The 144,179-nt window shown below is 44.9% G+C and overlaps 1 protein-coding gene across 1 annotated transcript; it reads left to right on the top strand.

Annotated features, from left to right (window-relative positions):
* Positions 1-20,265: 20,265 nt before the first annotated feature.
* On the top strand, positions 20,266-117,531 carry LOC148148446 (putative G protein-coupled receptor 139). Its single transcript, XM_087993271.1, has 2 exons — positions 20,266-20,524; positions 116,621-117,531. The coding sequence occupies exons 1-2, from the start codon at positions 20,266-20,268 to the stop codon at positions 117,529-117,531; spliced, it is 1,170 nt and encodes a 389-aa protein (XP_087849397.1).
* The last annotated feature ends 26,648 nt before the right edge of the window (positions 117,532-144,179 follow it).

Raw genomic sequence — 144,179 nt, forward strand, 5'->3', positions numbered from 1 at the left:
CCAGTACCTTCAAACGTTTCTTGATATCAGTCAATCGAATTTGCTGAAGATTGCTCTCTGTAATGATTGGGACCACGGGAGGAGGCCGAAATGGATCATCCACTCAAAACTTCTGAGTAAAGATTTCTGCGAAAGCTTCAGCCTTATCGTTTGCACTGATGTATTCGGGCCTTCCATCATCGAGGATGGGGAGATTGGGGAGACTCCGACTTCAGTGAGTTGTTTAATCGTTCACTACTATTAACGATCGGATCAGCAGGTCTGCAGAGCTTAAATCTAATGCACTGGTTGTGGGGTAGCTTAGCTCTGTCTGTCGCTTGCTGTTTATGCTATCTGGCACATAAGTATTTCTGTTTGTTGTGGTTCTGTACGCCGAACTGGGAATTTGTGTTGCAGACGTATCGTCCCCTGTCTAGGTGACATCCTCAGTGCTTGGGAGCCTCCTGTGAAGCGCTTCTGTGATGTTTCCTCCGGCATTTATAGTGATTTGCACCTGCCGTTTCCGGTTGTCAGTTCCAGTCTGGAACTGACAACCGGAAGCGGCAGGTACAAATCACTATAAATGCCGGAGGAAACATCACAGAAGCGCTTCACAGGAGGCTTCCAAGCACTGAGGATGTCACCTAGACAGGGGACGAAACGTCTGCAACACAAATTCCCAGCTCGGTGAAGAGAACCACAACAACGAGCACCTGAGCTACAAATCTTCTCCCAAACTTTGAACGAGTATTTCTGTTTGGAAGCTTGAGAAGATCAACATTTTATCTTTATATATTCCTGGTTCTGCTCCTGGCATGCGCTCCTGCTCTCTACATTGAACCAGAGTTGATCCTCTTGCTTGATGGCTATGGTTGGGGCCGGGGTGGGCGGGGTGAGGAATATGCTGGGCCGTGACGTTATGGAATGTGCTTGAGTACAGTTGTGCTGCTATTAATGGTCCACATTGTTTAATGGACGCTGTCTTGAGTTGCTAGATCTGTTCGAAGTATTTGCCATATCGCACAGTGATAGTGTCACATAATGCAATAGAGTTTATTCTCAATGTGACTGTGAGACTTTGTCTCCACGAGGACAGAGTAGTGATCACTTTTACCGATACTGTCATGGACCGACACATTTGCAATTGGTAGATTGGTAAGGCTGAAGTCAGGTATATTTTTCAACCCTCTCGTTCATTCCCTCACTACCTTCTGCAGACCCAATTTAGTAGCTATGTTCTTTTGGACGCGACCAGCATGTTCAGTAGTACTGCTGCCAAACCACTCTTGAAATCCCCAGCTGGAATATACTTTGTGCCCTTGCCACAGTCAGTGGTTTCTCCAAATGTTGTTTAACATTGTGGAGTATTGATTCAGCTGAGGAACGGCATTATGCGTTAATCAGTTAAAGACTTCATTATCCATGTTTAATCTGAAGCCATGGGAATTTATTGGGTCCGGAGTCAATTTTGGGGACTCCCAGAGCAACTACCTCCCGACTGGATCGCACTGAGATGCTCCCTTTGCTGCATCGGTCCTGCCTTTGGGACGGGATATATCCGGGGTGGTGATGGTGGTGTCTGAGTTATTTCTTTACGGTAAGATTCCATGAATATGACTATGTCAGGCTGTTACTTGACTAGTCTGTATGGCAGTTCTCCCAATGTTGGCACTAGCCCTTAGATGTTACTAAGGAAGAATTTGCAGGTTCTACAGTGATGTTTCTAATGTTGACTTTTCCGCTGCCCAGTTCGATGTCAGGTGATCAATCTGGTTTCATTTCTTCAAAACGTTTTAGCGATTGTTACGACTGAATGACTCACTGGGCCATTTCAGAGGGCGATTGAGAGTCAATCATATTGCTTTGGGTCTGGAGTTGCATGTCAACCAGGCGCATGAGGATGGAAGATTCCTTCATTGAAGGATATTAGTGAATCAGATGGATTTTTCTGACAATCGGCAATGATTTCATTCTCATCAGGAGATTCTTACTTCCAGGGATATTTTGAAATTACTGAATTGAATTTTTACAATCTGCAGTGGCGGGATTCGAACTCGGGTCCACAGAACAGGAGCTGATTTTCTGGACTGATAATCTAGCGATAATACCACGAGGACCTACTTGAAACCACACGTTGTACTCAGCTGCGATTTCTTCTGTTGCCCTGTTTTTCATTCATTGCTTATGTTATTCTGGAATCTCGCACTTCATTAAAGCCTGAATGAAATACAATCATGAACGTCCTCTCGACGGATCGAATTTCATTCAGCCTGTTTTGTTTGAACAGACATCTCAAGGCAGCTGCAGATCAGAAAAGGACATGAAGTAATAATGGTTGACTGTGCACTGTACCTGTCACCGGTCCAACATGTCTGTCAAGGCACCTAAAATATATATTGCTGCTCAGAGACCCTCAAAATTATCATAGCAAGGGTGGAGGCCATTCAGCCCATCGTCGAGTCACAAGCTCTCCAACTGCACAATTGGAGATAGAGAGAGTGCGTGGAGATAGATGTTGTGAGAGAGAAATAAACAGGGAGAAACAAAGTGAATGGAGATAAACCGGGAGAGGATAGAAAGGGGAGAGACTGACTGAGTGGGAGAGGAAGACGTGTTAGATAAGGGTAAAGATGGATAGGTCAGAAGACAGCATGAGGGTAGATAGATAGGGACAAACCGAAGTTGTAAATGTTTTGTAGAATTCCTCTGGACTGCAAGCCCTTTCTCTGGGCGCCATATCCTGAGAGCAATACGCTGATACTGGCTGTCATCCCAGATTATTCATTTCCAATAATATCATAGATCTGGGTTACTGACAGCTTATCAGAACCCATTAGGCCAATAGATTGGTTCCATGAAGAAAGCAGCGTTTTGTAAATAGACTGTGCCAAGAACAGCAGGAAATGATAACCACCCACCCCAATCCCAGATACTGTGTGAGAGACTGGACCAGAGAAACCCAATAAGGGGGATTACAGACAGAGGGGAAAATAGCATCTCAGCTGTGGATCAAGTAATGATTGATAAATATTGCACACCACTTCCATAGTTCTGTAATCCACATTTCAATTTATATAGCTCCATATCAGGAGTGCATTTTAACAACCTTATCTCTTTGCAGTTTGCATGTTTTGGTCTGTACAGAAAATCATTTTATTCCTGTATTTTGTATTGCATTAACACATTTCATTAAAATTGACTCTGCTAATTCCTCATTGTCGATGTATCCTGGAATCTGTTCTTCATACGAGTTATAAACAGTAACGTTCCGATACTGGTGATTGGGGAACATCACTATCCCGCCGCCCAGTCTGAACAGCCATGCCCCCCAGTCTTCTCCAACTTCTGTCTTTTCCTCGATGTCATAATCACAATGTAATTACAGTCCAATAAATTATACTTAATCACTGTTCCTTAACATCGATAACATCAACAGCATGACGCACATCTGCCCTTTCTGATCCTGGAATAACAATCTGAATTGTGTTTGTCACGTATAGTCCTCTGTTAACAAATCCATGCCATTTGTTTGTTATAACCCACGTTTTATGAGGCACATTTTTCTGTCAGATGATGGATGATAGATGTTCTCTCAATGTTTTACTGACTTTGCAATGACTGATCTGTAGTTACAGGATTTATTTCTCTACTTATGAGCAGAGAAGCATATTGATGTGCAGTTACACCTCTGGCATTACTTCCATATCCAACGCAGACTGAATGATTACACATAATCAATCTGCCATCTCCAACATTCCTTTCTTCATTTACACTCACATATCTCATCCAGAATGCATACATATTCAAAGTTATTTTGAATTGTAATAAAACAGTATTTAATTCAAAGGGGTTAATTGGAAATATTTGTTCAGAGATTGTGATTATCTCAGTCTCCATGCATACCATGCGCCCCTAGAGAGTTTCCCTTTTCGGTCAACAAGGGAATGCTATCAGGGTCTTATCCCATAGTATGAACAGGAGCAACACTCACACGAGTAACAGGCATCAGTAGCTTCAGAGAGAGGTGGAGGAGAGATGCGAATCTAGGAACATTAGACTGGAATGTTCTAACAAATTGGGCAGGAGTTTACCCGATGGTCTTTACTGGCTTTCCCAGCATTGGAAAGCATTAGCATCGCGGATTGAAGATGTACTGTTGGTTATTCAAGCTGGTTACTATCCCACTCTTACTATAGTTGGTGTTCCTGATAAGTCACTCTGTCTGTCTAGTGAAACTGTCTGAGTTGAATCGATGCTCATGGTATGTAAATTTTGGAAAAGTGCATGTCAACGTTTCAGTTCCAATCAAAGATTCCATTCCTGGGAAATTTTAACTAGCAAATTACTCAATGCAAATTACTCACCAAGATGCGAGGATGAAACAGACTGTTCACAGCCTCCTTGATTCATTTCTTCTGCAAAGTTTACATCTCCATATCCTCCCCACTCACCAATCCTTTCCAGTACCATTATTAAGGCATGCTAGTTTCCTCCTCATCCTCAGAGCAACTACTGAATAAACCATTGTTTGTGCCTTTGTCAATTCCGGATACATCCGTTTCAAGTCCCTTCTTACCACGTGTCCATTCCAAAATAATTGCACTTGAGATGTTTAGCTTGTTTTCTGCACAAAACCTGAAAGATTGGAAGACAGTGTATGGTGGTCATGTCATTGGATCTTAATCTAGAATCTTAAACAGAATAATAATCTGTTGATATCAGCTTGCCTCATTCCCATTAGAAAAGGCAATGGGGTAGTCCTTACCTGGTCAGTTCTGTGTGTCACTGCAAACCCACAGCAATGTGTTTTACTCCTCACTATCCTATAGAACAGTTGAATCAGCTATTCAGTTCAAGATCGGCATAACATGCTGGCCTGAGCAGAGCTGCACACATCCCGTGAGGTCAGAACAAAAGTGAAGGTAGCTCCCTTCTTCTACCTGTTTCCCATAATTCGTCAGCCGATTTCCATTCAAGTAGTTGGCCATTCACTTTTTTGATGTATTATTTGTGATTGAGTCTCTTCACAAGAGTGATGTCTATCTCAATAGATACCACTGGTCCTGGCTTTATTGATGCTGACCGACAACTGTAAGGATGTTTTAAATTCCACATCAGTGGCAGTGCATTGTAAATGAATGGTTTCCTGTGCCACATGAAAGAAAGAGAGCCAGCAAAGTGAAGGAAAGGAATTATTGTGATCAAACCTGAGAATGTTGTTGAGGCAGTATTTGGGGTATTGTGGACATATTTCCTCCTTACCACAGACAGAGTAAACAGGAGTTCCACCAGATTAATCCCTGGGATGATGGCATCATGAGGAGTGAGTAAAGGTTGATCTGTAGTGGTCTGATAGAATAAACGTGATTGATTAGATTAGATTAGATTACTTACAGTGTGGAAACAGGCCCTTCGGCCCAACAAGTCCACACCGACCCGCCGAAGCGCAACCCACCCATACCCCTACATTTACCCCTTTAACCTAACACTACGGGCAATTTAGCATGGCCAATTCACCTAACCCGCACATTTTTAGATTGTGGGAGGATAATCGGAGCACCCGGAGGAAACCCACGCAGACACGGGGAGAACGTGCAAACTCCACACTGTCAGTCGCCTGAGTCGGGAATTGAACCCGGGGTTCAATTCCCCGATCATCTTATAAACCTCTATCAAGTCACCCCTCATCCTTCGCCGTTCCAATGAGAAAAGGCCTAGCACTCTCAACCTATCCTCGTATGACCTATTCTCCATTCCAGGCAACATCCTGGTAAATCTCCTCTGCACCCTCTCCAAAGCTTCCACATCTTTCCTTAAGTGAGGCGACCAGAACTGCACACAGTACTCCAAATGTGGCCTTACCAAGGTCCTGTACAGCTGCAACATCACCTCACGACTCTTGAATTCAATCCCTCTGTCAATGAACATTAATACACCGTAGGCCTTCTTACAAGCTCTATCCACCTGAGTGGCAACATTCAAAGAGCTATGAACATAGGCCCCAAGATCCCTCTGCTCCTCCACCTTACTAAGAACCCTACCGTTAACCCTGTATTCCGCATTCTTATTTGTCTTTCCAAAATGAACAACCTCACACTTGACAGCGTTGAACTCCATCTACCACTCCTCAGCCCAGCTCTGCATCATATCTAAGTCCCTTTGCAGCCGACAACAGCCCTCCTCACTATCCACAACTCCACCAATCTTCGTATCGTCTGCAAATTTACTGACCCACCCTTCGACTCCCTCTTCCAAGGCATTAATAAAAATTGCAAACAGCAGAGGACCCAGAACTGATCGCTGCAGAACTCCACTTGTAACTGGGCTCCAGTCTGAATATTTACCATCTACCACCACTCTCTGACTTCGACCGGTTAGCCAGTTCTCTATCCAATTGGCCAAATTTCCCACTATCCCATGCCTCCTGACTTTCCACATAAGCATACCATGGGGAACCCTATCAAATGCATTACTAAAATCCATGTATACTACATCCACTGCTCTACCCTCATCCATATGCTTGGTCACCTCCTCAAATAATTCAATAAGAATTGTAAGGCAAGACCTACCCCTCACAAATCCGTGGTGGATGTCCCTAATCAAGCAGTGTCTTTCCAGATACTCATAAATCCTATTCCTGAGTACCCTTTCCATTACTTTGCCTACCACCGAAGTAAGACTAACTGGCCTGTAATTCCCGGGGTTATCCATGTTCCCTTTTTTGAACGGGGCACAACATTCGCCACTCTTCAGTCCCCTGGTACAGCCCCCGTTGACAGTGAAGACGAAAAGATCATTGCCAACGGCTCTGCAATTTCCTCTATTGCTTCCTACATAATCTTAGGATATATCCCGTCAGGCCCGGGGGACTTGTCTATCCTCAAGTTTTTAAAAATGCTCAACACATCTTTCTTCCTGACAAGTATCTCCTCTAGCTTACCAGTTTGTTTCATACTCTCCTCTTCAACAATACGGTCCCTCTCATTTGTAAATACTGAAGCAATGTACTCATTCAAGACCTCTCCTATCTTTCCTGACTCAATACACAGTCTCCTACTACTATCTTTGATCGGACCTACCCTCGTTCTCGTCATTCTCATGTTTCTCACATACGCAAAAAAGGCCTTGGGGTTATCCTTTATCCTACCCGCCAAAGAATTTTCATGCCCTCTCTGAGCTCTCCTAATCCCTTTCTTCAGCTCCCTCCTGGCTATCCTGCATCCCTCCAATGCTCTGTCTGAACCTTGTTTCCTCAACCTTATGTCAGCCTCCTTCTTCCTCTTTACGAGACATTCAACCTCCCTCGTCAACCAAGGTTCCCTCACACGACCATCTCTTTCCTGCCTGACAGGTACATACATATCAAGGACACGTCGTATCTGTTCCTTGAAAAAGTTCCACATTTCAATGACAGTCTATGCGCCCAACTTATGCTCCTCAGATCCTGTCTTGCAGCATAGTATTTATCCTGCCCCCAATTGTACAACCTACCCTGTTGCATGCACCTATCTCTCTCCATAACCAAGGTGAAAGTCACAGAATTGTGGTCGCCATCACCAAAATGCTCACCCACTAACAAGCCCATCACTTGTCCCGGTTCGTTACCAAGTACCAAATGCAATATGGCCTCCCCTCTGGTCGGACAATCTACAAACTGAGTTAGAAACGTTTCCTGGACACACTGCACAAACACCGCCCCGTCCAATCTACTTAATCTAAAGAGCTTCCAATCAATATTTGTGAAGTTGAAAACGCCCATGCTTACTACTCTGTGGCTTCTGCACCTTTACAAAATCTGTTTCCCAATCTGTTTCTCCACATCTCTGCTGCTATTGGGGGGCCTATAGTAAACACCCAACAATGTGACTGCTCCATTCCTATTTCTGACTGCAGCCCATACTACCTCCAAAGGCAGATCCTCCTCGAACTGCCTTTCTGCAACCATTATACCATTTCTAATTAGCAACGCCACACCCACTCCTTTCTTACCACCCGCCCTAATCTTACTGAAACATCTGTAACTAGGAACCTCCAACAGCCATTCCTGTCCCCCTTCTATCCACGATTCCGTGATGGCCACAACATCGTAGTCCCAAGTACCAATCCACGCCTTAAGTTCATCCACCTTATTCCTGATACCCCTTGCATTGAAGTATACACACTTGAACCCATCTCTGTGTCCCCAAGTATTCCCTGTCAGTGCTACCTTCTCCACAGCCTCCCTACATTCTTGGACATCCTGAGAAACAGCTACTCTACTTGCTGGACTACAAGTCCGGATCCCACCCCCCTGCCAACTTAGTTTAAACCCTCCCCCGAAGAGTGCTAGCAAACCTACCTCCCAGGATATTGGTGCCCTTCTGGTTCAGGTGCAACCCTTCGTGCTTGTACAGGTTCCACCTTCCCCAGAATGCAGTCCAATTGTCCAAATACCTGAAGCCCTCCCTCCTACACCATCCTTGCAGCCACGTGTTCAACTGCACTCTCTCCCTATTCCTTGCCTCACTGTCACGTGGCACCGGTAACAACCCAGAGATGACGACTCTGTCCGTCCTAGCTTTTAGCTTCCAGCCTAACTCCCTGAGCTCCTGAATGACCTCCACACCTCTCTTCCTTCCTATGTCATTGGTGCCAATGTGCACCACGACTTCTGGCTGCACACCCTCCCCCTTAAGGATTCTGAAGACACTGTCCGAGACGTCTCGGACCCTGGCACCCTGGAGGCAACAAACCAACCAAGAGTCTCGCCCATGCCCACAGAACCGCCTATCTGTCCCTCTAGCTATAGAGTCTCCTATAACTAGCGCTCTCCTCCTCTCCCCCTTTCCCTTCTGAGCCTCAGTGCCGGACCTCGTGCCAGAGATCTGGTCACTGCAGCTTACCCCTGCTAGGCCGACCCCCCCAACAGTATCCAAAGCGGTATACTTATTGTTGAGGGGAACGACCACAGGGGATCCCTGTACTGCCTGCTTCCGCCCCTTCCCACCTCTAACTCTTACCGAGCTACCTCTGTTCTCTGGCGTAACGATGTCCCTGTAGCTTCTATCTATCACCCTCTCAGCCTCTCGAATAATTCTCAGTTCATCCAACTCCAGCTCCGGAGCCCTAACGCGGTCTGTTAGGAGCTGGAGCTGGCTGCACTTCCTGCAGATGAAGTCGGCAGGATCATTGGTGGTCACTCCTACCTCAAACATCCTGCAGGAGAAACATTCCACTGCCTGCGCAGCCATAACTCTACACTTAGTCTCCAAAACAAGAACTCTAAGTAACCTACCTTTTTTGTAGGTTAGAGGAGGAGGGACGGATGGAGGAGTTAGGAGGGAGGGTGGGATATTGTCGTATTTTACCAAACACTTTCATGTGTTCAAAAATCTCATCCTTCACAATGGATTCCAGGATCTTACCCAAGATCGAGGTTAAACTATTCATTGTGGATTGTTTTTTTTTTTTTTGCCTTTTTCCTTACTCCTTTCATAAAATGGGGTGTGATGTTAGTGGGTTTCCAGTGGTCTTGGAACTTTCCTTACTCTAGTGATTCCTGAAAGTTCACCAGTATTGCCCCCACTCCCTGTTCAGCTATCTTCCTTATATCACTGGGATGTAGTCCATCTAGTCCAGGTTATTTAACGACCTGCAGGCCATTCAGCTTTTTTTCAGAATGCTCTCCATGGCGGTGGCCATCAGACTCAGCTCTGGCCCCTGACTATCTTGAATGTTAAGGTATTAATCGTGTCTTCCAATGTGAAACTAATGCAAAGTAATTGTTCAGTTCCTTGGCCTTTTTCTTGTTCACCACTACTGTCTCTCCTGTATTATTTTCCAGCAGGCCAATGCCCACTTTTGCCTCTCTTTTTTACTTTATTTATTGAAAGAAACTCTTACAGTCTTCCTTTATATTACTGGCTAGCTTACCTCCATATTTAATAATTTCCAACGTTATTTTATTTTGTTTGCCGATTGTTTTGTCTTTGTAAGTTTCCCAATCCTCTGGTTTCCCACTGCCCCTCGCCACATTAGGTGCTTTCTCTTTTGCTTTGATGCTAGAGCTGACTTCCCTCGTCAGTCATGATTACTTCAATCTCCATGTTCCATGGCTCTTTTACCTCAGGATAAATCTCTGCTGTATCCTGAATTGCTCCAAAAACCTCCTGCCATTGCTGTTCCACTGTCTTTCCTGCTGGGCCCATCTCCCAGTCAATTGTATCCAGCTCCTCTCTCATGCCTCTGTAGTTGCCTTTATTCAGCTGTAATACCGTTATTTCTGATTCTAACTTCTCCATCTGAAATTGAAAAGTAAATTCAATCATCTTATGATCACTGTGTCCCATGATTTCCTTCACCTTCAGCTCCATTGTCTAATTGGACAAGCTGCTCCAAAAAGCCATCTCATAGACATTCCACAAATTCCTTTTCCTGCAAAACACTATCAACCTGAATTCCCAGTCCACCTGCACAATGAAATCCCACATGACCACTGTAACTTTGCCTTTCCTGCAGATCTGTCTATCTCCTGGTGTATATTGCACCCCAGCTCCTGACTGCTGTTTGGAGGCCTGTATATAACTCCAACTGTATTTTCTTTCACCATTTTGATTCCTCAATTTTACCGACACAGATTCTACACCATCTGACATTATTTCATTTCTTCTATTGATTTAATTCCATTTCTTACTAATGAGTCAACTCGATCTCACTGTTCACCTGCCTATCTTTTCGAAAGGATGAATATCCTTGAATATTCAGCTCCAAATCCGGATCCTCTTGCAGTGATGTCACTTTCATGCCCACCATATCGTACCTGCCACTTTGTGTATGAGTCACAAGCGCATTTACCTTATTCCTTATACTGTATGCATTGAGATATAACAGTTCAGTCCTGTAATAACCGTTCCTATTCTCACTGCCATTTGTTTGTCCAGGCGTTGGTACCTACACAGAATCTGACCACTGGATCATACCCCTCCCACCCCAAGTTGTTCTGCATCCCAGATGAAATATCCCAAACCCAAGAACTCTCAATCCTGGTCACAGAGAACATTGTCTATGCGTCTAACTATACTAACCCCAATTATCCATCATTGGGCAGCACGGTGACACAGCACAGCTGCCTCACAGTGATCGGGACTCGGGTTCAATTCCAATCTCTGGACCCTGCCTGTGTGGAGTTTGTACATTCTTCCCTTGTCTGTATTGTGAGCATGAACGCTTTTCTCTTTCCACAGCATGTCTCTGTGCTTGCTTCGGATTTCTACTATCTACAGTATCTTTGCTTTTGTTTGATGGAACAATGCAGCAAGTGTGGCAGATTTTTGTAAAAGCAGCCGTGATCCTCGGGTTCGCTGAATGTTTAGGAATTTTGCCCGTCCACTTGTCTGATTGCGTGTCCCTTGATGCCCATTTCATCACTTTCAGTCCGTCAGTTCATCGTCACCACATGCAGCCTTTCCTTTTGCCATACCTGGGACTCCCCAAACCCCATTGCCTGGCACTGGATCCTCCCTTCTTCGGACTGTGCACACAACGACACTGGGCACTTCCTGACCCGCTGGGAATGCTGGGTAAACATCCTGCCATTGAAAGGAACAGAATAACTAAAATCAAACTGAGTATCATAGCAGAGTTAACAGACTGAATGATATCCGTCTGTTCTGACATTTTCTCGTCTTCCCTTTATCCTCGTCCAGCTGCAAATATTTGGTCCACATGTATACTTTGTCAAACAAGTTTGGTGGCGGTGATCGATAACAGATCCTGTGTTCATTGGACTGATTCAGTGGACTCCACTTTCCTGAGATCACACTTAAATTTTTAGTATCAAGTCTATCCACTTTAAAGAAAAGACCTTGCTGGAGTTGTGTTACAAGGATATTTGAATTTTAGAGACACTAGAATATGTAACGTGCAACTAAGATTAGGAATAGGACGGTAGTGCAGTTAAATGCACGGCCCAGCAGCTGGTAGGCGAGGCAGCACTTCTGATATGTGGATCATTGGTATTCCCGAGTCGGTAGGATATAGACAAGAAGGACGGGATGGACCTGAACTGGCAGCAATCTCTTTGCAGGCAGGTTTTTGGGTTGTCCCTTAGGAGGGTTTAAACTAGTGTATGGTGGCTTTGGGAGAGGGGAAGCGGGGGGAGGGGTGTGGGGAAAAACAGCAGTATGTCCACAGATACAGTGACTGAGGAGGAGTTAGAGAGTAATACCAGTACAGCTATGACCAACAACAAACAGGCAGAGGGTACTGAAAACAATGGGCCTGGCAGTCTGAAGTGTCCTGATTTTAATGTGACGCGTCTGTTTGTTTCAACAGATATTTCGAGGCCGCTCCATGTTAGAAAACAGGAACAGGTAATGGTTAATGGTCCACTGTATCCTTCATTGGACAAGCTTGACTCTCCAGGCACCTAAAGTGTTTTTTTGTCGGTCAGAGAAATTCAGAATTAATACAGCAGAGAAGGGGGCAATTCAGCCCACCATGCGTTCACGAGCTCTCCAACTTGACAACTTGAAAATAAAGAGAATGATCAGAGATAGGCTGAGAGGGAGAGAGAGAAAAGTAAACAAAGAGAAAGAAAGTGAAGCGAGATAAACAGAGTGGAGAGAAAACGAAGCGACAGAGTGAGTGAGACACAGAAACTTTATTTAGAAACTGCCAGAGACTGTAAACCCTTTGTCTGGTGCCATACCCTGTGAGAACCATGCCGATACTGGCTGTCATCCCAGATCATTTATCGCCAATGACATTACAGAGCTCAGTTGCTTACAGCTAAACACAATCCAATAGACCAATTGATTGGTTCCAGGGAGAAGGTGGATTAATTTAAATATTCTGGGCCAACGTCAACTTGTAGCCCCTCTAGTCACTGTGTGAGAGACAGGGAGAGAGAATCTCAGAGATGGGGATTACTGACAGATGGGAAATCAGCATTTCAGCTGTTGGTCAAATAATTATCAATAACGTTTGCACACTACATCCATGGTTTTGTAATTCACAGTCCAATATTTATCGCTCCACATAGTAAGTGTATTTTCACAATCTTGTCTCTTTGTAGTTTTCATATTTTGGTATGTACAGAAAAGCTTTTTTTGTCCCTGTATTTTGTGTTGAATAACCATATTTTATTACTGAAGCAGAAATGACCTGTTTCGATGGGACGGTCTTCATTTGAACCGTGCTGGGACCAGAGTTCCAGTGAATCCTAACCAGGCTTGGGCAGAACTTGAAACTGATTAGGTGTGTACCTGTGTGCGTGGTGGGAGTTCAGTTATAGGGTTTAAATAGAAAAGCCGAATAAAAAAGGAGGTAAGAGTGCAGAACTCAGGAGAGGTTATTAAAATCTCCAGCAAAGACACAAAAAGGATAGAGCATCTAGGAATGTTTAACAATCAAATTTCAAGCACACTGGACAAATGAATGACAATGAGCAGACGGACGGTTAATACAGAACTAATAATATTATACCTGAATGCATGTTGTATAAGGAATAAGGTGGCGCAGAATGAGGTCGGCAGATATGATGTGAATAGCACCACGGAAAGTGGCTGCAATGGGATTAGGATATTTTAGGACATATATCCTATCTCAAAGATAGGGCAGAGGGAATGGATTTCCATTATTATTAAGAAATGAAATTAAATCAGTAATAAGTAAGGAAGTAAGGTCAGATGGTGTAGAATCTGCATGGGTAGAATTGAGGAACCACAAAGGTAAGACAACCACAGTTGGAGACTTGTACAGGGATCCAAAGAGTAGTCAAGATCTGGGGCACAAAATACACCAGGAGATAGAAAGATCTGTAGGAGAGGCAAAGTACAGTGACCATGGGAGATTTCAATATGTAGGTGGAATTGGAAAATCAGGTAAGAAAAGAATTTACAGGAATATCTATGAGATTTCTTTTTGGAGTAGCTTGTGGTAGAACCCACTTAGGATCAGATGATACTGGATTTAATGAGGGAGGCCAGAGAAGTGAGCTTTAGGTAAAGAAAAGATACGGAAGCAATGATTAGAACTATGGTTGAATGTATTCTGAAATTTGAGAGAGAGAAGATTGAATCAGAGGCAACAGTATTTCCGTTGAATAAAGACAACTACAGAGGCATAAGGGAGAAGCTGGGTAGGATTGACCGGGTTAAGGGTCTAGCAGGAAAGACAGGGGAACAGCAAAGGCAGCAGATTCCAATATTAATTTAGGAGACACTGCAGTGATTCATGCTGATGGATAGAGACATGGAACAGGGAGGATGAGGCAACCAGGCCAGACGAGGGAAGTAAGGGATTGCATACAAGCAAAAGAGCAAGCATATCGCGTGTTGAAGGGAGTGGGAAACTAAAGAATTGGGAAACTTACAAAGACCAACAGAGGGCAAAGAAAAGGGAGGGAGAATATTAAATATGGGGATAAGGTAACCAGTACTATAAAGGAGACTGTAAGAGGTTCTTTAGATATATAAAGTGCAAAAGAGAGGCAATACTGAATATGGGCCACTGGAAAATGATGCTGGAGAGATAGTAATGGGAAACAACGAAACGAATGAGGAACTTTGCATCAGTCTTAATTGTGGAAGACATGAGTAATTTCCCAAACATTGAAGACATTGAGATGGCCGAGCTGAGTATGGTGACCATCATCAAAAAGAACATGTTAGAAAACTGAATGGCCTGAATGTGGATAAATCACCTGGACCAGATGGGCAACACCCCAGCCTTGTAATGGAGATAGCTAATGAGGTAATGCAGCGTAAGTGGTAATCTTTCAGGAATGACTAAAATCAGGAAAGGAGAAAGTGAGGTCTGCAGATGCTGGAGATCAGAGCTGGAAATGTGCTGCTGGAAAAGCGCAGCAGGTCAGGCAGCATCCAGGGAACAGGAGAATCGACGTTTCGGGCATAAGCCCTTCTCCAGGAATGGGGAAAGTTTGTCCAGCAGGCTAAGATAAAAGGTAGGGAGGAGGGACTTGGGAGAGGGGCGTCGGAAATGTGATAGGTGGAAAGAGGTCAAGGTGAGGGTGATAGGTCAGACTGGGGTGGGGGCGGAGAGGTCGGGAAGAAGATCTCAGGTTAGGAAGGCGGTGCTGAATTTGATGGATTTGACTGAGACAGAGTGGGGGGAGGGGAAATGAGGAAACTGGTGAAATCCGAGTTCATCCCTTGTGGTTGGAGGGTTCCTCGCCGGAAGATGAGGCGTTCTTCCTCCAACCGGCGTTTTGTTGTGGTCTGACGATGGAGGAGTCCAAAGACCTGCATATCCTTAGTGGAGTGGGAGGGGGAATTGAAATGTTGAGCTACAGGGTGGTTGGGTTGGTTGGTCCGGGTGTCCCAGAGGTGTTCTCTGAAACGCTCCGCAAGTAGCCGGCCTGTCTCCCCAATATAGAGGAGGCCACATCGGGTGCAGAGGATGCAATAGATGATATGTGTGGAGGTGCAGGTGAATCTGTGGCGGATATGGAAGTTTCCTTTGGGGCCTTGGAGGGAGGTGAGGGGGGAGGTGTGGGCGCAAGTCTTGCACCTCCTGCGGTTGCAGGGGAAGGTGCCGGGAGTGGAGGTTGGGTTGGTGGGGGGTGTGGATCTGACGAGGGAGTCACGGAGGGAGTGGTCTTTACGGAATGCTGATAGGGGAGGGGAGGGAAATATATCCTTGGTGGTGGGATCCGTTTGGAGGTAGCGGAAATGACGGCGGATGATGCGCTGTGCATGGAGATTGGTGGGGTGGTAGGTGAGGACCAGTGGGGTTCTGTCCTGGTGGCGGTTGGAGGGGCGGGGTTCAAGGGCGGAGGAGCGGGAAGTGGAAGAGATGCGGTGGAGGGCATCGTCGACCACGTCGGGGGGGAAATTGCGGTCCTTGAAGAAGGAGGCCATCTGGGTTGTGCGTTTTTGGAACTGGTATTCCTGGGAGCAGATGCGGCGGAGTCGAAGGAATTGGGAGAATGGGATGGCGTTTTTACAGGGGGCAGGATGGGAGGAGGTGTAGTCCAGGTAGCTGTGGGAGTCGGTCGGTTTGTAGTAGATGTCCGTGTTGATTCGGTCGCCTGAGATGGAAATAGAAAGGTCGAGGAAGGGGAGGGAGGAATCTGAGACTGTCCAGGTGAATTTGAGGTCGGGGTGGAAGGTGTTGGTGAAGTGGATGAACTGTTCAACTTCCTCGTGGGACCACTCCCTCCGTGACTCCCTCGTCAGATCCACACCCCCCACCAACCCAACCTCCACTCCCGGCACCTTCCCCTGCAACCGCAGGAGGTGCAAGACTTGCGCCCACACCTCCCCCCTCACCTCCCTCCAAGGCCCCAAAGGAAACTTCCATATCCGCCACAGATTCACCTGCACCTCCACACATATCATCTATTGCATCCTCTGCACCCGATGTGGCCTCCTCTATATTGGGGAGACAGGCCGGCTACTTGCGGAACGTTTCAGAGAACACCTCTGGGACACCCGGACCAACCAACCCAACCACCCTGTAGCTCAACATTTCAATTCCCCCTCCCACTCAACCAAGGATATGCAGGTCTTTGGACTCCTCCATCGTCAGACCACAACAAAACGACGGTTGGAGGAAGAACGCCTCATCTTCCGGCTAGGAACCCTCCAACCACAAGGGATGAACTCGGATTTCACCAGTTTCCTCATTTCCCCTCCCCCCACCCTGTCTCAGTCAAATCCATCAAATTCAGCACCACCTTCCTAACCTGAGATCTTCTTCCCGACATCTCCGCCCCCACCCCAGTCTGACCAATCACCCTCACCTTGACATCTTTCCACCTATCACATTTCCGACGCCCCTCTCCCAAGTCCCTCCTCCCTACCTTTTATCTTAGCCTGCTGGACAAACTTTCCCCATTCCTGAAGAAGGGCTTATGCCCGAAACGTCGATTCTCCTGTTCCCTGGATGCTGCCTGACCTGCTGCGCTTTTCCAGCAACACATTTCCAGCTAAAATCAGGAAAGGGCCAAGTGGCTGGAATATTTCTAAAATAACACCCCGTTTAATAAGGGAATTTGGTAGAAGATGGAAAATTACAGACTGATTAGCCTAACCTTAGTTGTGGTTAACATCCTGGAATCCATCGTGAAAGATAGCACATCTGAATAACTTGGAGGTCTTTGGTAAAATAGGACAGAGTCAGCATGGTTTCATCAATGGGAAGTCATGTTTGACAAACCTGCTAGAATACATTGTGGAAGTCACGAGCAGATTAGACCAAGGAGAATCCATGCATGTTATCCACTTGCTACTCAAGAATCTGTTGACAACGTGCCACGCAGGAGGCTATTGAGAAAGATAAGGGTCCATGGTGTTAGAGGCAAGCTGCCAGCATGGATAGAAGTTTGACTGTCTGACAGAAAGCAGAGAGTAGGGAGAAAAGTGTCCTTCTCAGGGTGGCAGCCAGGTACAAGTGGTGTTCCACAAGACTCAATGTTGGGACTGCAACGTTTCACTTTGTGCATTAATGATATACATGAAGGAACTGAGGGCATTTTGGCTAAGATTTCAAACAGTGCAAAGATAGATAGAGGGACAGGTAGCATTGAAGAGGTGGTTCGGTTGCAGGAGGGTGCTCTAGCGCAACTCCTCAATTTCCCGCACCTCCGCCCTTGAACTCCACCCTTCCAACTACAACAAGGATAGAAACACTCTGGTGCCCGCCTTCCATCCCACCAACCTCAGGATACAACGCATCATCCTCCGCCATTTCCGCCACCAACAGTCAGACCCCACCACTAGAGATATATTTCCCTCCCCACCCCTAAAAGCATTCTGTAGAGACCATTCCCTTCACAACTCCCTCGTTCGGTCCACGTTCCCTCACCCTCTGCCACACCCCACCAAGTCACCTTCCACTGCTGGCACCGTATTTGCCACTACAAGATGTATGAAAACTGCGTCAATACCTCCCTCCTTACCTCCATCCAAGGCCCCAAAGGATCCTTCCACATCAGGCAGAGAATATCCTGTTCATGCAAACACGTCACCTACTCTGTCCATTACTCCTGGTTTCCTCGACATTGGGGAGGCAGGACACCAACTTGCAGAACGGTTCAGGGAACACTCACTTACACACACACCCAAAAACCCCACTGCCCTGTGGCTGAATACTTCAACTCCCCCTCCCACTACACCAAGGACATGCACGTTTTTGGCCTCCTCCACTGCCAAATTCTAGCCAGCAGTAGTCTGGAGGAAGAACGCATCATCTTCCGCCTTGGGACTCTCCAACCACACGGTATCAAGGGCAATTTCACCAGTTTCCTCATCTCCCTTCCCTCCACCTTATCCCAGATCTGAACCTCCAGTTCAGCACCGCCCTCTTCACCTGTCCGACCTGTCCATCTTCTCCATTCCACCTTCCAATCTGACCCATCACTATCACCACCCACCTGCATCTAGCTATCGCCTTCCAAGCTACCTTCCCCTCAGCCCCAGCCCCTCCCATTTATATGCCAGCCCCATTACACCCCACCCCCTCCTTATTCCTGAAACGTCTAATCAACTGCTCCTTGGATGTGGCCGGAATGGCTATACTTCTCTAACACCACATTTTTTGACTCTGATCTCCAGAATCTGCGGTCCTCACTTTCTCCTGCTGAAGGATTTGCACAGGTTAGGAGATTGAGCAAACAATGGCAGATGGAGTATAACGTGGGAAAGTGTGACTTCATGCTCTTTGCCAAGAAGAAAACAGGCATGGACTATTTTCTAAATATCGAGCCAGTTCAGAAATCTGAAGTGCAAAAAGACAAGGGAGTTCTATTCCTGGAGTCTCGAAATGTAAACTTGCAGGTTGTCAGTAGTTATGAAGGCAAATGCAAGTATGGTATTTATTTCAAGAGGGCTTGAATATAAAAGCAGGGAAGTACTTCTGAGGCTCTGTAAGGCTTTGGTCAGGCTGCATCCGGATTATTGGGCACAGCTTTGGGTCCCATCTCTCAGGAAGGATGCACTGACCCTGAAGGGTTTTCCAAGGAGATTCACGAGAATGATCCCAGGTATGAAAAGCTTAACGTACAAAGAACATCTAAGGGCTCTGGGTCCATATTTGATAGAGACCAGGAAGATATTAGGAGGTATAATTGAAACTTACAGAATACTGATTGACCTAGACAGAATGGATTTTGGGCAGATATTTCCAATAGTCGGAGAGACTCGGACCCGATGGTACAGTGTAAAGAGAGGATATTTTAGAACAAAGATAAGGAGGAACTTCTTCAGCCAGAGAGTGGTGAATCTAAGGAATTCAATGCCACAGAAGGCTGTTGAGGCCAGCTCATTGAGTATATTTAAGAGTGAGACAGATAGGTTCTTGACTGTAAAGTGGATCAACGGCTACAGATAGAATGCAGGAGAATGGAGTTGAGAAGCTTAACAGCCATCATTGAATGGAGGAGCGGGCTCAATGGGCTGAATAGACAATTTCTGCTCCAATGTCTTTTGATCATATAATTAACATTGGCTCTCCTCATTCCTCATTTGAGATGTAACCTGGAAGTCGATCTTCGTATGATTTATAATGATTAACACTTCCAATACTGATGACTGGGAAATATCATGTTCCCTCCCTCCAGTCTCAGCAGCCATGTCCCCATTATCATAATCACACTGCAATTGAAATCCATCGATGTACTTAATCACATCGATAAGATTAATAGCATGCCTCTCACCTGCCCTCTCTGATCCTCGAATAACCATCTGAATTGTGTGTCACATCATATTCTCTGTTAACATATCCATGCCAGTTTTTCGTTATAACTCATGTTGTCATAGGCACATTTTCCTGCCATATTATGAACTAGAAAAGTTCTCTCCATTTCTTACTGACATTATAATCACTGATCAGTAGTTACAGACTTATGTTTCCATTTATAAACGGAGAAACGTGTTTATTTTTTGACAATCCTTTGACATTACTCCCATATTCAAGGAAGATTTAATGATTACATACAATCAATGTACCATCACCTATATTCATGCATTTAGTAACCCGCGCATATCATATTCCAAATTTGTAAATTTAAAACATTCTTTTGATTTTTAATAAAATCAATATTGAATTGAAAGGGGTTAACTGAAGCTATTTGTTCAGTGACTGTGATTAATGTCAATCTCCATGGATCTTAATTATCCCAGTGGAGAGTTTCCATCGTTAAATAATAAAAGAGCTCTGTCAATGTGTTATCCCGTAGTATGAGCAGGAGCATCACTGACAGTACTGAAAGGGATCAGCAGCTCGAGAGAGAGGGGGGGGGGGAGGGATCAGAATCTGAGAACATTAGATTGGCATGTTACAATAATGGTTCAGAATCTGAGGACCTTGGATTGGAATGTTCAAGCAATGGGTCAGAATCTGAGGACAGTAGACTGGAGTGTTCCAACAATGGATCAGAATATGACAACATTAGAGTGGAATGTTCGAACAATGGACAGGAGTTTATCCTCGGGTCTTTACTGGCTTTCTCGGCCTTGGATATCATTAGCATCACGGATCCAGGATATCCTTTGGATTATTCAAGGTGGTTACTATCCCATCCTCGCTATTGTTGGTGTTCCTGGTAAGTCATTATGTTTGTCCACTAAACCGGGTTGAACTGAATTTCTGCTCATGTTATATAAATTTTGGAAAGTGCAAGCCAATGTTTTCAGTTCCAAACAAAACATCCTTTCCTTATAAATTATAACTGTCAAACTGCTATTTATAAAATACTCACTGATATGGGAGAATGAACCAGAATGGTCTCAAACTCCATAAACCATTTTGTCCTTCAAAGATTTACATCGCCATGTCCTCCCAACTCACCAATCCTGTCCAATACCACCATCATGATAACCCAGTCTCGCCCTCAGTCTCAGTGCAACTTCTGAATAAATATTTTTTTGTGCCTTTGTTCAATGCGGATGCAACAGTTTCAAGTTCTTTCTAACCACATGTTCGTCATTAAATAATTGCTCCTGAGGATGTTTAACTTGTTCTCTGCACATACGGAAGACAGTTTATTGTGGACACGCCATTGATTCATAATCTAGAGCCACAGAATAGTAGTCTGTTAATATCTCAAGAAGGAAATTGGTGGAATTTAAAAGCAACCATTATCATTTGTTATAAAAAACCAATTTGCTTGCCTCAAGTCATTCAGAGAAGTCAATGTGGCATGCATCCCTCGTCAGGTTTCCGTGTGATATCTGTGATGAACATGTGGGTGTACTATACCTTTTAGATAATTAAAAAGCCAGCAATAACTACCTGACAGCAGCAAATGTTCTGAAAAGTAAACTTAATGTAACATTTGGTCGAAAAACTCGATTAGCTCATTGTCTTGACACAAAAAGAAATTCAGCAAAACAGTTTAAATTATACCCCAAAATACCCACTTCCAATCAAGTTTGAATATAGTATATTGACAATCTCAAAAGCCAATGACACAATTCAATGCTTTGGTGGGGAGGTACAAGACTATAGAAAATTGAGAAGTTGAGAGGAGAACTGCCAAGCTACCAGCTGCCTGAAGACTGCCAGAAAAATAGCTCGATTAAAGGTACCTTCATTGATTAGTAACTGGTAAAGTGGAACCTCCAAGAAGAAAAGAAGATAGGAGTATGGAGAAGAACCGAAGCTCCCTGACTTTGAGATAAGAAAATTTGAGTTGCAAATCGTAATTAGGAGTCTTATCGGACTTGTATTGTGGAGGGGAAGATAAAAGATAGTTTAGAGGAAGAAGTTGTAAATAGTCGTTAGTTTATTATTCTCTGCTATACTTTAAGAAATAAAGTTGTAAATTTTTGCTTTATATAGTTTTAGACTCTAGAATTATCACAGATTTATGGATGGGATAAATCTTTTCTCTGTTGTTGGTTTTAATTAAGCAGGAGAATTGATCCTGTGTTGTAACACTACAAACCCACAGCAATGTGTTTTGCTCTTTACTGTCTTGTGCAACAGCTGAACCAGCCACTCAGTTCAAGATCGGCATAACACGCTGCCCTGACCAAGGCTACATACATCCTGTGAGAGAAGAACAAAAGTAAAGACAGCTCCCTTCCTCTGACCGTTTCCCACTTTTCTACATCTCATTTCTATTCAGTCAGGTGATCATCGCCTATTTTAGGTGTATTCAATCTCATTGAAATTCTGCCGAGAGTGATGCTCATCTCCATAAGCATCTCTGGTGCTGGCTTTATTGATGCTGACGTACAGATGTAAGGAACTTACAAATTCCATATCAGTCGTAGTGCATAGAGAAGGAATGGCTTTTTGTGGCACAGGAAAGAAACGGCGATGTCTAAGTGAGAGAAAAGGATTATTGCGATCATCCTTAAGAGTGTTGGTGAGGCAGTATTTGGGGTACTGTGGATAGATCTTCTCTCAAATTTCACCAGAATAATCCCTGAGATTATGGCACCATGAGCACTGACTGAAGCGCAGTGAGAGAATAAGGGGTGATTGCATTGAACCTTAAGGGGGATGGACAATCATACGAGATGTTCTAAACAAACACTGATACGGTGATAAATTCCATGGCTTCTGTTTTTACTTGGGTAACTTGGGTTTCGATAGTTTAAGAGCCTCTGGGAACGTTGCACTCCACCATCCCCACTCCCCATTTCGATTGAGACAGAGAGAGAGAGAGAGAGGTTCAGGCTTTTGAATAAACTCTCCCACCATTAATACAGTTCAATTGAGTCGTGATCCTGCAATGAGCGTCATGCTATCCATAATCCTGACAGCAGCCACAATACCTTCATTATAAAAGTGTTAACTCATTCTAGCAGCTTCTGACCTGCATGGAGAACATGGGTGTTCAGCGTCGACGTGAGTCTCCCCGAATGTCTTGTCCAAGTCTATCACTAATAATGACACAGACGTGACCCTCAGCTTCCACATGATCAGTTTAGGTAAAGCTTACAAATAGCAAGGAGAAGCAAATATTGGTGTTTTATATATCGAAAGCAAAACAGTTGAAGCAAATCTGATCATCATATGCTCTGGAAATTAGATATGCAAGTATCATGGATACTGCAGTTTTATTGGATGATCTCAAGTTGCATCTCAACTGCATTAACTGCGTGACTGCTCATGCTGTGAAAAATAAATTCTGTAAATGTATATGAGGTAGGTTGAAAAGTATGTTGTGAAATAAACTAGAGAGCAGGTTATTTCGGATTTGGTGTTGTGTGGTCAGAAGGACAAATTAATAACCTTGCTCTTAAGCAGCTTTTCAGGAATAATGACATTACCAAGATGCATTTTACTTGGTGTCTGAATACAATATAGAATGCTTGAACATTCTGGTCAGACATCATGGTAGCCTGGAGGTTAGAGGGTCAAGTTTGCTCCAATGAATTGGGAAGGTGCAATATCACATTCAGTGGGAGACAAACAATGGTTGGTAGAGCCATAGAGTCCGACTACACGGAGACAGGCCCTTCAGTTCAAAGTGGTCCATTCCGACCAAAATGTCCATCCACGCTAATCCTATTTCCCTGATTTGCCCCGTATACTTCTAATACTTACCTATCTGTGTATTTGTCCAAATGCCTTTTAAATGCTGTTAATGTACCCACCTCAACTCCTTCCGTTGGCAACTCATTCCATATGCGTACGGGTTTGTGCATGGGAGATCTTAGCTCACAAATTTGTTGGAGTACTTTGATTAAGTCACCAGCAACGTTGGTGTAAAACACTTCTTCCTCAGGTTCCCTTTTATGCGTTCCCCTCTGACCTTAAACTGATGCCCTCTGGTCTGTGATTGCCCAACCCTGTGAAAAAAGACTGAGTGCATTCATTCGGTCCAGGCCTGTCATGATCTTATGCACTTCTATCAGATCCCCCTCAGTCTCATACACGCTAAATTAAAAAGTCCGAGCTTGTCCAACCTCTCCATATAACTCACATCATTGAGACGGCAACATCCTTGTAAATTTCTTCTGCACTTTTTCCAGTTTAATAACATTCTTCCTCTGGCAAAGTGAACAAAATTGAACATAACGCTACTAGTATGGCTTCACCTGTATAACTACAATGAAATTCCCTAATTTCGATACTCAGTGAAATTCAATGATCAAGGCCAGTGTACCAAAAGCTTTCTTCACTGCTCTGTCTACCTCTGAATCAACCTTCAGAGAACCATGCACCTGAATTCCAAGATCCCTCTGTTCCACCACACTCTTTCGGACCCAACCATTCACCATGAAACTCCAACCCTGATTTGACTTCTAAAATGCAAGAACTTAGACTGATCTACATTAACATCTATTTGCCAATTCTCAGCCAACTTCCCCAGCTGATCAAGGTATTGTTGTAATTTCTGAAATTTTTGATAACCTTCGTCACTCTCCATGATGCTGCCTATTTTAGTGTCGTCTTCAAACTTACAAATCATGCCTATACATTCTCATCTATATGTATGTAATATGCAGTGGTCCCAGCACCAATCCCTATGGCATTCCACTAGTCACATGCCTCCAATCTGGCCAGCATTCTTCCAGTATTACCCTTTGCTTCCTACCATTAAGGAAATTTTGTACCACATTTGCCAGCGACCCCACAATTCCATGTGATTTAACATTCCAGAGCAGCATACCATGTGGACACTTATTGATGGCCTTGCTGGAATCCGTATAGACTACGAAAACCACCCTACCCTCCTCAACGTTGCTGGTGACTTAATCAAAGTACTCCAACAAATTTGTGAGCTAAGATCTCCCATGCACAAACCCGTGCTGACGTTGATGAAGGGCCTTTGCCCGAAACATCGATTTTCCTGCTCTTCGGATGTTGCCTGACCTGCTCTGCTTTTCCAGCACCATTCTAATCTTACTCCTAATCACATCCTCTCTTTTCTAAATGCATGTATATCCAATCTGTCCGAATCTTCTCAAGTATCTTACCCAATAGATTTTAACATTACTGGTCTTTAGTTCCCAGGCTTATCTTAGTAGCGTTTCTTGATTAAGGGCACAGCATTCGCTTCCCTCCAGTCGTCCAGGACCCCATCCGTTGGCCAACGATGATGGAAAAGAACCAAGCAGAGCTCACACAATTTATTCTCTGTCCTCCTGTAGTGTTCAAGATTATATCTGGTCAGGACCATGAGTTTTTAGAAATACTGCAATGTCTGAAAAATACATCTATTTATTTCAGGTTCAAACACCAAAAAGTGACAAAGTAACTCAATGATGGTTATCACAACAAATTAGGAAATAGATTAATCATAGGAATGCCTTCACAAAAATCCCAGACATGTGGAAACCTGAGAATTCTCAGAAATTAACGATCCAGACAAGGAAGGCCATGAAACTGATAAGGAAATCAAAACGTGAACATGCATGCTAACAAACAGGAGCACAACGACTACATCAATCTACGATTTATATTTCAATGGAAACAAAATAAATGCAAGGTAAAATGTGGAAGTTTGTATTCGGGAGAGGAGAGGTTATTGTGGAGAACAGGGCAATGGCCAAAACAATAACAAGTTACTTTGCATCTGTCTTCATGGAGGAAGATCCAGAAAATCATCAGTAATACCAAGTGATCATATTGGAGTTCTAGAGCTAAAGACATAAAGTCAATTTGTATCAGTACCAACGTAGTACTTGAAGATATAGCTGGATTGAATATTGCTAAGTCTAACGAAACTGATGTACTTCCTATCAAAATGTCATAAATAAACCACCAAAAGAAGTCCTAATTGCACTCTCGATGATTGTGTTTTATTTTCCTGTACATAATGTAGAGACTGGAAGCCATTGCAGATAAATGGAAGTTAGCAATCGTGATGCAATAGGTGAACAGAAGGGATCCAATCAGCTACAAAGGGAAGAAGACATAGTGTGAAGAAATGCAGACCAATTAACTTGACATCTGTAGGGACATTGTTGGAATCTATTACACAGGATGAGTTTTTTTTTATATTTAGAAATTAGTAGCAACAATGGAGAGAATCAGCATGCATTTCAGATAGAGAAATCATACTTGATAAACTTCGGAATTATTTGAAGTTGTTTCTTACAACATAGATAATGGGGAATCAATAGAGGTGGCATACATTGGATTTTCGGAAGGGTTTCTGTAAGAACTCAAAAAGTGAGTGCGTAAATACAATAAATGTGAAGGATATTTGGAGGAATATTATGTAAGTGGAAAATAAATGTTTGGTTCACCTTCATTTAAGAGAGTCAGAACATTGATTAAAGACATGTTGAAGCAGTTTCACAGCGTGTTGCTGGGACTGTACCTGGAGTATTGTGTACAGTTTTGGTGACCGAATCTCAGAAAGAACATACTGATCACAGAGGGAATGCAATGGATATTCTCCAGATTAATCCCTCAGATGGTGAGATTGTCTGATGAGGAAACTCGGCCTATTTTCTCGAGAGTTTCAAAGAATGATAGGTGGTTCACAGTGAAATTTAGAAAATTCACAAAACATATGACAAGTTGGAAATTAACAGAATACTTCCCTGGCTGTCTAATCCACATTCAAGGCAAATAATGGCAGGATCTGGGACAGGCCATTTAAGATTGCAATAACGAGGAAATTCTTCACTCGGAGCGGACTGACTAACACAGGGGCATGGAAACCTGCTGGCAGGGAACAGGTAGTACTCATTAGTGACGTGGCAAGTTGCATGCAAATCAACTTTAGTGGTTGGAGACAGAAGGTGGTGGTAGAAGGCTGTTTGTGTGACTGGAGGCCGGAGTCCATAAGACCATAAGGAGTGGAAGTAAGGCCATTCGGCCCATCTAGTCCAATGGTATACCACGGGTATCAGTGCTGTGTCCATTTTTATTTGTGACTCGGAGGTGCTGGTGTTGGACTGTAGTGGACAAAGTTAAAAATTGCATAACACCAGATTGCAGTCCAACAGGTTTATTCAGAGGCACGAATTTTCAAATCGCACAACCACCTGACGAAGAAGCAGCGCTTCGAAAGCTAATGCCTCCGAATAAACCTTTTGGGTTATAACCTGATGTTGTGTGATTTTTAACCTTATTATTTGTGGTAGTCATAAATGATGCAGCTGTGTATATGGACGAGGGGTGCGGGCTGTGACACTTAACGTTGTGTTTGATGCAAAGATTGGCCGGGTGGTTGGCAGTGAGGAGGAAAGCCTTACGTTACAAGAAGATACAGATGCCATGGTCAGATGGCTGGAACAATGACAGATGGAATGTAACCCTGATTAATATGAGGCGATGCACTTTGGAGGAAGGAACCAGGCAGAGTAGTACACAATGAATGGCAGCTCAGAGGGTGCTTCTCAACACATTCCTAAATGTGACTGGACAGGTTAATACACAATTTGAGAAAGCATAGGGGACCGTAAACATAGCCTTTATTCATTGAGGCACAGATTATAAGAGCTATGTGGAACTTTGGTGAGGCGAAGATGGAATACTGTGTGTAGTTCTGGGAGCCACATTCCAGGAAGGATGTGATTGCACTGGAAGGGGTGCAGAGGCCATTCATTAGGATGTTCCCTTGATGGAACATATCAGCTGTGGAGAAAGGTTGGATAAGCTCGGGTTGTTTAGTTTGGAGGAGACAAGACTGAGGGGTCCGTGATTCAGAAGGATATGATAACGAGGGACATGGACATGGTGGATGGATAGCAGCTGTTTCTTTTAGTCAAAGGGATACATTTTTAAATTGAAGGGTTTAAGGTTTAGTGAGGATTTAGGGATTGTTTTTCAGCCAGAGGGTGTTGGGGTCTGGAATGCACTTCTTGAGAGGGGAGTTGTCATGGTAACCTCAAAACCAGTAGAAAATGCACAGTTGTGCACTTGAAATCCATAAGATTCATGGCTACAGGTCTTGTTGCGGAATATGGGACTAATGTAGACTGTGCTGTATTTCTGATAGTACAGAGTCTGTGTTTCTGTAATTGCATGGCTGTGGAAGGTCAATAATTGAGTAGCGTAAGGTAGGAATTGATAGGTTTCTGAAGAATTTAATATCAAATTTTATAAGAGTGAACTTGTAATATCTTTTGAAATTATGTTCATGGCGAAATTAAGAAAATAAAAGTGCAGCTTGCTTACAGTCTGATATCAGATAATCGAAGACCGGGAAATAGCAGAACTATGGAGCAAATACTTCTGTCATGCCTTCACAGAAGAAAACAAATCAAAAAAAGAAAACTTCCTATCAATACTAGGGAACTTCAGTCTGTTGAGAAAAATGGAATAGAATGAAATTAGCGACTAAATAGTTTAGAGAAGGTATTAGACTGAAAGTAATGAGCATAGACAAAGTTAAGAGAGATTTATGAAATGGGAATCATATTTGAGAAAGTGGCTTTTCGTAAAATTATGCAAAAGCTATCAATGAAATATAATTGCATTTTCAGAAAGAGTTGTGATAAAGCCCCAAGCCTGTAGTGCAAATTTGAATCCAATGGGACTGGGGCTAATATATGGGCCATGGTTTCACAATGGGAGAGCTGGCCGGAAACAGTGAGTAGGAATACAACCATGTTTTTGTTTAGAGTGGAAGGTTTGGAGGATGTAGCAGGGATCGGGGATTGGGACCCACCTTTTCCCAATACACATCATAGCTCTGGTTGAGGTGCTCAAATGCAATATTCCCAAGTCTGCTGACTGCACTAAACCATGTCAGATTGTGAGTGAGTGAGCAGCTCCAATGTAATTGAGACAAGTGGAGTGACTCGGCAAATATGTAGCACATGGAGCTAATTGGGAAAGATTGATGTTGTGTACTTAGATGGGACAATAGAATGACCCCCTATCATTTGAAAAGGGATTTGGTTGAAAAATGTTAAACGACAAATGAAAATAAGCTGTATTTTTTATTCCTTACTCGCAGCCCTCCAAGTCCATGTAAGGCAGTGAGTTCTGAAACCAAAAATCAGTACTGTGAATGGTGTTGGCACGCAGACCAGTGTATATAGACCCACCAAGTGGGGAACTGCAACATTGAAAAGTATCTGGATCTCCATGTACACCAGTCACTGAAAGCAAAATTGCAGGAACAGAAAGCAATTAGAAGGGTAAATGATGTATTCACCTTCATTTCAGGGAGATTTGTTTACAGAAGTAAGGGTAATTTACTGCAGCTATACAGGGCCTTGGTGAGACCCCATTTCAAACATTGTGCAATATTGCTTATAGTTTTGGTATCCTTACCTAATAAAGAACAAACCTGACATTGTGAGAGAGCAGCAAAAGAATACCAGACTGATCTCTGGAATGACAGGCTGATTGTGGGGGCAGAGTTTGGGGTGACTGGACCTGTATTCCATGGGGTTTAGGAAAATAAGTGGAGATCTCCATGAAATACATAGAACTCTGACAAGGTGAGACAGGTTGGAAGCAGGGCTGATAATTCCCCAGGCTGGGACGTCTAAAACAAGGACCCACAGCATTAGGTTCAGGCAGGCCACTCTGCGTTAAGATGAGAATAAATGTCAGCACTCAGAGACTGGTAACCCTGGGGAACTCTCACCCAGATCAGGCTGTGGAAACCCAGGCACTGAATATAAATAAGCTTTTCTGGAAAATAAAGGGACAGGGAGAGAGCAGGAGTATGGTGTGAAGTTGGAAGATCAGCTATCATTCCAGGTTGTTGTCTAATAATGCGGTAACTGTGTTCCTGTGCAATACTGTGCAATTTGGCGCGCCCCCGCCAACTATCAGGAAAAAACAAAAATTAAGTTTAGTCTAATACACGCACTATCCCAGTCTAAGTAAATCTTTAAATCATATATTGTAATGAAACAATGCTGTAAATGTAACACTTTCACACTACAGTCACTAACTACAGCAGTATACCTTCCACCACACTCTTCACCAGAAAGCACATGGGTGCTGACTGCCCACGTGATACCGACACAGAATTCCAATTCTCCTCAATATTCTCCACACAATTTGAAATAAAATTCTTTCTAAGTATTGACTACAATTTCCAGTTTCAGGCTCAGTTTCAAGGCTTGCCTAATTTAGCTGAACGCATTGATTGTGCATTTTGCAGACAGAGGTTCCTGAGGCTGGGTTTTGCTGTTCAGCTGGTGCCCGGCAAGGAATTGCGTCAAATTGAACGGGAGTTCACTTCATAGAAAACGGTTCATGAATAACATTGCAGCCAAATCGTATTGAAGCAACATGCGTTATCGGAGAACTGCCTGTATATTGAATGGAGGAGCAAAATTGATGGACCGAAGGGGTACAACAGTTCTTATTTTATTTTTTACAATGTTCAAAGCTATTAATGAGTATGAACACTGTGTAGGGAAACCTGCATCGAGGAGATGTTCGGCATGAACTAGCATGGGGAAAGCACAATGAAAGCACAAAGACCTACTCCTTTCCCGATGTTTCTGTGCAGTTTGTGGGAAAGCTCTGTAAATGTTGTCACAAGCTCTCTGATGTTAAGCAGGAGACCTATGGAGTGTCGAAAAGACTGTGTTTCCCATTCCCTTTTCGAATACTGAGGTTGGTGCACGGTGGTCTATCCGGTTTTATCCTTTAAGACTTCGGAGCAGTTTGATACAATTGAGTGCCTTGCTTGGCCATTTCAGAGACCGTTGAAGAGTCTATCACATGTCTGTGTGTCTGGACTCACTTTTGGGCACGACCAGGAAAGTATGGGAGATTCACTTCCTGAAAATACGTTGGTTAAGAGATCGATGTTTAAATCAATACTAGACACAAGATCAGTTTTACTGACCCCAAATTTTAGGACTCGATATTTTATATATTTTTTTTTACTTCCACCAATTTCCACAGCATTAGCCTGGTCTGATTTAGTAATACAGTGGCATTTGCACAATAGCACCATCTCCAAATAGGGACCTCACGGAAACCACACAGAGTGGATTATTTCTCTGCTTCTTGACAGCACTGTCAAACAAAACTTCCTACAATTTGACTATTGTGATCGGACTGAGGGGATGGTAATTCGTCAGATTGTAATTATTCTCCTCTGAGGGGATCGGACATAGTTGAGACATTTTCCATATTGCCACGGAGATGTCAGAGTTGGAGCTGGAATGAAACAGCTTCCCCGGGGACATGGTTTGTTGTGCAGAGCAAGTCTTTAGTCATATTACGGGAATGGTGTCAGGGCCCATTGCTTTTGGCGTATCGACTGTGTTCAGCTATTTCTTCATGTCACGTGCAGCAAATCGAATTGGTTGAAGGCTGGCATCTGTGACACTGTGGGAATCATGATGCGTGATATGTGGATCATCCACTCAGCACGTCTGGCTGAGGATAGTGCAGACATCACCTCCTTGACATTTTCACTGATTTACAGGACTCTTCCGATATTTAGGATGAGGATATTTGTGGAGTCCTCTCCTCCAATAAATTGTTTAATAGTCCACCGACATTTATGCTTGGATGTGGCAGGGCGACAGAGCTTAGATCTGATCTGCTGGTCTCGGGGTCATTTCTCCCTCCGTATCCCTCAGATGTTAGTCCTGCTGTTTGGAATGTAACTAGTGAAGTGAGATAGCTTTAATGGGTTATCATCAGGTATAGGTGACACATGGTTCCGACTCTGGCATGTTCACCCACGCTCCTTACTGAACCATGGATTGGCTTGAAGGTAATGGTAGACTGATGGATTATCCTGGAAATAAAAGTTGCAGATTGTGATTGAATACATGTCTGTTTCTGCTGTTGCTGTGTTCTACATCATGACATGATAACCAGTTTGAGCTGCAATATCAGCAATTCAGTTCCACTGACTGTCCCCCAGTTCACACCGAGACCCATTCACCCATCAGCCGTGTACCCTTTGACCTAACCTGGTTTCTGATGTGGGAACACTTCAATTTTCATATTCTCATTATGCTGGAAGTCTCTCCTTAGTGTCATGCCTCAAATTTGTTACTTTAACTCAATTCATTTAAGGTAATCCATAATGCCGACTTTTGTATTTGAAGTGAATGTGTTTCCCTCTGTTTTTCTCCCTGACCATGTTTCAGAGCTCTGTAGTGTCAGTTACGCCAGCCTTATGTAGTTTCAGAGTCAATGAATTTGTGCACCATGCATTATCGTTCAGTTCCCAGTGCACAGTCTTTCATGCTGGGCAGGATTTTTGAGCAGCTTTGACACAAATCTTTGGAACATGTTCAAAAATAGAAATTGCAGAAGAAACTAAGCAAGTATGGCAGCATCTTCTGGAATAAATGCGGAGTTAAACGTTCAGGTCCAGTGATCCTTCTCCAAAGCTCCCAGTTTCTCCAGCAATTTTTGTACTTCTTTTTTCCACAATGCATAGTTATTTGTTTAATTGAAAATTTAATCTGTGCCTATTCATTTCTGGAGAAACTCAGCAGATGTGGCAACATCTGCAGAGATAGATCAACAGAGTTAGTGTTTCAAGTCCAGTGTGACACTTCTTCAGAACTGAAAAGAGGGTGTGGCAAAGATTAACGGGCTTTTAGCAATGGTGAACGAGAAGATGATGTAAACTGGATTTAAATTAAGGTGTGAATGGGGGAAAGTGGTTCTCTGTATTGAGTGCAATTTAGAGAATGCGCAACCACACAAGGTTATGGTGAGGCCAGGCGGGAGAATGTGGAACATGTGGTATTATATAGATCTGGCCAGAGATACGTTTTCACTGTAGAAATCATCACCTCCTTCAGACAAATAAATTCAGGTGTTTGACATCTTACTGGCACTAGTATGAGTGTCATGCTGCCTTCGTATTTTAAGATGGAGAAAAACAAATCATAGTTTGAAGTTTGGACTGAGTATTGTTTACCTGTCATTTTTAATATTGTTTCAAATTTGCAGTGGTTATCGCTAAATGTTTGGTCTTGAAGTTAGTATCAGATGGAGTGTCGAAGGTTGATGGGTAACATTATAGATGTTTACAAAATTATGGGAGGCATGGATAGGACGAATAGCCAAGGTATTTTCTACAGGATGGAGGAGTTCAAACATAGAAGGCAAATGTTTAAGGTGAAAGAGGGAAGAGATAAAAGGCACGACGGAGCAAAATGTTTACCAGAGGGTGGTGTGAGCATGGAATGAGCTGCCAGAGGAAGAGTGGTAGATACATGTACAGCTACAACATTTAAAAGTCATTTGGATAAACATAACAATCGGAACCGTTTAGAGACATATGGACGAAATGGAAGCAGATGGGAATGGCTTAATTTGGAAAATCTGGCCAGCATGGACATTTAGAAAAGCTTCTAAAGAGGATCTATATTTTGCCTGTAAAATCATGTAAAGTATTTCTGGAGTTCTCCGAGAATGTAACAAGCGGACTTGATAAAGGGGGAGTGGGAGGCACGAGGCTTTCCAGAGATTTTCCACGAGGTATTACAAAAAAAAGTTCTGACACAAGACAGAAACTCATCATATGACGGATAATGTATTAGCATGAGATGATGATTGGTTAACACATAGTGATCGGATAGTCAGCATAAATTGATCTTTATGATAAAGGTGTATCTGCTGGAGTAGCACAAATATCAGTCCGATGGCATCAGTTATTTACAATCTACACTGATAGCCTGAATGAGGGATCTGAGTGCATAATACATCCGAGTTTGTGGATGACACTGAGACTCAAAAGGCAGACTGTTTTTCAATGGAGAGGACTCCAAAAAAGGAGCAGTACAAATGGATTGGAGTCTTCCTGTGTACGAAATATAAAGTCAGCATGCTGATGCAGCAAGTAACTAGGTTGGTTCATCAGGTGAGTTCCTGGGATGAAAGGGTTGTGTTATTGGGAATCTCTAAAATAGGCGATTATTTATTGGAGTTTAAATAAATGAGGAGTGATACTGCTGAAAAATACAGGACACAGAAGTGGATTGAGAAGGTAGATGTTGAGAAGTTGTTTCCACTCCTAGATGGAGTCTAGAACTCGAAGACATAGGCACAGAATATGGAACATCGATTTCAATCTGAGATGCAAAGTGATGTCTTCTCTCAGAAAATAGTGAATGTCTGGAATTCCCCAACCCAGAGAGGTGTGCAGAGGTACCATGAGTCGGCAAGAAAGTGGAGTTGAGACCTGGAGCCATGTTGTTATTAAATGACAGGGCTGGCTTGAGGGGTCGAATGGCCTACTCTTGTTCGTATTTATTAATTTCACATGTTATGCCTTTGGAAACTAACTGACTATTTTATTGAAAGTTGTGTTGTGTAATGCTACATTCAGATGAGCAGAGGATTTGTTTGAGTTAACCCTGGGTGGTATATGGGGACTGTATTCACAGCAAACCTGGGTGTGGAACATGACTTACATCTGGATCAGAAGTTACAGAGAGAGGAAGCCTGGAAAGAGGGATCGTGGGTGAGGGGTCACTTCCTGACCCAGCCTGGATTTTCCAAGTATATTTCCGAAACTATATCTAACCATCGGTGTGGCCTCGATCTGCCCTTGTGTAGCAGGTCCAAAGGGCTGAATGGAACATCAGAATGTAGAGCTGCGGGAAACGAGTGAGCCATTCGGCCATTTGACATTACTCCACCAGTAAATGAGGTCGTGGCTCATCTCATTGAGGTGCCAGCTGCACTTTTCTCTCCGTGCGCCATTAACCTTGATTCACCTGTCTATGGAAAATCAGACAAAGCCAGCCTCGGTTCAATATAAATATTCAGCCATCTCAAACTTCTAGGAAAGAGAATTCCCACTTGACTGAATTCCCACTTTGTGAATTTCTCCTCACTCCAGTTCTGACTGAGGTTGGACAGTGTTCCTATTTCCTTTCTCGTCCCATTCCTCCATGCTCACAACACATTTTAAATGTAACCAGGTTGCTGATATGATCGCTGATAAATGTTTCAGACTGGGTTAGGTTCAGTGATAAGAACAAGGCATGCAGATTTCTTTTGTCAGCCACAAGTTACTAACAGAACTAACGGAGGAGTATGGTGGATCTGTGGTTTGCACTGCTGCCTCATATCACTAAGGAGCTGGGTTGAATTCCAACCTCGGGCGACCCTCCATGTGGAGTTTGAACATTCTCCCCGTGTCTGTGTGGGTTTCCTCCCAGTGCTCCAGTTTGCTACAACAGTCCAAAGACGTGCAGTTTAAAGTACATTGCTAAATTGTTCATAGTGCCCAGGGATGTGTAGGTTAGGTCGGTTTGTTATGGGAAATGCAGGGTTACATGGATAAGGTAGGGGGCACGTCCAGGCGGGATGCTGTTTGGAATGTCCTGCCTCCACACTGCAGAGGTTCTATGACAATGACAACAAATTTGGACGATACAAACACCCAATGGGTATATACCTGATCCACTCTCCTCAAGGTCTTGTATGTTTCATTCTCATTCCAAGAGTAACCTGTTAAAGCGTTCATAATATGAAGCTTCCACCACAAGAATTCGTGGAATGAAACTGCTTCCAACGTAGTTATATCCTTTCTCAGATAAGGAGACACACAAAAAAAACTAATCTCACACTCAAAGGTTAATAGACAAGAGATGCAGGAGTAGCCCATTCTGCTCTTCCAGCCTGCACCACCATTCAATATGATCATGGCTGATCATCCTTAGTCAGTATCCTGTTCCTGCCTTATCTCCATAACCCTTGATTCCACTCTTTCTTAAATGAATCCAGAGACTGGGTCTCCACTGCCCTCTGGGGCAGAGCATTCCACACAGCCACTACTCTCTGGGTGAAGATGTTTCTCCTCATCTCTGTCCTAAATGGTCTACCCCGTATTTTTAAGCTGTGTCCTCTGGTTCGGCACTCACCCATGAGCGGAAACATGTTTACAGCCTCCAGAGTGTCTAATCCTTTAAAATCTTATATGTCGTCTTCTAAACTCGAGGGGAAACAAGCCCAGTCGCTCCGGTCTTTCAGCGTAAGGTAGTCCCGCCATTCCAGGAATTGACCTCGTGAACCTACGCTGCACTCTCTCAATAGTCAGAATGTCTTTCCTCAAATTTGGAGACCAGAATTGCACACAATACCCTAGGTGTGGTCTCACCAGGACCCTGTACAGCTGCAGAAGAACCTCTTTGCTTCTATACTCAATCACTCTTGTTATGAAGGCTATCATACTATTAGCCTTCTTCACTATCTGCTGTACCTGCATGCTTACCTTCATTGACTAGTGAACAAGAACACCCAGATCTCTTTGTACTGCCCCTTTACCTAAATTAATTCCATTTAGGTCGTAATCTGCCTTCCTGTCCTTGCCACCAAAGTGGATAACCATACATTTATCCTCATTAAACTGCATCTGCCATGCATCTGACAACTTACCTAACTTGTCCAGGTCACCCTGTAATCTCCTAACATTAGATTAGATTAGATTAGATTACTTTCAGTGTGGAAACAGGCCCTTCGGCCCAACAAGTCCACACTGACCTCCTGAAGCGCTACCCACCCAGATCCATTCCTCAACACTTACCCCATCACCGAACACTATGGGCAATTTAGCATGGCCAATTCACCTAACCTGCACATTTTTGGACTGTGGGAGGAAACCGGAGCATCCGGAGGAAACCCACGCAGACACGGGGAGAATATGCAAACTGCACACAGTCAGTCGCCTGAGGCGGGAATTGAACATCCTTCTCACATTTCACCCTGCCACCCAGCTTAGTATCATCAGCAAATTTGCTATTGTTATTACTAATACTAGCTTCTATGTCATTAATATATATTGTAAAAAGCTGCGGTCCCAGCACTGATCCCTACGGTATCCCACTGGTCACTGCCTGCCATTCCAAAATGGAGCCGTTTATCACTACCCTTTGTTTCCTGTCAGCCAAACTACTTTCAATCCAAGTCAGTACCTTGCCCCCAATATCATGCGCACTAATTTTGCTCACTAACCTCCATGTGGGACGTTATTAAAAACTTTCTGAAAGTCCATGTACAAACATCTACTGGATCTCCCTCGTCCATCATCAGAGTTACATCCTCAAAAAATTCCAGAAGATTAGTCAAGCATGATTTCCCCTTCATAAATCCATGCTGACTCTGACCTATCCTGTTACTACCATCCAGATGTGTCTTAATTTCATCCTTTATAATAGATTCTAGCATCTTTCCCACCACTGAAGTCAGCCTAACTGGTCTATAATTTCCTGCTTTCTCTCTCTCACCTTTCATAAAAAGTAGTGCAACGTTAGCCACCCTCCAATCCACAGGAACTGATCGCGAATCATTCAAACTCTGGAAAATAATCACCAACGCATCCACGATTTCCCGAGCCACCTCCTTCAGTACCCTGGGAAGTAGACCATCAGGCCCTGGGGACTTATCAACCTTCAGACCTAACAGTCTCTCCAACACCAATTCCTGATAAATATAAATTCCCTTAAGTTCAAGTCCTTCAGCCTCTGTTACCTCAGGGAGATTGCTTGTGTCTTCCCCAGTGAACACAGATCTGAAGTACCAATTCAATTATTTTGTCATTTCTTTCTTCCCCATAATATATTCCCCTGTTTCTGTCTTCAAGGGCCTAATTTTAGTCTTGACCATTATGATTTTTTGCCTTTCAAATACGTAAAAACCTTTTACTATCCTCCTTTATATGTTGGCCAGTTTACCTTCGTACCTCATTTTTTCTCTGCGTATTTCCTTCTTAGTAATCCTCTGTTGTTCTTCAAAAGCTTCCCAGTCATCCGTTTTCCCACTTTTCTTTGCTATGTTATACTTTTTCTCTTTTAAGTTTATATGTTTCTTAACTTCCCTCGTCAGCCACGGCCACCCATTCCTCCTCCTAGGATCCTCAGATCATGTGGTTATATTTGTTTTCTCGAAGTGCTGTGAGTCTTTGGAACACTCTTCCCCACAGAGCTTTGGAGACAGAGATATTGAATAGTTTTGAGGGACATACAGAAGGTTCATAAATAACAACAGAGTTAAAGGTTATCGAAGAATGGGCAGGAATGTGCAGTGTGGTGGGAAATGTCAACAGTGGTATCAAACGACATGGCTCCAGAACATCTCGATAAAATGTTAGTTGGGAATACAAGATGCCAGAGATCTCGAACAGTAACTTTGCTGTGCTCTGCATCACAGCACGGGCAAAGTGGTTCTCTAAACCACCCCATCCCAGCCATATCCTTTAAATTTAGCACTAAAAGAGTGTTAGAATCTTTACTAATTCCGTTTTATCAAGTGGAAATGACAAAACATGGGAAAGAATCGAGTAAGTCCCAACAAACGGTGCACCCGTCAGAGGCATCGAGCATGCCTGAGGCATAGCTGCAACCCACTCTGCTCGTTCATTGGACCCAGTTACTCACCAGGCTTTGGTCACTGAGTTTACAAAGTTACGTGAAATGATTGAAGCCATGATTGAAGAAGGTTTCGGCAGTAGGCTAGAGACACTCTCAACCGTGCTCCAAAAATATGAGCAGCAAATTGACAGACGATGTCAAGCGCCGAGCTGCAGGGGCAGAGACCATGATCGATTCCTTTCAGGGGAGGATCCTTACCCTTGAAAAACAGGTCTTCAGCTTAACTGAACAGGATGACGACCTCGAGAACAGGGGTAGGATGAAGAATGTTCACATCGTTGGTCTGCTGGACCAGATGGCAGGTAGTCAGCCAGTGAGTATTTTCGAGAACTGGCTGCAGCGATTCCTTCACTTCGAAGCTGAAGAGAGATGGGTGAAGAGTGAGACAGTTCATCGGGTTACGGCGCGCAGGTCAGACTCAGAGCAACGCCTTTGTCCTGTCCTTACGCGTTTACGTAGTTATGGGGACAAACACAGACTGATGGAAGCTTCCAGAATCCAGGGGAAAGATCCGATGGCTTTAATTCATGAAAGCTCCAGGGTTATATTCTTTCAGGACTTTTCAGTGGCAGTGATTCAGGAAACAAAATCTTTAGATGATCTCAAGAGAAGTGTAAGGGAACTCGAGATTCAGTGTTCCTTACTGTACCCAGTGGTGCTCCATCTTGCTTTGGATGGATCCGTGAACTCGTCTAACTCTGCAGAGAAAGTGAAAACTTTGTGGATATTTTGAAGTAAACTGGATGTTTAGATAATCATGTTTCTTCCTTAAACAAACTGTGCTGGATTTTTCTGGTGGTAACCATTGGTAGATTATAGTCGGGGATGGGTAGAGAACTCACTTTTAACTTCCTCATTCGTACTACTACTCTTTTTTATCTATTCTTTGCCTGTTTTTGGGGTGCAGCTCAAGCTGGAGGGAGTTACAAATGTGGTTGCGATGACTCAGTGCCGATCTAAGGGCAGTTGAAGCCCGATTTATGTTGTCAATTGCCCTGGATGCCATATTGGCAACGGACAGAAGATAATGTTTTGGGATATTTAAGGATACCCAGTGGGCGGGAGTAAGTTTCCCTATCAAGTGTCATTGGTACTTTGGATCTTGTTACTTTCTTTGGTTTATTTTATGTGTTTAGCTTTAGAAAGTTTTGAGAGCTTGTTAATTTTAGTACTTTTAGTTTGTACAGTTTTTAGGTTCTATGAGTCTTTTTTTCATTAATGATCAGCGATGTGTAATTCGATGTGAAACTCTCTAGAGTTCAAATGTTGCTACAGTGTGTTATGGATAATTATGTGTTTAAATGGTGTACCTGGAATATTAAGGGAAGCCATCTGCCAATCAAGAGGAAACATGTACTTTCTAGCTTTAAATAAGAGTGGGTAGAGTTTGTCCTATTGCAGGAGCTGCACCTTGATGACAAGGAATATTTGGCGTTGCAGCAGGGTGGGTTTATTTCAGCAAATTAAGTTATCATGCATCGTGGCATGTCATTGTAGAAGGAGATTTCAACTGTCGTATGGCCCCCACGGTGGATAGAATGTCAAAAGGTCCCCTAATAACCTCGTTATAATGTAAGCAATTAGAGGATTTTATGTGCAGAACTAGAGCTGGTGATGTCTGGAGGCAGATCTACCTCACATGTACGGATTTTATTTTCTTATTTAACCCGCAGAAATGCCACACGAGGAATGATCTCTTTCCCATCCTTGCAATAATCTTAGATTCGTTGGCATCCTGCACAATTGGGAATATTACCATAAGATACCGGCCCCAGAATTGGGATAGAAGCCACATAAAAATCTGTTGTATGCAGATGAAGGTCTTATGTTTTTGTCAAATCCCACAATTTCAATAGCTCTCGTGATGCAATGCATTAATTCGCTTGTCGCCTTTTCGGACTATAAGGTTAATTTAACAAAGCTGGCGGCCATGCCTATGGGAAGTCTTAGAGACATACCTGATGTTGTGGGCAAATCCTGGTTTCCTTTTAAATGGTGACGAGTAGGTTTCTCTATTTTGGTATATTCATTACATTCGTCTTTGATCATTTATTTAATGTGAACTATGTCCATTTGACAAAATTAAGCAAGACCTTCAAAGATGGGAGGCACTTCCAATATCCTGGCTGGGTTGGATAGCTGTACGTCCTCCTTCATTTGCGATACCCCGTATGAATGGTTCCTTCGATGTTTCCCAGACAGATATTTAGGAGACTTAATAGCTGTTTTAGCTCTTTTATTTGGCACCATAAGCGACTCTTTATCAAGCTAACCAAATTGCAACTAACACACAGATTGTGGGGAGTAGATCTCCCAGATTGAAAGCAATCAATTAATCTCTTTTTTATCCAATGTTAGTGCGTGGGCCGCTGAGGACTCGGCGTCAATACGGTCAGATAGTGAACCCTCTCAGAGAAAGTGACCCCTTATTAGTCTGTTGTTCTTAGACAAAATGACAACATTTATGGAGTATTGTCATAACCCAATAATTATCAATGCACAAATGACAATGCGTCAGATCGAGGACGATACAGCCAAAACCATGTTTTTTACCCCTATAATTGGTACCGGGTTGCCAACTGGGTATGATGGATTCCAGGTTTAAACTGTGGGCAGCCAGGGGTGTACCTTGCTTGAGTGATTCAGAATGAGTAGAATCCCTACAGTGTGGAAACAAACCCTTGGGCCCAGCAAGTCCACTTCGACCCTCTGAAGAGTAACCCACCCAGACCCATTCCCCTACCATCCTATAATTAAACTCACTAATGCCCTAACCTACACATCCCTGAACACTATGTATGATTTATCAATGACCAATTCATGTAACGTGCTTATCGTTGTACTGTGGGAGGAAATCCACACAGACACAGTGAGAATGTTAACTCCACGCAGCCAGTCACCCAAGGCCAGAACCAAACCCGGGACCCTGGTGCTGTTAGGCAGCCGTGCTAACAACGTGTCATTTGACGGAGAAACAATGATACCATTTGATCAAATAACTCGTACGTATGGACTACCTAGTAGAGACATCTTCTTGGTTTTTTTTTCCAGATCAGAGATTTGATTTTAAAAAAGTACTTTTAACAGACTCTTTCAGATTTGATAGAGAGAAGAGGGTGCCCATTGCTTAGAATACACTCTGTCAGTACTTTTCATCATTAGTTGGAGAGTGTCCCCTCAGACGAGACTGTGCAGGTTTGTGATGTCTGCGAGAGAAGGTTGGGGGTTCAGAACACTTCAGAGACATGGGAAGATATTTGTGAAAATGCTCCAAGGATTTTGATCTGTAATAGAACCCATTCCATGCAGTTGAATATTCATCATAGGGTCGATCTGATCCCAGACTGGCTCTAAAATTTCAAAGTGGGATTATCTTCAGCATGTCCGAAATGCAGAATGACTACAGGCACTCTTACTCATTGCTTGTGGTCCTGCTGCAGGCTTCATATATATTGGAGCACTGTGTTAGGTGTGGTAGAATGGGTCCTGGGGACTGAATTGGAGATAGACCTAGTTTCTCTTTTCCTGGTACTTTATACGAATGCACAAGGGAAAAAAATAAATCCTTATTTTCTGTGCTAGGAAAAATGTTCTGTTGTGTTGGACGTCTGAAAGCGCCCCGTGTCTGTTGGGTCGTGGAAAGCTCTTCATGTCGAATATCCATTTGAACTTTCTCACCAGTATAGTGCACCAAAAAACAGAGATGTCTATAAGACGTGGCGGCCCTTTTTGGATTACTGCGATACAGACATATTTGCCAATCTAAGAAACGCTTTTATATAGCCATGGCGTTATTGTCTAATGAATATACTACCCAGAGAAGAAGAATTATGAACATAAAAATGTGTATCAGTTAATGCTCTTGAAGAACGAGAGTTAACGTTTTGTTATGCTGAGCTGTATTATTTATTCATTATTAATTGTTGATTTTTGTTTTTTTCTTCTATCTGGTTAGCGTTTTGAACTTGTTTTGTATGTACATGCACTTGGGTGCAATTTTGTTCAGTTATTTGAGTTGTGTTGTTATTGGTTCATTATAATATTAAATATCTCTTTTTCAATAAAAATAATTTTTAAAATTAAAATGCTAACATTGATTGAATAAAGTCCCAAAGAACTCTTATTAGAGAGACCACTCATGGTGGTTTATACAGAGAATCCCGACACCTCGGGTGATCGGGTGAAGTTGAGAGAGCGTCCCCTTCATGGTAACCTCTGTCAGTGTGAGAAACTGAACCTGCGCTGCTGGCCTCCCTCTGCATCACAAACGAGTGGGATACAGTGTAACTGTTCCAGACAGAAACAGTCACAGAAAAAGGGCAACAGAAACATTCATAAAAAGGAAAGTGGTCCAATTCAGATAACGGTCAAGATAACGGCTGAGAGGAAAACGTTCTCTGCTCGAAACTGTATTTTATAACAAGACATGTTTAGAAGTTGTCTTTGGTTTAACATCATTAAGGTGAGTCAAGTGAAATAACCAGAATTACTCAGTGTGATTGGATTTCTATAACCATAAAATAAGTGTAGATTTTTGTTTGGTCTGTGTAAAGCATGCTGACCGTTGCATGGAAGTATGTAGCTGATGGAATATATTCTTAGGAGTGTCCGTCCCCGTGAGAAATGTCCTCGAACAGGCGCGTGAAGAAAACCAGGGTAAAAGTGCCTGAGTGCCGTCTGGTCAGTAACAGGAACCCATGGGGTTGAATGACTGAAAGTTCCTCTAACATGGAGCTGAGCAAACCATCAGATCAGCCGGGACCTTATAAAATGCTTGAGCATGTTCGAAGAGATGAATGGCCTCAGCATGGGATTGAATTGTGTGTGATTTGAAAAACGTACATCTCTGTTCCTTCCTCTTATGTGTTCCACTCTGGGGCATTGCCATTTTCCTGAAACTGGGAATTACTTAGAACAGTATCTGGAACATTCCATAATCGGCATTCTCCAGAATACTTTATAACTGTGTGTGTGTGTGTGTGGGAGGGGGGGGGGGGGGTTGTAGGAGGTGGTATTGCAACGGCGAGAGAGAGTGTTAGAGATAGAGAGGGAGAGAGAGAAAGTGCTGCATGCAGTACTGAGAGGTTTAGAGATAGAGAGGGAGAGAGAGAAAGTGCTGCATGCAGTACTGAGAGGGTTGGACCATGAGCCTTGATGGGGGGCAGGTGCTATCTTAGATATACAGTTAGTGTGAGGGAGCAGAGAGAATACGGTTACCCTTACCCTGACAGACCGGGGAAGGTTATTGGTGCTTGTCCTGTATTGCTGGACATTTCTTCAGATCAGACACTGCACTGAGGTGGGTGATGGTATGGCCCCCTCTCGGAAGGGAATGGTCCCTCTCTGTACTCGCCCATCCACTACGTCCACTGTGCTCCATCAACAAACCGTGGTGGAATTTCCCCTTTTCTGACATGCTCGGGGTAAATTGTGCAGGACAGCTCTAAACTAAGAAAGCTCAGCAATGTGAACATTGACCTTTTAAAGATGGCACCTGTGCCAGGGATCACGGAATATCTAGGGGCATCCGGGCGACAGTGAGTACCTCCAATCATGATGGGTGGGAGAATCGGGCTGGCATTGAATGAGAGGGACACCATGGCGTGGGGTGTGTAGTTAATGAGGTGAGTTCGATAAGATAGCACCAGGAAACATAGCTCAGCTTCGGACAAACAATCCCTCTGTCACACTCAATGAAAATGACACTGAGAGAAATTACTGATTTATACAGCTCAGTGAGTCGAACACTCTACTGTCCTTACTCCCAGTTACAAAGCTGCAGAATAAATCTTCATTCAAAACTCTCCATGGCCTGAACTCACACCAATATCCCATTAAATCATAATTCTTCATAATATTGCCCGGTGTTGCATGATACTATCAAACTGTCTTCATTTCAGCATTCTGAAACCTGTGAAAATATCTTTCCATGACATTTTCTTCACAGTCTCCCCCTCTCTGTCTCAACCCCCAAACACACTCATTTACAGTCATACTTCATGGGAATAGGCCATTCGGCCCAGCTGGTCCATGCCAATCAAAATGCCAATCCACACCCACCCCATTCCCCTGCCCTTGCTCTGTATCCCTCGAATCCTTTTATATCTGGGTATTTGTCCAAATGCCTTTTCAATGTTGTTATTGTACCCACCTCAATCTCTTCCACAGGCAGCTCAATCCATATGAGTACCACAGTCTGTGTACAAAAAAGTTGCCTCTCGGGTTACTTTTTATATCTTTCCTCTCTAACCACAAACGGACGCCCTCTAGTCCTCGATTCCCCAACTTTGGGAAAAAAAGTTTAAGTATTCACCCCTATGAACTGCTCTCATGATTTGATAAGGTCTACGTTTCTGTAAGAACCCCTCAGTTTACTACGATGTAAAGAAATAAGTTCTAACCTTTCCAACGTCTCCCTATAAGATAGACCCTTTAGCCCAGGAAACATCTTTGTAAATTTTTTCTACACTCTTTCTAGTTCAATAATATCCTTTCTAGAGCAAGGTGAATACAACTGAAAACAAAACTCCAACTGCAGCATTACCAACATCCTGTACAACTGCAACATAATGCCCCAACTTCTATACTCAATGCCCTGATGAAGGCCAGTGTGCCAAAAGCCTTCTTTAACGTCCTATGTAAGTGTGATTCAAATTTCAGTGAACCGTGCACCTGATCTCAAACGTCCTTTTGTTCCACTACACACCTTTCGGCCCTCTCATTCATCATTAAACTGCTACCTGGATTTGACTTTCCAAAATGCAAGATGTCGCACTTATCTATTTGCTGTTTCTCAGCTCACTTCCCCAGCTGATCAAGGTACTTCTGCAATTTCAGATAACGTTCCTCAGTGTAAACGATGTTTCTTATTTTAGTGTCATCTGCAAACGTACTAACCTTGCGTTGTGTACTCTCGTCAAAATCATTGATATAGATTACAAACAGCTCTGGTCCCAGCACCAAACCTTAAGGCACTCCACTCGTCACAGGCCTCCAGTCCAACAAGCATACCTCCACCATCGCCGTTTGGTTGCTGACATTAAGCCAATTGTATCGCCAATTTGCAAGTTCAGCTTGGATTCCATGTGATATAACGTTCTGGAGTGGCCTACCATGTGAAAATTTATCAATGGCCTTATTGAAATCCATATATACTATGTCCAACACCCTGCCCTCGTCAGGCTTCCTAGTCACTTTCTCGAAAACTCTAACAAAATTTGTAAGGCATGATCTGCCACGCACAAAGCCATGCTGACTGCTCCAAGTCAAACTCTGTCTTTCGAAATGCATGCACATCTAATCTCTCAAAACGTTCTCAAGTGGTTTATCGAAAACATATGTGGAGCTTACTGGTCTATATTTCCCAGGCTTTTCTTTGCAGCCCTTCTTAAATAAAGAGACAACATTTGTTACTGCCCAGTCTTCCGGGACCTTGGCCCCTGAACTGTCTTCATTTCCCTCTTGGATATATCTGGTCAGAACCAAGAGATTTATCTGACTTTATGCATTCTAATATGTCCAACAGCACCTCTACTGTGATATCAACTGTACCAAGACCTGACAACTAAGATCCCAAAGGTCACACGTCTTCAAGTCCTTCTTGATGGTAAAACAAAAGGCAAAGTGAAGACCTCGTCTATCTCTTGCATTTTTACACATGCATGCCAGTTTTGGATTTTAAGGCGCCCTATTCTCTCTCTAGTTATTCTTGTAGTTCTTTACTATACTGAAAGTTCATCTTTGTACTATACTGAAAGAACATCTTTGGATTCACCCTGATCTTGTCAGCCAAGACTATATCAAACGGCCTTTTCGCATTGGTGATTTCCATCTTCAGTAAACTCCTGTATGTCCTGTGTACTTCCATGGATTCCCTTGATACCAGCTGCTTGAACTTGAGCCACGCCTCCTCTTTTCTGGTCAGAGCCTCAATATCTCTTCTCATTAAGGGTTCTCTCTTCCAGCCTCTCTTTACCTTCACCCTCACAGGAACACATAGAAATGAACTCGAGCTATCTGACTTTTAATCGCCTCCCACTTGCCCAAGATCCTATTACTTGCAAATCCCTGTCTAATTCCAACAAAATCCGCCTGGCCCAATTTAGAACTTGATTATGTGGACAAATTTTGTCCCTCCCATACCGGTTTTAAAATTAATACAACTTTAGTCATTTTTCCGAAAATGCTCCCCCACTTTACCTCCGTCACCTATCCCGCCCTATTTCCCAACAGTAGGTCGTTTCCACTGCTTGTGGAAACTTGCCTGAACACACTTGACAAATTTCGTTCCATCTAAGACCCGAAACCCCTGGAAGTCCCAGTCTATGTTAGGAAAATTAAAATCGCCTATGATGCCAACCCTATTGCTCCTGCAAGTCTCCCCAGTCTCCCTGCAGATTTGTTCCACGAATTACCATTGATGATTTGGAGGATTATCGTGCAATCACTATAACATTACCATCCCCCTCTTACTTATTTGCACTATTCACAATACTTCATTGGATATTATCTAAGTGGTTTCATCTTTAAATACTGGAGTTATACTCACCTTAATCAGAACTATTGGTATTTAAATTGTTTCCATTTATATCTCGCTCTCACAGTGATTTTCACACCCACAGCACCCCTTGTCAAGGCACAGTAGAGCTATGGAGTTGTAAATGGATGGGAGCTACACATCCTTTCACTTCCAGCATTGGCTGCAAGTTTCCCCACACTGGGCAGTGATCTAACACAGTGTTACTGAGCAATGCAACAACCTGGGTTTATATATGAATGAACTACTGCGGACTGCACTGCTCCCACGTTGGACGTTTAGCCCAGGATTATATGTTGTGGGTTCCACTGTGGACATTGCTGGGTTGCATGCAGCTGTACGCTGGTTGCATCTACGCAATGCTCCATCCTGAATGCATAATGGATGGGCTGGTTTGTGAGTTGGATTGCGAATGTGAGAGAACTAAACAGCTGGCGGTGCCTTTATTTTGTGTTTTCATACTTGTGATTGGACCCTTCAAATCCTGACTCATCCAGTTAGACACATCCATCTGGATGAGTCATGGTGACAACATCTGGATCTGCGACATGACCAACAAATGGAGCAGAGGCTGCAGAGTGGGGAATGTCCGCAAAATGGAATGAGGGAATGACAATCAGATCAGCCGTGGTCTGAGTGAATAATAGGGTAGCATTGAATGAACTACACATGCAACTTATTCATATGTTTTTGTTTGTAACAAACAAACTCCCCTTCTCTCCCAGTGTCCCATACTGGTGGGGAGTAAGTCAGCTCCTCCTGTTCCAGCATAACAGGATCCTGGGGCTTCACTAGCCTCCAGATTTCCCTCTGTCCCAGTCTCAAGCAGTTGAGTAACTGTCTTCTGCTCCTGTGAGCCAATCTCGAGCAGTTGAGTGACTGCCTCCTATTCCTGTGTCCCAGTCTTCAGCAGCTGCCTTGAGTGACTGCCTCCTAATCCAAGGTTTGCGAAAATATATGTCGTCTTCTGCTCCTGAGTAACAGAATCCAGTAGCTCTGTGCTCACCTGCTGCTCCTGCGGAATGGAGGTGAAGGACTGAATGGCCTATTCACATTCTTTACAGCTTCTCTTGTCTAAAAGCCTGTCTCCTGTTTCTGTAAGACACCATCAAAATATGAATGATGTATTTTTTGTATTTGACTCTCAGTAATTGAACAAACAAGCTAAATGACAGAATTCAGAAGCTGAATAGCCTCCTCCTCTTCCTGTGTTATACACTCAATAGGCAATAGAGTCTCAAAGATGTATGGCACGGCAAAAGACCCTTTGGTCCTGTCGTCCATACCCACCAAATATCCTGAATAAATCTTGTTCCACTTGCCAGTACTTGGCCCATCTCCCTCTAAACATTTCACATGCGCGTACCCATTCAAATGTGTTTTAAATGGTGTCACTGAACCTGCCTCAATCACCTCTTTTGGCTGTTCAATCCATGCACACAGCAGTCTCTGTGTGAAAATGCTGTCCCTTATGTCCCTTTTTAAATCTTTCCCCTCTCACCGTAAACCTTTGCTTCTAACTTTGAACTCACCCATGCTGGGCGAAAGACGTTGACTGTTTACGTTATCTATGCCCCTCATGATTATATAAATCTCTTAAAGGTCAGCCGTCAGGCTGAACACTTGAAAATAGCCCCAGACAATTCAAACTCGCCCTACGACTCAAACCCTCGAACACCTGCAACATTATAAATCTCTTCTGCACCCTTTCAAGTTCGACTACAGCTTTCCGCCAGCAGGGAGACCAGAATGAACGGCAATATCATAAAAGTGGCCAAACCAATGTCCTGTGCATCTGCAACATGTCATGCCAAACGCTTCGACTCAAAGCACGGACCAAGGAAGGGAAGATCACCAAATGCCTTCTTCACTACGTTGTCTACCTATGACGGAACTTTCAAGGAACTGAGAACCTGCATCACAAGGTGACACAGTAGCTCAGTGGCTAGCATTGCTACTTCACAACACAGCGATCTGGGTTTAATTCCATCCTTGAATGACTGTCTGCGTTGAGTTTGCAGATTCTCCCCGTGTCTGCATGAGCTTCCTCTGGGTGCTATGATTACCTTCCACAGTACAAAAATATACAGGTACGGGTAGATTGGTCATGCTTAATTTCCCATAGCACCCAGGGATGTATAGGCGAGGCGGATTAGCCATGGGAAATGCAGGCTCAGAGGGATAGGATAGGGGTTTGTTGCTGTGGTTCTGTTCGCCAAGCTGGAAGTTTTTGTTTCAAACGTTTCGTCCCCTGTCTAGGTGACATCCTCAGTGCTTGGGAGCCTCCTGTGAAGCGCTTCTGTGGTGTTTCCTCCGGCATTTAGAGTGGCCTGTCCTTGCCGCTTCCGGTTGTCAGTTTCAGCTGTCCGCTGTAGTGGCCGGTATATTGGGTCCAGGTCTATGTGTTTTTTGATGGAGTTTGTGGATGAGTGCCAAGCTTCTCGGAATTCCCTGGCTGTTCTTTGTTTCGCTTGCCCTATAATGGTAGTGTTGTCCCAGTCAAATTCTGGTTTGTCTAGTGGGATACTATTTAGAGGGTCGGTGTGGACTCGATGGGCCGAATAGCCTGTATCCTCTCTGTAGGGATTCTATAATTTCTATGGAGTTCTCTTTGCTTGGCAACTTTCGTCAGGATCCTTCCTCCACATCTTGTCCTGATTTGTCTTGCCAAAATGGAAAACTTCACACTTATCTAAAATAAACTCCATCTGCCACTCCTCGCTTCACCCAATCAAGGTCCCATTATATTCTGAGGTAGCATTCTTCACTGTAGACTACACCACCAAATTTGGAATTATCTAAAAACTTACTGACTATACTTCATATACTCAAATGCAAATGTTTTGTGTGAGTGACAAAAGGCAGTGGAGCCATTATTGTTCTTTGCAGCACGCAACTAGTCACAGGCGTCCATGTTCAATGAACAAATGTCCACTGTCACTCCCTGTCTTCAATCTACAAGATAATTTTTGATCTAAATTGCAAACTCCCCGTGGATTCCAGGCAGCCTAACATTGCTAACCTATCTACCATATCGAATATTTTGGTTTCCTTACTGAATTCCTTAAAGACAACATCCACTGTCCTGCCTTCATCAACGATCTTCATCATTTCCTCAAAAAATTCCCCCAAGTCAGTGAGATGTGATCTCCAATGTACATAACCAAACAATTTCATCACCATTGATGTCAGGCTCACTGGTCTATAATTATCTTGTTTTTTCCTTACTTTCTTAAATAATGACACCATGTTAGCAGCCCTCAAGTCTTTTGGTACCTCACCTATGGAAATCAGTGATACAAATATATCAGCAAAAGGCTGAGCAATCTCTTTCCTAGCTTCCCACAAATTTCGGTGATACAACTGATCAGGTCCCAGGGATTTTTGCATCTTTATGTGTTTTAAAATGTCCAACACTTCTCCTTGTAATAAAGACTCTTTTCAAGGTATCACTATCTATTTCTTTATTCTCTTGTTCTTGTAACATCCTCCATATTAAATGCTGACGAGAAATACTTCTTGGGTATCCCTCCCATCTCCTGTGGTTCCACACTTAGGTAGCCTTACCGATCTTTAATGGGCCCTATTCTCTCTTTTGGCATTACAGTGATTGTGGAATTTCTTCAATGCTTCGTTAACACTATTTCTAAAGCCATCCCATGTCCACAGCTTTCTGGCCCGATTTCCCCATTGACTATACACTTACTGCCCTTATACCCTTCTCGGGATTCACTTGATCGCAGCTCTGTTTACCTAGCATATGCCTCCTTCCTTACATTGACCAGAGCATCAATATATCTAGCCATCCATCACTTTCTGCTCGCATCGGCCTTGCCCATATCACTAATAGGAACACATTGGTTCTGGACTCTCTGAATCTAAGTTTTGATTGCCTTGCTTTTTCCAAACATCGCCTTACCTGTGAATAGGGTATTCCAATCAGCCTTTCACAGGGCTCGCTTCACACTTTCAAAATTGGCCTCATTCAAAGTTAGAGTTTCATGTTTAGAACAGGTCTTTCCTATTCCATAACTAATTTAAAACTAATATATATGCGCAACAGACTTGCAATGTTAACTAAACACTTCCTGCCCCTCTGTAATAGGCTCGAGAAGCAGATGGGTTCATCCTGTCCCTCTGTAATGACTCAAGATGCTGAATGGCCTCCTCGTGCCCTTTGAAATAGACTCAAAAGGCTTAATGGCCTCGTCCTCTTCCTCGATAACACAATCAAGAGGCTGAATGGCCTCCTCCTCCTGCCCCTATGTTACAGAGCCAAGTCATCATATGAATCAGTAACCGGCTGGATAACGAGCAGCCGGTAAACTGTATCTTTTGGAGGTCCATCCCTTCTCAGTAACAGAAACTCAAACAACACAATGTACTCCAGGTGCCCTCATAAAGCTGCAGCGACACATCTCTTTGTTTTGAATGATTCTGTTGGCAAAATGTAAACAAGATTCCATCTTTGCAAGTAGCAGCCGTCTAATTTGGGCTGAATGGCCATCTCCTATCCCCCTGTAAGAGGTCTATAGGGTCAGAATTACTTCGGCCTGCTCCTGAGCAGCAGTCTCAATGCTCTGTCTCAAGGTTATGAAAGGATTTGAAAACAGGGCACTTAACACCAGGAGGAGCCTCACTCTGGTCAATAAGTACCGTACTTTGTGTTACGGTTTCTCGAAACTTGCCAAATTTTATGCAGTCGATCTGTTATTTTATAACAGCCTCCTTTCATAAACAGAGTGGAACATATATAGACTCCTGCAGTGTGCTGTTAATACTCTCATATACGAGGAAAAAAATTGAAGGATTTGTTGTCCATCCCTGAGCAACCCTCAGCCATTCCATCCAAAAACAGTAAATGTTCCTTTTTTAAGACTGATGTGAAAAGTGATGCATGGAACTCTTTCACTGAGCCTGTTTGTTCAGTGACTGTGATTAATGCCAGTCTCCATGGATTCGAATTCTCCTACTGGTGGGTTTCCATCTTTTAATGATAAATGGGCACCGTTCAATGTATTATCCCATAACATGAGCGGGTGCATCACCGACAGCACTGACAGGGATCAGCAGATCCAGAGAGAGGGGAGAGAAGTGATCAGAATCTGAGAACATTAGACTGGAATGTTCCAACAATCGTTCAGAATCTGAGAAAAATACAGTGGAATGTTACAGCAATGGATTGGAATCTGAGAACATTATATGGGAATATTCCAACAATGGAGAGGGGTTTATCCTATTATGTTTAGTTTCTTTTGATATATTATGATGGGTTGTCATTATATTATCTAATGTGCTCTTGTCATTACTAAGTATTTTAATTTTCCCTTCCTTGCTATTGTTGGTGTCCCTGGTAAGTGTTACTGTCCAGATATTTTTTCTATAAACCAGTTATGACTGTTTTATTGTTCTTTCCTATAATCTACACTACTTGCCACTATTGTTGTTCCTGTTGAAACTCTGAATCCAGATATTCATTCTACAGATCACTATTGGCCACAGCAATTAACGTGCTCAGGTACTATCCATCTCTCTGCTCTGGCAGTGTTACTCATGGGTCTCTATGTTGACCTACTCGGTTTCAGCGGAGAACTACAATGCATTGTATCATTGACTTCATTATTTAAATATTAAGAGCATGGAAGTCACTGTCTACTGTTCTAGTTACAATCTCCATTTCCTTCTACTGTTTCCATCCCATCCCTGGCCAAAATCTGCGGCTGAAGCAGACGAGTCCCAACTGTGGGTGATCCATCTGACCATGAGCGGATTCCTGACACCATGCCCTGACCATTTGTAGCTTGAAATACTCACCACTCCAGAATATATCACACTGGCTTATTCCATCTGCTGTTTGAATCTTGAGGTATGAAGTACATTCTTAAGGAAGCTAATAATCTGCTCCTGACGCTCCCGGCTTCAAAACTGCCGATGCAAATCTGATTCGAACTCACACAGAACTCCCATCCATTTGTCGTTCATGTGCACGCCGATGTATATTGCTGTTGTGTCTGGCAATGCCTTTGTTTTAACATTCTCAAACACTTTATCTCATCTGTCCATGAAACTTCTCTCATTCTCTCTCTTGTTTATCCAAAGGTCTGCCAGTTGTTCGTATTTAAAACAGGCTCCTCCATGTGTTTCCTTCTCTAACAATGACTTTCGTATTCAACCAGGCCAATCGCGCACACGCACGCACACTCTCTCTCTCTCTGATGAACATGCGGACACAAAGCAAATCTTCCCATTGTAGTCAATAATATGATGCGAGGACCGTTTGCATATGATAGCAAAGTTTGCAATACTCTCCATGCTGGGCAGATAGTGCAGTTTACTGAGGAACACACGATCATGGTCTGCACAGCTGCCTATGCTGGGTTGTCATCTTGACCCAGGTTATGTTGTTTGTGGTGTTCTGTGAATCAGATTCAGAAATTGATGTTACAAATTATTTCAGCTGATCTGACAATGCCTTTATTTAATGTTCTCATTCTTGTAATTATACTCTCGATGATCTCACTTCTCCAGTTAGTCCCACTGCTCTGTCTTTTTCCCCATATTTCCACAGCATCTTCTCAGGTAATTTACTGTCTGTTTCTATCTTTATTGTTAACCTCTCTCTCTGGCCTTCTGTATATTTCCCTGGCCTTGGTTTTGGCTCCCGAGTGTATCGAGTGCTGCCATTGTGTAGCTCAGAAACAATGAAATAGTGTGTGTCAGAGTATTGTTCACTTCCCGGTATGTCCCATGTGATAGTCCATGGACAGGCGTGCTTCAGAAGCCATGAGACACATCTGTGTAACATTGTCTGGACCTGCGTTTGCCCCTCTCAGGTGATCTTGCGATCAGTAACACGGGGAAGCCGCTTGAGTAAAGGACCAGGCATCTAAATTGTGTTACAATGCTATCACTTTTAAAAAGATGGTTATTTTCTCCTTATTTTAAAAAGAGAGGTCTTAAAGACCAAACTGCCTACTGAAAACGGCTCAGGTACAAAACGAGGCTTTTCGGGTTTTTAATAAATAGAAGGAACAATGGCTAGCTCGCACAGACCAGACTTTCTAGTATTTTGTTCTTGTCGCTGTAACAGTCACCAGGTGCTTGGGGTCCCAGAAGGGTTGGAAGTTTTAGTAAATTATTCCTAGCTGCTATTCTCTCTGAAATCTCTCTTGATATTGTTTCCTCCTGGATTGGAGAACTGTCTGCAAGAATGTATGTCTGAATGTTCCTTTTTGCTATGGGGTGTTTAGGGTGATGTTAGTATATTGGGAGAATTCGTTCGTAGCAGGTACTGTATCTATTGTTTGGCTAAGTTTTCCAATAGTTAAGTTATTCTAAATTCCTCTTCATTTTGTATGGATTTTTATTAGAGTGATTAAATACATTGTGTTTTGCGAAAAGCTGTGTAGTTTGACTAGTAGCATCACATCTGCAACTCCCACTTCACATCTACCCTTAAAATAAAATAAAAGGTTGGCATCCAAGCTACCTTCTTATAATAGTTTGAGGCAGTCTAGTTGGTCCATTGCAATCTGGGGACTCTTGTCTGGTTCTAAATCGATAATATCAAATTGGGTTTAGAATTACAATCCCTACAGTGAGCAAACAGTCCATTCAGCCCAACAAGTCCACACCGACACTCCGATGAGTAACCTACCCAGACCCATTCCGCTACCTTATTATTACAGATTTACACGGACTAAGACACCTAACCCACACATCCCTGAAAACTATGAACAATTTAGCATGACCAATTCACCTGACATGCACATCTTTAGATTGTGGGAGGAAACCAGAGCATCCAGAATAAGCTCATGCTGACACTGGAGATGATGAACCAGGAGACTATTGGGTTCAAATGTAGCGTATGCTAGTTGTTAGTGTCTTTTCTTCCGGGTGTTGAATTCGGTTGGTTTAAAGAGTATTTTGTGTAGTAAAGATTCATTCAGTCACTAAGAGTTCTCTGACTGTGGAAGAAGTGAAGTTGGGGTTTTCACAAAAGGTAATGAAGGCAAAGCTGCTGGAATTGTCAGACAAGCTAGAGTTGGAGTTGTGTTTGTCTGTGAGATTATGAGAGATAATTACAGCTGTAGTTCATCAATTACATTTGGTGGAACCCCCATCAGACTCTTTGGAAATGGCTAGAATTCAATTTCAAATGAGGCGCCTTGAACATGAGAAGGAGTTGAAACAGTTCGATTTATAATGAAATGTAGAAATAAAAGAAAAAGAAATGAAGAGGAAAGAGAGAAAAAGAGAGAAGAAAGACAGAGATTTTCAAATTCAAAAGTTGGCGTTTAGAGAGGAAAGTTGACATAGAAGGTGGAGATGAAGGTAGACGGTAGGCTCGATGAGGAGGATAGTGAGGTTGAGCATCCCTATGGTAGCCAAAGGCCTGAGGGGGATCTGTTTGAATAGATCCAGACATTATCTAAATTTGATGAGAAGGATGGGGAATCCTTTTTAATTTTATTTAAGAAAGTGGTTAAAGAAATGCAGTGGCCAGTGACCATGTGGATTTAGTTGATCCAAACAAAGCTGATAGGTATTTGGTAGGCGGCACGGTGGCACAGTGGTTAGCACTGCTGCCTCACAGCGCAAGAGACCGGGGTTCAATTCCCGCCTCAGGTGACTGACTGTGTGGAGTTTGCACATTCTCCCCGTGTCTGCGTGGGTTTCCTCCGGGTGCTCCGGTTTCCTCCCACAGTCACAAAGATGTGTAGGTCAGGTGAATTGGCCATGCTGAATTGCCCGTAGTGTTAGGTGAAGGGGTAAATGTAAGGGTGGGTTCCGCTTCGGGGGGGGGCGGTGTGGACTTGTTGGGCCGAAGAGCCTGTTTCCACACTGTAAGACTGTAAGTAATCTAATCTAATCATTCTCGTAGGAGGTATCTGGGGAGTATGAGAAGATGAAGAAAGCCTTCTGAAGTGCATATGAGCTTGTGTCAGAAACAAGCAGACAGTGTTTCAGGAATCTAACACGGGTCCCTGGTTAAACACACATTGAGTTTGAAAGTATCAAACAAAGTGATTTTGAAAGGTAGGTAAAAATAGAGCAAACCTATAACACGCATAAAGAGATTCTTATTTTGCAGTCGCAAGACCTCACACTTACCTATACTAAACTCCATTTCCCTATTTCTCGGCCCACTTCCAAGGCGAATTAAGGTCCTGCTGCAACTACTGAAAACTTCCCTCACTGTTATCAGCAAACTTATATTACGCTTACTTCTATATAGTTTCCAGGTTTTCCTCTTCTTCCCTTCTTGAATAAGGGGCACAACGTTCACTACACTCCCCCCAGTCTTCTGGGACCCCACCTGCAGCTAACGATGATGTAAAAATATCAGGCAGGATCATCATAGTTTCTTCTCTAGCTTTTTGCCGTATTCTTTGATACATTTTGTCGGAAGCAGGAGGTTTATCCACCTTCATACATTCTAATACATCCAACAAATCCTCAGATATGTTATGGACTATTCTCATGATACCACCACTAAATTCCTAGGCTCCGAAGTCTTCATGTTTTTCTCCACTGTAAACACAGAGGAGAAATATTATTTGTGAACCTTGCCCCCATCCTGCATTCCACATATACATGTCCACTTTATTCTTTGAGGGGTTATATTCTCACTGTAGTGATTCTTTTTTCTTTAATACACTGAGAGAAACTCTTTGGTTTCACCCTAATCTTCGAAGCCAAAGCTATCCCATACTCACTTTTCGCCCTCCTGATTTCCTTCTTCAGTAAACTCCTCTATCCCCTGTACACCTCCAGGGATTCCCTTGATCCTAGCTGCCTGGACCTGAGCCACGCTCCTTTTTGCTGGTAAAAGCCTCAATATCTCTTGTCACCCTGGTTCCCTTTTCTTGCCAACCTTGCTCTTCACCCTCACAGGAACATATAGACCTTGAACTCCCGCTATCTCACTTTTAAAGGCCTCCCACTTTCCAGAGGTCATTTTGCCGGCAAACAGACTACTCCAATCAACCCCTGCAAGTCCTGTCTAATTCCGTCAAAGCACCTTGCCCCAAGTTAGAACTTGAACCTATGGATCACTTTTGTCTCTCTCCATATCTTTTTAAAGATTAATAGAACTATAGTCACTGGTCCCAGAGTGTACCCCACTCTCACGTCCACCACCTGTACTTCACTATTTCCCAACAGTAGGTTGAGTTTTGCCCTTTCCTGACTAGGACCCTCTACATACTGCTTGAGGAAACCTTCCTGAACACACTTAATACATTCACCCCATCTAAGCCCTTAATTCTATGTCAGTCCCAGTCTATGTTCAGAAAATTAAAATCTCTACCATGACAATCCTATTGCCCCTGCAGGTTTCCCCAACCACTCTACATATTTTTGTTCCTCTAATTCCCCTTGACTAATTAGGGGCCTATGGTACAACCCCAATAATATCGCCATCCATTTTTTATTTCTTAGCTCCCCCCACAAAGCCTCACTAAATGCTCCATCAATTATTTTATCTCTGATCACTGTTGTGATACTCGCTTTCATCAAATACACAAGACCCCCTTCCCTCCTTCCACTGTCTCTGGCTCGATTAAAACACTTGCACCCTGTTACATTAAGCTGCAAGTCCTGTCCCTCCCTTAGCCATGCTTCTGTAATGGCTATAATATCCCAGTCCCACGTACCTATCCATGTTCTGAATTCATCAGCCCTCCTTTGAATTGAAACAGATGCATTTTAATCCAACAGGCATTCCTTGCTTCCTGTCGCGTTCCAGCCTGATCCTGCTCTGCACTTCATTGTTTCTGGTCACTGTATCTCCTTCCAGCCTCGAAGTTGCCTCCTTGCTGTTGAGGATCCCACCTCATCCAATCTAGTAAAACCACCGCCCCCCCCCTTCCCCCCCCCCGCCTTGTAGCACTAGCAAACTTGCCCATCAGGATATTGGTGCCCTCCAGTTCACGTACAACCCGTATTTCTTCAACAGGTCACCTCCACCCCAGAAAGTATCCCAGTAATCTAAAAACCTGAATCTCTGCCTCCTGCACCAGTTATTTAGCCACACATTCTTCTGCTATAATGTCCCGTTCTTACCCTCACTCGCACGTAGTACTGGAAGTAACCTGGAGGTTAGCGCTATCGTGGTCTTGGCACTTACCTTTTCTTTTCCTTGCTCTCTATACACACTTGGTAGGAGCGCATCCCTATTTCTACCTCTGTCATTTGTACCAATGTGCACACTGCCTTCTGGCTGCTCTCCCTCCCGCTCGAGAACGTTCTGCAGACACTCTGAGACATCCTGGACACTGGAACGTGCGAGGCAGACGCAATCTTAGATTCCATTTGCAGTCACAGGATCACCTATCTGTCCCCCTGACTAACGTGTCTGAATGATTACTTTTGAAGTTATTTTGCTCGCACAAGCTTGGGACAGTTGAATTTGGCTGTCATTCCTGGGACAGTTGAATTTGGCTGAATTCCTTTTGCGTCAGGCATATTAGATTACTTACAGTGTTGAAACAGGCCCTTCGGCCCAACAAGTCCACACCGACCCGCCGAAGCATAACCCACCCAGACCAATTCTCCTACATTTACCCCTTCACCTAACACTACGGGCAAATCAGCATGGCCAATTCACCTAACCTGCATATTTTTGGAATGTGGGAGGAAACCGGAGCACCCGGAGGAAACCCACGCAGACACGGGGAGAATGTGCAAACTCCACACAGAGAGTCGCCTGAGGCGGGAATTGAACCCGGGTTTCTGGCGCTGTGAGGCAGCAGTGCTAACCACTGTGCCACCGTGCCGCCCACAATCAGTGGGAAGATTCCAATTAATCCTCATCATGAATCCTCCATGAGTGACAAAACCGACTGGGCATTTTTTTTTCCGTTCACACACACATCTGTCATGAGGGACAGGGAAAGAGAAAGGGAGCAATAGACCATTCTTTCTCAGGTAGTTTATATTTTTGCATCTCTAAGTTGAATCAGTAATCTTATCAGAACTGAAACTGGACCATGTGAACTCTCGTTGAACATTGTCCGAACGATATGACTCTATCACATTCCTTGCTCCATGCAGGTGCATCAATGCTGCTGTCGAACACGGAATTATTTTATTAACAAACTAATTGCCATACTTGATTTGAAGATGTTTTTATATGTGTTTAGTCATATATTAAAAATAAAACGATTAATGTCTTCACAATATCTGTGTTAAATTGAATGTGGCTTATTCTTCAACACATACAGAATTGCTGGAAAAGTTCAGCAGGTCTGGCAGCATGTACGAAGAGAACTCAGAGTTAACTTTCCCAGTCCAGTGACCTTGTCTCAGAACCTGACTTATTTTTAAATTACATCCCCAGTTTTATTCTCCCACACTAGAGGAAATATCCATTAGCTATTCACCAGCTACACTCTCGGCATGATCTTATATGGCCAATAAGAACATCTCTCATTCTCAGGCCTAAACTGTCAATCCTTCATAACATAACGCCTTCATCACAAGACCGAGTAAAGAGAAACATCTTTGAAACGTTTGAAAACAATTCTGCGTTTTCTTTTCAGTATAAGTGATCATAACTTCAAACAGTACATCAGATGTAGTCTCAGCAATGCCTTGTACTGATGCAGAAAAACATCGCTACGATCAAACTCTATACCCATTGCACGAAACAGCATGTTTCTTGTTTACCTTCCAAATCACTTGTTGTACTTTCAGAGTAACTTGATGTGATACATGTACCAGGACACAAACATCCCTCTAAACCACTGAGTTCTGCATTCTATCTCCATTTCAATAATTGACTGCTGTTTTGTCATTTCCCAAAGCACAAACTTCCCATCACCTTCATTGTATTGTTTTTGCTGAAGGTTTGCTCACTGCCCTCCCCTGTCTGCATAACATTGCAGATGCTCTGTCTCCACTCGACATTTTATTGAGTGACTATTCTGGTATAGGAACAAAGCGAGCTCCAATCCATCCAGTCCCTTTATCAAAATCATTAATATAGATTGTAAATTGTAAATCTAGATTGTAAACTCCCACTGATCCCGAGGGATACCACTAATTATAGCTTTCCAACCTGAAAACAAGTAATTATCTCTAATCTGTATTTCCAGATAACTGACCACAGCTGTTCCTGTGTCAGTTGTATGGTCTCCTCCGGTGTGGTGTAATTTAGTCAATGAGTTGAATTACTGTATTATATTTCTGTGTAACTCCATAGAGGTTAAAAATGTGTTGCTGAAAAACGAAGCAGGTCAAGCAGCATCAAAGGAACAGGAGAATCGACGTTTCGGGCATACCCAAAACGTCGATTCTCCTGTTCCTTTGATGCTGCCTGACCTGATGCGCTTTTCCAGCAACACATTTTTAAGCTCTGATCTCCAGCATCTGCAGTCCTCTCTTTCTCCTTACTCCATTGAGGGGCAGAAGGGCCTCCTCCGGTCTCAATGTAATAATTCTGACTGGCAGAATATGGTCTTCCTCTCTCTCTGTAACAGCCTCTAATGGTGAATTGAGAGAACAACATGTGGGATAGAAGCAGTAGTTGGCCATTTGGCCCCTCCAGCCTGCTGCTCAATTTAGAAACATCACGGCTGGTCTGACTGTAGCTGACCACCCCATCCCTCTCTGTTCCCAATTAACATTGACTCTTCTGTCCATCAAAAATCAGTCAAGGTCAGTTTTGAGTACCCTCAGTGACCCAGTCTTCACTGTTCCCTGGGAATGACATTGCCACAGATCACTCAGTCTTTAAGAGAAAGAAACAACCGTATCTCAAACGGAAATGGGGAACCCTTTAATTTTGATATGTGTTAGCTTCACAGACAAGTCACTTTTCTTCCGAAGGAAGGGCACAGCAAATACAAACAAAACTATAACATTAGCCCTTCAAACTTATCCCACAGTCCCATTGACTATTCAGTTAATTACTTATCAAACTCAGCCTCCAATGCACTCTTGGAAAAATATTCCTGCCATCTTAAGGACATGGAGCATAGGAAATCAAAATTAGGAAATTCGGCCCACCAAGTCTACATTCCTATTCGATTCTGCCTGATATGTTTCTCAACATTATTCTACCACCTTCTCACTGTAACTCTTAATCTAATCAAGCATAATCCATCTCTGCCTTAAAAACATGACTGTGTCTGTGCCTATCATCTCTATGTGTGTGTGTATGTGTATGTGTGCATGTGTTTCTGTGTCGATCTGTTTACTGGCAGGAGACAGAGTGGTGGTGGACACGTGTGTGCGTGTTTCCGTGTATATCCATTTTATGGAAGGAGGCAGGGTGTGGTGGAGGATTGTGTGCGTGTGTTTCTGTGTACATCTGCTCAATGCCTGGAGACAGTGTGATGGTGCAGTTTTGTTTGTGTGCGTTTCTGTGCATATCTATTTAATGGCAGGAAACAGTGGCTGTGGAGGATTGTGTTTGTGTGTGTTTCTGTTCATATCTGTTTAAGGGCAGGAGACAGATAGCTGATTTTCGAACTGGAAGCCTGTGACTTCCCGTGATCCATACAACAATGTGTTGGATCCACTTCTGATTGTCATTTATATAAATGATTTAGATGAGTATTTTAGAAGACATGATTAACAAAATTGCGGATGACATCAAGATTGGTTGTGTAGTGGACAGGTTTTGAATAATGGTATACAGTCTATGATTACAGACAGATCTTGATAAATTTAATCCGTGAATCACAAAGATGTAAAGCAGTTTATCAGACACTTTGATTCATCCAAGCCGACTAGATATCCTGAATGAATCCACTCAGATTTGCCAGCATTTGTTCCATATCCCTCTAAACCTTTCCAATTCATATACTAATGACATTTAAATGTTGTAATTGTACCAGCCTTTACCATTCCCTCTGACAGTTCATTCCATACATGCACTACCCTCTGCAAGAAAACATTGCCCTCTAGGTCCCTCTTAATCTTTATCTTCCCAAATTAAACCGATGCCCTTTAGTTTTGGTCTTTCCGACTTTGGCAAATAGACCTTTACTATTCACCCTTCCAATGATTTTATAAACTTCTAAAAGTTGCAAATGTGACTCCAGTGCTGTGCTTTCGGTCATTCCTGGCCTGAATTATGAAATTCAACACTGACACTTCTTTCTTCTCCATCAAGTCACAATTCTAAAATCATTTTAATCGACGTGATCAGACATATACTGAAACATCTCTGTGGGATTTAAACATTTAGGCTCACAGGTAGGGGCACTACCGCAACTCAGCAATAGCTCCTAAAACTGCAACATGATTCTCCTGCGTCTTTGTTCACCAACCTGATCTGACATGCTGTGACACAAGTCCACAACAGAATCTAACTCATCTGCTCCAGTGAAAGGGACACCAACGCAAGTTCATGGACTGAATTCGAATCCAGAGCTCTGACTCGGGGCAGGGGTGATACCCATTACATATGACTTCAACCAAGCTCAGAATCTGGGTCATATTTTAAATGTCAGCTTTCAACTTTGTGTTGTTTTTTAAATTCTGATTAACATTACAGAAAGACACAGGCAACAGTTCTCATTATTAAACAAATAAAATATATTAGCCTCAACTATCGGATGATGAGTTCATGTGCTGCATCATCAAGATAAACTACAAACTTTTTTAATTGCTTGGCTATGATTTCCTCCTTAGATGGTTATTATCTGTAGCCTGCAATATTAGGGAAACAAATCCTGCAGAAACACTCTGCACTATGAAGGATCTCGAAGCGATACCAATACTGAACGCCAGAGATGACAAAATAGCACAATTTCTAGCCAAGAAAGGTCACTATGTCCAACTTCTAACATGTGATTTCCCTCTTCCTAAAATCATTAAGTGACACAAGGCAACTTTAAAGCATCTCCTTACACATTCCTTCCTCTGTCTGGGCAAGGCAAACCAAGCTCTGGGTTTTGGGAAACTCAAAGCTGGTGTGTGTGTGTAGGCCTTCGGGAGAGCGGAGGGTCTTTTTAAACTTGAAGGGGGAGGGTAAGGGGGCAGTACTGTCACTCACAGAGGTGTGGCAGATGGAGTTTAACTTGGCGAAATGCATTTTGGTGAAACACACAGGGAGAGGGCTTATACAATTAATGGTAGGGTGTTGGTAGTGTTGTAGAAAAGAGGGACCCACAGGTGCAGGTCTACGTTTTTGAAGTTTGTGGCACATATAGACTAGGTGTTTAAGGTTACTTCCTTGCTCAGACCAATGAGTTTAGAAGTTGGAAAATCATCCTATGGTTGTTCAGGACATTGATGAAACCTCTTCTCTAGTACTGTGTTCAGTTCTGTTATATGAAAGAGATTAATAAGCTGGAGAGCGTTCAGAAGAGATTTACCAGGATGTTGCCAGAAATACCTCATCTTCTGCCTCGTGAGCCTACAAACACACAGCATGAACATTGGATTCATTGTTCCGATAAACCTCTGGCATTACTCCCATCGAAGGCAGATTGAATGGTTACACACAATTGATCTACGAGCCCCAACATTCCTTCCCTCAGTCACCCTCACATATCCCATCCAGAATGTGTCGATTTTAATCATTATTTTGAATTTTAATAAGCAGTATTGGATTGAAAGGTGTTGGCAGGAACTATATATTCGGGGACTGTGATCAATGTCAGCCTCCGTGGATCCCAAATGTGACACTGGAGGGTTTGCCTCTTGTATTAATGAAGGATTCTGTTGAATGTGTTATCCTATAATATGGGCGGGACCATCACTGACTGGACCAACAGGGATCAGCAGCTTCAGCGAGAGGGGGAGGAGAGATCAGAATCTGAGAAGATAAGACTGGAATGTTCCAATAATTGACAGGAATTTAGACTATAGTATTTACTGGATTTCCCAGTCTGGGATTTCATTAGAATTGCGAATCTATGATGTACTGATTGTTAATCAAACTGGTTACTACCTCATCCTCGCCATAGTTGGCGTTCGTGGTAAGTCATTCGAACTGTGTCTATTAAAGCAGCATTGAACTGCTGCTCACATTATTTAAATTTTGGAAAGGTGGAAGTCAATGCTTTCAGTTCCAATCAAAAATTTCATTCCATATAAATTATAATTAGCAAGTTATTATTTACAAATTACACACCAATATGCGAGGATGAACCAGACTCTTCTAAAACTCCATAATCCTTCGAGCCCTGCACAGATGTACATTTCCATATCCTGCCCACTCACTCGTCCTGTCCAATACTACCGTCATGATATCCCAGTCTCCTCCTCAGCCTCAGTGTAACTTCTGAGTAAACCATCATTTGAGCCTCAGTTAAATCCGGATTCACTTAGCCCCATCTAACCACGTGTCCATTACAAAATAATTGAACTTGAAATGTTTATCATGTTCTCCGCACAGAATCTGTCAGACCGGAAGATAGTGCATGGATCTCAAGTCATTGACTCATAATATGGACCCACACGATAATAATCTGTTGACATCTCATGAAGGAAATTAGTGTCATTGAAATGAAACCATTATCATTAATTATAAAAAGTTCATGTGCTTGGTTCATGTCCTTGAGAGAAGACAATGGGCCATCCTTCGCTGGTCAGGTCTCTGTGTCACTTCAAACCTATATCAATGTGTTTTACTTTTTACTGTCCTGTGGAACAGCTGAAACAGCCACTCAGTTCAGGTTAGGCATAACATGCTGGCCTGACCAGGCTGCACACATCCCGTGAGAGAATAAAACGAAAGTTAGTTCCCTTCCTCTGCCTGATTCCCATATTCCTACAGCTCATTTCCAATCAGGTAGGTGACCATTCCTTATTTTAAGTGTATTCTTTCTTGCTATCTCCCAGAGAATGATGCACTTCTGGACTTTGTTTTATTGATGCTGGCATACAGATGATAGGAGTATTAAATTCCACATCATTCACAGTGTAGAAAGAATGAATGGCTTTTTTACGCCACAGGAAAGAAAACGAGATGTGTCCGTGAGAAAAGGAATTGCTGTGAGCAACCATGAGAGTTTTGTTGAGGGCAGCACAGTATTTGGGGTAAAATGGGCAGATGTTCTCTCCGCAAAAGGAATAATCACCTTGCCACAGAGAGAGGGCAATAGTGTTTCACGAGACTAATCCCTGAGGTGATGGTACCATGTGGAGTGAAAATTAATCGCTAGCGCTGTGAGAGAATAAGAGGTGATGGCATTGAACCTTGAGGGGATGGACAGTCGCTCATCATGTTCTCAACAAACAATGACACGGTGATAAATTCCATGGCTCGTTTTTCACTCGGGTTACATGATTTGCAATAGTTTAAGAGCCTCTGAGGACGTTCCCCTCACCCCACCCCCACTACACATGTTGATTGAGAGAGACAGAAGGTCAGTCTCGGAAGGAACTGTCCCCACATTAATACAGCGCAGTTGATGTGTGATCCTGTCCTGAACGTCACGTTAGCCACAATCCCAACAGCGGCGACAATTCCTTCATTCTAAATCAGTTAACAATTCCCACCAGCTTCTGACCTCCATGGAGAACACTTTTTTTTCTTCTCAGAGATGGAAGTTGCCTCTTTGAAACTTGACAAAAACATTTGACTTCCTTCTTCACTGCCTGAAAACACGTTAAAATGGCCTGTGCCCCACAGGTAATGGAGCCAGGAGGAACATCGTGGAGCAGTCTGTGAGTGAAGTCTCTGCTCCATTGGTTTGTAAGGTTGGAGCATCAATGCCACCCTCTTGTTCCTATATGAATGTCTCGAGGAGATGAATGGCCTAATCCTGGTCGCATCAACAGGTTCAAGGTTCTGACTGGGCTCTTCTTGTTCCTGTTTAACAGCTCGACGCGCTGTCTAGACAGCCTCCTGTGAACCAGCAGGAGGATTGAATGAGCTTTCCCTCTTCTTCATCAGTAGTTTCGATGGGCTGAATGGCTTCCACATATCAGTTTCTAACCAGCTTGAGGTGCTGAAGGAGCTCCTCTTTTCACTGTGGAAATGTGCAGAATCTGGCCGTGCTGTTCCATGAATTTCACCAACACTTTAACAGCACAAGGCTGAATGCTGTACAGATTTTGCTGCACATGGACACTGGTTCAGTAGCTGAGGGGTGACACATTATTCTGAACATTGTGTGATCTTCAGTGACGATCCCCACTACTGATCTTATGATGGGGGTAGGGGGTGTTGCCATTGATGAAGAAGCTGAAGATGTTTGTGCTGAAGAAGCTAAACTGAGGATATCCTGAAGCCATATCACGTAACTGAGATGATTGTCGGCCACGAACCACAAGCATCTTCCTTTGTGCTCTTAAAAACCCCGACCAGCGGGAGATTACACCTGATTCCCATTAACCTTAAATAAGTAGGTGGTCCAGATGACATTCTCAGTCAAATACAGTCTTGGTATAAAGACCATTCACTCTTTCCTGAGCCCCTGTATTCCCCTCTTGTTCATATCAATAGATAATGGTGTGTGTGTGGGGAGTTTTCCTTCACAGAGGGTATTCACTGTCAGGAATTATCTGGGCGAGAGAGTTAGAGGAGCTACATCATTGAAAGTATTAACAGAGGAGGTGAATGGATATTTAGCCTCTCAGAGAATTAAGGGATGTGAAGAATTGGGCATGTGAAGAATGCAAACAGTTGATCAGCCATTTTCGTATACAATGGCTTGAGCGTCCGAATTACCTGATCGTGTTCCTTATATCCTCATATTTTGTAATCACAACGTTAATGGTTATAATTTTCCTGAACGTTTTGTTATTGAACGTTGCAATCAGACAGAGCAAAGCATTTTTGAGTCATCTCTGCGTGAAGTATGGGGACTGTATTCACAGTGAATCTGGCTCGACACCACGACCAACAAATGAAGCAATGTTGCAGAGAGGAGACATTCTGTAAAGAGACCAGAGGCATCTTTAAAACGCAGCCTGGATTTCCAAAAAAACATTTTCCAACACACACCAAACTGTGCATCTGCAGGCTGACTTCATATGATTCATGCCCCAGGAACATGGAAACTGCCTGTATAACAGAGTTCTGCATCTCTCTCCATTTAAATTGACTACCATTGTTTTATCCTTCCTTCCAAAATATACAACTCACGTTATGTTATTTCTGCTGAGGGCATGCTCAATAACCTCACCTGTCTTTGCATCACATTGGAGACTCAGTACTTCCATTTGACGACACATTGAATGATCACCTTGGTTTTCGAGCTTCCTGAGTTTCAAGCCATTCAGTCCCCTTCATCCAGATCTTTGATACAGATTATTGATCATTGATGACCTCACAGTGATCTCTGAGGCACTCCACCAGTTACAGCATTGCAACCTGAAAATGAACATTTATCTGTACTCTCTATTTCCACTTAGCGACAGCTTCCTGTGTAGCAGCTCAGGTGGGTTGAAGAACCCCTACTGGGCTGTGTAATGTACGCGAAGAACTGGATTACTTCATTCTATACTCCTGTGTAACTCCTTCGACGGGCAGAATAGTCTCCCCTCTCATTGCAACCATTCTGTGTGGCTGAATGGGGTGGTCCTCTACCATGTACCAGCCTCGAGTGGTGAATTAAGAGAATACCACATGGGGTAGGGGCCGTAGTTGGCCATTCGGCTGCACCATTCAGAATACTCATGACTGATCTGATTGTTTCTGACCATCCGTCTCCTGTCTGTTCCCAATAAACTTTACTCTATTGGCCAGCAAAGATCAATCAAGTTCAGCCTTGAATATCTTCAATAACCAAGTCTTCGCTGCTCCCTCGTGATGAGAGTACCACAGGTAGCACAACACGTCCATATTTAATTGCGGGACCTGTTGTTATAAAACTGTGTGAACCTAACATCAAATTTCCACCTCTTTTGAGAAATGAGGATACAACAATTAGGAATGAACATAAACCATTCCACCCTCCTAACCTGTCCCACATTCCCACTGATTCTTTCCATTCAGTTATGTATCAAACCCAGCCTCTGCTGATGTCTCAAGAAGAGCATAACAGATGACATAACACCACACGTGCATTTGAAAAAGGAGCAGAATTAGAACATTCGGCCCATCAAGTCAGGGTCTAAACTCAGATAATGGTCTGGGGACCGGGGTGCGAATTCTGCCATGGCAGATGATGGAACTTGAATTCAATAGCAATATGGAAAGAAGTCTCTATGATTACCAAGAATCTATTGTCAATTGATCGTACAAATCACCTGGTTCACTGTTGTCCTTTAGGGAAGGAAACTGCTGTCCTTACCTGGTCTAACCTACATTCGACTCTAGACCCACAGCAACGCTGTTGACTCCTAATCGCACTCTGACGTGGGCAATAAATGATGGTTATCCAGCAACGCCCTCATCCTGTTAATGAGTTTACCAACTAATCGTTGGTGCTGCAGTATTAATGGATGATACAAGTTGCATCAAACATGTGTAAACTAAGTGACTGGTAATGTTTTGAAAAATAAATTCCATAAGTGTATATCAGGTAGATTCAAGTGTATGTTCTGAAGCAAACTAGAGAGCAGATTATTTCGGATTTGGTGTTGTCTGGTCGGAAGGACTATTTACTAACATTGCTCTGAAGCTCTAAAATGCTCATGTTGCATTTTACACGGCAACTGCATACAATATCGAATGTTTGAACATTCTGGTTAAACATCATGGAAGTCCAGAAGCTTGAGGGTCAAGTTAGCTCCACTGAATTGGGAATGTATAATATTAAATTTATTCATAGACAAACAATTGTTGTTCGAGTCTTAGATTCCTACAGCGTGGAGATATTCCCTTCAGCCCAAAGTGGTCCATTGCGACCAAAATATCCATTCGCACTAACCCCATTTCCCTCCTATTATCCAGTGTCCTTCTAATCCTTTCCTATCCCTGTATTTGCCCAAATGTCTTTTAAATGTTGTTAATATACTCGCCTCAACCACTTCCGCTGGCAGCTCATTCCATATGCGTACCACCTTGTGAATAAAATGCTCCGCAGGTCCCCTTTTATTTTTTCTGCTCTGATCTTAAACTGATGTCCTGTCTTCCGGGATTGCCAAACCCTGGGAAAAAAGACAGCGTGCATTCACTTTATTCCTACCTCCCATGATCTAATACACTTCAATGAGATCCCCGCTCAGTCTCAACAACTCTAAAGTAAAACGTCCTAGCTGGTCCAAACTTTTCTTAAAACCCAGACCATTGAATCCTTGGCAACGTCATTGTAAATTTCCTCTGCACTCTTTCCAGTTTGATAACATCCTTCCTATAGCAAAGTGAACAAAACTGAACATAATGCTACAAGTATGGCCTCACCAGAGTCCTGTATAACTGCAACATAACTCCCCACTTCAATTGAAAGTTTGTGCAAAGAATTGTAGCTGGGGTGCTCGTTGTTGTGGTTCTGTTCGCCGAGCTGGGAATTTGTGCTGCAGACGTTTGGTCCCCTGTCTAGGTGACATCCTCAGTGTTTGGGAGTCTCCTGTGAAGCGTTTCTGTGATCTTTCCTCCGGCATTTGTAATGGTTTGAATCTGCCGCTTCTGGTTGTCAGTTCCAGCTGTCCATTGCAGTGGCCGGTATATAGGGTCCAGATCGATGTGCTTATTGATTGAATCAGTAGATGAGTGCCATGCCTCTAGGAATTCCCTGGCTGTTCTCTGTTTGGCTTGTCCTATAATAGTAGTGTTGTCCCAGTCAAACTCATGTTGCTTCACCAGAGTGTGTGGCTACGAAGGACAGCTGGTCGTGTCGTTTCGTGGTTCGTTGGTATTCATGGATGCGGATCGTAAGCTGTCTTCCTGTTTATCCTATGTCGTGTTTTGTGCAGTCCTTGCATGGGAATTTGTATACTACGTCGGTTTTGCTCATGCTGGGTATCGGGGCCTTTGTCCTGGTGAGTTGTTGTCTGAGAGTGGTGTTGGTTTCTGTGCTGTTATGAGTCCTAGTGGTCGTAGTAGTCTGGCGGTCAGTTCAGAAATGTTCCTGATGTATGGTAAAGTGGCTAGTCCTTTGAGTTGTGGCATGTCCTCATTCCGTTGTCTTGCCCTTAGGCATCTGTTGATGAAATTGGGCGGGTATCCGTTTTTGGTGAATACTTTTTAGAGGTGTTATTATTCCTCTTTTTGCAGTTCTGGTATGCTGCAGTGTGTTGTGGCCCTTTTGAACAGAGTCTTGATGCAACTTCTTATGTGTGTGTCGGGGTGGTTGCTTTCGTAGTTCAGGACTTGGTCTGTGTGTGTGGCTTTCCCGTATACTTTTGTGGTGAATTCTCCGTTCGGTGTTCTCTGTACCATCACGTATAGGAATGGGAGTTGGTTGTCCTTTTCTTCCTCTCTCGTGAATCTGATTCCTGTGAGTGTGGCGTTGATGATCCGGTGTGTGTTCTCTATTTCTGTGTTTTTAATGATTACAAAGGTGTCATCCACATATCTGATCCAGAGTTTGGGTTGAATTTTTGGTAAGACTGTTTGTTCTAATCTTTGCATTACAGCTTCTGCTATGAGTCCACAGATGGGTCAGCCCATGGGTGTGCCGTTGATTTGTTCATATATTTGGTTGATGAATGTGAAGTGTGTTGTGAGGCACAGATCCAGTAGTTTGAGTATGCAGTCTTTGGTGATAGGTTCACCGTCTTGTTATCTGTTCTGTATGTCCAGCAGGTTGGCTATTGTTTCTCTGGCTAGGGTTTTGTCGATAGAGGTCAACAGTGCCGTTACATCGAATGAGACCATGGTTTCTTCCTTGTCTATGTGTATATTTCTGATGATGCCCAAGAATTCCTGTGTTGCCTGTATCGAATGTCTGGATCCGCTGATCAGGTGTTTCAGTTTCTGCTGTAACTCTTTAGCCAGTTTGTGTGATGGTGTCCCTGGTAGTGATACGATGGGTCTGAGCGGGATATCTGGTTTGCGCACTTTAGGTAGTCCATAGAATCTGGGGGTGTTGTTGCTTTCAGGTTTCATTCTCTGTAGGTCAAACCTGGCTATCTGTCCGTTTTTTGTAAGTTCCTCAGTGTGTTGTTTATCCTATTGGTGAGCTGTGGAGTGGGGTCAAGCTCCATCTTTTAGTAGGTGTTGGTATCTGCAAATAGTTGTTGCGCTTTCTGGGTGTACTCTGCTTTGTCCAGGATGACCGTCATTCTGCCTTTGTCTGCTGGTCGAATGATTATGTTCTTATTGTTTCTTAGTGCTTTTAGTGCTTCCCTCTCCTTGGTGTTGAGGTTATGTGTTTGTCTTTTCCTTGTTATCAGGGGTACGATTCTTTGTCTCACTGTTTGTTGTGTCTCTACTGTCAGTCCATTGTTTCTGAGTGTGCATTCTAGTGCTACTAGGAAGTCTGCTGTATCGGCGTCCCTGTGGTTGTAGTTGAGTTCCTTGGCTAGTATTGTTCCTTCCGTGTCTGTGAGCTGTCTGTGGGAGAGGTTACTAACCCCGGTATGTGTTGTGGTGTTCTCTCTGTTGTGTGTTAGTTTGGCCATTTTTTCTGTTTGTGCCTTTTTTTTTTGCGGTGTGTGATCCTGTTCTGTCCTATGGTGACGGCCTGTTCTATGGTCTGGGTCCATTCCTGATTGTTGGTTTTTGAAATTAACGATTTTTGGCACGCAATTTCTTGTCTGTATTTATGTAGTTTGTTGTGTGCGTCTGTAATCATTATCTGGATCATCCTGAATTTGTTCTGTCTAGCTGTGTCTCTGGCTTGTGTGTTGTTGACTGGTGGTCTGTATCTGACACATTCTGGAAAGATTCGATTCTTTCGGCATTCGTGCAGGAACCGGAGTTGTTCGTATGTGGCGCTTAGCACAGGATTCCAATTTACTGGCTTGTCTTATCGTCTCTCGCCCGTAGGTGTTCAAAGTTTGTGCAAAGATTTGTAGCTCGGGTGCTCGTTGTTGTGGTTCTGTTGGCCGAGCTGGGAATTCAAAGAGGAATGACACTCATTTACTCATTCAATCAACAAGCACATCGACCTGGACCCTATATACCGGCCACTGCAGTGGACAGCTGGAACTGACAACCGGAAGCGGCAAATTCAAACCACTACAAATGCCGGAGGAAAGATCACAGAAGCGCTTCACAGGACGCTCCCAAGCACTGAGGATGTCACGTAGACACGGGACGAAACGTCTGCAACACAAGTTCACAGCTCGGCGAACAGAACCTCCCCACTTCAATATTAAATACCCTGACTGATGAAGGTCAGTGTACCGAAAACCTTCTTTACTACACTTCACTACCCTTCACTACACTTTCAGAGGACCATGCATCTGAATTCCATGGTCCATATGTTCCATTACAGCCTTTAAGGCACAACCGTTCACTGTGAAATTCTGACCCTGACTGGACTTTTCAAAATGACAGGTCTCACATTTATCTTTATTAAACTCCATTAGCCATTTCTCAGCCGGTGTCCCCAGCTGATCAATCTCCTGCTGCAATTCCTGACAACCTTACTCAATGACCATGATAATGCTTATTTTATTGTCATCTGTAATCTTACTAATCATGCCTTGGATGTTCTAAACAAAATCATTATACACATAACAAACAGTGTTGGTGCCAGTACCGACCACTGAGGCACTCCACTAGTGACAGGCCTCCATCGTTCCATTATTACACTCTGCTTCCTACCATCAAGACAATTTTGTATCCAATTTGCCAGCGCCCACTCAATTCCATGCAATCTAACCTTCAAGCGCAGCATGCCATGTGAATCCTTATTGAAGGCCTTACTGAAATCATATAGTCTACATATACCACCCTGCCCTCGTCAACCTTGCTGATCACTTCATCAAAGAACTCTAATGGATTTGTGAGCCATAACCTCCCATGCACAAAGCCATGCTAACTACTTCTAATCACATCCTGCCTTTTCAAATGTGTCTATATCTTGTCTCGCAGAATCTTCTCAAGTACCTTACCTACTACAGATGTTAGGCTTACTGCTCTATATTTCCCAGGTTTTTCTTTGTAGCCCTTCTTGAATAAGGGCACAGCATTCGATGTCCTCCAGTCGCCTGGGACCTCAACTATGGCCAGCAATGATGTACAAATATCAGCCTGGATCCCACAATTTCTTCTCTGTCCTCTTGCAATGTTCTTGGATTTATATGGTGTATAGAAATACTGCAAAGTTTGAAACATAAGTCCATTTCTTTAAGGTAAGAACACTAAAGAGTGATAAAGTGACTTAATGTTGGTTAACATAAAGATTATATTAATCATAAGAACTGACATCACAAGAATTCCAGTCATTGTGGAAACCTGAGAAATGTCAGAAATTTACAATCCAGAAAAAGAGGTCCATGAAACTGATAAGGAAATCAAAAAGAGGACATGCGTGCTAACAAACAGGAACACAAAGACTGCCTACATCTCCAACCTATATTTCAAAGAAAACGATTTAAAAGCACGGTCAAATGTGGAAATTTGTAATCGGAAGAGAAGAGGGTATTGTGGAGAACAGGGAAATGGCCAAGAAAATAACCAGTTGCTTTGCATCTGTCTTCATAGAGCAAGATGCAAAAAATCACCCAGAAATACCAAGTGATCATACAGGGCGTGTGAAACTAAAGACATAAAGTTAATTTGTATCATTAACAAGGTAGTACTTGAAAATATAGCTGGGGGCAGAAAAAATGGAGAACCTTCAAGGGAAGGCGTCAGAATATAGATGCAACGAAATGTTGATGTAATTTCACAGCGTGTTGGTGTGACTGTACCTGGAGTATTGTTTACAGGGTTGGTGAGACTGTACCTGGAGTATTGTGTACTGGGATGGTGAGACTGAACCTGGAGTCTTGTGTACAGGGTTGGTGAGACTGTAGGTACCTGGACTATTGTGTACAGGATTGGTGAGACTGTACCTGGAGTATTTTGTATAGGGCTAGTGAGACTGTACCTGGAGTATTGTGTACAGGGATTGTGAGACTGTACCTGGAGTATTGTGTACAGGGTTGGTGAGACTATACCTGTAGAATTGTGTACAGGGTTGGTGAGACTGTACCTGGAGTATTGTGTATAGGGTTGGTGAGACTTTACCTGGAGTATTGCCTGCAGGGTTGGTGAGACTGTACATGGAGTATGGTGCACAGGGATGGTGAGACTGTACCTAGAGTATTGTGTATAGGGTTGGTGAGACTGTACCTGGAGTATTGTGTACAGGGTTGGTGAGACTGTACCAGGGGTATTGTGTACAGGGTTGGTGATACTGTACAAGGACTATTGTGTACAGGGCTGGTGAGACTGTACAAGAACTATTGTGTACAGGGTTGTTGAGACTGTACCTGGAGTATTGTGTACAGGGTTGGTGAGACTGTACCTGGAGTATTGCGTACATGATTGCTGAGACTGTACCTGGAGCATTGTGTACAGGGTTGGTGAGGCTGTACATGGAGTATTGTGTACAGGGTTGGTGAGACTGTACCTGGAGTATTGTGTACAGGGTTGGTGAGGTTGTACCTGGACCATTGTGTACAGGGTTGGTGAGACTGTACCTGGAGTATTGTGTACAGGGTTGGTGAGACTCTACCTGGAGCATTGTGTACAGGGCTGGTGAGACTGTACAAGGACTATTGTGTACAGGGTTGGTGAGACTGTACCTGGAGTTTTGTGTACTGGATTGGTGAGACTGTACCTGGAGTATTGTGTACAGGTTTGGTGAGACTGTACCTGGAGTATTGTGTACAGGGTTGGTGAGACTGTACCTGGAATATCGTGTACAGGGTTAGTGAGACTGTAACTGGAGTATTGAGTACAGGCTTGGTGAGACTGTACCTGGAGTATTATGTATATGATTGGTGAGACTGTACCTGGTGTATTGTGTACAGGGTTGGTGAGATATACCTGGCATATTGTGTACAGGGTTGGTGAGACTGTACCTGGAGTATTGTGTACAGAGTTGGCGAGACTATAACTGGAGTATTGTGTACAGGGTTGATGAGACTGTACCTCGACTATTGTGTACAGGATCGGTGAGACTGTACCTGGAGTATTGTGTACAGGGTTGGTGAGACTGTACCTGGACTATTGTGTACAGGGTTGGTGAGACTGTACCTGGAGTATTGTGTACAGTGTTGGTGAGACTGTACAAGGACTATTGTATACAGGGTTGGTGAGACTGTCCCTGGAGTATTGTGTGCAGGATTGGTGAGACTACCTGGAGTATTGTGTACAGGATTGGTGAGTCTGTACCTGGAGTTTTGTGTACTGGATTGGTGAGACTGTACCTGGAGTATTGTGTACAGGTTTGGTGAGACTGTACCTGGAGTATTGTGTACAGGGTTGGTGAGACTGTACCTGGAATATCGTGTACAAGGTTAGTGAGACTGTAACTGGAGTATTGAGTACAGGCTTGGTGAGACTGTACCTGGAGTATTGTGTATATGATTGGTGAGACTGTACCTGGTGTATTGTGTACAGGGTTGGTGAGATATACCTGGCATATTGTGTACAGGGTTGGTGAGACTGTACCTGGAGTATTGTGTACAGGGCTGGTGAGACTGTACAAGGACTATTGTGTACAGGGTTGGTGAGACTGTACCTGGAGTTTTGTGTACTGGATTGGTGAGACTGTACCTGGAGTATTGTGTACAGGTTTGGTGAGACTGTACCTGGAGTATTGTGTACAGGGTTGGTGAGACTGTACCTGGAATATCGTGTACAGGGTTAGTGAGACTGTAACTGGAGTATTGAGTACAGGCTTGGTGAGACTGTACCTGGAGTATTGTGTACAGGGTTGGTGAGACTCTACCTGGAGTATTGTGTACAGGGCTGGTGAGACTGTACAAGGACTATTGTGTACAGGGTTGGTGAGACTGTACCTGGAGTTTTGTGTACTGGATTGGTGAGACTGTACCTGGAGTATTGTGTACAGGTTTGGTGAGACTGTACCTGGAGTATTGTGTACAGGGTTGGTGAGACTGTACCTGGAATATCGTGTACAGGGTTAGTGAGACTGTAACTGGAGTATTGAGTACAGGCTTGGTGAGACTGTACCTGGAGTATTGTGTATATAATTGGTGAGACTGTACCTGGTGTATTGTGTACAGGGTTGGTGAGATATACCTGGCATATTGTGTACAGGGTTGGTGAGACTGTACCTGGAGTATTGTGTACAGAGTTGGCGAGAGTATAACTGGAGTATTGTGTACAGGGTTGATGAGACTGTACCTCGACTATTGTGTACAGGATCGGTGAGACTGAACCTGGAGTATTGTGTACAGGGTTGTTGAGACTGTACCTGGACTATTGTGTACAGGGTTGGTGAGACTGTACCTGGAGTATTGTGTACAGTGTTGGTGAGACTGTACAAGGACTATTGTATACAGGGTTGGTGAGACTGTCCCTGGAGTATTGTGTGCACGATTGGTGAGACTACCTGGAGTATTGTGTACAGGATTGGTGAGTCTGTACCTGGATTATTGAGTACAGTTTTGGTGACACAATCTGAGAAAGAATGTACTGAACACAGAGGTTGTGCAATAGACATGCCCCTGATTAATCCCTCAGATGGCAAGATTGAATGATGCAGGAACTCAGCCTGTGTTATCTGGAATGTCAAAGAATGAGAGGTGATCGCAGTGAAATTTAGAAAATTCACTAAACATATGACAAGGTGGAAATAAACAGGACGTTTCTCTAGCTGTCTACTCTACATTTAATGCAAATAATGGCAGGATAAGGAAGAGGCCATTTAAGACCGTAATAAGGAAGAAATGTTTCACTCTGCGGGTAGTGACTAACATAGAGACATGCAAACCTGCTGGCAGGGCAAGATTATGGAGAATCCCCATATAATTTACAAGTATGTCAAGCAGAAAGAAATAACCAGGGAACAGGTAGGACCCATTAGTGACTTAGCAAGTTACGTCTAAATCAACTTTGTTGTAGGAGACAAAGGGTAGTGATAGCAGGCTGTTTGTGTGACTGTTGGCCGGTGTCCAATGGTGACCACGGGGAGCAGTGTTATGTCCATTATTATTTGTGAAGCGGAGATGCCAGTGTTGGAGTGAGGTGGACAAAGTTAAAAATCACTTAATGCCATGTCTAACAGGTTTATTTGGAGGCACGAACTTTCAAAGCGTACAACCACCTGATGAAGAAGCAGTGCTTCAAATGCTAGTGCCTTCGAATAAACTTGTTGGACTATAATCTGGTTCTGGATTAGTGGTGCTGGAAGAGCACAGCAGTTCAGGCAGCATCCAAGGAGCAGCGAAATCGACGTTTCGGGCAAAAGCCCTTCATCAGGAATAAAGACAGAGAGCCTGAAGCGTGGAGAGATAAGCTAGAGGAGGGTAGGGGTGGGGAGAAAGTAGCGTAGAGTACAATAGGTGAGTGGGGAGGGGCTGAAGGTGATAGGTCAGGGAGGAGAGGGTGGAGTGGATAGGTGGAACAGGAGATAGGCAGGTAGGAAAAGTCCGGACAGGTCATGGCGACAGTGCTGAGCTGGAAGTTTGGAACTAGGGTGAGGTGGGGGAAGGGGAAATGAGGAAACTGTTGAAGTCCACATTGATGCCCTGGGGTTGAAGTGTTCTGAGGTGGAAGATGAGGCGTTCTTCCTCCAGACGTCTGGTGGCGAGGGAGCGGCGGTGAAGGAGGCCCAGTACCTCCATGTCCTCGGCAGAGTGGGAGGGGGAGTTGAAATGTTGGGCCACGGGGCGGTGTGGTTGATTGGTGTGGGTGTCCCGGAGATGTTCCCTAAAGCGCTCTGGTAGGAGGCGCCAAGTCTCCCCAATGTAAAGGAGATCGCATCGGGAGCAACGGATACAATGAATGATATTAGTGGACGCGCAGGTAAAACTTTGATGGATGTGGAAGGGTCCTTTAGGGCCTTGGATAGAGGTGAGGGAGGAGGTATGGGCACAGGTTTTACAGTTCCTGCGGTGGCAGGGGAAGGTGCCAGGATGGGAGGGTGGGTTGTAGGGGGGCGTGGACCTGACCAGGTGGTCACAGAGGGAACGGTCTTTTCAGAAGGTGGAAAGGGGTGGGGAGGGAAATATATCATTGGTGGTGGGGTCTTTTTGGAGGTGCCGGAAATGTCGGCGGATGATTTGGCTTATGCAAAGGTTGGTAGGGTGGAAGGTGAGCACCGGGGACGTTCTGTCCTTGTTACGGTTGGAGGGGTGGGGTCTGAGGGCGGAGGTGCGGGATGTGGATTAAATTCGTTGGAGGGCATCTTTAACCACGTGGGAAGGGAAATTGTGGTCTCGAAAGAAGGAGGCCATCTGGTGTGTTCTGTGGTGGAAGTGGTCCTACTGGGAGCAGATGCGGTGGTGGCGGAGGAATTGGGAATATGGATTGACATTTTTGCAAGAGGTAGAGTGAGAAGAGGTGTAATCCAGGTAGCTGTGGGAATCGGGTGGGTTTGTAAAAAATGTCAGTGTAAAGTCGGTCGTTTTTAATGGAGATGGAGAGGTCCAGGAAGGAGAGGGAGGTGTCAGAGATGGTCCAGATAAATTTAAGGTCAGGGTGGAATGTGTTGGTAAAGTAGATAAATTGCTCAACCTCCTCGCGGGAGCACGAGGTGACGCCAATGCAGTCATCAGTGTAGCGGAGGAAGAGGTGGGGAGTGGTGCCGGTGTAATTATGGAAGATCAACTGTTCTACGTAGCCAACAAAGAGACAGGCATAGCTGGGGCCCGTACATGTGCCCATGGCTACTCCTTTGGTCTGGAGGAAGTGGGAGGATTCGAAGGAGAAATTGTTAAGGGTGAGGACCAGTTCGGCCAAACGAATGAGAGTGTCGGTGGCAGGTTATTGTTGGGGACGTCTGGAGAGGAAAGAAACGGAGGGCTTGGAGGCCCTGGTCATGGCGGATGGAGGTGTAGAGGGATTGGATATCCATGGTGAAGAAGAGGCATTGGGGGCCGGGGAAACGGAAGTGTTGGAGGAGGTGGAGGGCGTGGGTGTTGTCTCGAATGTATGTGGGGAATTCCTGGTCTCGGGGGGATAGGACAGTGTAGAGGTAGGTAGAGATGAGTTCAGTGGGACAGGAGCAAGCAGACGCAATGGGTCGGCCAAGGTGGTCAGGCTTGTGGATCTTGGAATGGAGGTAAAACCGGGCAGTGCAGAGTTCCCGGACTATGAGGTTGGAAGCTGTGGGTGGGAGATCTCCTGAGGTGATGAGGTTCTGTATGGTCTGGGAGCTGATGGTTTGGTGATGGGGTGCGGTCATGGTCGAGGGGCAGTAGGAAGAGGTGTCCTCGAGTTGGCATTTGGCTTCAGCGGTGTAGAGGTCAGTGTGCCAGACTACCACTGCGCCCCCTTTATCAGCTGGCTTGATGGTGAGGTTGGGATTGGAGCAAAGGGATTGGAGTGCTGCGCGTTGTGAGGGTAAGAGGTTGGAGTGTCGGAGGGGGGTCGACAGGTTGAGGCAGTTAATGTTCCGGCGGCCGTTGGAAATGAAGAGGTCGAGGGCAGGTAATAGGCCAGCGCGGCGTGTCCAGGTGGATGCAGTGTGTTGGAGGTGGGCGAAAGGGTCCTCGGTAGGTGGGCGAGAATCCTGATTGTGAAAGTAACTTGGGAGTGAAGGCGACGGAAGAATTATTCGACGTCATGGCGTGTATTAAATTCATTGATGCGTGGTCAGAGGGGGATGAAAGTGAGTCTTTTGCTGAGGACTGATCGTTCTTCCTCAGTGATGGGGAGGTCTGGAGGGGTGGTGAAAACTCGGTAGGACTGGGAGCTGGGATCTGGTGTGGGTGTGGAGCTCGGAGTGGGGGCGGAACCTGTAGCTGGACTGGGATGATGCTGGGGGGAATGGGGTGGAGACATGAGCAGGGGTCGTGTTCCCCTCGGGGTTCTGGGGGGTGGGGATACTGACAGTGGGGTCTGTGGGCGGGCGTGTCAGCAGAATGCAGGTGAGTGGTGCTGGTGGGGGCGGAAGTGGTGGTGACGACGGGAGTAGGGGTGGCGCAAGTCACTGAGTGTGTGGCATCAGCGATGATGTGAGGGGAGGAAGTGAAGTCACATGTGATGCATGAGGAATTGTGAGGGGCGGAAGTGAATGTGGGAGTGGTCGTAATGGGGGCGGAAGTGACATCATCAATCAGCGTGGGTGTTGTGTGATCTTTAAGCTTATTATTTGTGGCATTCATAAGTGGGTGTGGGGAGAATGTGATAAGCAAGTTTGTGTTTGATTCAAAGATTGGCCGGGTGGTTGGCAGTGAGGTGGAGGGCCTTATGTTATAGGAAGATACAGACGGAATGGTCAGATGGGTGGATCAATGGCAGATGGAATGTAACCTTGATTAATATGAGGTGATGCACTTTGGACGAAGGAACCAGACCGGAGAGTACTCAATAAATGGCAGCACAATAGGAATCTCAGAGGGTGCTTCTCCACACAGCCCTGAATGTAACTGGACAGGTTAATACACACGTTGAGAAAGCAGACCGTAAGCATAACCTTCATTCATCGAGGCACAGATTATAAGAGCTTGAGGAAATTTGCTTAAGCCAAAATGGAATACTGGGCGTAGATCTGGGAATCAGATTACAGCAAGGATGTGATTGCACTGGAAGGGGTGCAAAGGATATTTACCAGGATGTTCCTACGGTATGGAGCTATGATGAGAGGCTGGATAAGCTCGGGTTGTTAACAGTGGAACAGAGAAGGCTGAGGGATCGGTGATCCAGAAGGATAAGATTACGAGGGACATGACAGGGTGATTAGACAGCAGTTCCTTTAAATTAGAGGGAGAAGAACAAGGGGGAGCACACTCTTAAAGTGAAGAGTTTGAGATTTAGAGAGGACTTGAGGATCGTTTATTACCCAGAGGGTGTTGGGGTCTGGAATGCACCACCACAGAGGGACTTGACACGGGTAACCTTACAGCTGTTATAAAGTACTTGGACGACGTGTTTCATAACATTCCCGGTTATGTGCCTGGTGTAGGAAAGTGGGACTAATGTAGATCATGCTGTATTTCTGACAGTGCAGAGTCTATGCTTCTGCGAGTGCATGGTTGTGCAAGGTTAATCATTGCGAGGCTTAGGATAGGAATTGATGTATTTCAGAAAACTCTATATGCACAAGAGTAATAAGAGTCAACTTGTAATAGCTTCAAAAACTATGTCAATGGCAAAATTAAGGGGATAAAAACATACAGCTTCCTTATAGTTTGAAACCAGAAAATGTAGAATGGAGAATAGGGAACTGGCAGAACTATGGAGAAAATATTTCAGTTATGTCTTCACAAAAGAAAAAAAAAACAATCTTCCCAGTAATACTAGGAAACTTTAATCTGGTGATAGAGAAAAAAGGAAATAGAATGAAATTAGCAAATTAACGTTATGGAGAAAGTATTTTAACTGAAATTAATGGGCTGAGACAAAGTCAACAGTGATTTATCAAATGGGAATCATATTTGAAAAACTGACGTGTAGCAAAACAAGCAATCAATGCAATACGACGGGATTTTCAGAAAGGTTTTTGATGAAGCCCCAAGCCTACTATGCAAATTCGAAACATATGAGACTGGGTCTAATAGAATGGCATGGTTTTAGAATGGGAGAGCTAATAGGAAACAGTGAGTAGGAATATATCACCGTTTTTAGAGTGGAGGACTGTGGGGTATAGCGGGAATTAGGGCTTGGACCCTCGCTATTTCAAATACAGTCTAAACCTTTGTTAGAGTGAAACAAATGCAATACTTCAAAGCCTGCTGATGGCACTAATCGATGCCGGATTGTGAGTGGGTAAGGACGATGTAAAAAAGCGTCAAGGTGACTGAGGCAAGTGGAGTGGCTGTGCAAATACGTGGCAGATGGAGAACAATGTGGGTAATGTGACGTTGTGCCCTTTGATGGGAAAAAGAGAATTGCAGCCTACCATTTGAAAAGGTTGGAAAATGTTACTCTCTAAAGGGACTTATGCTTCTTTTTGTTTCATTCTTCACCGACCTCCGAGGTCCATGCATGGCAGTAAATTCTGAAGCCAGAAGAAAATACTGGAATGACATTGGCACCCTGACTAGTGTACATAGACCCACCAGTTGGAAAGATGTAACATTGAAAAGGATCTGGATCTTCTTGTGCACTAGACACTGAAAGTATTTTTTTGCAGGAACAGAAAGCAGGTAGGAAGCTAAATGGTTTATTGACCTTCATTTCAGGGGAATTTGAGTCCAGGAGTAAAGGTGTCTTACTGCAGCTGCACAGGGCCTTGGTGAGACCCCGTCTCGAACATTGTGCCGTATTGTGGGCAGTTTTGGTCTCCTTACCTGATAAAGGACACACCTGACATTGAGGAAGAGCAGCGAAGGACGACCAGATTGATCTCTGGGATGACAGGCTTGTTGTGGGAGCAGAGTTTGGGTCGACTGAACCTATATTCCATGTGCTTCAGCAAAATGAGTGGAGACCTCAGTGAAATATATAAAACCCTTACAGGCGAGACAGATTAGAAGCAGCGATGATAATTTTGGAGCCATTTCAGAGACCATTGAAGTGTTTAGCACATGTCTATGCGTCTGGAGTCACTTTTATTCCAGACCAGGAAAGCACGGAAGATTTACTTCCTGAAAGCAGTCGACATTGGATTCAGGGCAACTATTATTGACACCAGATTTTAGATCTCGATATTTTATTAATTGTTTTAACTTCCACCCGCTGCCAGAGCATTATCATGGTCTGGATTAGTAATGTAATGACATTTCCACAACAGCACCATCTCCGCATGAGAAACCACATTGAGCAGGTTATTTCTGTGCTGCTTGACAGCACTGTCTAAAAGAACTCCCACCAATCGAATATCATAATGGGACTGAGGGGTGATAATTGGTCAGATTGTGACTATTGTCCTCTCAGGGAACGGGACATAGTCGAGTAATGTACCACATTGCCAGGGAGATATCAGAGTTGGAGCTCAAATGAAACAGCTTCCCCAGAGACACGGCTTATTGCGCAGCACAAGCCTTCAGTCCTATTGCAGGAATGGTATTAGGGCCCATTTATTTTCTTTGTCGTATCTACTGTGTTCAGCTCTTTCTTCATGTCACGTGCAGAGAATCAAGTTGACTGAGGGCTGACATTTGTGATTCTGGGGGCAACATGGTGAGGGTGAGTTGGATCATCGACTCAACACTTCTGGCTGAGGGTAGTGCAATACTACATCTTTGTCTTTTACATTAATATGCAGGGTTGTTCCACTATTTAGGATGGGGATGGATGTGGAGCCCTTTCCTCCATAATTTGTTTAATTGTCCATCACCATTTATGACAGAATGTGGCAGGACATATCAATTGGTCAATTGCGGTAGCTTTAATGGGTTAGCAGCAGGTTTAGGTTCAAGTGGTTCTGACCCTGACATGTTCACCCACACTCGTCACTGAGCCATAGATGGTGCGGATGGTAATAGCAACTGAGGGGTTTTCCTGGTCAAAAATGTTACAGGTCGTGGTTGAATGCAGGACTACTTCTGCTGCTGTGGTCTGCAGCACCAAATAATTAAGCAGTTCTGAGCTGCAACATCTACAACGTAATTCTGTTGTCCGTCCCAAGTTCACATCGAGACCCATTCACCCATCGGCCCTCTACTCAATGACTTACTCAGCTGTGATAATACTTCCATTTTCAAACTCTCATTCTGCAGATGGTCTCTCCCTGGATTATGCTTCCAATCTGAAACATTCCGCAAAAGCATTTAACTGACTTTAATTCAATTGTTTAATTCATCTGAATCTTTTGCCTTGACTAATGCCATCTTCTGTGTTTAAAGTGAACGTGTTTCGCCCCTGTTTTTTCTCCCTGATCATGATTAAGAGCTCTGTCGTGTCAGTGATGCCAGCCTTATATAGTTTCAGAGCCAATGAATTCACTGGATTCCCAATCATCTTCACCACATTGCGTGTTTTCTCTTTTGGTTTGATGCTGTCTCTGACTTGCCTTATCGCTCATGGCTGCCTTGTCCTCCTTGAATATGTTTCATCTTTTTTTGGGATGAATTTTATTATCATCCGAATTATCCCTAGAAACTCCTGTCATTGCTGCTCCACGGTCTTCCCTGCTTGACTTACCTTCCAATTATCTCTGGCCAGCTCCTCCCTCATGTCTTTGTAGTTACATTGCTAAATTATAATCACATTACATCAAGACGAGAGCAATAGATATAAACCGAAAGAAGGAGTTTTGAGAGATGGGACGCGAAGAATATTTGTTGAATTTCTTAACTGGATACAAAGAGAGAACGAGAGAGAGAGGATATAGATGTGGAACTGCAAAAAATGAGAAAACTAGATTATTGAAAGAAGTATTATGTACAACCCTCAATGTTTTGGCAATTCCTGTGTGCTGTGGTCCTTTGTACAATATATATGTTGTAAAATTAAAATTAAAATTACAGCATGTACAATAGAATAATATGTTTAAATGATGTGTCTGATGCCAGAAGTTGTGTCTCCAATAATATGACAGACACTAGATTTGGAAATAACCCAGCAGGCAAACATATTTAATTCCTAGTAGAAAGGGGATTAACTGAAATACGTTGGGAGACCAGAAGCAAGAAGTTATAAATTTATAACACACATTCTGATAAGAATGAGAGACAAGAGTAGGGAATCCCAGAAAAGGAGGAACGTTGAGAGAAGGGGAAAATATTACTTCAGATGAGAATCAAATAATGTTTTAATGCTTTATAAATGTTATCCATCATGTGTATCATTTTCCGTTAACTATGTCTCCATTGTTCCTTCAGAATGTTTTGTACACATATGAACAATCTTACTTATCTGAACACACCCTGAATAAACAGTGTATATGAAATCATTTTTCCTCCATTTCAAACTGTCCTGTTGTCGTACTACCAAGATACGTGACTACCAAAAGACCCATGACCCACTACCAATTTGACTGGGACAACACACACATCCTCGGACCGGTGAAACAAAGACACGCCTGAAAATTATTAGAGACATGGCATTCTAACCAGAAGTACATTAATAAGCACATCAATTTGAATCCTATCTACCTTCCCTTGAAAAAAAAGGAACTGGAAATGACATCATCCAACTTAAGAAACCAAGACCGATAAAAAGAGAAGCGGAACATACTACCAGTGTGTCACTGGATACTCTCATTGATGATGTTACGTAGTCATGGTGATGAAACATCTGAAAACAAACTTTCAAGCTCAGCGAGCTAACTTGCATTCTTATAAATCCTTATAGTTCATTTAATAGAGGAATTTGGGACTTCTCTATCCACCCATGTTTTAACAGATTACGAGGCGAGCTGAGCTTTTCTGGATGTGTGGTTTATAGGGTTTTGACATTGACATCATAGCTGTTTGAGGGATTGACGTACAGGATTTAGACAGATTTGAACATATTTGAGGTACAAATTGTCCCAGCATATTCCATCACTTGGCAGTTAGTTACGTAGATCTTCACATAAAATAGATGAGAAAATTCATTTACTTTTGTTTTCTTGTGGTTGGTTAAATTAAATTAAATGACTTTTAACATTACTAAAAGAGTTCTGGTCTTTGAAGATGATTCCCAAATGTGCCAAGAAAGTGTAGAAAGACAGAGGAAGGACATACGTTTGGAATTAACAAATAGATTAGAATTGGGTTTAACCAGGGGACAAAAAAAAGCTGAAATTGTAAGAGATTTAGTCAAGCACTTTGGTGTATCAGAGAAAGAGGCAACTGCAGTCGCGTTAGAAAAACTGAAATTGCAAATGTGGCAACTGGAGTTAGAAGATAAATAAAGACACAGAAATAGAGAAGAAAGAGAAAGAGGAAGAGAGGAAAAAGAAAGAGAGAGAGAATTTGGGATTCACAAGATGGGAATTAGGTAAGAAAGTTAAATGAGCAGGATGAAGATGAAGGGAGAATGTAGGGATATATATAACTATGTTAATATATTGCCATATTTCGGTGAGAAAAATGTCGAAACCTTTTTTATTTCATTCGAATAACTGGTTCAGCACATGGTGTGTCCAGTGAACTAGTGGGTAATGCTAGTGCAGACTAAGCTGGTGGGCACAGCTTGTGAGTTATGTGCAGTGCTGTCAGATGAGGGGTCAAGAGATTATGGAGATGTCAAACAGGCTTATGAATTGGTACGAGAAGCATATAGCAGATGTTCAGAAATATAGAGACGGAACCAGGTCAGACTTATGTTGAGTTTGAAAGAATTAAGCACAATCATTCTTATAGATGGGTTCGGGCTTCACAAAAATGGACAAGACCTGTGAGGCTCGAAAGGCGATTATTCTGCTGGAGGAGTTTAAAGACTCATTTCCAGAGATGGTAAGAATTAATGTGAATGAACTGAAAGTTCAAGAAATGAGAAGTGCGGCAGGAATGGCAGATAAATACACATTGGTGCATGGGATGAAATTTAGCTTCTGGCAGGATTTTCATCCTTTGAGGGATAGAAATTAGGAAAAGGGGAGATCCTACACAACTAAACATATAGAGTAAAGCACACTGGCAATAGTTTAGCACAGATAGAAAAAAAGGCCAAACGGGTTAAAAGGTGGTGAATGGCCTCAGGTGTTTTCACGATAAGGGAGTGGATCACATAAAATTACAGTGCCGATGGTTTAAGAAGTGCACTAGAAAAAGGTGTTTTCACTGCAGTAACCTGGGAAAAACAGTGCTGGGTGTTGAAGGAGGACACTTTGGGAAAGGATATGGTAAAAGAAATTAAGCCAGTGGCATTAGTGAAACAGGTAAATGGGGCCCCAAGAAGAGCCGAGGAGCTGCAGGAGAGTGCACAGCATAGGCATAGCTGGTTATGGAGTCAGTATCTGAGCTATATAAAGGATTCGCCTCGTTGGATAAAGTTTGCTCAGAAAGAACGGGGGGTGGGGGGGGGGGGGTTGTGGTGTGGGGAAGGACAAGAAATTATAATTTTGTGAGATGTGGGATCTGCTCAGTCTTCTAATAGTTGAGGAGTGAGGTGTTAGAAAAGCACAGCAGATCAGGCAACATCCGAAGAGCGGGACAATCGACATATCAGGCATAAACCCATCGTCAGGAGGGTGGCGGGGTACAAGGGGACTGAAAGATAAATAGGAGGGTAGGGGCTGTACTGACGGAAGGGTCACTGGGAAGACGATATAAAGATGTAGGTGGGAGTGATACTGATATGTTGGAGGGAAGGGGTGGATTGGATAGGTGGGAAGGAAGATGGACAATTAAGACAGTTCAAAAGGGCAGTGCTAAGTTGAATGGTTGGATCTTGCATGAGGTAGGGGTAGATTAGATTTGGAAATCTGTGAAGTCGACATTGATGCCATACATTTTGAGGGTTCCAGCTGTCCTACCACCAATCTATTTCACTCTCCTCTCTGACGTCTCACCGTCAGCCCCCACCTGCATCGACCTATCGCTTTCCAAGCTACCTTCCACCCAGCTCCACCCCCAACTTCCTATTCATTTCTCACCCCCCATCCTTCTCTCTTAACCTCCACTTTCCAGATGGAGGACTTGTGCCTGAAACGTCAACTCTCATGCCCCTCGGATGCTGCCTGACCTGCTGTGCTTTTCCAGCCCCACACTTTACAACTCTGATCCCCAGTATCTGCCGTCCTCACTTTCTCTCTCCCTCTAATGGTAGGAGATGGAAGTATTTTCAATCTTTCTGACATGTTATCGAGTCATAGAGATGTACAGCATGGAAACAGACCCTTTGGTCCAACCCGTCCATGCCGACCAGATATCCCATTACAATCGAGTCCCACCTGCCGGCGCCTGGCCCATATCCTTCCAAACCATTCCTATTCATATACCCATCCAAATGCCTCTTAAATGTTGCAATTGTTCGAGCCTCCACCACATCCTGTGGCAGCTCATTCCATACACGTACCACTCTCTGCGTGAAAATGTTGCCCCTTAGGTCTCTTTTGTATCTTACCCCTCTAACCCTAAAACTATGCTCTCTAGTTCTGGACTCCCCGACCCCAGGGAAAATACTTTGTCTCTTTATCCTATCCATGCCCCTTATAATTTTGTAAACCTCTATGAGGTCACCCCTCAGCGTCCGACGCTCCAGAGAAAACAAACCCAGACTGTTCAGCCTCGCCCTGTCGCTCAGATCCTCCAACCCTGGCAACATCCTTGTAAATCTTTTCTGAACCCTTTCAAGTTTCACAACATCTTTCCGATAGGAAGGAGACCAGAATTGCACGCAATATTCCAACAGTGGCCTAACCAATGTCTTGAACAGCCGCAACATGACCTCCCTACTCCTGTACTCAATACTCTGACCAATAAAGGAATGCATACAAAACGCCTTTTTCACTATCCTATCTACCTGCCACCCCACTTTCAAGGAGCTATGAACTTGCACTCCAAGGTCTCTTTGTGCAGCAACACTACCTCGGACCTTACCATTAAGTGTATAAATGCTGCTAAGATTTGCTTTCCCAAAATGTAGCACCTCGCATTTATCTGAATTAAACTCCATCTTATACGTCTCAGCCCATTGGCCCATCTGGTCCAGATCCTGTTGTAATCTGAGGTAAGCCTCTTCGCTGTCCACTACACCCCAATTTTGGTGTCATCTGCAAACTTACTAACTGTACCTTTTATGCGTGATAATTTGTGGAATGGGGACAGAAATTAAGCATTCCCTTGTGTAACATCACGTTGGAGTTCCATATCAAGACTGGGGGAGTAACTGAGAGTGAGTGACAGAGTGTCAGTTCCAGGATTACAGTTTGTTTTTGGGAAAGAGTTTACGGGATTCAAGGTGGGAGAAGCACCACCTGTGGTGGAGAAGTCAAAGGAAGACTATGGAACTGGGGAGTTAAAAGAAAAATACCCAGGAATGTTTTTAGACTGTGTCGTAACAGGATCCCACTGTCATAAGTTACAGCAGGAAGGAAAAGCTAAAGAAAAAGACAAAGAAATTGATGTTCAGTCAACTGACACCCTGTTTGATGTAACGGTGCAGCAAAATCCTGAACAGGTAGAGGGCCAGGCAGAGGTGCTTAGTCCTGAAAGACTAATGAACTTGGTTAGTGCAGAAGAAAAAGTGCACCAGATTGTGTTACCGGTAGCATATAGCGTTATGGGTAGCACATCAGCTAACTGCAGGCGGTCACCTAGGTGTACGGAAGACTCGGGCTAAGGTACAGAAGCATTGCTAGAGGCCTGGAATGCACAAGGCCGTGGTTATTTTTTGTTGTACATGTCATACATGCCAAGTGGTAGGTAAATCACCGGCAGTAATAAAACCAGCACATTTGTTGCCAATTCCTGCATTCGAAGAACCTGTCACGTGGGTAATGATTAATTGTATAGCTCCCCTTTCTAAAATAAAAGTGGAAACCAATATTTTCTGTCCACAGTGAATGTGTCTACCAGATTTCCAGAGGCAACTCCATGATGGCATGTTAAGGCAAAAAAGGACGTGGAGGAATTGGTAGCTTTCTTTACTCGCTGTGAGCGACGCAGAGAGATTCAGTCAGACCAACTCACAGATGTTTAAGGAAGTTATGGATAGCTTAGGCATTCAGCACTTCAAATCATGTGTGTCCCATCCTGAATCCCAGGGGTCTCTGAATGTTAGCATCTTACGCTGAAGACAATGTTAACAGTGTACTGTCATGATTACCCGTAAGATTGGGTTAAAGGTATCCCATTAAATTGCTTGCCATTGGAGATGACCGAAATAAATCTACTCAGTTTACTTCCTTTTGGTTAATATTCGTACATGAAGTGAGATGTCCTTTGAAATTAATTAAATATAAATCGACAGGACCGAATTCAGAGATCTCACACTTGGATTATGTATGTGAGGTGAGGGAGAGATTAGATGGAGTAGGTGAGTTTGATAAACAGCACCTGAAGAGGGCACAGCATAGAGTGAAGCAGGTAGCTAATAAAATCTCTGAAACTTTGACGATTTCCCGTGGGGACGACGTATTAATATACCTACAAATGGTAGGAAATCACTTCAAAGCCAGGTTTAGTGGCCTCTTTCAAATTAAGAAAAAACAGGTTGAGTCAGTTAAACTGCCTTGTAAAGATACCGGATATGACAAAAACGTTAATGAGCATATAATGTGAATGAATAATGCTCCAGCCACATTCAAGACTCAGGAACAGAGTTGTGGCCAGATGAACAAATTGTGCAGTTTATCTGTATGATGTAGTGATATTTAGCAAGTGATTGAAAGCTCACTTGTTACAGTTGCCAGAGCATGTTGAACAATTACAAGAAGCAAACTTGGTAAGAAAAGAACTTAAAGAAAACAGAATTCGTGAAGGCAGAGCTGACGTTTTGGGACATTACATTGGACATAGAGTTGACCCCATGGAACACAAAGGCGAAAGGCTGTGAGGAATTTCCAAGACCATCCGCAAAGAAAGAGGTGCTTCGATTTTTGTAACTGAGTGAATTCTATTGAAAGTTTGTTACAAACTTCAGCAGCATATTGGCACCACTGATGGATTTATTAAAGAAGAACACAGGATTGTGGTGGGCAGAACAATGACAGGAAGCATTTGAGAATTTTATAGCAGGATTAATCGCCGCATCAGCTTTAGCTACACCAAATCTTTTGAAACATTTTGAAAATTGTGTTTGATGCTAGGGATACAGGGGTCGGAGATGCATTGATGCAGAAAGATGATGATGGAATTGAATGGCCAATTAGCTACTTGTCGAAAAAAATCAATATCCAACAGAAAAAAAAATACAAACTCTCCATTATTGAAAAAGAATGATTGAGTTTAGTACTGGCCTGACAATATTTTAATGTTTATATGACAAACAAATTGTCGGAGATGGTTGTGGACAACCACGACGACCCTTTCGCATTTTGTGGAATATTTGAAGACCAAAATATGAGACTATTTCATTGAAGTCTTATGTTACCGACTTTAAACTTACAAAATGCACATCCTGTGGATCCTTTAAAATGTGGTAACAGATGTGTTATCGTGGAATTAAAGGAAAAGTGTAGATAAGATTTGAATTATTCCAGTGTTATATATGTGTGCAGATTTAGTATGAATGGTATAACTGAGATTAATATTTTTGTATTTCATAATAATGGAGTTAAGAATTGGAGAAAAAGAAATGAATCCACATTTTCATTCTGATGTTTTTTTTTCTGAAGCGGGGAGGTGTTATGAAGGCGAATGCATTTCTGGGCACTTTCAGACAGAACGGGTTTTGCTGAATAAAAAATAGAGCCACAGATGCCAGCTAAAAGTCAGACTGTTTCAAATCTACCAATTAGCCGGGAAATTGATCCCTGAGTTTTGATTGCTGTTTTGACAACAATTCAAATACAACCACAGAGTTTAAATAACACTCAGGATACTAGACACCAATGGAATTAGAATATTATTGTGTTGACACCTGGAAAGTAAGCAAATTATGAGAATTGTTGTTTCATGGAGAGTATATAAAACCAGCATTTTGAACACGAGAGGGAGAGTAACTGCTGTAGAGTAGGGGTGCTAACTGGCCATCTCAAACACTCTTTATCAAAGATATATGTTCATGTATAACCTACTTGCAGTAAAAAAAAAATGACGCAGGCAGATCAGCAGCTGAAAGAGTGAACACAGCGGGGAAGATCTTGTGTGGTCTTGAGATTGTGATGTTTAATACGTGGGTTTTTGGAGCAGCATATTTTTACAGAGTTGGAGTCAGATAGTAAGTAGTTAAGAAAAGAGGGGCTTGTATTTGTGAATAGTTGCTGTTTAGTGTTCACTATTAAAGTTAAGAAACTAACTTGTGATTTTTTTGTTTAAATAGAGGAATGTAGGAAATCTGTGCCAGGTATATTTTAATATATTACAAGATGAGGCGAGCCTTTCTTGGTGTTTGGTTTTAATTAACAGAGGGGTTTCACTCAGCGTTACAAATGTCCATCCACGCTAACCCCATTTCCCTCCAGTTGGCCCATATCCTTCTAGGCCTTTCCTATCCACATATTTATCCAAATGCTTTTGAAATGTTGTAAATGTACCCCCACATCAGCCACATCTGCTGGCAGCTTATGCTCTGTGTAAAGAAGTGGCCCCTCAGGTTCCCTTTTATTCCTTCCCCTTTAACCTTAAACTGATACCCTGTAGTCCTTGATTCTCGAAACCTTGGGGAAAAAAATGAGACCATTCACCCTATCCATACCCTCATAATCTTATACAGCTATATACGGACCACCATCAGTCTCCTACACTCTGAAGAAAACGTCCTCGCTTGTCCAACATCTCCCTATAACTCATACCATTGGGTCCTGGCAATGTCCTTGTAAATTTCTTCTGCACTCTTTCTAATTTCACAACATCCTTCCTATAACAAGGTGACAAAGACTGAACACAATCCTCCAAGTGCGGCCTGACCAAAGTCCTATGTAACTGCAACATAAGTTTCCAACGTCTATACACAATGTCCTGCCTGTTGAAGACCAGTGTGTCAAAAGTTTTCTTCACTGCCCTGTCGACCTCTGACTTCACTCTCAGAGAATCGTGCACCTGAACGCCGAAGTCTTTCTGCCCCCTACAGCCCTGAAGACCCTCCAATTCACCGTGAAACTCCTACCTTGATTTGAGATTCCAAAATGCAAGAACACACACATCTATATTAAATTCCATTTGCCATTTCTCTGTCCACTTCCCTACCTGATTAAGATCCTGCTGCAATTTCTGATAAACGTCCTCACTGATTACGCTACCATTTATTTTAGTGTCATCTGTAAACTTGCTCATCATGCCTTGTACATTCTCAACCAAACCATTGATTAAAAAAAAACAGTAGTGGACCCAGCCTCCGGTCTGACAAGCATCCTTCCACGAAAGCCTCTGCTTCCTACCATCAAGCCAACTTCCTACCATCAAGTCAGTTCCCCCATCATTTCACGTGATGTAACCTTCCAGAGCAATCTGCCAAGTGGAACCTTATCAAAGGCCTTACTGAAAGCCATAGAGACTATATCTACTGCTTTGATCTTGTCAAACTTCTTGGTCACTTCATCAAAGAACTCTGACAAATTAGGGAAGCATAATCTCCCATTCACAAGTCTATAATGACTGTTCCTGTGTAAGTAATGAGTGCAGTTAATGGTATACTGTCTTTCATTGTAAGATGCTTCGAGTACAAAAGTAAAGTCATCTTCCTGCAGTTGTAGAGCCTTGCTGAGAGAGCATTTGGGGCACTCTCTAGATGTTTGATCACCTTTGTAAGGAATGATCTCCTTCCCACAGTCACGGGTGATATTATCATGAGGAGAGAGTGAAGAAGTTAAGTGTTTAATCTGTAGAGCTGTGAGAGACGAAGAAATGCTTACGCTGAAACACGAGGAGTGGTAGCGATCACTTATTTCCAAAAGAGACATTGATAGGGAGAGAAATTCCATACTTTACCCAGGATTTATTGACTTGATGTATTGTCACGTGTACCTCAGTATAGGGAAACTCTTTATTTATGATCAGTGTAGGCAGATAATATTAAGCATGGCCAGACAGATCAGAGTGAAAATAGACTTGGACAGAGTAAGGCATACAGATTATACTACAAAGGACGTGCACTCGACAAGATCAACATGAACAACATCAGCATTATTTGAACTTGGAGAGTTTATTCATCAGTCTAACATGGCTTTCCTAATAGTGTGTATGCCTTAATTAACTCTCCACACGTTATTGTATAGTCAGCGTGTGAACCTGTACTGAACATCATGTTGTTCACAATCGTGACAGCAGCCACAATACCTTCCGTCTAAAATAGGAAGCCATTCCCACCAGCTTCCGCCCGACATAGGGAACACCAGTCTGTCTTTTTGGAGATGAAAGGTGCCTTATTGAGAATTCACACAAAACATATTGCTTCCCTTCTCACAGCTAGAAAACCACGTTGACGTCCGACGTGTTTATCATGAGCAACGGAGCCACGAGGAACAACGTGGAGCAGTCTGTCTGTGCAGCTTCTGCTCCAATTGTTCATCATGTTCGAGCATCAATTAGGAAACAGTGAGGACTGCTAATGCTGGATATCAGAGTAGCAAGTGGTTTGCTGGAAAAGCACAGCTGGTCAGGCAGCATCCGAGGAGCAGGAGAATCGTCATTTCCGCATAAGGCCATAATCAGAAATGAGCATCAATTACCTCATTCTGTCCCTGTGTAAGTGCGTTGAGGGGGGAATGGCTTCCTCTTGCTCCTGTATAAGTGGCTTAAGGGGCTGAATGGCCTCTCCATGTTGCTGTGTAAGTGAGTCAAGAGGCTGACTGGCTTCTTCCTCGTCCGAATGAACAAGGCGAATAAACTGTTTGGGTTAACCCTAGTTTCCGTTTGACAGCTCGATGTGCTGTCAAGTGTGATGATGGTGTAACTTTAAGAGGTTATTTTGTCCTGGTTTCTTTTAAGAGGAAGATTGAACGATTGAACTGGCTAGTTCAGACCACTTGAGTTAACAGCGAGGGAGGCCTTGGGTTTATGTTAATGCAGCCTGAATGGATGTGGCCAGCTCTCACAGATTAGGATCTCTGGGTTTTGGTTTCTCAGCAGCATCAGAAACTATTGTTGTCTCCACAGAGTTGGAAGTTTCAGTGGATGTCTCCTGGCTGTTGTTCTCTCTGAATTTTGTCTTGATGTTGTTTACAATTCCTGGATTGTAGAAATGTTTGTGACAATCTGTGTCTGAATATTCCTTAAAAGAAACAATAGAGTCTAGGCTGCCACCTTCAAATATTTTCGAGGGGCCCTGGTGTGGTGCATGACACTAGACTCCTTCTCTTCCTGAGTAATAAGCTGGAGGCACTGAATGGGCTGTCCCTGTTCGTCTCCAATAGTGTCAATGGTCTTAATGACTTCCTTATATCCCTGTGAAACCAGCATGAGGTGCTGAATGAACTCTTATTTTACTGTGGCAATATGCAGGGCCAGGCAGTACTGTTACATGAATGTTACGGACCCTTTAACAGAACAAGTCCCAATGGAGTCCCGGTCTTGCTGCACATGGACACAGACTGGTTCAGGAGCTGACGGGAGATAAAACGTTCTGAACATTATGGAATCTTCAATGACCTTCCCTACTTCTGATCTTATGGTGGGTAGTGTGGGAACGGGTGGACATTGATGAAGCAATTGAACATGTTTGTGAAGATGAAGCTACCCTGAGGATCTCCCACATTCCCAGGGCTGAGATGATGAACATTTTCCTTTGTGCAATGTTTGACTCCAAACACGGGAGAGTTTACTCTGATTTCCATTATTCCATCTTTGTTAAACTCCTTGATGTCAACAGAAGTCAACCACTGCCTTGATATCAAGGCCAGTCATTTTTAACGGAAGCCTTGTGTCAATAAGCCATGACATAGGATCAGCAAGTGTTTTCTTCAAACAGGAGGTGTTTAATGTAAGGATTTCTCTTCTTAAGCGTGTTCTGGGAGCTTAGATGACTGAAAGTATTTGAAGAGGAGGCCGATGGATATTTACCTGTCAGAGAGTTGAGGGCAATGAAGAATTGGGTATGAAAGAGGATTTGAGACCAAGAGCAGATCAGTCATGATCTTAGTGAAAGACAAGGCAGGCTTGGGGAGTGAATGACCTGCCCTGTTTCTGATGTTCTCAAATTCTGTTATTGGAAAGTTAGTGGGTGTTATTTTCATGCATGTTCTGTTTTTGAATATTGCAGTCAGGGAGACCAGAGGATTTTGTGAGCCATCAGTGGCTGACGTATTAGACTAGATTACTTACAGTGTAAGTAATCCTTCGGGCCAACAAGTCCACACCGACCCGACGAAGCGTAACACAACCAGACCCATTCCCCTACAGCTAACACTACGGGCAATTTAGCATGGCCAATTTGCCTAACCTGCACATTTTTTTTTGGATTGTGGGAGGAAACCGGAGCACCCGGAGGAAACCCACGCAGACACGGGGAGAACGTGCAAACGCCACAGTCAGTCGCCTGAGGCGGGAATTGAACCCGGGTCTCTGGCGTTGTGAGGCAACAGTGTTAACCACCGTGCTAACCACTGTGCCACTGTGCCGCCCACACGGTGGGCTGTATGTGGGCTGTATGTGGGCTGTATTCACCGTATTCACAGTGAATCTGGGTCGACAACATGACCAACAAATGAAGCACAAGTTGCAGAGAGGGAGCGCTCTGTAAAGAGTATGAGGGGCCTCTTTCATACCCGTGCTTGGGTTTTCCAATTATATTCCCCAAATCACCTCAAAGCGTGTGTGACAGTCTTGAAGGCCTGAATGGTCTCCTCTGTTTCTGTGCACCAGGTAATAGGAGTAAGTAGCCTCCAAGTGCTCCCGTCTAGCAAGTTTGAGGTGCTGAATGGAACTGAGGAGCAGGAGTGAGTCATTAAATGCTTTGAGCCTTCCCCACCAGACACTAAGGTTGTGGTATCAGCCCCAATTTCCTGTCTGTGTCCCATTATCCGTGACTCACTTCTTTGTCAAATATTTAACTAACGCAGCTTTCAATCAATGTGAACACAGAGGCACGATAAACTTTTATTGAAGAGAATTCAGACTTGAAAGATCCTTTGAGGATTTTTCGACATTCCTCTTATACAGTCAGTGAGTCCTGCAGTATGGAGCCAGACTCGTTAGTCCAACCTGTTCACTCCGTTCAGGTATCAAATTTGATCTCGTCCCATTTGCCAGCATTTGATCAATATCCCTCCTCTTTCAGATATTTTTTAAATGTGCGATTGTAACCGCCTTCATCACTTCCGCTGACAGCACTTTCTGTACACACACTACTCTCTGTGTGAAACATTTGTCTTCAGGTCCCTTCTAAATCATTCGTCCTCTCACCTTTAACCTATGCCCTTTTGTTCTGGACTTTCCTATCCTGGGGAGCAGAACGTGGCTGTTCAGAATTTCCATGCCCCTGATGATTTTATAAACCTCTATAATGTCATCCCTCAGCCTCTGACACTCCAGGGGAAAACACATCAACCTAATCAACCTCTCCCTGAAGCTCAAACCTCCAGTCCTGGAACATCAGTGTAAATCCATTCTGCAGACAACCAAGTTGTACGCAGTATTCTTAAAGTGGCCTCAAAAACATCCTGTACAGATGCAACATGCCACCACAACTGATATACTCAATGCGCTGTCTGATTAAGGCAAATGTGCAAAATGTGTTCTGTATCACTCTGTCTACCTGCTATTCCACTTCCAAGGAACAATGCACCTGCAGTCCTCAGTCTCCTTGTTCCACAACACTCCTCAGGACCTCACCATTAAGTATATAATTTCTGCCCGGATTTTCCTTCACAAAATGCAAAACATTGTATTTATCTACCTTAAACATCATCTGGCACTCCTTGTCCCTTTTTCCAATCTAATTGTGGTCTCGTTGTACTCTGAGATAACATACCACACCCCCTTTCTGACGAAATCTGTAATCTTGCTAACTATGGCCCCGATATTCACATATAAATCCTTCACATAAATGATGAAACACAGTGTACTCAGTTCTGATTGTCGCAGCACACTGCTTCTCACAAGCCTCCAGTTGAAAAATGCCGCTCTTCCTTCAGGCCAATTGTGACTAGCTCCCTCTACATCCCATGTCACCATTTACTAATTTACTAATCTGTCTCCCAATCCAAATGTTATGAACACCTTGCTGAGGTCCATATAGACAATGTCTACCAAACTGCCTTCATCAATCTTCTATGTCACCTCTTCATAAAACTCAATCAAATTAATTAGACATGATTTCCCATGCAGAAAGCCACGCCCACCACCCCGATCAGCCCTTGCCTTCCCAAATGTATTTAAATTCTGTCGCTCAGAATCCCCTCCAACACTTTACCCACCACTGACATCAGGTTCACCGGTCTATAGTTCCCTGACTTTTTGAGGCACTGTTTCCTGTTCCAGTCCAACTCCTCCACAGCTCACAACAAATGTTAAATATAACCAGGTTGGTGATATGGCCGATGATATCGATCTCAGACTGGGTCAGGGTCAGTTTTAGGAACAAGTCAGGCTAGTTTCTTTAATCTGCGAAAATAGCAAGTTTATGATGCTTAGCAATGTGACTGAAACTATGATGGAAAGATGCATGACAAATTGTTTGGATATTGCAAATAAAGAATCGATATTTCCTTTCCTAAAAACTCTGGCACGCGCGCGCACACACACCACACACACAGACACACACATACACACACACACACACACACACACACACAGACACACACACACACACACGATAAACAAAATCTCTGCAATTTCAAGTTGAAGGAATTTGGGCAGATATTTGTGTAAACTATGACAAAAGGAAAAATTGAAAGATTGTCCAAAATTTTATTCTGCTTCTGAAGATATTCTACTCACACAAGCTGCTAGCAATGGGATTTCCTCCTGGAACAGTTGGATTTGGCTGAATTGCCTTTGCTTTAGGCAGTGACAGGATTCCAATGAATTCTGGTCAGGGATCGACCAAAGGGTAACACAGTGACTCAGTGGTTAGTACTGCTGTCTTACAGCGCCAGACCCTTGGGTTCGATGCCCGCCACGGGCGACTACCTGTGTGGAGTTTGCACATTCTTCCTTTGTCTACCTGAGTTTCTAATGGGTGATCCAGTGTTCTCTCTCTGCGCAGGTTAGGTGGATTGGTCATGCTAATTGTCCATAGTGTTCAGGGATTTCTAGGTTGGATGCATTAATCATGCGTAAATATAAGGGAACGGGCCTGGGAAGGTCATTCTTTGGAAGGTTGAGATACACTGTTAGGCTAATGGGCCTGTTTCCACACTGCAGGGATTCTATAAAAATAAGAATTGCAACAATGACTGTCGAGTTATCTTTTAGCTCGCAGACATTGCTGTGATGAGGAACACTGAAGAAGAGAGAGTGCAATAGGCTGTTCCTTCTGGGGCAGATTACATTTTCTCCCTCTCTGAGTTGAATCACACAATAATGTAATCCTCTCCCAAACTGGACGAAGTGTGGTCTCCTAATAGACTGTCCAAACTATGTCTCCATATCATTCCCTGTGCCACGTCGTTGCATCATTGCTGTTGTCATACATAGAGCCATACCCCTAGCAGAAAATGTTCGCAGTCGATTTGAAGATATGTTTATATGTCCCTGTGTCATTAAAAAAAATGAAATGTTTAATGTAGTCTGAACACCTGCATTAAAATGAATGCATTTTTAACAAATACAGAAATTGCTGGAAAAGCTCGTCAGGTCTGTCAGCATCCTGATGCCGTTTACATGTTGTAGTTGTACCAGCCTCCACCACTTCCTCTGGCAGCTCATTCAATATGCGCACAACCCTCCACGTGAAAAGGTGCCACTTAGACCACATCAAAATCTTTCCCCTATCACTTTCAACCAATGCCTTCTAGTTTTGGACTCCCCTATACGGGGGGGGGGGAAACCATGACTACTCACCTTGTCCATCAGCGTTCTGATTTTATAAATCTGCACTGCTGCGAAATGCGACTCCAATCAACATGAATGGATGTAATTTCAGTCATCCTAGGCCTAAATCCTGAAATTCAATACTCACACCTCTTCCTTCTCCATCAAGTCACAATTCTAAATCCATTGTAACCAGTTTGTTCACATGTATCATGAGATACTTCTATGGGATTTAGACTTGACCTTTGTGCCCGGAGGTAGGGACAAGAGCACCACTCGGCAACACCCACAAAGCTGTAACATTATTTTCCTGTATGTTTGCTCATCAGTTTGTTATGACATGCTGTGATATGCCTCTGCAACAGGCAGAGGCATACCACCTTCTAGTCCAGAGCTAGGAACACTACCACACAAGTTCAGGAATTGGAATCAAATCCAGAGCTCTGTTTCAGAGGTGGGGACTCTATCCACTGCATTACCATTCCCAGATTTTGGGCCATGATTGAAATGTCAGCTTTCAGCTCCGTGTGTATTTATTATGATCAGGTTACCATTACTGAACAACACAAAACTCTTTGTATTGTTAAACACATCAAGATATTTGTCTTAACTGTAGAATGCTGAGTGCACATGCTGTGCCATCGAAATTAACTATGAACATTTTTAATTGCTATTATCTGTAGTATACAATATTAGGGAAAGGAATCCTGCAGACACATCCTGCACAATGAAGGGTCTCGAATAGATACGTAGTATTGAACATCAGAGACGACAGAAGAGCATAATTTCTGGCCCCAAAAGGCCGATCAGTATTACCCACCTCTAACATGCGACTGCCTTTTTCCGAAAACCATGTAATGATACCAGGCCGCTGTCCAACCTCTCCTCCCATTGACTATGTTTGCAATCTATCCCCCGTCCCCCTAACTGCACAAGGCAACCCAAGCTCAGGGTCTTTGTGAAAATCAAGGCCAGAGTGTGCAAGCCTCCAGGAGACGGGGGGGGGGGGGGTAATTTTAAGTTGAAGGGGGAGATTCAGGAGGCTTCAATATCACACAGTGGGCTGAGGAGTGGCAGATGGAGTTTAGTTTGAATTAATGCGAGGTATTGGATTTCGTAAATCAAACAATAACAGGACCTACACAATTAAAAGTAGTGCCTTTGGTAGTGTAGAAACTGGACCAAGGACGTCATGTATAGTTCTTTAAAACTTGCATCTCATATTCAAAGTTTGTGCGAAGATTTGTAGCTCGGGTGCTCGTTGTTGTGGTTCTGTTTGCCGAGCTGGGAATTTCTGTTGCAGACGTTTCGTCCCCTGTCTAGGTGACATCCTCAGTGCTTGGGAGCCTCCTGTGAAGCGCTTCTGTGATCTTTCCTCCGGCATTTGTAGTAGTTTGAATCTGCCGCTTCCAGTTGTCAGTTCCAGCTGTCCGCTGCAGTGGTCGGTATATAGGGTCCAGGTCAATGTGCTTATTGATTGAATCTGTCGATGAGTGTCAAGCTTCTAGGAATTCCCTGGCTGTTCTCTGTTTGGCTTGGCCTATAATAGTAGTGTTGTCCCAGTCAAACTCATGTTGCTTGTCCTCTGCGTGTGTGGATACTAAGGATAGCTGGTCGTGTCGTTTCGTGGCTAGTTGGTGTTCATGGATGCATCTCATATATTTAGTGTGATTAAGAAGATGTTTAGCACACTTTACTTCATTGTTTAGACCTTTGAGTATCTGAATTGGGACGTCATGTTGAGGTAATACAGAACATTTGTGAAACCTCTTCTGGAATACTATGTCCAGTCTGGTCACCCTGACAGCTCTTCCATAAGCACACCACCCTCTGTGTGAAAAAGCTGCCCCTTAGGTCACGTTCCTATCGGAAAGATGTTGCTAAACTTGAAAGGGTTCAGGAAAGATTTACAAGGATGTTGCCAGGGTTGGATGATTTGAGCTGCAGGGAGAGGCTGAACAGGCTGGGGCTGTTTTCCCTGGAGCGTCGGTGGCTGAGGGGTGACCTTATGGTGGTTTACAAAATTATGATGGGCATGGATAGGATAAATAGACTAAGTCTTTTCCCTGGGGTCGGCGAGTCCAGAACTAGAGGGCATAGGTTTAGGGTGAGAGGGGAAAGATATAAAAGAGACCTAAGAGGCAACGTTTTTACACAGGGGGTGATACGTGTATGGAATGAGCTGCCAGAGGATGTGGTGAAGGCTGGTACAATTGCAACATTTAAGAGTTATTTTGATGGTATATGAACAGGAATGACTTGGAGGGATATGGGTCGAGTGCTGGCAGGTGGGACTAAATTGGGTTGGGATAGCTGTTCGGCGTGGACAGGTTGGGCCGAAGAGTCTTTTTCTATGCTGTACATCTCTATGATTCTATGACCATAAACCTATGTCTTCTAGTTTTGGACTCCCTTACCCTTAGAAAATACTTGAAGGTGAGAGGGAGATGAGAGGAGAAAGATTTGCAAAAGTCGTGAAGGGCAATTATTTTAAAGAGGGAGAGAAAGTGAGGAAGGTGCTGCATGCAGTAGTGAGCGTAGTGGAGCATGAGCCTTGTTCGGAGTAACAGACCTTTATCCTGACAGAGCGGGGAAGGTTATTCATGCTTGTCCTGTACTGTTGGACATTTCTTCAAACTGCAGATATTGCACTGAACGGGGTGGTGAGCTCTGACCATGCTCGGTGGGTCTGGGTGGTGTGGCCCCCATTGGGAAGAAAATGCTCCCCTCTGTACTAGCCCATCCACCAGGACTTCCGTGCCCCTGTCAACAAACCGTGGTGTAATTGCTCCTTATCTGACATGCTGGGGGTAAACTGTGCAGGGCAGCTCCGAACTGAGGAAGCTCAACCGTGTGCCCATTGGCCTTTTAAAGATGGCACCAGTGGCAGGAATCACGGAATATCCGGGGTTAACTAGACGATGGTAAGCACCTCCAGCCATGATGAGTTGGAGAATCAGGCTGGCATTGAATAAGAGGGACGCCATGGGATGGGGTGGGATGTTAATGAGATGGGTTCGATAAGATAGCACCAGGAAATTAGCTCGGCCTCGTGCAGGCAATCCTGTCACACTCAACGAAAATGTCACTGAGACAAACTATTGTTAGAAAGCTACAGAACCAATGCGCATCCAATTCCGATATCATCCGAACTGACACCAATACGGCATTCACCCAACATTCCTGGGAATACTGGCTCATGTTGCAGGATGCAACTGAATTGTCTTAATTTCATGATTTAAAACTTGTGAACACGTCCTTCCATTACATGTCGTTCGATATTCCCCTCTCTATCTATAAACCCAAACCCCTCCAATTTGGCAATATTTAAACAGATTCCTTCACCATCTCTCTCTGGCAGTGAGTTTCACACCCACAGAACCCCTTGTCACTGGACAATGGAGACACGGAGCTGTAAATGGATGGGAGCTGCACATCCTGTCTCTGTCAGCATGGGCTACAAGATTCGGAAACAATATATCACAGTATTACAGAGCAATGTACTTGAGTGATGTACACAGCTTGACAGGTTTACAGTTCCAGATTTACAGATTGAGTTTTATCAATCAATTCACCGCTGTGGTCTGCATAGCTCCCTGTGCTGGACAGCTATCGAATCCAGGTTTATAGTTCAATGCACTGCTGTGGTCTGCATAACGCCCCTTGCTGGACAGATATCTAGTGCGGGTTTATAGATCAAGGCACTTCTGTGGTCTACACAGCACCCCATGCTGGACAGATATATTGTCCGTGTTTATAGATCAATGCACTGCTGTGGTCTGTATAGCTCCCCGTGCTGGACAGATAATATGTCCGGGATTATAGACTAATGCTCTGCTGTGGTCTGCACAGCTCCCCATGCTGGAAGGATATCTAGTCCGGTTTATAGATCAATGCCCTGCTGTGGTAAGCACAGCTCATTATGTTGGACAGATATCTAGCCGGAGTTTATAGATCAATGGAACTGCATTGGTCTGCACAGGACCCGTGCTGGACAGATGCCTAATCCGGGTTTATAGGTCACTACACTGATGTAGTCTGCATAGCTCCCGGTGCTGGGCAGTTATCTAGTTCGGGTTTATAGATTAATGCACTGCTGTCGCCTGCATAGCTCCCGGTACTGGACAAATATCAAATCCGGGTTTATAGATCCATGCACTTCTGTGGTCTGCACAGCCTCCCGTGCTGGACAGATAGATAGTCCGGATTTGTAGATCAATGCACTGCTGTGATCTGCACAGCTGCCGTGGGATGACAGATATCTAGTTGTGGTTTAATGATTAATGCACTGCCATTTTCTGCACAGATCCCCGTCAAGGAGAGATACCTAATCCAGTTTTATAGATTAATGCACTGCTGTGATCTGCATAACTTCCGGTGGTGGACAGATGTCTAGTCCGAGTTTATATATCGATGCACCGCTGTGGTCTGCATAGGTCCCAGTGCTGGACAGATATATAGTCCGGGTTTATAGACCAATGCACTGCTGTGGTGTACATAGCTCCCCGTGTTCGACAGATAACTGGTCCGGGTTTATAGATCCATGCACTTCTGAGTCTGCACAGGTCCCCATGCTGGACAGTGAGATAGTCCAGGATTACAGATCAATGCACTGCCGCGGTCTACATAGCTACCAGTGGTGGACAGATATCTAGTCCGAGTTTATTTATCGATGCACTGCTGTGGTCTGCATAAGTCCCGGTGCTGGACAGGTATATAGTCCGGGTTTGTAGATCAATGCACTGTTGTGGTCTGCATAGCTCCCGGTGCTGGACAGATATCTAGTCCGGGTTTACAGGTCAATGCACTGCTGTGAGCTGCATAGCTCTCCGCGCAGGACAGATAGCGAGTCCGGAATTGTAGATGAATGCACTGTTGTGATCTGCACAGCTCTCCGTGCTGGACAGATATCAACTCCGGTTGAGAGGTCAATGCTCTGCTGTGGTCTGCATTTCTGCCCGTGCTAGACAGATACCCTGTCCGGGTTTATACAACAATGCATTGCTGTGGTTTGCGCAGGTCCGGGTGTTGGACAGATGTATAGTCCGTGTTTATAGATCAATGCACCTCTGTGGTCTGTACAGCTCCTTTTGCTGGACAGATATAAGGACCGGGTTTATGCATCAATGCACTGCTGTAGTCTGCATTGCTCCCAGTGCTGGGTAGATGTCTAGTACGGGGTTATATATCAATGCGCTGCTGTGGTCTGCACAGATCCGGGTTCTCGCTAGATATCTAGTCCCGGTTCGTAGATCAATGCACTGCTGTGATCTGCACAGGTCCCCGCGCTGGACAGATAGATAGTCTGGGTTTGTAGATCAATGCACTATTGTGATCTGCACGGCTCCCGGTGCTGCACAGATATCTACTACGGGTTTATAGGTCAATGCACTGCTGTGGTCTGCATAGCTCCCAGTGCTGGACAAATATCAAATACTGGTTTATAGGTTATTGCACTTCTGTGCTCTGCACAGCTCTCCATGCTGGACAGATAGATAGTCCAGTTTTACAGATCAATGCACCGCCGTGATCTGCATAGCTTCCGGTGGTGGACAGATGTCTAGTCCGAGTTTATATTTCGATGCACTGCTGTGGTCTTCATAGGTCCCATTGCTAGACAGACATCTCGTCCGGGTTTATAGATCAATGCCCTGCTGTTCTCTGCATAGCTCCCAGTGCTGGACAGATATGTGGTCCGAGTTTATAGATCAATGCACTGCCGTGGTCTGCACTGCTCCCGGTGCTGGACAGATGTATGGTCCGGGTTTGTAGATCAATGCACTGTTGTGATCTTCATAGCTCCCGGTGCTAGGCAGCTATTTAGCCCGGGTTTATTGCTCAATGCGCTGCTGTGGTCTGCATAGCTCCCCGTGCTGGAGAGATAACTAGTCCTCGTTTTCAGTTCCATGAACTTCTGTGGTCTGCACAGATGCCCGTGCTGGACAGATATCTAATCTAGGTTTATAAGTTAATGCACTGCTGCGGTCTGCGTAGCTCCTGCTGCTGGACAGATATCCAGTTCGGGTTTATAGATCAGTGCACTGCAGTCGCCTGCATAGCTCCCAGTGCTGGAGAAACATCAAATCTGGGGTTATAGATCAATGCACTGCTGTTGTCTGCATAGCTCTCGGTGGTGCACCGATGTCTTTTCCGAGTTTATACATCGAAGCACTGCTGTGGTCTGCATAGGTCCAGGTGCTGAGCACATATGTAGTCTCTGTTTACACATCAGTGCACTGCTGTGGTCTGCATAGCTCCCGGTGCTGGACAGATATCTCGTCCGAGTTTATGGATCGATGCACTGCTGCACTCTGCATAGCTTCTGGTGCTGGACAAGTATCTCGTACGTGTTTATAGATCAATGCACTGCTGTACTCTGCATAGCTCCTGGTGCTGGTCCGATATCTCGTCCGGGTTTATAGATCGCTGTAGTGGTGTGGTCTGCACAGATCCGGGTGCTGTACACATATGTAGTAGGGGTTTGTAGATCAATGCACTGCTGTGTTCTGCATAGCTCCCGGTGCTGGACAGGTATATAGTCCGGGTTTATAGATCAATGCACTGCTGTCGTCTGCACAGTTCCATGTGCTGGACAGATATCTAGTCTGGGTTTCTAGATCAGTGCACTGCTGTGGTCTGCCCTGCACCCGGTGCTGCACAGATGTATAGTCCAGGTTTATAGATCAATGCATTGCTGTGATCTGCATAGTTCCCGGCGCTAGGCAGCTATTTAGTCCGGGATTATAGCTCAATGGGCTGCTGTGGTCTGCACAGCGCCCCATGCTGGAGAGATAACTAGTCCTGGCTTATAGTTCCATGCACTTCTGTGGTCTGCACAGGTCCACGTGCTGGACAGATATCTAATCCTGGTTCATAGGTCAATGCACTGCCGCGGTCTGCGTAGCTCCCGGCGCTGGACAGAAATCTCGTTCGGTTTATAGATCAGTGCACTGCTGTCGCCTGCATCGCTTCCAGTGCTGGACAAATATCAAATCCAGCGTTATAGATCAATGCACTGCGGTGGTCTGCATAGTTCTCGGTGGTGGACAGATGTCTATTCCGAGTTTATATATCGATGCACTGCTGTGGTCTGCATCGGTCTGGGTGCTGGGCATATATATAGTCCGGGTTTTTAGGTCAATGCACTGCTGTGGTCTGCATAGTGCCCGCTGCTGGACAGATATCTAGTCCGAGTTTATGGATCAATGCACAGCTGTGCTCTACATAGCTCCCGGTGCTGGACAGATGTATATTTCAGTTTTATACGTCAATGCACTGCTGTGATCTACATAGCTCCCGGTGCTGGACCGATACCTCATCCGCATTTATAGATTACTGCAGTGGTGTGGTCTGCACAGATCCGGGTGCTGGACACATATCTAGTACGGATTCGTAGATCAATGCACTGCTGTGTTCTGCATAGCCCCCAGTGCTGGACAGCTATATAGTCCAGGTTTATAGATCAATGCACTGCTGTGGTAGACACAGCTCCTGGTGCTGGACAGATATATAGACAAGGTTTATACATCATTGCACTGCTGTGGTCTGTATAGCTCCTGGAGATGGGCAGATATCTAGTCCTGGTTCATAAATCAATGCATTGCTGTGATATGCACAGCTCCCCGAACTGGACAGATAGATACTCCAGGATTGTAGGTCAATGCAGTGTTGTGATCTGCTCAGCTCCGCGTGCTGGACAGATATCTACTCCGGGTTTATAGGTCAATGCACTGCTGTGGTCTGCATAGCTCCCAGCGCTAGGCATATATATATATATATCGGGCTAAGAGATCAATGCACTGCTGTGGTCTGCACAGCTTCCAGTCCTGGAAACATATCTCGTCCGGGTTTATAGATCAATGCACTGCTGTGGTCTGCATAGCTACCGGTGCTAGGCAGATATGTAGTCCGTATATATAGATCAATGTACTGCTTTGATCTGCATACCTCCCGCTGAGTTACTGAAAACTACTCTTGGTTTATCGATCCATGCAATTCGGTCGTCTGCACAGCTCCCCATGCTGAACAGATAGATCGTCCGGGTTTATAGATCAATGCACTGCTGTGGCCTGCATAGCTCCCGGCGCTAGGCGGATATATAGTCATTGTTTATAGATAAGTGCGCTGCTGTGGTCTGCATACCTCCCGGTGCGGGATTGAAAACTACTCTGGGTTTATCGATCCATGCACTTCGATCGTCTGCACAGCTCCCCGTGCTGAACAGATAGATAGTCCGGGTTTATAGATAAGTGCGCTGCTGTGTTCTGCATAGCTCCTGTTAAAGGACAGATATTAGTCTGAGTTTATAGATCAATGCACTGCTGTGGACTGCACAGTTCCGGGAGCTGGACAGATATCTAGTCCAGGTTCGTAGATCAATGCACTGCTGTGATCTGCACAGCTCCCAGTGCAGGACAGATATCCAATCCGGGTTTATAGGTCAATGCACTGCTGTTGTCTGCACAGCTCATGGTGCTGGACAGCTATCCAGTCACGGTTTTTTAGATCAATACAATGCTGCGCTCTGCATAGCTCCCAGTGCTGGAGAAATATCTAGTCGGTGTTAATCGAACAATGCAATGCTGTGGTCTGCACAGCTCCCAGTACTCGACAGATATCTCGTCCGTGTTTATAGTTCAATGCACTACTTTTGTCTGCTTAGTTCCCAGTGCTAGGCAGATATCTAGTCCGGGTTTATAGATCAATGCACTTCTGTTATCTGCATTGCTCCCGGTGCTGGACAGATATCTAGCCAGGGTTTATCGATCAATGCACTGCACTGATCTGCACAGGTCCCATTGCTAGACAGATGTATAGTCCAGTTTTATATATCAATGCGCCGCTGTGGTCTTCACAGATCCCGGTGCTGAACAGATATCTAATCCAGTTTTATAGATCCATGCTCTTCTGTTGTCCGCACAGCTCTCTGTGCTGGACAGATATAGTCCGGGTTTGTAGATCAATGCACTGCTGTGATCTGCACAGCTCCCGTGCTGGACAGATATCTAGTTCTCGTTTATAGATTAATGCACTGCTGTTTTGTGCACAACTTCCCGTCCTGGACAAATATATTGTCCGGGTTTGTAGATCAATGCACTGCTGTGGTCTGCATAGCTCCTGGCGATGGACAGATATCTAGTCCGAGTTTATATATCATTGCACTGCTGTGGTCTGCATAGCTCCTAGCGATGGACAGATATCTAGTCCGGGTTTATAGATCAATGCACTGCTTGGTCTGCACTGCTTGGTCTGCACAGCTCCCGGTGCTGGACAGATGCATAGCCTCGGTTTATAGATCAATGCACCGCTGTGGTCTGCATAGTTCCCGGTGCTGGACAGATATATTGTCCGAGTTTATAGATCAATGCACCGCTGTGCTCTGCATAGCTCCCGGTGATGGACAGATATCTAGTCCGAGTTTATATATCAATGCACTGCTGTGGTCTGCATAGATTGAACATAGAACATAGAAGAATACAGCGCAGTACAGGCCCGTCGGCCCTCGATGTTGCGCCGATCCAAGCTCACCGAACCTACACTAGCCCACTATCCTCCATATGCCTATCCAATGTCCGCTTAAATGCCCATAATGAGGGAGGGTCCACCACTGCTACTGGCAGGGCATTCCATGAACTCACGACTCGCTGAGTAAAGAACCTACCCCTAACATCTGTCCTATACCTACCCCCACCCCCTTAATTTAAAGCTATGCCCCCTTGTAATAGCTGACTCCATACGTGGAAAAAGATTCTCACTGTCGACCCTATCTAAACCCCTAATCATCTTATACACCTCTATCAAGTCACCCCTAAACCTTCTTTTCTCCAATGAAAAGAACCCCAAGTGCCTCAGCCTTTCCTCATACGATCTTTCTACTATACCAGGCAACATCCTGGTAAACCTCCTCTGCACCCGTTCCAGTGCCTCCACATCCTTCCTATAGCATGGCGACCAAAACTGCACACAATACTCCAGTTGCGGCCGCACCAGAGTCTTATACAACTGCAACATGACCTCAGTACACCGGAACTCAATTCCTCTACCAATAAAAGCCAGTACACCATCTGCCTTCTTCACCGCACTATTTACCTGGGTGGCAACTTTCAAAGATTTGAGTACATGGACACCAAGATCCCTCTGCTCATCCACACTACCAAGTATCAGACCGTTAGCCCAGTACCCCATCTTTTTATTATTCTTACCAAAGTGAATCACCTCACACTTAGCTACATTGAACTCCATTTGCCACCTTTCTGCCCAGTTCTGCAGCTTATCTATATACCGCTGTACCCTGCCACAACCTTCCTCACTCTCTACAACTCCTCCGACTTTCGTATCATCCGCAAACTTGCTCACCCAACCTTCTAACCCCTCCTCCAGGTCATTTATAACAATGACAAACAGCAATGGTCCCAAAACAGATCCTTGCGGAACACCGCTAGTGACGGCACTCCAAGATGAACCTTTGCCATCAACTACTACCCTCTGTCTTCTTCCAGCCAGCCAACTCCTAATCCAAACCTCCAACTCACCCTCAATGCCATACCTCCGTATTTTCTGCAGTAGTCTACCATGGGGAACCTTATCAAACGCCTTACTAAAATCCATATACACCACATCTACTGCTTTCCACTCGTCCACCTCCTTAGTCACCTTCTCAAAGAATTCAATAAGGTTTGTGAGGCACGACCTGCCCTTCACAAAACCATGCTGACTATCCTTGATCACATTATTCCTATCCAGATGTGCATAAATCCTATCTCTTATAATTCTCTCTAAGATTGTGCCCACAACAGAAGTGAGACTCACCGTGTTATCCCTACTTCCCTTCTTGAACAAGGGAACCACATTTGCTAGCCTCCAATCTTCTGGCACTACTCCTGTAGACAACGAGGACATAAAAATCAAGACCAATGGCTCTGCAATCTCCTCCCTTGCTTCCCAGAGAATCCTAGGATAAATGCCATCAGGCCCAGGGGACTTATCTATTTTCACCCTTTCCAGAATTTCCAACACCTCTTCTCTACATACCTCAAAGCCATCCAGTCTACTTAATTGTGACTCAGTATTCACATTGACAACAATGTCCTGTTCCTGATTGAATACTGACGAAAAGTATTCATTCAGTGTCTCCCCAATCTCTTCAGCCTCCACACGCAACTTCGCACTATTATCCTTGACTGGACCTATTCCTACCCTAGTCATTCTTTTATTCCTGACATACCGATATAAAGCCTTAGGGTTTTCCCTAATCCTACCAACTAAGGACCTTTCATGTCCCCTCCTTGCTGCTCTTAGCTCTCTCTTCAGGTCCTTCCTGGCTACCTTATAACTCTCAATCGCCCCAATTGAACCTTCACGCCTCATCTTTACATAGGCCGCCCTCTTCCATTTAACAAGGGATTCCAATTCCTTATTAAACCACGGCTCCCTCACACGACCCTTTCCTCCCTGCCCGACGGGCACATACTTATCAAGGACACTCAATAGTTGCTCCTTGAACAAGCTCCACATATCAATTACACCCTTGCCTTGAAGCTTACTTTTCCAGGCCACAAATCCGGGTGCCAGATAGATGTCTAGTCCCAGTTCGTAGATGAATGCACTGCTGTGATCTGCATAGCTCCCCGCGCTGGACAGATAGACAATCCAGGTTTGTAGATCAATGCACTGTTGTGGTCTGCACAGCTCCCCGTGCTGGACAGATATCTACACCGGGTTTATAGGTCAATGCACTGCTGTGGTCTGCATTGCTCCCGGTATTCGACAGATTCCTTACCTAAGTTTATAGATCAATGCACTGCTGTAGTCTGCAAAGCTCCTGTGCTGGACAAATATCTAGTCCGGGTTTATAGAACAATACACTGCTGTGGTCTGTATAGCTACCCGAGCTGGGCAGTCAACACTTCCGGGTTAAAGATTAATGCACTGCTGTTGTCTGCACAGCTCCCCATGCTGGAGAGATACCTAGTCTGGTTTTATAGATCAATGCACTGCTGTGGTCTGCACAACTCATTATGTTGGGCTGATATCGAGCCCGGCTTTATAGATCAATGGAACTGCACTGGTCTGCAAGGTCCCCGTGCTGGACAGATGCGGAATCCGGGTTTATAGGTCAATGCATTGCTATGGTCAGCATAGTTCTCGGTGCTAGACAGTTATCTAGTTCGGGTTTATACATTAATGTACTGCTGTCGCCTGCATAGCTCGCAGTGCTGGGCAAATATCAAATACGGGTTCATAGAATGTTGCACTTCTGTGCTCTGCACAGCTCCCCATGCTGGACAGATACCTAGTTGTGGTTTACAAACTAATGCACTGCTGTTTTCTGCACAGATCCCTGTCAAAGACAGATATCTAGTCAAGTTTTACATATCAATGCACTGTTGTAATCTGCGTAGCTTCCGGTGGTGGACAGATGTCTAGTCCGAGTTTATATATTGAAGCACTGCTGTGATCTGCATAGTTCTCGGTGCTGGACAGATATCTACTCCGGGTTCATATATCAATGCACTGCTGTGGTCGGCACAGTTCCATGTGCTGGACAGATATCTAGCCCGGGTTTATAGATCAATGCATTTCTGTGGTCTGCACTCCTCCCGGTGCTGGACAGATGTATAGTCCGGATTTGTACATTCAATGCACTGCCGTGATCTGCACAGCTCCCAGCGCTAGGCAGCTATTTAGCCCGGGTTTATAGCTCAATGCGCTGCTGTGGTCTGCATAGCGCTCCGTGCTGGAGAGATAACTAGTCATGGTTTACGGTTCCATGCACTTCTGTGGTCTGCACAGGTCCACGTCCTGGACAGATATCTAATCCAGGTTTATAGGTCAATGCACTCTTGTGGTCTGCGTAGCTCCCGGTGCTGGACAGATATCTAGTTCGGTTTTCAAGATCAGTGCACTGCAGTCGCCTGCATTGCTCCCAGTGCTGGACAAATATCAAATCCTGTGTTATAGACCAATGCACTGCTGTTGTCTGCATAGCTCTCTGTGCTGGACAGATATCTCGTCCGTGGATATAGATCAATGCACTGCTGTGCTCTGTATAGCTCCCGCTGCTGAACAGATGGATAGACTGGTTTTATACATCAATGCACTGCTGTACTCTGCATAGCTCCCAGTGCTGGACCAATATCTTGTCCGGGTTTATAGATCACTGCAGTGGTGTGGTCTGCAGAGATCTGGGTGCTGGACGCATATCTAGTACAGGTTTATAGATCAATGCACTGCTGTGTTCTGCATAGCTCCCGGTGCTGGACAGATATATAGTCCAAGTGTATAAATCAGTGCACTGCTGTGGTGGACACAGCTACTGGTGCTGGACAGATGCATAGTCCAGGTTTATAGATCGATGCACTGCTGTGGTCTGCACAGATCCCGGTGCTGGACAGATAGATAATCCGGGATTATAGATCGATGCACTGCTGTGTTCGGCAGAGCTCCCGGTAGTGGAGAGATGTCTCGTCCGAGTTTATACATCGATGCACGGCTGTGGTCTGCATAGGACCCGGTGCTGGACAGATATATAGTCTGGGTTTATAGATCAATGAAATGCTGTGCTCTTCATAGCTCCTGGTGCTGGACAGATATCTCGTCTGGCTTTATTCGTCAATGCTCTGCTGTGGTCTGCATAGCTCCCGTTAAAGGACAGATATTAGTCAGGGTTTATAGATCAATGCACTGCTGTGATCTGCACAGCTCGCCGTGCTGGACAGATAGATAATCCAGGTTTTTAGATCAATGCACTGTGACAATCTGCACAGCTCCCCGTGCGAGACAGATATCTACTCCGGGTTTATAGGTCAATGCACTGCTGTGGTCTGCGCAGCTCCCGGTGCTGGACAGATATCTCGTCGGTGTTTAGAGATCAATACATTGCTGTCGCCTGAAGAGCTACAAGTTCTGGACAGATATCTAACCCGGCTTTATAGGTCCATGTTCTTCTGTGGATCGCACAGCTCCCCGTGCTGGACAGATATAGTCCGGGTTTTTGATCAATGCACTGCTGTGATCTGCATAGCTCCCGTGCTGGACACATATAGTCCGGGTTTTTGATCAATCCACTGCTGTGATCTGCACAGCTCCGGTGCTGGACAGATATCTAGTTCTGATTTATAGATGAATGCACTGCTGTTTTGTGCACAACTCCTCGTTCTGGACAGATATCTAGTCCAGGTTTATAGATCAATGCACCGCTGTGGTCTGTATAGCTCCAGGTGGTGGACAGACTTCGAGTCTGAGATTATATATCAATACACTGCTGTGGTCTGCACAGGTCCCGGTGCTGGACGGATGCATATTCCGGGCTTCTAAATCAATACATTGCTGTGATCTGCACAGCTCCCCGTGCTGGACAGATATATAGTGCTGGTTTATAGATCAATGCACTGCTGTTTTCTGCACAACCCCCGTCCGAGACAGGTATCCAGTGCAGGTTTGTAGATCAATGCACTGCTGTGATCTGCACAGCTCCCGTGCTGGACCGATATATAGTCCTGGTTTATAGATGAATGCATCGCTCCCAGTGCTTAAAAGATATCTAGTCCGTGTTTACACATCGATGCACTGCTGTGGTCTGCAAAGCCTTCGGTGCTGGTCAAATATCTAGTCTGGATTTATAGATCAAAGCACTGCTGTGACCTGCATAGCTCCCCGTCTTGGACAGATATCTAATTCGAGTTTATAGATCAATGCACTGCTGTGGTCTGCATTGCTCCCGGTGCTGAACAGATATCTAGTCCGGTTTTATAGATCAATGCACTGCTGTGGTCTGCATTTCTCCCGGTGCTGGACAGATATCTAGCCCAGGTTTATACATCAATGCACTGCACTGATCTGCACAGGTCCCCCTGCTGGACAGATATCTACACCGGGTTTATTGGTCAATGCACTGCTGTGGTCTGTACAACTCTCCAGGCTGCACAGATATCTAATCCTCCGTGTTCCACGGTGAATAGATATCTCCTCGGGGTTTATGGTGTCTGGACTGGTTCAGAATAGTGGATTGAGAATGTGATACTTCTAACCATTTCAGATGACCTGACAATGCCTTTCGTTCTCATTCTTGTGGTTGAACTCTCCACCTTTCACTCCATTAATGTTACAGTGTGCCCATGTATAGTACGTCATGTTGGCCAATACCCACCATCCTGGCAACAGCCACAACCCCTTCATTATTATGCAGGCAGTTATTCCCATCGTTCTCGGGCTTCCATGTCGAAACAAAGCGTAGCTTCCCAAAAAAAAGGTCACATGATTGGTACATGGCTCCAATCACCCTTGCCCGAACCACTCCCCAACCCCAACCAACCACATCAAAATATCATGTGTGTACTGAGAGCAATGGAGCCCCTGGGAACATCAGGGAGAAGACCATCAGTGAGATGGAGCAATACTTGCCGTGTCTGAACGGGTCAGTATTTATTGTTTCATTAAGTCTTGAAATCCTTCTCCATTTCTGTAATGTACAGAGGTTTATTCTTTCTGAAACAAAAATCACCGGTTCACGGTTACCAAAGATATATTCGATCTCCCAAGTTGTTGTCCATTGCTTATCCATTTATAGATTCTCTACCTCCTCTTGATAACTTCAGTTCCTGCCTATCTTAGTGTCAGTTTCAATTTAGTTAGGATACGTGTGTTCCATTTCTGGAAACCGTTGAGATAGTTTGCAAATAGCTAAGGCCCCAGCGCTAGTCACTGTGCATACCGGTCTTTAATTTGTATAAAACAGATAGAGACCGATTTCTGCCTAATTTATCCCTGCTCCTGGCTCAATAACCAGTCCTCCCCGTATTCCTGTGTAGCAGCTTTGAAAGACTTCATGTTCCCTTCCATTTCCTGTCTAACAGGTATGACAGGTGAAAAGACCCACTCCAATTGCTGAGTAACAGCCTCCAATGGCTGAATGGCCTCATTCGGTTCCTGTTTAAAACTCTTGATGGGCTGAATCACCTGCTTCAGTAACGGAGTAATTGTGAATGGTGTTCATCAATTAAGAACCATCAGTGAACATTCCACTTCTGACTTTATGATGGAGGGAAGGCCATTGATACCGCAGCTGCTGCTAGCCGACAGTGCCTCATGGATGCCCAGTTTCCATTTGCATGGTCCTTTAGGAGTATGTCCTACTTCACAGGAGCAAGAGCCACATAACACAGTGAGCAGTATCTTCAATATGAGGCTAAGACGCTCCCTCCGCAAGGACTGTGTGCTGGCTGCTTCTCCAGATACTGTCAGGGACTGATGTATCTGGGAGAAGGAGTTTGGTGAGAACGTTTCCCTCTTGTTGGTTCTCCCATCACTCCCCCCAATCTGGCTGCTGTGTGTTTGAGGTCTCTCCCGGCTCAATCATTGCTGGGCCTATTGGCACACTTTTGGTGATGGACATTGAAGTCCCCCACCCAGAGTAGGTTCTTCGTCCTTGTCACCCTCAGTGCTTCCTCTGATTTGTTTTCAAAATCATGGGGAACTAAATTATCACTGAGGAGTGGGCTGGGGGTGCGCAGGAGATGTCCATCCTCAGGCGATTTTCTTGACCATCTGTGACCTGTTATCATGAGGTTTCCTGGGTTTTATATTCAATGTTGTGGAATACCAGGGTAACTCCTTCCCTGATTGTATCCCAGGGTGCCCTCATCACTGGTGGGTCTGTCCTGCTGGTGGGACAGCATATACCCAGGGATGGTGATGGGGATTCATGAAACATGATCCGTCAGGCCTAATTTTGTGAGTATGACGGTGTCAGACTGTATCCTGACCGGGAATGTGGTGCTGGAAAAGCACAGCACGTCAGGCAGCATTCGAGAAGCAGGGGAATCGACGTTTTGGGCATAACCCCATTATCAGGAAGGAGGCTTGAGAGCTGAGGAAATGAGAGATAAACGGGAGGGGGCTGTGGCTGTGGCTGGGGCTGGGAATACGGGGAAAGTAGCTGAGAATGTGATCAGTAGATGAATGTGGGGGAGAGATAATCGGTCAGAGAGGAGGGTGGAATGGTAGGTGGGAAAGATGATGGACAGGTCAAGGAGTTACCAAGAACATTTTGTCCCCAACATTCTATAACTGATATTCCTCGGAACATTCTATTGCTGACATTGTTTATGAACGGCCGAACGTCAGTGAATTGAACAAACGATAAATCCCAAGGGAAGAGATCCCGTTCCAGGGAGAAGTCCCCGAAGTCAGTTGAAGGGGTGAATATGTTTTCCCTGCGTTTACATTTCTTCAGGATCGACCACAATTTAGTCTAAAATACAGACATTTTCAAACTCCGTTTGTCTTCAGGAAACTGGGAGAGAATCATTCAGGAAACTGGGAGAGAATCCTTCAGGACAGCAACGTTTTCATCTTCCATATTAGGAACTGGGAAGAAGTGACCTGTGTCTGCTCTCGAGTGATCGAGTGTGTGGGAGTGTTCGAGAAATCGCCAGTTCTTATGGATGTGTCTCTGTGTGTTTTGGGAAGAATGGTTTCCTGTGATTTCTGACACATTTTTCTCCGTAATTAAGACCTTCCCATTTGTTACTCCAGCCCCGATTATTTTAATAAATATCTGAATACAGTGACACATTTGAAAATCTCACTGGGTCCCCAATCGAACGGGGCCCTTTGCCTCTAGGTTGATGGATAATGGGTTTGTTTTCTTTTCTCACAGTTAACGTAGTGACCATCTACGTCCTGCTTTATAAAGATTGTGGATTGTCTCCATGTGTCAGACCTTACCTGGGGGCAATGGCAGCGGCGGATCTCCTGGTCATTATCCTCGACTTGATATTGAGACACATTCCCATTGTTTACCGGGAACAGTTTTATTTCCTGAGGGACACAGTCCCCGTGTGTAATATCCACGCCGTCCTGCTTTTTGCAACCACTGACTGCTCTGTCTGGTTCACCGTCACTTTCACCTTTGATCGGTTTGTGGCCATTTGTTGCCAGAAGCTGAAAAGTAAATATTGCAGTGAGAAAACGGCGGCTGTGGTTCTGGCAGCAGTGACTGTGCTGAGCTGCTTAAAGAACATTTTCTGGTATTTTATGCTCACGGCTCGGTATTTGCTGATGAACCACCCCTGGTTTTGTGCTGTAACAGGCGCTGTTCAATCCTCCAGTGTCTGGGTCACAATCGAGTTCCTCCACCACATTCTAACCCCGACTCTCCCATTCCTCCTGATTTTGCTGCTCAATGCTCTCACCATCAGACACATTTTAGTGACCAGCAGAGCCCGCAGGAGACTCTGCGCTCACACAAATGGGGACGCTCAGACTGACACAGAAATGAGAAACCGAAAAAAATCCATCATTTTACTGTTTGTGATCTCGGCCAATTTCATCCTGTTATGGTCAACGTTAATGGTTTATTCTATATGGGGCAGGATGTATGATATTGGGCATCAGTCTGTGTATCTGGATTTATTTGTGCAGGAATTGGGCTTCATGCTGCAGCTCCTCAGTTGCTGCACAAACACTGCGATTTATGCCGTGACCCAGACTAAGTTCAGGCAGCAGCTGAAGAATATGCTGACACATCCCTTCACCCAAATCCATTCATCAATCAAATTCCCTCATTAATCAATCCATCCGGGATTTTCTCACTTTATTTCAGAGTTTCAGCGATGGAGCAGCCTGTCACTATGGTAACAAACTGAGGATAGAGCTAGTTTGTCCATCCTTATCCCGCGGGGAGCGGGGTGGGGGGGGGGGGGGGGTGGCGCGATTGCAGGGACACATTTCAATGTTTATCTCAACTCAGGAGCCAGTGAGAAGAAACATCACCCCACAGACTGTATCCACACTTTAATTTGTAAACAATAAAATTGTTCAATAAACAGTGCCGAGCAGCAGAGTGAACGATTTTTTTTGTGTCTTCGTGTTGAAAAAGCTGAGCGGAAGAAAGACAGACTCAGCCCCAAGTCCTGGTCCTCAGGGTAGGGGAGGGTATCAAGCCCAGAGCCCAGGAGTGCGGTTTGACACCCTCTGTCCTTGCTAACAGCTCTGGGTCCCCAACTCCGATCTGGTATTCAGAATAATTCATTCCTCTCTCTTCGTCCGTCTCCCTCCATGTCTCCCTCCCACTCTCACACTGACCCTATGTCAGTCTGTCTCTCTCTCTCTCCCTTTCCTGCGCCAATTTACACAGGTGAGAATGCGGGAGAGGGAGAGTGACCCATGGGGGAGTGTGTGTAGGAGAGAGAATGACATTTGGGGAGCATGCACGGGAGTGAGGGTTATCATGGCAGAGTGTGCGGGGGAGTGACGGTGACGGTGACCGTGGGGGGTGTGTGTGGGAGAGCGAGCGTGACGCTAGGGGTGTGAGTGGGGGACTGAGCGTGACGGAGGGAGAGGTTTGGGAGAGTGAGGGTGATGATGGGACAGTGTGCGCGAGGAGTGAGGGTGACGGTGGGCGAATGTACAGGAGAGTAACTGACGGAAGGGGTGTGTTTGGAGGAGTGAGTATGGCGGTGGGCAGTGTGCAGAGGAATGAAAGGGATAGTGTGGCCGTGTACAGAGGAGTGAGAGTGACAGTGTGGTAGTGAGTGGAGGAGAGAGTGTAGCAGTGAGGGGGTTTGGGGGAGTGAATGTGACGGTGGAGGTGTGTGTGGGAGAGCGCGCGTGACGCTGGGGGTGTGAGTGGTGGACTGAGCGTGACGGAGGGGGATGGTTTGGGAGAGTGAGGGTGACGGTGGGGCAGATTGCAGGGGAGTGAGCGTGACGGTGTGTAGAGTGCAGGGGAGTGAGGGTGACAGTGTGGGAGTGTGTGGAGGAGTGAGTGTTACGGTGGGGGAATACATGGGGGAGTGAGTGGGATGACCGGTGAGTGCGTGGGGTAGTGAGCATGATGGTGTAGGGTGTTCGGGGGAGTGAGAGTGACAGTGGGGGGTTTGTGAGGGAGTGAGAATGATTGTGCAGGAGTGTGTCTGGCGAGTGAGTGTCACAGCTTCTGGTGTGCGGTGGAGTGAGCGTGACCATGTGGGAGTGTGAAAGGGAATGAAGTTGACGTTAGAGGAGTGTGTGTGGGAGTGAGTGCGTCAGTGGGGGAGTGTGTAGGAGAGTGAGCTTGACAGTGGAGGATTGTGCAGGAGAGGGAGTGTGATGGTGGTAGAGTCTGTCGGGGTGAGAGTGTGACGGTGGGTGAGTGAGTATGACCGTGGGGTAGCGTGCGGGGGAGGGAGCGTGAGGATGGGGGAGTGTGTGCGGCAATGATTGTGACGGTGGGGGATTGTGCGTGGGGGTGAGGGTGACAGTGGAGGTGTGTGCTTGCGAGTGAATGTGATGCTGGGGGAGTGTGTCGAAGGATGAGTGTGACTGTGAAGTTGAGTGCTGGGAAGTAAGCAGGATTGTAGGGAGTGTGCTGGGGAGTGAGTGTGACGGTGGGGGAGAGTACAGGAAAGTGAGCATGACGGTGGCAGAGTGTTTGGGGGAGTGACAGTGACGGTGGCGGAGTGTGCAAGAGTGTGAGCATGACGGTGGTAGAGCGTTTGCGCGAGTGAGAGTGACGGTGGGGGAGTGTGTGGAGGAGTGAGGGTCACCAAAGTGGAGTGTGGGGGTGGGGTAGACTGTGCATCATGATTGAGGAGTACACAGAACAGTCAATGCGATATCAGGGGAGTGTGCAGGAGTGTGTGTGTGACGGAGGGGGAGTGTGAGGGGAGCGTGGTGGGGGGTAATGCAGGGGTGTGAGCTTGACAGTGATGGAGTGTGTTCAGGAGAGAGTCTGATAATCGTGGAGTGTGATGGGAGTAAGCATGGTGGGGAGAATGCAGGGGAGTGAGATTAACTGTGGGGGTGTGTGCGGGAAGTGAGCGTGATGCTGTGGGAGTTTGCAGAGGCTAAAGATTACTTTGGGGGACATTGCAGGGGGTGAGCGTGATGTTGTGGGAGTGTGCGAGGGAGTGAACGCAACATTGGGCGAGTGTCTGAGGGAATGAGTATGACAGTGTGAGTGCGTGTGTGGGAGTGAGCGTGATGGTAGATGAACATGTGAAGGAGTGAGCGTGACAGTGGGGAAGTGCGTGGCTCTCCCTGACACTCCGTGACACTTAGGCTCTCTGTGGAAACCTCTGAAACGCTCTCTGACCCTCTGACACTCTCTGTGACTCTCTGAAACGCTCCAAAACTCCACTACATTCTTTGACACTCTCGGACACTCTCTATGACTCTCTGTGACTCTCTGACACTGTCTGGCACTCTCTGACTCACTTTGTGACTCTCTCTGAAACTTAATGACTCTTCGACGCTCTATGTGACTCTCTCTGACACTCTCGCAGACATTCTCCGACACGCTCTGCCATCTCTGTGACTCTTTGTGACACTCTCTCACACTCTTTGATTCTCACTGACACTCTCTGTGACACTTTGTGACTCATTGACATTTTATGCGATTCTCTGACACTCTCTTTCACTCTCTGAGATACTCTTGGACATTCTTGGAAACACTCTCTGACAGTCTCGAACACTCTCTGTGACACTTTGTGACTTTGTCTGACAGTCCTTGACTCCTGGACACTCTCTGTGACTCTCTGGCACTCTCTGACTCTGTCTGTCACTCTCTATGATATCTCTACGACTCTTTGACACTCTTTGTAATTCCCAGACACTCTCTGTGACTGTCTGACACTCTGTGTGACTCTCCGCGACTCTTGGATGCTCTACAACACTCTCCAACACTATCTGTGACCGTCGTTGACTTTCTGACACTTTCTGTGACACTCTGTGGCACTCTCTGTGACTCTTTGAGACACTGTCTGACACTCCGTGACTCTTAGCCACTCTCTTTAACTCTCAGACACTTTCTTGGGCTCACTGACACTGTTTGTGACTCTCTGAGACTCTTTCACAATCTCTGACTCTCTCTGAGACTCTTTGACACTCTTACGCACACTCCAAGACACACCCTGACACTCTCTAACACTATCTGTGACACTTTCTGACTCTGTCTGACACCGCTTGACTCTTAGGCAATCTCTTTGACTCTCTTGAACTTTCTTGGACTCACTGACACTCTCTGTGACGCCCAACACACTCCCATACTCTCTGAGACACTCACTGACACTGTCGGTCACTCTCTGTTACACTTTGAGAGTCTATCTCACCCTCGTTGACTCTTAGACACTCTCTGTGACACTCTGTGCCACTCTCTGTGACTCTCTGACACTCTCTGTGACACTCTAGGACTCTCAGACACTCTCTGTGACTCTCTTACACTGTCTGGCACTCTCTGTGACACGCTCCAACACTCTCTGTCGCACTCTCTGACACTCACTGACACTCTTTGTGAATCTCTCTGACACTCGTTGACACTTAGACACTCTGTGGATCACGGATACTCACTGTGCCTCTGTCACTCTAGTACTCTCTCTGTGACTCTCTGACACTCTCCGACGCACTAGGACACTCTCCAACACACTACGTGTCACTCTCTGACACTCTCGGACACTGTGTGTGTCTCTCTGTGACTCTTTGACACTCTTGGACACTCTCTAGAACTCTCTGATACTCTCTGACACACTTCGTGCCGCTCTCAGACACTCTGTGCATCTCTGACGCTCTCTGTCACTCTTTGACACTATCTAATTCACTCTGAGACACTTTGCAACTCTCCGACACTCTGCGAGACACACTCTGACACTGTCTAACACTCTCTGTGACTCTTTGTGACTCTGTCTGACCCTCCTTGACTACTAGACAATCTCTGTGACGCTTAGGCATTCTCTGACTCGTTCTGTCACTCTCTGTGTATCTCTATGACTCTTTGTCACTCTCTGTGACTGTCTGACACTCTCTGTGAATGTTTCACACTCGGCGTCACTCTCTGCAACTCTTTGACGCTCTACAACATTCCCCAACTCTATCTGTGACACTCGGTGGCTCTCCGACACTCTCTGCGACACTCTGTGGCACTCTCTGTGACTCTATGTGACTCTGTCTGACACGCCTTGGCTCTTAGGCACTCTCTTTGACTGTCTCAGACACTTTCTTGTACTCACTGACACTCTCTGTGACTCTCCGACACACTCCGACACTATCTGAGACACTCACTGACACTCTGGGTAACTCTCTGTTACTCTTTGAGAGTCTCTCTGACACTCGTGTTATCTTACACACTCTCTGTGACACGCTAGGATTCTTAGACACTCTCTGTGAATCTCTGACACTATCTGTGACTCTCTCACAATGTCCGACACTCTCTGAGACACAATCCAACACTCCCTGTTGCACTCTCTGACACTCTTTGACACTCTCTGACACTCTTTGTGAATCTCTCTGGACACTCTGCGTCTCTTTGACACTCTCTGTGACTCTCTGATACTCACTTTGCCTCTCTGTGACTCTTGAACTCTCTCTGTGACTCTTTGGAACAGTCCGACGCTCCAGGACACTCTCCAATACACTATGTGACACTCCTTGACTCTCTTTGTGACTCTCTGCGATTCTTTGACACTCTGTGACACTCACCGGCACTTTCTGACACTCTTTGTGACGCTCTGTGACACTCTGACACTCTCTTTGACTCTCTGTGACTCCTTTTGACTCTGTCTGACACTCCTTGACTTCTAGACACTCTCTATGATCTCGCGCACTCTCTGACTCTGTCTGTCACTCTCTGTGCACAATATGACTCTTTGACTCTCTCTATAATTCTCTGACACTCTCTGTGCATGTCTGACACTCTGTGTGTCTCTCTTTGACGCGCTACAACACTCTCCAACACTATCTGTTACACTTGGTGATTCTCCGACACTCTCTGTGACACTCTGTATCACACTCTGACTCTTTTTGACACACTCTGACTCTCTGGCACTCTCTCACCCTCTCTGGCACTCTCTGACACTCTCTGTGACTCTTTGACACTATCTGACTTTCTCTGACACTCTCCGGGACACACTCTGGCACTCTCTAACACTGTCTGTGACTCTTCGAGACTCTGACACGTCTTGACTCCTAGACAGTCTGTGAATCTCTGGCACTCTCTGACTCTGTCTGTCACTCTCAGTGTATCTCTATGACTCTTTGACACTCTCTGTAATTCTCTGACACTCTCTGTGACTGTATGACACTGTGTGTGACTCTCTGCAACTCTTTGACGCTCTACAACAGGTTCCAACTATATCTGTGACTCTCGTTGACTCACCGATACTCTCTGTGGCACTCAGTGTCACTTTCTGTGACTTTTTGTGACTCTGTCTGACACTTCTTGACTCTTAGGCACTCTCTTTGACTCACTGACACTTTCTTGGACTCGCTGACACTTTCTGTGACTCTCCGACACACTCCGACACTCATTGACACTTTCGGTCACTCTCTATTCCTCTTGGAGAGTCTCTCTGACACTCGTTGACACTTAGACATTCTCTGTGACTCTCGGACACTCTCTGTGACTCTCTAACACTCTCTGTGACACTCTAAGATTCTTAGACACTCTCTGTGAATCTCTGACACTATATGTGACTCTCTCACAATGTCAGACACTCTCTGTGACACACTTCAACACTCTCTGTCGCACTCTCTGACACTCTCTGACACTCTTTGTGAATCTCTCTGACCCCCTGTGTCTCTTCGACACTCTCTGTGACTCCTGATTCTCACTGTGCCTCTCTGTGACTCTCGAACACTCTCTGTGACTCTCTGACACAGTCTAACGCTCTAAGACGCTCTCCAACACACTATGTGACGCTCTCTGACTCTCCTTGTGACTCTCTGTCGCTCTTAGACACTCTCTGACACTCTCTGGCACTCTCTGACACTCTTTGTGACGCTGTCTGACACTCTGTGAATCTCCGACACTCTGTGACTCTCTGTGACTCTTTGACACTCTTTGACTCTCTCTGAGACTCTTTGACACTCTATGAGACACACTCTGACACTCTCTGTGACTCTTTTTGACTCTGCCTGACAGTCCTTGACTCCTAGACACTCTCTGTGACTCTCTGGCACTCTCTGACTCTGTCTGTCACTCTCTGTGTATCTCTACGACTCTTTGACACTCTGTGTAATTTTCCGACAATCTCTGTGACTATCTGACACTCTGTGTGACTCTCCGCGACTCCTTGATGCTCTACAAAACTCTCCAACACTATCTGTGACTGTCGATGACACTCTGACACTCTCTGTGACACTCTGTGGCACTCTCTGTGACTCTGTGTGACTCTGTCTGACACTCCTTGACTCTTAGCCACTCTCTTTAACTCTCAGACACTTTCTTGGACTCACTGACACTCTTTGTGACGGTATGAGATTCTTTCACAATCTCTGACTCTCTCTGAGACTCTTTGATACTCTCTGGCACACTCTGAGACACACTCCGACACTCTCAAACACCCTCTGTGACACTTTCTGACTCTGTCTGACAACGCTTGACTCTTAGGCACTCTCTTTGACTCTCTGACGCTTTCTTGGACTCACTGACACTCTCTGTGACGCCCAACACACTCCGATACTCTCTGAGACGCTCACTGACACTTTCGGGCACTCTCTGTTACACTTTGAGAGTCTCTCTCACCCTCGTTGACTCTTAGACACTCTCTGTGACACTCTGTGTCACTCTCTGTGACTCTCTGACACTCTCTGTGACACTCTAGGACTCTTAGACACTCTCTGTGACTCTCTTACACTGTCTGGCACTCTCTGTGACACGCTCCAACACTCTCTGTCGCACTCCCTGACACTCTTTGTGAATCTCTCTGACACTCGTTGTCTCTTAGATACTCTCCGTGGCTCACTGTGCCTCTCTGTCACTCCAGAACTCTCTCTGTGACTCTCTGACAGTGTCCGACGCTCTAGGACACTTTCCAACACACTATGTGTCACTTCTGACACTCCCGGACACTCTGTGTGATTCTTTGTGACTCTTTGACAGTCTCGGACACTCTCTGGAACTCTCTGATACTTTTTGCGCCGCTCTCAGACACTCTGTGCATCTCTGACAATCTCTGTGACTCTTTGGCACTATCTGATTCACTCTGAGACTCTTTGCCACTCTCCAACACTCTCTGCGACACACTCCGACACTCTCAAACACTCTCTGTGATTCTTTGTGACTCTGTCTCTCAGTCCGTGACGTCCAGACACTCTCTGCGATTCTCAGTCACTCTCTGACTCTGTCTGTCACTCTCTGTGCGTCCCTTTGACTCATTGACACTCTGTAATTGTCTGACACAATCTGAGCATGTCTGACACTCTGCGTGACTCTCTGCGACTCTTTGACGCTCTACAACACTCTCCAACACAATCTGTGACTGTCGTTGACTCTCCGACATTCTCTGTGACACTCTGTGGCACTCTCTATGACTCTTTGTGACTCTATATGACACGTATTGACTCTTAGGCACACTCTTTGACTCTCTGATACTTTTTAGGACTCACTGACACTCTCTGTGACTCTCTGACACACTCCACAACTCTCCGAGACACTCAGTGACACTCTCTGTCACTCTCTGTTACTCTTTGAGAGTCTCTCTGACACTCGTTGACTCTTAGACACTCTCTGTGACTCTCTGACACTATGTGACTCTGACACTCTCTGTGACACTCTAGGATTCTTAGACACTCTGTGAATCTCTGACACTATCTATGTCTCTCTTACACTGGCTGCCACTCTCTGTGACACACTCCAACACTCTCTGTCTAACTCTCTGACACTCTCTGACACTCTGTGTCTCTTCGACACTCTCTGTGACTACTGATACTCACTGTGCCTCTCGGTGATTCTCGAACTCTCTGTGTGACTCTCTGACACTGTCCGACGCTCTCGAACACTCTCCAACACACTATGTGTCACTCTCCGACACTCTCTGATTCTCTTTGTGACTCTCTGTGGCTCTTTGACACTCTCTGGCACTCTCTGACACGCTGTGTGACACTCTCTGACACTCTGGGACTCTCTGGATTTCTCTGTGATTCTCTGTGAATCTTCAAAACTCTCTGACTCTCTCTGAGACTCTTTGCAACTCTCCGACACTCTGCGAGACACACTCTAACACTCTCTAACACTCTCTGTGACTCTTTGTGTCTCTGTCTGACCCTCCTTGACTACTAGATAATCTCTGTGACGCTTAGGCAATCTCTGACTCTGTCTATCACTCTCTGTGTATCTCTATGACTCTTTGTCACTCTCTGTGACTGTCTGACACTCTCTGTGACTGTTTCACACTCGGCGTGACTCTCTGCAACTCTTTGACGCTCTACAACACTCTCCAACACTATCTGTGGCACGTGGTGGCTCTCCGACACTCTCTGTGACACTCTGTGTCACACTCTGACTCTGTTTGACACACTCTGACTCTCTCTGGCACTCTTTCACCCTCTCTGGCACTCTCCGACACTCTCTGTGAATCTTCGACACTGTCTGACTCTCTCTGACACTCTCCAAGACACACTCTGACACTCTCTAACACTGTCTGTGACTCTTCGAGACTCTGTCTGACAGTCCTTGACTCCTAGATACTCTGTGAATCTCTGGCACTCTCTGAATCTGTCTGTCACTCTCGGTGTATTTCTGTGACTCTTTGAGACTCTCTGTAATTCTCTGACACTCTCTGTGACTGTATGACACTGTGTGTGACTCTCCGCAACTCTTTGACGCTCGACTTTCCAACTCTATTTGTGACTCTCGTTGACTCACCGATGCTCTATGTGGCACTCTGTGTGACGATCTGTGACTCTTTGTGACTCTGTCTGACACGACTTGACTTTTAGGCACTCTCTTTGACTCTATGACACTTTGTAGGACTCACTGACACTCTCTGTGACAATCACTGACACTCTTGATCACTCTCTGTTACTCTTTGAGAGTCTCTCTGAAACTCGTAGACTCTTAGACATTCTCTGTGACAATCACTGACACTCTCTGTGACCCTCTCACAATATCCGACACTCTCTGTGACATACTCCAACACTCTCTGTCGCACACTCTGACATTCTTTGTGAATCTCTCTGGCACTCTGCGACTCTTTGATACTCTCTGTGACTCTCTGATACTCACCTTGCCTCATTGCGACTCTTGAACTCTCTCTGTGACTCTCTGACACAGTCCGACGCTCCACGACACACTCTACAACACACTATGTGACACTCTCTGACTCTCTTTGTGACTCTGTGACACTTTGACACTCTCTAGCACTCTCTGGCACTCTTTGTGACGCTCTCTGACCCTCCGAGGCTCTCTGACACTCTCAGTGACTCTCTGTGACTCTTCGACACACTCTGACACTCTCTAACACTCTCTGTGACTCTTTCCGACTCTGTCTGACACTCCTTGACTTCTAGACACTCTCTGAGATCTCGGGCACTCTCTGACTCTGTCTGTCACTCTCTGTGCATCTCTATGACTCTTTGACTCTATCTGTAATTCTCCGACACTCTCTGTGCATGTCTGACAGTCTATGTGTCTCTCTGCGACTCTTTGACGCGCTACAACATTCTCCAACTCTATCTGTGACACTCGGTGACTCTCCGACGCTCTCTGTGACACTCTATGTCACACTCTATGACTCTTTCTGACTCTCAGTGATTCTCTGACACTTTCTGAATCTCTCTGACACTCTTTGTGACGCTGTCTGACACTCTGTGAATCTCCGACACTCTGTGACTCTCTGTGACTCTTTGACACTCTTTGACTCTCTCTGAGACTCTTTGACACTCTATGAGACACACCCTGACACTCTCTGTGACTCTTTTTGACTCTGCCTGACAGTCCTTGACTCCTAGACACTCTCTGTGACTCTCTGGCACTCTCTGACTCTGTCTGTCACTCTCTGTGTATCTCTACGACTCTTTGACACTCTGTGTAATTTTCCGACAATCTCTGTGACTATCTGACACTCTGTGTGACTCTCCGCGACTCCTTGATGCTCTACAAAACTCTCCAACACTATCTGTGACTGTCGATGACACTCTGACACTCTCTGTGACACTCTGTGGCACTCTCTGTGACTCTGTGTGACTCTGTCTGACACTCCTTGACTCTTAGCCACTCTCTTTAACTCTCAGACACTTTCTTGGACTCACTGACACTCTTTGTGACGGTATGAGATTCTTTCACAATCTCTGACTCTCTCTGAGACTCTTTGATACTCTCTGGCACACTCTGAGACACACTCCGACACTCTCAAACACCCTCTGTGACACTTTCTGACTCTGTCTGACAACGCTTGACTCTTAGGCACTCTCTTTGACTCTCTGACGCTTTCTTGGACTCACTGACACTCTCTGTGACGCCCAACACACTCCGATACTCTCTGAGACGCTCACTGACACTTTCGGGCACTCTCTGTTACACTTTGAGAGTCTCTCTCACCCTCGTTGACTCTTAGACACTCTCTGTGACACTCTGTGTCACTCTCTGTGACTCTCTGACACTCTCTGTGACACTCTAGGACTCTTAGACACTCTCTGTGACTCTCTTACACTGTCTGGCACTCTCTGTGACACGCTCCAACACTCTCTGTCGCACTCCCTGACACTCTTTGTGAATCTCTCTGACACTCGTTGTCTCTTAGATACTCTCCGTGGCTCACTGTGCCTCTCTGTCACTCCAGAACTCTCTCTGTGACTCTCTGACAGTGTCCGACGCTCTAGGACACTTTCCAACACACTATGTGTCACTTCTGACACTCCCGGACACTCTGTGTGATTCTTTGTGACTCTTTGACAGTCTCGGACACTCTCTGGAACTCTCTGATACTTTTTGCGCCGCTCTCAGACACTCTGTGCATCTCTGACAATCTCTGTGACTCTTTGGCACTATCTGATTCACTCTGAGACTCTTTGCCACTCTCCAACACTCTCTGCGACACACTCCGACACTCTCAAACACTCTCTGTGATTCTTTGTGACTCTGTCTCTCAGTCCGTGACGTCCAGACACTCTCTGCGATTCTCAGTCACTCTCTGACTCTGTCTGTCACTCTCTGTGCGTCCCTTTGACTCATTGACACTCTGTAATTGTCTGACACAATCTGAGCATGTCTGACACTCTGCGTGACTCTCTGCGACTCTTTGACGCTCTACAACACTCTCCAACACAATCTGTGACTGTCGTTGACTCTCCGACATTCTCTGTGACACTCTGTGGCACTCTCTATGACTCTTTGTGACTCTATATGACACGTATTGACTCTTAGGCACACTCTTTGACTCTCTGATACTTTTTAGGACTCACTGACACTCTCTGTGACTCTCTGACACACTCCACAACTCTCCGAGACACTCAGTGACACTCTCTGTCACTCTCTGTTACTCTTTGAGAGTCTCTCTGACACTCGTTGACTCTTAGACACTCTCTGTGACTCTCTGACACTATGTGACTCTGACACTCTCTGTGACACTCTAGGATTCTTAGACACTCTGTGAATCTCTGACACTATCTATGTCTCTCTTACACTGGCTGCCACTCTCTGTGACACACTCCAACACTCTCTGTCTAACTCTCTGACACTCTCTGACACTCTGTGTCTCTTCGACACTCTCTGTGACTACTGATACTCACTGTGCCTCTCGGTGATTCTCGAACTCTCTGTGTGACTCTCTGACACTGTCCGACGCTCTCGAACACTCTCCAACACACTATGTGTCACTCTCCGACACTCTCTGATTCTCTTTGTGACTCTCTGTGGCTCTTTGACACTCTCTGGCACTCTCTGACACGCTGTGTGACACTCTCTGACACTCTGGGACTCTCTGGATTTCTCTGTGATTCTCTGTGAATCTTCAAAACTCTCTGACTCTCTCTGAGACTCTTTGCAACTCTCCGACACTCTGCAAGACACACTCTAACACTCTCTAACACTCTCTGTGACTCTTTGTGTCTCTGTCTGACCCTCCTTGACTACTAGATAATCTCTGTGACGCTTAGGCAATCTCTGACTCTGTCTATCACTCTCTGTGTATCTCTATGACTCTTTGTCACTCTCTGTGACTGTCTGACACTCTCTGTGACTGTTTCACACTCGGCGTGACTCTCTGCAACTCTTTGACGCTCTACAACACTCTCCAACACTATCTGTGGCACGTGGTGGCTCTCCGACACTCTCTGTGACACTCTGTGTCACACTCTGACTCTGTTTGACACACTCTGACTCTCTCTGGCACTCTTTCACCCTCTCTGGCACTCTCCGACACTCTCTGTGAATCTTCGACACTGTCTGACTCTCTCTGACACTCTCCAAGACACACTCTGACACTCTCTAACACTGTCTGTGACTCTTCGAGACTCTGTCTGACAGTCCTTGACTCCTAGATACTCTGTGAATCTCTGGCACTCTCTGAATCTGTCTGTCACTCTCGGTGTATTTCTGTGACTCTTTGAGACTCTCTGTAATTCTCTGACACTCTCTGTGACTGTATGACACTGTGTGTGACTCTCCGCAACTCTTTGACGCTCGACTTTCCAACTCTATTTGTGACTCTCGTTGACTCACCGATGCTCTATGTGGCACTCTGTGTGACGATCTGTGACTCTTTGTGACTCTGTCTGACACGACTTGACTTTTAGGCACTCTCTTTGACTCTATGACACTTTGTAGGACTCACTGACACTCTCTGTGACAATCACTGACACTCTTGGTCACTCTCTGTTACTCTTTGAGAGTCTCTCTGAAACTCGTAGACTCTTAGACATTCTCTGTGACAATCACTGACACTCTCTGTGACCCTCTCACAATATCCGACACTCTCTGTGACATACTCCAACACTCTCTGTCGCACACTCTGACATTCTTTGTGAATCTCTCTGGCACTCTGCGACTCTTTGATACTCTCTGTGACTCTCTGATACTCACCTTGCCTCATTGCGACTCTTGAACTCTCTCTGTGACTCTCTGACACAGTCCGACGCTCCACGACACACTCTACAACACACTATGTGACACTCTCTGACTCTCTTTGTGACTCTGTGACACTTTGACACTCTCTAGCACTCTCTGGCACTCTTTGTGACGCTCTCTGACCCTCCGAGGCTCTCTGACACTCTCAGTGACTCTCTGTGACTCTTCGACACACTCTGACACTCTCTAACACTCTCTGTGACTCTTTCCGACTCTGTCTGACACTCCTTGACTTCTAGACACTCTCTGAGATCTCGGGCACTCTCTGACTCTGTCTGTCACTCTCTGTGCATCTCTATGACTCTTTGACTCTATCTGTAATTCTCCGACACTCTCTGTGCATGTCTGACAGTCTATGTGTCTCTCTGCGACTCTTTGACGCGCTACAACATTCTCCAACTCTATCTGTGACACTCGGTGACTCTCCGACGCTCTCTGTGACACTCTATGTCACACTCTATGACTCTTTCTGACTCTCAGTGATTCTCTGACACTTTCTGAATCTCTCTGACACTCTTTGTGACGCTGTCTGACACTCTGTGAATCTCCGACACTCTGTGACTCTCTGTGACTCTTTGACACTCTTTGACTCTCTCTGAGACTCTTTGACACTCTATGAGACACACCCTGACACTCTCTGTGACTCTTTTTGACTCTGCCTGACAGTCCTTGACTCCTAGACACTCTCTGTGACTCTCTGGCACTCTCTGACTCTGTCTGTCACTCTCTGTGTATCTCTACGACTCTTTGACACTCTGTGTAATTTTCCGACAATCTCTGTGACTATCTGACACTCTGTGTGACTCTCCGCGACTCCTTGATGCTCTACAAAACTCTCCAACACTATCTGTGACTGTCGATGACACTCTGACACTCTCTGTGACACTCTGTGGCACTCTCTGTGACTCTGTGTGACTCTGTCTGACACTCCTTGACTCTTAGCCACTCTCTTTAACTCTCAGACACTTTCTTGGACTCACTGACACTCTTTGTGACGGTATGAGATTCTTTCACAATCTCTGACTCTCTCTGAGACTCTTTGATACTCTCTGGCACACTCTGAGACACACTCCGACACTCTCAAACACCCTCTGTGACACTTTCTGACTCTGTCTGACAACGCTTGACTCTTAGGCACTCTCTTTGACTCTCTGACGCTTTCTTGGACTCACTGACACTCTCTGTGACGCCCAACACACTCCGATACTCTCTGAGACGCTCACTGACACTTTCGGGCACTCTCTGTTACACTTTGAGAGTCTCTCTCACCCTCGTTGACTCTTAGACACTCTCTGTGACACTCTGTGTCACTCTCTGTGACTCTCTGACACTCTCTGTGACACTCTAGGACTCTTAGACACTCTCTGTGACTCTCTTACACTGTCTGGCACTCTCTGTGACACGCTCCAACACTCTCTGTCGCACTCCCTGACACTCTTTGTGAATCTCTCTGACACTCGTTGTCTCTTAGATACTCTCCGTGGCTCACTGTGCCTCTCTGTCACTCCAGAACTCTCTCTGTGACTCTCTGACAGTGTCCGACGCTCTAGGACACTTTCCAACACACTATGTGTCACTTCTGACACTCCCGGACACTCTGTGTGATTCTTTGTGACTCTTTGACAGTCTCGGACACTCTCTGGAACTCTCTGATACTTTTTGCGCCGCTCTCAGACACTCTGTGCATCTCTGACAATCTCTGTGACTCTTTGGCACTATCTGATTCACTCTGAGACTCTTTGCCACTCTCCAACACTCTCTGCGACACACTCCGACACTCTCAAACACTCTCTGTGATTCTTTGTGACTCTGTCTCTCAGTCCGTGACGTCCAGACACTCTCTGCGATTCTCAGTCACTCTCTGACTCTGTCTGTCACTCTCTGTGCGTCCCTTTGACTCATTGACACTCTGTAATTGTCTGACACAATCTGAGCATGTCTGACACTCTGCGTGACTCTCTGCGACTCTTTGACGCTCTACAACACTCTCCAACACAATCTGTGACTGTCGTTGACTCTCCGACATTCTCTGTGACACTCTGTGGCACTCTCTATGACTCTTTGTGACTCTATATGACACGTATTGACTCTTAGGCACACTCTTTGACTCTCTGATACTTTTTAGGACTCACTGACACTCTCTGTGACTCTCTGACACACTCCACAACTCTCCGAGACACTCAGTGACACTCTCTGTCACTCTCTGTTACTCTTTGAGAGTCTCTCTGACACTCGTTGACTCTTAGACACTCTCTGTGACTCTCTGACACTATGTGACTCTGACACTCTCTGTGACACTCTAGGATTCTTAGACACTCTGTGAATCTCTGACACTATCTATGTCTCTCTTACACTGGCTGCCACTCTCTGTGACACACTCCAACACTCTCTGTCTAACTCTCTGACACTCTCTGACACTCTGTGTCTCTTCGACACTCTCTGTGACTACTGATACTCACTGTGCCTCTCGGTGATTCTCGAACTCTCTGTGTGACTCTCTGACACTGTCCGACGCTCTCGAACACTCTCCAACACACTATGTGTCACTCTCCGACACTCTCTGATTCTCTTTGTGACTCTCTGTGGCTCTTTGACACTCTCTGGCACTCTCTGACACGCTGTGTGACACTCTCTGACACTCTGGGACTCTCTGGATTTCTCTGTGATTCTCTGTGAATCTTCAAAACTCTCTGACTCTCTCTGAGACTCTTTGCAACTCTCCGACACTCTGCAAGACACACTCTAACACTCTCTAACACTCTCTGTGACTCTTTGTGTCTCTGTCTGACCCTCCTTGACTACTAGATAATCTCTGTGACGCTTAGGCAATCTCTGACTCTGTCTATCACTCTCTGTGTATCTCTATGACTCTTTGTCACTCTCTGTGACTGTCTGACACTCTCTGTGACTGTTTCACACTCGGCGTGACTCTCTGCAACTCTTTGACGCTCTACAACACTCTCCAACACTATCTGTGGCACGTGGTGGCTCTCCGACACTCTCTGTGACACTCTGTGTCACACTCTGACTCTGTTTGACACACTCTGACTCTCTCTGGCACTCTTTCACCCTCTCTGGCACTCTCCGACACTCTCTGTGAATCTTCGACACTGTCTGACTCTCTCTGACACTCTCCAAGACACACTCTGACACTCTCTAACACTGTCTGTGACTCTTCGAGACTCTGTCTGACAGTCCTTGACTCCTAGATACTCTGTGAATCTCTGGCACTCTCTGAATCTGTCTGTCACTCTCGGTGTATTTCTGTGACTCTTTGAGACTCTCTGTAATTCTCTGACACTCTCTGTGACTGTATGACACTGTGTGTGACTCTCCGCAACTCTTTGACGCTCGACTTTCCAACTCTATTTGTGACTCTCGTTGACTCACCGATGCTCTATGTGGCACTCTGTGTGACGATCTGTGACTCTTTGTGACTCTGTCTGACACGACTTGACTTTTAGGCACTCTCTTTGACTCTATGACACTTTGTAGGACTCACTGACACTCTCTGTGACAATCACTGACACTCTTGGTCACTCTCTGTTACTCTTTGAGAGTCTCTCTGAAACTCGTAGACTCTTAGACATTCTCTGTGACAATCACTGACACTCTCTGTGACCCTCTCACAATATCCGACACTCTCTGTGACATACTCCAACACTCTCTGTCGCACACTCTGACATTCTTTGTGAATCTCTCTGGCACTCTGCGACTCTTTGATACTCTCTGTGACTCTCTGATACTCACCTTGCCTCATTGCGACTCTTGAACTCTCTCTGTGACTCTCTGACACAGTCCGACGCTCCACGACACACTCTACAACACACTATGTGACACTCTCTGACTCTCTTTGTGACTCTGTGACACTTTGACACTCTCTAGCACTCTCTGGCACTCTTTGTGACGCTCTCTGACCCTCCGAGGCTCTCTGACACTCTCAGTGACTCTCTGTGACTCTTCGACACACTCTGACACTCTCTAACACTCTCTGTGACTCTTTCCGACTCTGTCTGACACTCCTTGACTTCTAGACACTCTCTGAGATCTCGGGCACTCTCTGACTCTGTCTGTCACTCTCTGTGCATCTCTATGACTCTTTGACTCTATCTGTAATTCTCCGACACTCTCTGTGCATGTCTGACAGTCTATGTGTCTCTCTGCGACTCTTTGACGCGCTACAACATTCTCCAACTCTATCTGTGACACTCGGTGACTCTCCGACGCTCTCTGTGACACTCTATGTCACACTCTATGACTCTTTCTGACTCTCAGTGATTCTCTGACACTTTCTGAATCTCTCTGACACTCTTTGTGACGCTGTCTGACACTCTGTGAATCTCCGACACTCTGTGACTCTCTGTGACTCTTTGACACTCTTTGACTCTCTCTGAGACTCTTTGACACTCTATGAGACACACCCTGACACTCTCTGTGACTCTTTTTGACTCTGCCTGACAGTCCTTGACTCCTAGACACTCTCTGTGACTCTCTGGCACTCTCTGACTCTGTCTGTCACTCTCTGTGTATCTCTACGACTCTTTGACACTCTGTGTAATTTTCCGACAATCTCTGTGACTATCTGACACTCTGTGTGACTCTCCGCGACTCCTTGATGCTCTACAAAACTCTCCAACACTATCTGTGACTGTCGATGACACTCTGACACTCTCTGTGACACTCTGTGGCACTCTCTGTGACTCTGTGTGACTCTGTCTGACACTCCTTGACTCTTAGCCACTCTCTTTAACTCTCAGACACTTTCTTGGACTCACTGACACTCTTTGTGACGGTATGAGATTCTTTCACAATCTCTGACTCTCTCTGAGACTCTTTGATACTCTCTGGCACACTCTGAGACACACTCCGACACTCTCAAACACCCTCTGTGACACTTTCTGACTCTGTCTGACAACGCTTGACTCTTAGGCACTCTCTTTGACTCTCTGACGCTTTCTTGGACTCACTGACACTCTCTGTGACGCCCAACACACTCCGATACTCTCTGAGACGCTCACTGACACTTTCGGGCACTCTCTGTTACACTTTGAGAGTCTCTCTCACCCTCGTTGACTCTTAGACACTCTCTGTGACACTCTGTGTCACTCTCTGTGACTCTCTGACACTCTCTGTGACACTCTAGGACTCTTAGACACTCTCTGTGACTCTCTTACACTGTCTGGCACTCTCTGTGACACGCTCCAACACTCTCTGTCGCACTCCCTGACACTCTTTGTGAATCTCTCTGACACTCGTTGTCTCTTAGATACTCTCCGTGGCTCACTGTGCCTCTCTGTCACTCCAGAACTCTCTCTGTGACTCTCTGACAGTGTCCGACGCTCTAGGACACTTTCCAACACACTATGTGTCACTTCTGACACTCCCGGACACTCTGTGTGATTCTTTGTGACTCTTTGACAGTCTCGGACACTCTCTGGAACTCTCTGATACTTTTTGCGCCGCTCTCAGACACTCTGTGCATCTCTGACAATCTCTGTGACTCTTTGGCACTATCTGATTCACTCTGAGACTCTTTGCCACTCTCCAACACTCTCTGCGACACACTCCGACACTCTCAAACACTCTCTGTGATTCTTTGTGACTCTGTCTCTCAGTCCGTGACGTCCAGACACTCTCTGCGATTCTCAGTCACTCTCTGACTCTGTCTGTCACTCTCTGTGCGTCCCTTTGACTCATTGACACTCTGTAATTGTCTGACACAATCTGAGCATGTCTGACACTCTGCGTGACTCTCTGCGACTCTTTGACGCTCTACAACACTCTCCAACACAATCTGTGACTGTCGTTGACTCTCCGACATTCTCTGTGACACTCTGTGGCACTCTCTATGACTCTTTGTGACTCTATATGACACGTATTGACTCTTAGGCACACTCTTTGACTCTCTGATACTTTTTAGGACTCACTGACACTCTCTGTGACTCTCTGACACACTCCACAACTCTCCGAGACACTCAGTGACACTCTCTGTCACTCTCTGTTACTCTTTGAGAGTCTCTCTGACACTCGTTGACTCTTAGACACTCTCTGTGACTCTCTGACACTATGTGACTCTGACACTCTCTGTGACACTCTAGGATTCTTAGACACTCTGTGAATCTCTGACACTATCTATGTCTCTCTTACACTGGCTGCCACTCTCTGTGACACACTCCAACACTCTCTGTCTAACTCTCTGACACTCTCTGACACTCTGTGTCTCTTCGACACTCTCTGTGACTACTGATACTCACTGTGCCTCTCGGTGATTCTCGAACTCTCTGTGTGACTCTCTGACACTGTCCGACGCTCTCGAACACTCTCCAACACACTATGTGTCACTCTCCGACACTCTCTGATTCTCTTTGTGACTCTCTGTGGCTCTTTGACACTCTCTGGCACTCTCTGACACGCTGTGTGACACTCTCTGACACTCTGGGACTCTCTGGATTTCTCTGTGATTCTCTGTGAATCTTCAAAACTCTCTGACTCTCTCTGAGACTCTTTGCAACTCTCCGACACTCTGCGAGACACACTCTAACACTCTCTAACACTCTCTGTGACTCTTTGTGTCTCTGTCTGACCCTCCTTGACTACTAGATAATCTCTGTGACGCTTAGGCAATCTCTGACTCTGTCTATCACTCTCTGTGTATCTCTATGACTCTTTGTCACTCTCTGTGACTGTCTGACACTCTCTGTGACTGTTTCACACTCGGCGTGACTCTCTGCAACTCTTTGACGCTCTACAACACTCTCCAACACTATCTGTGGCACGTGGTGGCTCTCCGACACTCTCTGTGACACTCTGTGTCACACTCTGACTCTGTTTGACACACTCTGACTCTCTCTGGCACTCTTTCACCCTCTCTGGCACTCTCCGACACTCTCTGTGAATCTTCGACACTGTCTGACTCTCTCTGACACTCTCCAAGACACACTCTGACACTCTCTAACACTGTCTGTGACTCTTCGAGACTCTGTCTGACAGTCCTTGACTCCTAGATACTCTGTGAATCTCTGGCACTCTCTGAATCTGTCTGTCACTCTCGGTGTATTTCTGTGACTCTTTGAGACTCTCTGTAATTCTCTGACACTCTCTGTGACTGTATGACACTGTGTGTGACTCTCCGCAACTCTTTGACGCTCGACTTTCCAACTCTATTTGTGACTCTCGTTGACTCACCGATGCTCTATGTGGCACTCTGTGTGACGATCTGTGACTCTTTGTGACTCTGTCTGACACGACTTGACTTTTAGGCACTCTCTTTGACTCTATGACACTTTGTAGGACTCACTGACACTCTCTGTGACAATCACTGACACTCTTGGTCACTCTCTGTTACTCTTTGAGAGTCTCTCTGAAACTCGTAGACTCTTAGACATTCTCTGTGACAATCACTGACACTCTCTGTGACCCTCTCACAATATCCGACACTCTCTGTGACATACTCCAACACTCTCTGTCGCACACTCTGACATTCTTTGTGAATCTCTCTGGCACTCTGCGACTCTTTGATACTCTCTGTGACTCTCTGATACTCACCTTGCCTCATTGCGACTCTTGAACTCTCTCTGTGACTCTCTGACACAGTCCGACGCTCCACGACACACTCTACAACACACTATGTGACACTCTCTGACTCTCTTTGTGACTCTGTGACACTTTGACACTCTCTAGCACTCTCTGGCACTCTTTGTGACGCTCTCTGACCCTCCGAGGCTCTCTGACACTCTCAGTGACTCTCTGTGACTCTTCGACACACTCTGACACTCTCTAACACTCTCTGTGACTCTTTCCGACTCTGTCTGACACTCCTTGACTTCTAGACACTCTCTGAGATCTCGGGCACTCTCTGACTCTGTCTGTCACTCTCTGTGCATCTCTATGACTCTTTGACTCTATCTGTAATTCTCCGACACTCTCTGTGCATGTCTGACAGTCTATGTGTCTCTCTGCGACTCTTTGACGCGCTACAACATTCTCCAACTCTATCTGTGACACTCGGTGACTCTCCGACGCTCTCTGTGACACTCTATGTCACACTCTATGACTCTTTCTGACTCTCAGTGATTCTCTGACACTTTCTGAATCTCTCTGACACTCTTTGTGAAGCTCTCTGACACTCTGTGACTCTTTGTAACTCTCTGTGACTATCTCATACTCACTGTGCTACTCTGTAATTCTCGAACTCTCTCTGTGACTCTCTGACACTGCACGACGCTCTAGGACACTCTCCAACACACTATGTGTCACTCTCTGGCACTCTCTGACCCTCTCTGTGAATCTCTGTGACTCTTCGACACTCTCTGACACTCTCTGGCACTCTCAAACCCTCTCTGGCACTCTCTGACACTCATTGTGGCGCTCTCTGACCCTCGTTATGACTCTCTGTGATTCTTTGACACTCTGACACTCTCTGGCACTGTCTGACACTCTTTGTGACGCTCTCGGAAACTCTGTGACTCTCTGCCTCTCTCTGTGACTCTCTGTGAATCTTTGACACTCTCTGACTCCCTCTGAGACTCTTTGCAACTCTCCGACACTCTGCGAGACACACCCTGACACCCTCTAACACTCTCTGTGACTATATGACACACTCTATCCCCCTCTGGCACTCTCTGGCACTCTGTGACACTCTTTATAAATCTCTCTGACACTCTGTGACACTTTGACGCTCTCAGTGACTATCTCATACTCACTGTGCCACTCTGTAACTCTCGAACTCTCTCTGTGACTCTCTGACACAGTCCGACGCTCCACGACACACTCTCCAACACACTATGTGACACTCTCTGACTCTCCTTGTGACTCTGTGACACTTTGACACTCTCTAGCACTCTCTGGCACTCTTCGTGACGCTCTCTGACCCTCCGAGGCTCTCTGACACTCTCAGTGACTCTCTGTGACTCTTCGACACACTCTGACACTCTCTAACACTCTCTGTGACTCTTTCCGACTCTGTCTGACACTCCTTGACTTCTAGACACTCTCTGTGATCTCGGGCACTCTCTGACTCTGTCTGTCACTCTCTGTGCATCTCTATGACTCTTTGACTCTATCTGTAATTCTCCGACACTCTCTGTGCATGTCTGACAGTCTATGTGTCTCTCTGCGACTCTTTGACGCGCTACAACACTCTCCAACTCTATCTGTGACACTCGGTGACTCTCCGACACTCTCTGTGACACTCTATGTCACACTCTATGACTCTTTCTGACTCTCAGTGATTCTCTGACACTTTCTGAATCTCTCTGACACTCTTTGTGAGGCTCTCTGACACTCTGTGACTCTTTGTAACTCTCTGTGACTATCTCATACTCACTGTGCCACTCTGTAATTCTCGAACTCTCTCTGTGACTCTCTGACACTGCACGACGCTCTAGGACACTCTCCAACACACTATGTGTCACTCTCTGACACAGTCTGACCCTCTCTGTGAATCTCTGTGACTCTTCGACACTCCCTGACACTCTCTGGCACTCTCAAACCCTCTCTGGCACTCTCTGACACTCATTTTGGCGCTCTCTGACCCTCGTTATGACTCTCTGTGATTCTTTGACACTCTGACACTCTCTGGCACTGTCTGACACTCTTTGTGACGCTCTCGGAAACTCTGTGACTCTCTGTCTCTCTCTGTGACTCTCTGTGAATCTTTGACACTCTCTGACTCTCTCTGAGACTCTTTGCAACTCTCCGACACTCTGCGAGACACACTCTGACACCCTCTAACACTCTCTGTGACTATTTGACACACTCTGACCCCCTCTGGCACTCTCTGGCACTCTGTGACACTCTTTATAAATCTCTCTGACACTCTGTGACACTTTGACGCTCTCGGTGACTATCTCATACTCACTGTGCCACTCTGTAACTCTCGAACTCTCTCGGTGACTCTCTGACACTGTATGACACTCTAGGACACTCTCCAAAACACTATGTGTCACTCTCAGACACAGTCTGACCCTCTCTGTGAATCTCTGTGACTGTTTGACACTCTCTGGCTCTCTCTGACACTCTTTGGCACTCTCTGACACGCTTTGTGTCTCTTTCTGGCACTCTCTGGCTCTCTGTGACTCTCTGAGACTCTCTGACACTCTCCGAGACACACACTGTCACTCTCTAACACTCTCTGTGACTCTTCGAGACTCTGTCTGACACTACTTGACTCCTATATCCTCTCTGCGACACTCTGGCACTCTCTGCCTCTGTCTGTCACTCTCTGTGTATCACTTTGACTCTTTGACACTCTCTGTAATTCTCTGACACTCTCTGTGACTGTATGACACTGTGTGTGACTCTCTGCAACTCCTTGACGCTCTACAACACTCTCCAACACTATCTGTGACTCTCGTTGACTCATCGACACTCTCTGTGGCACTCAGTGTCACTTTCTATCACTCTGTCTGACACTTCTTGACTCTTAGGCACTCTCTTTGACTCTCTGACACTTTCTTGTACTCATTGACACTCTCTGTGAATCTTCGACACACTCCGACACTCTCTGAGATACTCTCTGACACTCTCGATCACTCTTTGTTACTCTTTGAGACTCTCTCTGACACTCGTTGATTCTCTCTGGCCCTCTCTGACACTCATCGTGAATCTCTCTGACACTGTGACTCTTTGACATTCACTGTGACTCTCTGATACTCATTGTGCCTCTCTGTGACTCTCCACCTCTCTCTGTGACTCTCTGTCACTGTCCGAAGTTCTGGGACACTTTCCAACACACTATGTGTCATTCTCTGACAGTTTCTGACTCTCTCTGAGTCTCTCTGACATTCTTCGAGACACTCTCTGTTACTCCCTGACACTCTCTGTGAAGCTTTGACACTCTCCGACTCTCTCTGAGACTCTTTGAATCTCTCTGACGCACTCTGAGAAACGCTCTGACACTCTCTGACACTCTCTGTGACTCTTTGTTACTCTGTCTGACACGCCTTGACTCCTAGACCCTCTCTGTGACTCTCTGGTACACTCTGACTCTGTTTGTCACTCTCGGTGTATCTCTATGACTCTTTGACACTCTCTGTCATTCTCTGACACTCTCTGCTACTGTCTGACACTGTGTGTGACCGTCTGCGACTCTTTGCTGCTCTAAAACTATCTTTGGCTCTCGTTGACTCTCCGACTCTCTCGGTGGCACTCTGTGGGACTCTCTGTGACTCTCTGTGACTCTCTCTGACACTTCTTGACTATTCGGCACTCTCTTTGACTCTCTGACACTTTGTTGGACTCAATGACACTCTCTGTGACTCTCCAACACACTCCGACCCTCTCTGTGACTCTCTGTGACACTTTTACACTCTCTGACACTCTCTATGACTCTCTGCGACTCGCTGACACTCTCTGTGACTCTCTGACAAGTCCTAGTAATATCTCTGACACTCTGTGACTCTCTGATACTCACTGTGACTCTCTGACACGCTCCGACACTCTCCGAGACATTGTCTGACATCCTCGGACATAACCTGCGACTCTCTGTGACTCTTTGACCCTCCCCTGCATTCTCTGACACTCTTCGTGTCTCTCTGTGATACTCTGTGACTCTTTGACACTCTGTGTGACTCTCTGACATTCTCAGTGACTCTCTGACACTCTGACTCTGTCCGATACTCTAGGACACTCTCCGACATTCCCTGTGACACTCCCTGCGACTCTCTGTATTTTCCAACACTTTCTGAAACTTCTGCCACTCCAAGACAACTCTTTGTAATATTCCCTGACACCCTGTGACTCTTTGACACTCTCTGTGACTCTCTGATACTCACTGTAACTCTCTGACATGTTCCGACACACTCCGAGTCACTCTCTGACATCCTTGGATACAACCTGTGACTCTCTGTAACTCTTCGGCACTCTCTGACATTCTTTGTGAATCTCTGTGAGACTCTGTGACTCTCTGGCACTCTATGTGACTCTCTGACACTCTCTGTGACTCTCTGACACTCTCCAACACTCTCCGAGACACTCTCCGCCACTCTCTAACACTGTCTGTGACTTTGTGACTCTGCCTGACACTCCTTGACTCTTAGACACTCTCTGTGACTCTCTGACACTCTCCAAGACACTCTCTGACACTCTCCAACACTCTCTTTGACTCTTTGTGACTCTGTTATAATGTATTGAGCGAACCACGTAACAGACAGCACTTAACGCGGAGCACAAATAAAAGTGAGAAACCAAATATATTTTCAAACACATCTCACGTTTTGAGACCGGCTAAGGACAATGAGCCATAAAGTAATCTCGCAACTAGCAACAGGGCAATTCCAAACTGCTCTGCCAAGCACGTTAGAGCCTCGGTGTACCCCCACTTCGCAGAAAGCACTGAAATTGGGGGGGTGGCGGTGGGGGAAGAACACAATAAGAATGGACGATGAAAAGTGAATCTTACCAATCACAGTCTTGATTAGATTAGCTTGCCCTTCCAATCAAGAATGCAGGAATGCCTGTAGCGTATCACCAGCCTATTCCTTCAACACAGAAATGAAAGAAATTGAAGAACATATGACATCGCCATTCATTGGAATTATATTCGTATTCGCCAGATTAGCAAATAAGGACGAATCGAGTCACTGCAGGATTTTATTTGACAACCGCGATGAAATAACAATCTCCCCTCGGTTTCAGAGAAAACAGGGAGCAACACAACTTGGCCAGCATTGGAGCTGCTTGAGCCTGGCACTTTGCATGTGGGGCGGGACTGTGGTCACAACAGGACAGACACTGACCCGGTGGAGAGTCTGCACTCTCCCAAATCTAAGATAAGTTTGCCAATATGGAACTGAGCCTGCTGTGTTAAGTGTAAACGCTTGACACACTCAGAAGGCTGCGAAGAGATTCGAACCCACATCTCCGTAGAAATAGTTGCGTTAATCCAGCATCTTAAACCTTTCGGCCACGCTACCAAACAGTTTGCCAGCTCGTTTTGGTACACATTCAATGGTACACCTGCAAAACAACACAAGTAAACTTACAGGTTCTGCCATCCAGATCCTGCTCGCATCGCTGCTGGGATATGCCCGGCTGCAACATCTATTTCACAGCAAATAATGATAGCCCTTCAATCCACACAAAAAAATCAATGGCAAGCTGAATCTATTATCTGAGATTCGTTTGAGCTATAAATGGAATGTGTGTGTGTGTTGAAGAATGTGTATTCGGTTATGATTCGATAAAGAAACCATGAGCTGCACGATATCACTGGAATGAGGATTATTGATTTGTTAAATGGTTTCGCCCATTGATCGAAGCAGAACAACATTTCAGGATTACACACAACATGAAAAATACCGGACTACAGGGAAAATGAACAAATCTGAGCAGGCCGTAATCCAGATCATACCGTGGTGCATAGTCACAGTTACCTCGTATGTTTTGCAAAATATGCGCC

This window comes from Chiloscyllium plagiosum, unplaced genomic scaffold (genome assembly GCF_037043375.1).
Source record: "Chiloscyllium plagiosum isolate Xiang-an unplaced genomic scaffold, Cpla_swu_hap1 HiC_scaffold_13, whole genome shotgun sequence".
Taxonomy (NCBI): Eukaryota; Metazoa; Chordata; class Chondrichthyes; order Orectolobiformes; family Hemiscylliidae; genus Chiloscyllium; species Chiloscyllium plagiosum.

Excerpts from the sequence above, each read along its gene's own strand:
- LOC148148446 (XM_087993271.1), top strand. The coding sequence starts at position 20,266 with ATGGTTCAGAATCTGAGGACCTTGGATTGGAATGTTCAAGCAATGGGT. Across the intron at positions 20,525-116,620 it reads CGCTATTGTTGGTGTTCCTG|TTAACGTAGTGACCATCTAC; the intron begins GTAAGTCATTAT and ends CTTTTCTCACAG.